Here is a 144179-nt window from a genome sequence, read left to right as displayed (position 1 = left end):
GTGGATCTTCGTTTTTATGACATTTTAAATAAACTTTTGCTTTTTGACTTCTCAGATTTGGACATTTTAAGTTCTTTAATGGATATGAGTATATTAGCTAAGCTAGTTGTTGCATCGATGCAACATACATTTTCTTTTGGAAGAAGGTCTTGTTACAAAAGGTGTACCTGGATTCTTCATAGAAACCAATTCACCTTTATGAGTCAGGATATAGTGGCCTTGTGGGTACTATGCTATTATTCTTATTCTTAATTGTATTTTGTTTACAATTACAGACAGTAGAAACTGCCTTGTTAACGCATACCATGACTGAATCTAACAATTTACTATTTAAACAGTTATAACAAACCATCAAATCTAAGCACAAGATCATTATGATTAATATTCATGCTCAGTTATTTCTTTATCAAGCTTGTGCCCTCTTACTCTATTAGCTTAACTCTCTAATTCTTCACACTCCGGTTGCACATTTAGACGGCATAGATTAGAGTCATTTCTTAGGTTAACTAGTTTTTAATATGGGATCAGGCTTCACAATGGAAAGCGATCCTTCAGATTACACCTACTTAGAGGCCATATGTATCATAGTTCAGTTTTGCGATTCCTAAATAGCTATTTTTAGTTCTTTCAAGAAAGTATTTTCAGACTCATTGGGAAAACTCAAAGACTATTCTCATCAGATTAAATTAAAAAACCAAGTTACACCTGTGAGACAAACAATTAGACCAGTACCTATTAATGTAAGAGATGAGCTGAAGGAAATGCTATCTGAGCTTGTTGCAGAAGGCATCATTGAACCTATTAATTGATCCGAATGGGTTTCACCCATAGTTTTAGTCCAGAAACCGGATAAAAAATTGAGGTTATGTGTGGATTTAAGAGCTTTAAACACAGGAATAATAGTAGACTGTCACTGTTGGACAGGCCTCGTGGAAGGCCCGCTCCCTCCCCGCCTGATAGAGCCCGGACACCGGCTCTCCCTGTATTCCCAGAAAGAACCATCCCGGCAACCCTTCGAGGCAACCCGCAACCCGTCCCCCACGGGACGCCTGCTCCCGAACACCCCGACATCGGCTGGCCCGGGCCTCCATCAGCAGCATTACCCCGGCCCAGCCGCCATCTTGGACACTGCACCACGAGGCCGCGTGGCCTCGGCTCGACCCCAACCCTGGGCCTGGCCAGGCCCCGACATCGGGGCACCACCATCCACCCAGGAGGTGAAGAGACCACTTGGCAGGTCAATGGGAGAAAGGAGTGTCGATGGCTCTCCCCCGCCAGGTGCCGATCGCCCCCAGCCTCCCCGGGCGCTGGCTCCACCCCCCTGCTGGATGTTTGGACTCCCTCATCCCGGACCTCCCGACCTCCAAGCGCGAGAGTCCGGACATCAAAGGAGACCAGATCTATAACTGGGGCAGCTCCAGAGCAGGAGGGCAGTTGTATCCTGGAGTCGAGAGACACCTTGAAGAACTCATCCCTGACGGACTGCTGGCGCTGCCGCAGCCCTGCCTTGTGAACATCTCCGAAGCCTGCTGGCTCTGCCGCGGCCCTCTACATCATGAACCTTCGTCCAAGCCTGCTGGCGCTGCCGCGGCCCTCCTTCGAGAACCTTCGTCCCAGCCTGCTGGCGCTGCCGCGGCCCTCCTTCGAGAACCATCACCCAAGCCTGCTGGCGCTGCCGCCGCCCTCCTTCGAGAACTATCATCCAAGCCTGCTGGCGCTGCCGCGGCCCTCCTTCGAGAACTATCATCCAAGCCTGCTGGCGCTGCCGCGGCCCTCCTTCGAGAACCACCATCCAAGCCTGCTGGCGCTGCCGCGGCCCGACCTTGCAGACCCCTAGGCTCGAGGATTGTGAGCTTCCCTTTTGCTACCCCGGTACCGGACCGGTACCAAGACTGTCCCGCTACCTCTTCCCCTACAGAGACTAGAATTGAGAGGACCCTCGTGTCCCGACCTCACTGTATCGCTGATAACCTTGCTTCAAGAACCGTATATAAAGTGTGTTGACCTCATCCTTGTGTGGTGTCCATCTGTGGGGGGGAAGTTACTCGCCTGTACGATCGCTGGAGACGGCCCTCACTGGAGGCCTCTCCCCCTGTCCTCGGCCGACCCTCCGGGTCCCCGTCTAACATTGGTGGCCAGCGGCGCGATCCGAACCAACGCGTAATCGTACAGAGAGTAACTCACCCCACGACTCAACCACAATGACAACAAAAGAGAGCGGAACCACAGAAAACTTCCAAATGGAGAAACTAGAAGAGTACAACCACAGAGAACTAAAACAATTCTGCATAGAACTAGACATTGCTACCACAGGACTGAGCACGAAAGAAGACTTCAAAAAGGCCCTGGAATCTTGGGCAGAAACGGGTACGGCCGTACCCCAAAACCAAAGCCGCGAGGCACCGGAAACGAGCACCTACTCCGACGGAAGAAAGAAGATCGGGTTTCTCCCCAGAGAAGATCCGAGAACGGGAAAAAAGCAGGCTCCACGAATTGGAACTAGCTCGACTTCGTTTAGATGGAGAACTGAATTTGGCGGAACAAAAAATAACGTTGGAACACCTGTGACTCCGAGAGGAGCGGGAAGAGAAACAAAGACAGAGAGAGTTAGAAGAGAAAAAGCTTGCCTACGAACATGAGCGCAACCTAAAAGAAATAGAGCTTCGGAAACAGAACAAAGATCTCGGGGTTCCCGAACGCCCGAACACTCCTGCCACTACAGACCCTAAAGTCCACATCCCCAAGGATGTCGTCAGAGAGTATTACCGGAACGATGACATCCAGCAATGGTTCAAAGCCTATGAGGTAGCCATGACCTCCCACCGGATTCCCCGGAGCGACTGGGGAGCCGGGTTATGGGGGAGGTTCGTCAACGAGGGGCGAGACGCCCTGCTGCAACTCCCGGACCATCAGATGACCTCCTACGACCACATGAAAGCCGCACTCCTCACTCGATACGGACTCACGCCCGAGATGTACCGCCAGCGGTTCCGCGACTGCAAACGGATCCCAGGTACGACTTGGGTGGAGTACGTGAACTTCTTCAGCCGAGCCTTCGAGGGGTGGATCATGGGCAGCAAGGTGACCACTTACGAGCAACTCTTTGACCTTATTGTGTGGGAGCACCTTTCTAACAATTGTTTCGTCGAGCTCAGGCAGCACCTCCTCGACAGTAAACCGACTGAACCTCGGCAACTCGCCGCCGAAGCTGACCGATGGGAAAGCACCCGAGTTGCCCGAAGCGGGCCCAGCGAGCCGAACAGAACAACCCAAGGACCTCATCGCCCCTGAGGGGGAGGAGGAGGCCAGGGTCGGGGCAGAGACGCCGTCCCTGTGGCTCCCGCCTGCAACGCCCCGCCCCCGGCTGGCAGGGGAAACCCCCCGATGCGTCCAGGTTTCCGAGCCAACGTTACCTGCCACCGATGCCAGCGACCTGGCCACTACGCCAATGATCCTAATTGCCCGAAGAACCAGAACCCGATGCCCCGCCAGGTCGCTGCCGCCGCCCTGGGGGAAGAGCAAACTCCAGAAGACCCTGAGGAGTACGAGGCCGACCAGCCCGAGTGGGAACCAGCCGCCATGTCCCTGGTCTGCCTAGGGGAAAGAGACATGATCCCGCGGGCCCCCCTACCCGCCAACACGCAGAAATACAGCCAGTGGGTCAACATTAATGGGCGCCGGGCTGAAGCCTTACGCGACACCGGGGCAAGTGTGACAGCAGTCCGCTGTCATCTGGTGACCCCGGATCAGATCTTGCCAAACATCCTTTGCCCCGTCCGGTAAGCAGACAACTCAGAAAGCCTGTGTCGGATGGCCTGCGTCCCCTTCGAGTGGGGAGGAGTGTCCGGAATGCTGAAAGTGACTGTCCGTGATGATGCCCCTGTGGACTGCCTCCTGGGGAACGACCTCGAAAGTTCCCCCTGGGCCGCCGTCGAAAGAAGAGAGCACCTGGGGATGTTGGGCCTCCCTGAATGGGCCTGCATAACGACCCGGTCCATGGCCGCCCGCGCCATCCCCAGTCCCGAAGAACCGGAGTGGCCAGAGCCTCCTCCCCCGATCATCCCAGAGGGAGCCGCCCTAGGAGCCAATCCCCCAGAGCAAGATGAAGACGGGCCCGTTCAACTCCAGGACCTTCACAAACTGGCCCAGTGGCGTCAAGAGGGTGGTCCCACCCCGGAACAATTCCGCCAGGAACAGAGAGCCTGTCCCTCCCTCGAGGGACTCCGGCAGCAAGCCCTCGCCCAGAGCGCAGGAGACACCTCAGGGGCCCACTGGATTTATTGGGACAATGACCTGCTCTACAGTGAGCAAAGAATCGCTGAGCTGGGGGCCAGTCGGGTACTGGTGGTACCCCTCCGCTTCAGAGACTTCCTTTTGAACTTGGCACACGATGTCCCCCTCGCTGGGTACCTGGGGCAAGACAAAACGTACAACCGCTTGGTAACTCACTTCTACTGGCCCAAAATGCGAAACGATGTCTCCAACCACTGCCGGGCCTGCCCCACCTGCCAGGCCAGCGGGAAGAGCAGCCGAAAGATCAAAGCACCCCTGCAACCCTTTCCCGTCGTCACCACCCCGTTCGAACGGGTGGGAATAGACATTGTGGGGCCCCTGGACCCCTGCACGGCCCAGGGGCACCGATTCATCCTGGTCCTGGTGGACCACGCCACCCGCTACCCCGAGGCCATTCCTCTTCGGACCGTGACAGCACCTGTGGTAGGCCGAGCCCTGATGGGGATCTTCTCTCGAGTGGGCTTCCCCCGGGAAGTCGTCAGCGACAGGGGCACGAACTTTATCTCGAAGTACATGAGGTCGCTCTGGCAACAGTGCGGGGTCACCTACAAATTCACGACCCCTTATCACCCGCAAGGAAATGGACTGGTCGAGCGGTTTAACCGCACTCTTAAAGGAATGATCATGGGCCTGGAAGAGCCCCTACGTCGACAATGGGACGTGCTGCTCCCGTGCCTCCTATTCGCCTTACGAGAAGTCCCCCAGAAATCCCTCGGCTTCAGTCCCTTTGAGCTCCTGTACGGACACCCGGTCCGGGGTCCCCTCAGCCTGGTCAAGGAAGGATGGGAGATGACCCCCCAAAAGACTCCTCCAGATGTGTATAAGTATCTCCTGACCCTCCGCAACCAGACCCGGAGATTCAGGGAGCTCGCCAAAGTCAACCTTGAGGCCAGCCAGGAGGACATGAAGAAATGGTACGATCAGCATGCCTCCTCCATCGAGTTCGAACCGGGACAGCAAGTCTGGGTAATGTCGCCGGTCGAACCCTGTGCCCTGCAGGACAAATGGACAGGACCCTTCAAGGTGATAGAACGCAAGGGCCCCGTCACCTACCTGATCGACATGGAATCTCCCCGGAACCCTCTACGAGTCCTCCACGCCAACAGACTCAAACCCCACTTCGTACGCTCGGAACTCAGTCTACTGATGGCAACAGACAGTGGGACGGAAGAAGACTCCGAGCCCCTCCCTGACCTACTGAGAACCCGTGAACAGGATGGCTCAGTGGAAGGGGTCAGACTCTCTGACGCTTTGACCCCAGAGCAACGCCAAGACTGTCGAGCTCTCCTGCTACAATTTGCAAACTTGTTCTCCCTCACTCCTGGGGTCACCCCCTGGTGCCTTCACGACGTGGACACCGGGGATAGTCCACCTATTCGACACAGGGCGTACCGGGTGCCAGATCGGGTGCGCGCCTGCATCCAGAACGAAGTCACCAAGATGATGGCGCTAGGAGTGATCTAACCATCCGACAGCCCCTGGGCCAGCCCAGTCGTCCTGGTCCCCAAGGCTGCCGCCCCGGGCGTTGCTCCCGAGCTCCGGTTCTGTGTGGACTATCGGGGCCTGAACGCCGTTACCAGAACCGACGCTCACCCCATCCCCCGGGCAGATGAGCTAGTTGACCGCATGGTTGCTGCCCGCTACTTGAGCATCTTCGATCTAACATCGGGCTACTGGCAAATTGGCCTCACTCCCAGGGCCCAAGAACGATCCGCCTTCTCTACCCCGGATGGCCACTACCACTTCAAAGTAATGCCATTCGGCATGAAAAACGCTCCAGCTACCTTCCAACGACTCGTGAACCAGGTACTAGCGTGCCTCGAAGATTTCAGCGCCGCCTACCTGGACGATATTGCTGTGTACAGTCGCCACTGGGCAGACCACCTCCACCACCTCCGAGAAGTCCTGCACGCCCTCCAGCAGGCCGGCCTCACCATAAAAGCCAGCAAATGCCAGGTTGGCCAAGGGTCCGTGACCTACCTCGGACACCAAGTGGGGAGCGGCCTGGTGGCACCCCTTCAGCTCAAGATCGCTGCCATCCAGTCCTGGCAACCCCCTTTCACCCAAACCGAGGTCCGAGCCTTCCTGGGGCTCACCGGATACTACCGGCGGTTTGTAAAGGACTATGGCAGCATTGTGGGGCCCCTCACGGAACTCACATCCAAGAAAAGCCCCAAAACAGTCAACTGGACTTCAGACTGTCAAGCGGCCTTCGAGAAGTTGAAGACCGCCATGTGCACCGCCCACGTGCTCCAGGCCCCCGACTACAGTCGGGAATTCATAGTCCAGACGGACGCCTCAGATCATGGCGTTGGGGCAGTTCTCTCTCAACTCAACACCGAGGGAATCGATCAGCCAGTGGCCTTCATCAGCCGACGCCTGCTGGCTCGAGAACAGCGCTGGAGCACCAGCGAGCGGGAGGCCTTCGAAAGGTATGGGCCCTCAAGAAACTCCGGCCCTACCTCTTCGGTACTCACTTCAGGGTACAGACAGACCACCGACCCCTGCAGTGGCTGATGCAAATGCGGGGGGAAAACCCAAAACAGTTACGATGGTCCATCTCCTTACAGGGGATGGACTTCACTGTGGAGCATCGTCCTGGCCAAGATCACGCCAACTCGGACGGCCTGTCACGCTTTTTCCGCCTTGGCGAGGAGAGTACCCAAGAAGATGGGTGACTCTCCCTGCCTTCAGCTGGGGGGGGACGCATGTTGGACAGGCCTCGTGGAAGGCCCGCTCCCTCCCCGCCTGATAGAGCCCGGACACCGGCTCTCCCTGTATTCCCAGAAAGAACCATCCAGGCAACCCTCCAAGGCAACTCGCAACCCGTCCCCGACGGGACGCCTGCTCCCGAACACCCCGACATCGGCTGGCCCGGGCCTCCATCAGCAGCATTTCCCCGGCCCATTCGCCATCTTGGACACTGCACCACGAGGCCGCGTGGCCTCGGCTCGACCCCAACCCTGGGCCTGGCCAGGCCCCGACATCGAGGCACCACCATCCACCCAGGAGGTGAAGAGACCACTTGGCAGGTCAATGGGAGAAAGGAGTGTCGATGGCTCTCCCCCGCCAGGTGCTGATCGCCCCCAGCCTCCCCGGGCGCTGGCTCCACCCCCCTGCTGGGTGTCTGGACTCCCTCATCCCGGACCTCCCGACCTCCAAGCGCGAGGGTCCGGACATCAAAGGAGACCAGACCTATAACTGGGGCAGCTCCAGAGCAGGAGGGCAGTTGTATCCTGGAGTCGAGAGACACCTTGAAGAACTCATCCCTGACGGACTGCTGGCGCTGCCGCAGCCCTGCCTTGTGAACATCTCCGAAGCCTGCCGGCGCTGCCGCGGCCCTCTACATCGTGAACCTTCGTCCCAGCCTGCTGGCGCTGCCGCGGCCCTCCTTCGAGAACCTTCGTCCCAGCCTGCTGGCGCTGCCGCGGGCCTCCTTCGAGAACCATCACCCAAGCCTGCTGGCGCTGCCGCGGCCCTCCTTCGAGAACTATCATCCAAGCCTGCTGGCGCTGCCGCGGCCCTCCTTCGAGAACTATCATCCAAGCCTGCTGGCGCTGCCACGGCCCTCCTTCGAGAACCACCATCCAAGCCTGCTGGCGCTGCCGTGGCCCGACCTTGCAGACCCCTAAGCTCGAGGATTGTGAGCTTCCCTTTTGCTACCCCGGTACCGGACCGGTACCAAGACTGTCCCGCTACCTCTTCCCCTACAGAGACTAGAATTGAGAGGACCCTCGTGTCCCGACCTCACTGTATCGCTGATAACCTTGCTTCAAGAACCGTATATAAAGTGTGTTGACCTCATCCTTGTGTGGTGTCCATCTGTGGGGGGGAAGTTACTCGCCTGTACGATCGCTGGAGACGGCCCTCACTGGAGGCCTCTCCCCCTGTCCTCGGCCGACCCTCCGGGTCCCCGTCTAACAGTCACCCATTACCGAACATAAATGAAGTGGTTTCTATGCTAGAAGGTGCAAAGGTGTTCTCTACACTGGACTTTAGATCAGCATATCATTAAGTTTCATTAACGGAAGATTAAAAAATGTTAACCGCATTTATTACTCCACAGGGTCTATATCAATACACAAGAATGCCGTTTGCATTGGCCTCGGCGGCTTCAGTTTTTCAAAGAATTATGTTTAATATTTTCAGAGACATAAAGACTTTTGTAAATGCTTTCAAGATGATATTTAAATTTTTTCAGCTAATGATCAAGATCATCTTAAATATTTGACGGAAGTGTCTCATAGGTTAGAGAAGAGTGGTTTGACTTTGAAAGGTAACAAATGTAAAATGTTTCAGAGGAGTGTAGAGTATTTGGGACACATTCTCACAGGGGATGGTGTTGTTCCAAAGAGATCTAATGTTGATGGTATTCTAAATGCTCCTGCTCCAAAAAACAAAGAGCAATTGTTATCATTTGCAGGTATGTGCGAATACTATTCTAAGTTTGTGACAAATTTTGCTACAAAGATGGAGCCTTTAAGGAAATTATTAAGATATGGCGTAGAATTTGAGTGGAAAGAAGTGCAACAACATGCATTTACAGATATCAAACAGGATATTCTGAATGCACCAACATTAAGACCTTTTTGTTTAAAAAAACATTGTATCATCACAGTAGATGCCAGTCTATATGGTATTGGAGGGGTGTTTTCACAAAGTTGTGGTAAAACGGAATGGAACGTGTGTTTTGCATCAAGAACGTTAAATGAAACAGAGAGACGTTACGCTGTGATAGAAAGAGAGTTACTGGCGTGTATGTGGGCCTTAGAACATTATAGAAATTACATATGGGGTACCAAATTTACCTTAAGAACAGATCACAAATCTTTAGTGAATATACTCTCACCTGGCGGATGTTGGAATTCAACTGCAAGAATTGCGAGACTTACATCAAGATTGCAAGAATATTGTTTCAATACTGAATTTGTTCCTGGGAAAAGTAATGTCACGGCTGATTTTATGTCACGTCATCCGTGTGAATCAATAGCTGAGAAGGGAAGTGATGACTCAGATGTAGTTACTACAATTCAAGATGTGGTGGTTGGAGCATTTGCAGACATCTCAGAGAATAAGTGGAGAGAATCTGAAAAAGATGATTGCTTGTGGCAATTAGTCATGAGGTATATGGTGGAAGGGTGGCCATGGAAGAATAGGATTTCAGAAGAACTAATGCCTATGTTTAAAGTCTCCAAGGAGTTCAAGTTGGATGGTGATTTTATTTACAAGAGTGGTAAATGTATTCCACCATTTGAGGTGAGAGAAAGTATTCTAAAGTTAGCACATGTTTCACATCCAGGTATGTCAGCAATGAAAAGGTTGATCAGGAGTTACTTTTGGTGGCCGGGAAATGAATCGCATGGTAGATCGTGTTGTCAGAGAGTGTGAAGTTTGCTGTGCAAATGATAAAATGCTTAAGGTCAATGTTCCACCACTTAAGCCTGTGGATTGGTCAGAGGAACCTTGGAAGAAATTGGCTTTTGATATTTCAGGCACTTTTCTTAATTTACCCCAGGATTCACAATATGCTTTAGTATTAGTAGATTATCCCTCAAAATGGCCAGAAGTGAATTGGTGCCAATGGCTACTACCAATAAAGTGTTGGATTTTTTTAAGGAAGTGTTTGCTAGGGAAGGTTGACCTTCTGTCATTGTCACTGATAATGGTGTGCAATTAATTTCTAATGAATGATATGGAGGAATATCTTAAGTGTCAAGGTATAAAACACATCACTACATCGTTATATGCACCACATGAGAACGGACAGGTGGAACGCTTCAATAGGGTTTTGAAGGGCTATATTTCTGAGGTATTCAAGGAAAAGGTTGATTGGAAGCAATTGTTGAGAGAAAGATTGTGGATGTATAGAATTACACCACATACAACCACAGAGATTAGTCCTTTTCGCATTTTGAAAGGTAGGGATCCTGCTTCAAAATTTGTCCTTGGTGGCTCAAAGAAAAGTGTAAGAGTAATATTAAGAATGATTATAATAAAAATTATACCACCTTAAGAATAAAGGAAAAACAGAAGAAGTACCAAGAATGGTTTGATAAGAAGTGGAACACTAAACAACATGATTTTAAAGTTGGAGAATGGGTGAGAGTAAAAAAAACAGGTATACAAAGTAAATATTTTAGCAAGTTTTATAGACCTATCAAGATCACCAAAGTTTGCAGAAATTCAATTATATCTCAAGACGGCAAGTTGTGGAATACCAGACGAGTATTTAAGTGCCCTGAAAAGTATTGTACCAGCTTTACATCACATAATGTTGGTTATGATGACTTGGGGGTTGATGGGTACTTGCCGGGTACTTCTCATAATGTTCAAACAAGTAATTTGGATACCACAGGTGTACGTTATGATTCTATTGCTAATAGAGTCAAGGACTCTACACGTTTGAGATCTGTTCCTACAAAATTTCTAGATTATATTAGTTAGTGTGTTTGCGTTTACTGATTATTATATACTGTTAGCTTTTCTTTATATAAGGGAGATATGTTACATTCACAGTATAAACCTTGCTGCCATGTGTTTGTATTTACATGTCATTCTAATTCTATTAGAACCTTGTCTCAGAATACAACCTCCCAGGGATTCATTTGCACTGTTGCTCTGGAGGTCTGAGGTCTGTGTTGCTGTGCTGCGACCTTCATATTAAAATTTATTTTAATATAATTTATTCAACTGGAAATATTTTATCACCCCCACGTAGTACTGACATTTTATTGCTGATTTTTAGACTCTGCTCAAGGAGGCACTGATGTCCACTACACAGTGTATGTGCTCTGATCCCTAAACATGTTGGAATTGGATAATCCCTGTTGGGATATTCAAGTGTCCTATATGGCCATAGTATATGGTGTTGAAACTGCACTCATGGCATGGAAAGTTTAATGTCAACTATGGTCTGCAGTACTCATTGTGCCATTCACTGTGCGACAAGGAAAACATGACTTTAGGCCTACCAGTGTAGCCTGACTGCTGTGCTTTAAACCAGCAGTGTGGCCTGTTAAAATAACCCTTTTTGACAGGTAAAGCTTCCCTTTCAAATATTAGTAAGTCAACACAAGGAGCCCACAAGGAAGGGTGCATGGTATTCAAAAGTTGGACATGTACAAAATCAGTGCTGCTATCTCCCTACAGTGACATGGTCCTAAAGGCTATTTTTTCAGTGCTCGGTCTCTGCCTGACAGCTTATACGCCTCCAAATGCCTCCTCTGAAGTTCTGGGTTCCTTTCAGGTGCTCCCTTCACACAGACTTGTTGAAACCCCCACCCTAAGGCTCGAGTCACCTAGAACAATTAAGGGGTCGAAAAGTTGACTATTACTAACCATTATAATACAAGCCCCGATGACTGAAATTCAATATCAGTGTCTTCTAGTGCTATGTGTTTTTACTTGAACAGTTGACCTGAGATAGGCGGGAAAGGTCTCACTGTGTGAATTTTATGTATATATGTCATGCTACCCCCCCTATCAGGGCACCCAAAATCGCTCACTTTGATCCACCAACACCCCTATGTCAGGATCCTTGCTCTTTGCTCACTTGACTATCAGTCTTTGCTCTTTGACCTATCAGGATCCTTGCTCTGATTATGGCAATGTATGTTCACTATGTTCGTTATGACCTCTTAGACTTTATAGACTTTGACCTCTGTGTTACTTGGGCTTGCCAATGCTTGTTAATGCACTTCGAATCGCCTTTGCCAATGCTTGTTATTGCATATTTGGGCCTCGCCAATGCTGGTTGTCGTATCGCTTTGCCAATGCTTGTTCCCGCAATACTTGTTGTCAAATCGCTTTGCCAATGCTTGTTTTCGCACGTCCTTTTGGCATGTTCTTCTTTGCCAGTGCTTGTTGCCTTTGTGCTTCAGGAGTTCCTATTGCGAGTTTGCTGCCGAGGTCTTTTTTCCCTCTGCAGCCCCTGTACTTCAGTTTTGGACTATAAAAGCTGCCACGCCCAAAACGCCGCGCGGATTATTCCTTCCTGGTTCCTGTGATCGGAGGTCTCCTGCTTCCAGTCCGGTCTTCGTTCCAGACGACGGAGGACTTCGCTGATGTTCCAAGCAGCTCTGTTTCCTGTTCAATGGTAGTAATCTACCACGAAAATCCGCTTGCTGAAAACGCAGGTAGGATTTAACCTATTTCTGTTTGCCGGCTTGTGATACTCTCAAGAGGCTCGTAAGGAGAAACGCGAGGGGCGTTTCCTTTGTAACTTTCTGGACTTTGTTTACCGAACTTTATTACTGGACCCTTGCTTCTAGTTGTGGACTTGCCAAACTGTTCTTTAGCCTCTGATTCTGTTTAAAGGCGTTTAAACAATATTTCTCGGCGGAAAGCTTAAGTCAATGATTCAGTTCTAACTTCTTGTATTTGAAACGTTTAGTAATGAACAATGCTGTGAATCGAACTGTGGTTACTTCATGAGAACATTACTTGCGTGTTTTGCTGTGAAACTGTTTTTAATGCGTACTGAACAACAACAATGCTGGTGTTGAAACCTTTAATGAATCTTTGAGTTTAACAAGTAATACATGTTGTTATTTAATGATTGTGCCAACTTACGCCAACTTGCTTACCAGAATATAAAGATTACATGGTGGAAAGTTACTCTTGTTTTCCTTCTATAGAAAGTGTTTATTATTACGCCAAGGAAAACGGGGAAGTCCCAGTGTTTCAGTACATAGTAGGTTTTAGGGTGATGCTCCTGGGAAACTCAAGGGTGCTTAAGAAACCAAGGCCCTGACACCCTACCCCTCCCCAACACCAGAGCACCTTTGTTACAAAGATAGTTTTGATTCCAAATGCAAGAGCAACTGTGTTACCTAAACTAAAGTGATTAATGCTTTGAAAATAAATCACATTTACTGTAGACTATTCAAGATTGGTATCGTGAATGCCATTATTTCTTTAATTTTGTTAAAGTGTTGCCACGGTGACCAATTGTTTACTGTACTTCACCCTCGGGAGATAGCAGTTTGATTTTACTTTGCAGGAGCTGTGACAGCTCCCGCCAAGTGAGAGCAACCACTCACTCCGCTCCCTGCACGCAGGAGCTGTGAAACTGCTCCCCTACGCTGGGACTAGCAGAGTTTTCATTTGTTTCCCTGCGGGCATGTGGGCAGGGAAACAGATAAAAGATTGCTCACACATACAGGGAGCTGCATATTTAGCAGCTCCCTTCATGTGGGAGTAATGCTGACTCCCGCAGGAGGTGTGGGGGGGAGACCAAGGGGACCTTAAGGCTCTCCCCACAGTCCCCATCAAAGCACACGGAGGAGTGTGGGGGAGACCAAGGGGACCTTAAGGCTCTCCCCGCAGTCCCCATCAAAGCACACTGGGTGCCCTGGGTGCAGTCAGGGCACAAAGGTAGACGTGGACGGGCTACGGGGATGGGGTCCTCTTGGCTGTAATCGGCCCAGCGAGGGGGGCTGCACGGCCCTGATCCCCCATTGCAGAGAAACCATTGCATGACCAAAATGCACCAAAGGTCACTGGTGACATGTCCTCATGCTCCATTACACAGCTGTAGTGTAGAATACACACTGGACATTTACCCAAGGAGGTAGCACTTAGTAATTAACCAATGGAAATGACTGCACATTGATAGATATTTTGGGCAAAACCGTGGACTCTATTTTGGTGCCTATCATCTCAAGTAAATCCAGCGCCAGGCGGTCGAGTCCTTGGTATGACAGTGCCCTCCGTGTCCTAAAGGGCTCATGTAGACGGGCAGAAAGGGAGTGGCGTAAGACGTATGATGTTGCCAAAAAAAACGCGTATTTGGCCTCCGTCAAGCTCTACCATCAAGCTATTTGTAGAGCCCGGGCGGCGTTTTATGCGACGGAATTTCGTAATAGCCACAATCCATCGAAGACCATCTTCAAAGCCCTCAAAGATCTGATGGCTAAGAGAGCGGTTCCGCAAGCAGAGGGTTCTACCTCCCATTGTGAGACTCTGGCCGCTTTCTTCTTGGAGAAAGTTATGACCATCTATCAGTCGTTCCCCAGCATGACGCTGCCACTTATTCCTTTGAACAGCCTTCGCAGCTGCCCGGCATTATACTCTCTCCCTACTCTTTCTTGGGATGGGTTTGTTAAGTTGGCACAACGAGTCAAGTCTGGCTTTCCTGCGGACCCGCTCAGACCTGCCCTCTTTAGAGATTCTTCTTTTCAGGGGCGCACTGTAGTGTGTTCGCTGATCAATCTTTCCTTGACTTCAGGTACGGTTCCTGCTAAGTGGAAGCAGGCGGTGGTTTCCCCGCTCCTGAAAAAACCAACATTGGATCCTTTAAAACCGGAAAACTACCGCCCGATTTCATTGCTTCCCTGGCCGGCCAAAGTCATGGAGGCCCACGTCAACCAGGCTCTATCTGAGCATATGGCCCGGGCCAACGTCCTCGACCCCACGCAGAATGGGTTCCGTGCTGGTCACAGCACGGAGACTGCCCTTCTGGCAATAGTAGAACATCTGCGGAGTGTGTTGGATGCAGGTCAAATGGCAGCGCTTATTTTATTAGACCTCAGCGCTGCCTTTGACACGGTGTCCCATCGCATCCTTCTACACCGCTTGGAGGACATTGGCATCTGTGGCCTTGCTCTGCAGTGGTTCCGCTCCTTCCTTAGCGATCGCTCCTTCTGCGTTGCCACCCCTCCTTTTCAGTCCAAATTCCATCAACTGGACCTGGGGGTCCCTCAGGGCTCCTCGCTGAGTCCCACGCTTTTTAACCTGTACGTGCGGCCGCTGGCTGATGTCGCCAGGCAGTGGGGCCTAACCATGGTCTCATATGCCGACGACACGCAGCTAGCGGTCACGATCAGCGGGGATGCCGAACAGGATGCCCCCAGGTTCCGAGATGGGCTGAGAGAGGTGGCCAGCTGGATGAATAACAACTGTCTCCAGCTGAACGCGAAAAAAACTGAGGTGATGATCGTTGGGAGGGGAGCGGATTGCTGGGGGGACGTCTGGTGGCCTCCGGAGTTAGGGCTGGCCCCTACACCAGTGATGGAACTAAGAAACCTGGGAGTGTGGCTAGATCACACCCTCTGCTTCACTACCCACACCAAGAAAGTGGCGGTTTGCTGTTTCGGTGTCCTGCGTGGGCTAAGGCCGGTGCTCAAATTTTTTGGCGCCCCGACGAGGCAGTTGATCATCCAAGCGACGATTATCTCCCGGTTGGACTATGCCAGCTCGCTCCTGCTGGGAGTTAATCAATCTGAGATCGTCCGCTTACAGCGAGTACAGAACGCGGCCGCGAGAGCAGTGGTGGGTCTGCCGAGGCCCTGTCCTACTTCCAACACCCTGCGGTCCCTGCACTGGTTACCGATTAAAAGTCGGATCCACTTTAAGGCCCTTAGCCTTGCTTTTAAAATTCTAAAAGGATCGGCACCTGAGATCCTCGATAACCTTTTATCCGCCTATGTCCCGACGCGCTCTCTTAGATCACTTGGGCAATCTCTTGCGGTTGTTCCGCGTTTTAGGCTTAGCCGGATGGGCGGTCGTTCCTTTCGTGTGAGAGCTGCAGCTCTCTGGAACTCCCTCCCTTTGGAAATCCGCCTGTTAGAGGATCTATTAGCATTCCGTAGGGCCGTGAAAACTCACTTGTTTTAATTTCCCTCACACTGTTCTCTGCACTTTCTGTTTCCTTTTGCGTTGTGTTATGTTCACCTTTTCCATGTGCCAGGACGCTCCTTAGCTGGAGCATCTGTGCGCAAAATAAATGATAATAACATAACATAACATAACATAAAGGTGCAGGTGCAGTTCAGTTGTGGCCCTGTCACTAACACAGCTACTGACACCCATACAGACACTTAGACACCCACTCACACACTCAGGCACTCACACACCCACTGAAAAACTCACTCAGACACTGATACATCCACTCACAGAATTACTCAGACACTCTCACACACACCCACTCACACACCCACTCACAGACCTGCTCAAATGCTCTCACACGTACTAATAGACCCACACATACACTCATGCACCCACTCACAGGCACACTCAAACACTCTCACACCAAGTCACAAACACTCTCATGCACTCATCCACCCACTCACAGAACCACTTAAACACTCTCACAGCCTCTCACAGACCCATTCAGACACTCATGAACCCACTCACTGGCCCACTCGGACATGTACACCCACTCACAGACCCACTTAGCCAATCATGCACCCACTTACATAACCCCTCACGCTCTCTCACACCCACTCGCAGACCTACTCAGGGATTCATGCAACCACTCACAGACCCACTGAAACACAGGGCTTCACCAGGCATAGGCAAAGTGGACAGATGCCTAGGATGCTTCCCAAGGCACCCCCTTGATAAGTGATCATGATAGTACTGGTCTCCACATTAATAGTTATTGTGTTTTTTTGGTTTTTGTTTCATATAATCTACAAGATGCTTCAACTGCCTTACCGGCGTCCAGCCGTGCAGTGAGTACTGATAGCCCTGGACTTGCGCATTAAGGTGCTGTCAAAACAGGCCCATCAGCCAAGCCCCACTGCACTTTCCTTGATTCTGCAGCTGGGCTCAGTAGGCAACCTGAACTGTGGGGCAGGGAGGCTTGTGTGAATCCGTGTGGGTTCCTACGCATTCCCGGTGCAAGAAGGATTGCCCGTGAAAGTCTTGCACCAGTAGCAGACTAAGGTCTGCCAAAAGGTGAAGTGTTTTGAAGGCTCTAGGCTCAGGCTGGCATAGAGCTTTTCATTGGTTCTAACGCTTGAGCGGTGTTTGCATCATGTAAGGATGCATCTCTGAAGGACCTTTAGAGCTGGGGCAGCCCCAGTTGCATTCAGCTTCTTCTGTGCCACACTTACAGGCCTTTCAGAGACACTGGCCTGTTGACTACAATTCCTTCTCCCTAGATCTAGGCCAGTCATGCCTACCTCTGCTGTCACCAGGGCTGGGATTAGAGTTAGAGGCACCTAGTGAGAATCTTTTTTTGATGCCCCAGTTCCCCCTGCCAAGACCTCCTTTGCCACAGGTTCTCTCACTACCTCTTTCCAACAGTGCCACTACTCATCTCTCCACAGCCCTTCTTCTCACATGCATTTCTTTAGGTTTATAGCGCTACTCATCCCAACCCCAGGCTGTCAGAGCACTTTACATCACACACACGTTATAGAGACACAGTGAATCTTAGGTGCATAAATCCGTCTATAAGAAACCAATGAGGATTGCCCTCTGTGATCCGCAGGTACACGTTCTTTACATCAGGCATATTCACCCTCTGCGCTACTTTATGAGGACTCGAAACTGTCAGCAGACAAAACTTAATTTCTCTCCAGCAGGAACATTAATCACCTGTGTTATCTTGACATTTTTATAGTGCATAAACACTTCTAGACGCGCAAGGAAACAGCAGATGCTTTTAAAGACTAAAGTTATTTCTGAACACATTACCTCTGTGGTTAGATTTGCAGTATAACCTACATACTAATAGGTGACATTGCAAACTGTATTCCCTCTGGTCAAAAAGCAACATGTGCAATGAATAACAATTAGTTAGGTCGGGCAGTTTTGTAACCCCCTGTGATTTGCTGGACAACAAACCTCTATGCATTTGCTTTCCCAAACTAGTATCATTGGGCCATATGCATCAACACATTTTCCCATAGACACACAATGGGCAAAACTCTTTGATGCATCTGGCCCATTGTTTTTAAAAAAGCAACTTATTAAGGGCCTGGTGCTGCTTGGACCATTGCCTGCTTCCACCAAGGCCGCAGTCATGATTCCCAAAAGGGAAGATTTACCAAGGGGACAGCATTCCCTTTACAAATCACATTCCACCACTGGAGGAGTTGGTACCTAAACAATGGTTTGGGAACACAGTTGCAGTCATAAGCCATTGATACATCCCTCTCCGAATCCCAGATAGGAGGTGGCACTTGCCCTCCTGTTTGGGATTCAACACGATCACATCACTTTGACCGACCACCCAACATTCATTTTCTGGTTCAGTTTTAATACTGATGTGCCTATATCGAAGTGCACTAGACACCCACTTTGCAATCACTGCAAAGACAGCCTTCCTCCCCAAACTCTAGAAATCTCTCCTTTCTGAGAGGAGACCACTTGCACGTCCAACAACAGGCAGCTGCGTTTGGCATCCACCAAAAGGATTGAGGTTGGCTAAATAGATTATTGATCACTGCATATATCTGCGAGATAAATCAGATATTACGAACCACTGAATAGAATAGGTCATTGTTTATTATTTGTTGCTTGTTTTTGGGAGAGATTTATCTAGATCACTCTTGGGTGCCATGTTAGAAAAATCCGCAACAGATGATCGATTACTGCACATGGAAAGGTAGTAAACACGAATATTGGTAACTTCAACAAAACAGTGATCATTTGCAAACAGATGCAATAAAGATAGATTAATTGCTTATTTTTTGACATATCTATCTGAATGACTACTCCTAAGAAGCAATCAATATGAAGAATTGGAGAAGGACTGTTAATGGATATATATTTTTGCATCTGAGTGGAATTGTTCTCTTTTGTCAAAATGAAGAACCCTGTTTGTAAAAAAAAAAAAAAAATTAAGTCCCGTTTGAGTTTGGAGGTGGATTCTGAACTGAGAGTGAATCCATTGTGCTTGCAGGTACTCCCAGACTCCACAACACCTTTTACTCTAGTTGAGACAGTAGAAATATTTCTTGTCTAAGACGGGAAGACCCACCATTGTTCTCGGCATAAGGGACAGTGCTAGTATTATTGAGCAGGAATTTCGTATCATTCAATGGGACACTGACACTGGCACTCCCGTGAAGGAAGAATGTACAGTATCTGTTCACCTCATTTTATTTCTATTTCAGCTTGGTTGAAGGACCGAGGCGAGCAATTTACTACCAGCACACGGACGAAGACCAATCGGTTGAAACTAATCCACAGGCTTTCCAATAGAAAACATTTTAAAGCCTTCTCATGCCTACCAGAGAATTCCATATTTTAGAGAGAATGCCCTGATGGATTTTAACTTTGCTTTTGAGATTTATTGATGCTAGGCACTGATGATGTAATTTTCAGAGTTAGCTGCTTTTTCCAATCCGCTGTTCGTTCTCGAGCAACAATGAATATGGTTTGATAAAGTTTGCACTTTTTTGCATAGTTTGCACTTCTGTATATTTGCACTAATGATTGTATTTTTGCACATACTGTGGTTAATTAGTCTGTACACTGCCCCTATCGTAGTGCAAGCTCGGCTAAACATATTATACGTTGCACTTTAAAATAATGTTACTTGAAGCTTATCTTATGAAATTAATTGTATGACTTTTCATCAGCCTTTTAAATGATTCTTTTACTGCTTTTATTAGGATGAATTGTTGTGATGTACTTGTACTTTTATGGATGGTTTTATATCCGAATAAAGATCCTTGAATTGAATTGAATGCCTACCAGAGAAGCGAGATGGCTGGGCTCTCTTACTGAATACCACGGTGAGCCTCAAGTCAAGGGGCCGAGTTTCATCTGGGCTAACACCACCTGATGTTAGATGAAGGCTTTTTCCGGTTAAGCACCCATTGTAGAAGGAGTCACCACAGTAAGTCTCTGTTGGAATGTACAGCACAGATGTAAAAACAGTGGTGAACTTCTATTGTGGTTTAAATACCCAAAACTGGAAAACAGGACCTCGCTGGCAACTATTTCTAACCTGCCTTCCGGGGCTTCCTCTCTATGTGCCTGTTAGATACGGTGTACGACTTGCCACTGGCTAATTATGACTTGAAAATCCTTGTCCACAGAAGGAGTTTGGAATTCAAAATGTGAAACTGTGACATGCACAGCTTTTCAGAAGTTCTTCTAGAAGCCATAATGAATAAAAAAATATAAAACATAGGAGTACACCTAAAGGCCTAAACTTTCCAAGTTTTGTGAAGATTGGTGCCCACTATATATTGGTTTGATAAAGGCGTGTTCCCTTCCTCTCGCCGTCCGCACAATTACATTGAGAAAAGCATCAGGCGCTTGGAAAATGGTGATTACGTTCCGTGCAATGCTCTAAACTCAGAAGTGGAAGGGCCTGAGCTTGGAGCAGGGATGAAACTGTCAGACGAGAATGACCGGGTCTCTTTCTTCTGTAAATCGTTCATTTCCAGGTAACTATGGGGCGCCTTACGGAATATCAAGTTAGAAGAAAGGGCTGTACCTGCGAGGATAGAATCTCATTTCTAAAGTCTCCGTTTCATTTTTAAACCTCTCATTGTATTCAGGATCTGAACCCAAGTCCTGCATAATTCCCGCAACTAAGCGAGTTCTGGGGGCCTTATCAGTCTCATAAAACCCAATCATGGCGGAATGGGCTTCTGTGCTGAAAGGGCTCCCTTGGTTTTGTTCAGGTGAATATGAAATTTGACAGCTGATCGGTCCACGCGATGAAGGGCGAGATAAGGTGGGGGTGTATAAAAGAAATGAGGGAAGAATAAGGAGGGAATTAACAGAGAGGAAGTGAGACAGAGAGAGAGCAGGCAGGCAGGGGGTAGGAGAGAAGAGAAAATAACTGGAGAAAGGGGTAAAGAAAACTGTGTAAAGAGGTGGCAGGGCAGGTCTGAAGGCAGGACTGAGAGTCACTGAGCTCCATTCAGAGGTACTCAGAAGGTACTCAGGGGGTCCTGCTATACTTTACTATCTATTCATTCTCCCAAAAAGAAACAGCTGGCCACAAAGGACCAAAGAGTACTTAGGGGTACCCGTGCCTTTTCATTGATACTCAAAAGTTCACTGTGGTGCAGTGGTGTATACAGCGGTGCTCCCACAGGTATATGCAGTTACTAAGATATATTCAGGGGAACTATCTGTTCATTCTCCTAAAAAACTAACAGGTGGTCACAGAGGACGAAAGAGTACTCAGGGCTACTTGCGCCTTTTCACTGATACTCAAAAGTGCTTTAGGGTGGTGTATAAAAGGGTGCTCCCAATAATGGATGCAGTTACTATGAGATACTCACACCACTACAATATAAGATACTAAAGTATACTCAGGAGTAATGAGGATGTTCATGGATACTCAGACGTATCTCATGAAGATTTCACAGGCAATCACATATACTCTTAAATGCTCAGCCATATCCAGGGTTTCTCAAAATTACACAATGGTAAAACAAATATCTGGGCCAACCAGTTACTCCAAAATGTCCTATTCCCTGCCCCTCCTGTCATCCTTAGCCTTAAACTACACCTCGCCAGCATTTTCATCAATGCAAGATTTATGAACCATAGCTCTTGAACATTCAGAACCAGGTATCGACTTCCACCTTTACTACCGCAACCTGCACTACCTCAACATAACAGAAACCTCACTAGGTAACGATGCAGACCCCAAACTACATGAGGCCACCCATGCAGGCTATCAAACCCAGGTGAGAAAATGTCCTACCAAGAAGGCCAGTGGAGGAAAAGTGGTCGCTTTCAAGATCTTCTTCCATCTTCAAGTCTTCCCTTACTCATTCCTACAAAATCCACACACTACTCGGAACACGCCGTCCTTGACTCTTTCCCTGCCAATGTCATTGACCACTACAAACTATATGTACTGGGCAACTTCAACACCTGGTTTGTTAAATCAGAACATCCGCAGACGAGGTATCTGCTTTAAAGCCTAGTAGCCCTGAATGTCTACCAGCTGGTTTCCGGCCCCATACACTCAGCTACTCCTTCTCGATGCAAGTGTCACATCTTGAGGATACATCTCCATGACTGCAAATCATCAACTGCATGATGCAACCACATCATCATCCTCTTTGACCTTAGGCTCCACTTCCTGAACACCAATCTCCTCGTTCACCATAGTCATTTCCAGACGATAGAAACAACCTGAGGTTAAAATTCTTACATCATGGCCTATTAACTCCATGATTATATTTCAGGAGTTCAACCTGTGTCTCTGCGCCGCCTTTGGCAGCTTGATTCCTTAAGCCCACAACACAGGCGGAAAGCATACTGGTTTGATTCACATTCAGCTAGAAGCTGATATCCTGGGAACACAATGGAAGGAAGGAAGCTTAATGACAGATTCCTCCTCCAGCACTGCTCCAGAATGTAGGAACCTTCAATCAAAAAGGCAGAGACTCCTTGTATGTGCTTGTTAATACAGCACATCAAACCCTGAATATAGGTTGATGGAGTGCTTTACACCATATCTCCATCCCTGCCAGGCAATTACCAACTACCTGACCCCAAGATCTGCTGCACCAAACCCACACTAACAAAACAAGGCTTAGTCCCAACATACCCAATAAGCGACCTGTCTGTACCCAGAGAAAACCTATGGAAAGATCAGCCTTCACCAAGATCTCTGTCTTCCATATATAACACCTTCCCCTCTGACTACAAAACAGCATTGGCCTTGATAGAGTTATGGAATTCATCCTGACAACCACCTTGGATCGTCTTAACAGTAACACTAATGTCAACACAAACTGCACTGCCGCTTTCATGCAACTGGGACTGTCTTCTGCCTTTGACAAAGTACATCAGACCTCTTTACTGCAGAGACTAAACAGCACGAATATTCAAAGTCCTGTCCATGTTTGGAGCTATTTGTACCTTGTTGATAGATCACACATTATTTTCCTGCCTTGTTTCTCTTCTGAACCTTTCTACGCTATTGCTGGTGATCCACAAGGTTCCACCATCACGTCTCTCCTCTAGAAAACTTTTTTGGAGGTCATCAATTTATTTATTTATTAATGAAATTTGTTAAGCGCAAGGCAAATGCCCGAAGGCGTCTCGGCGCTAGATAATGACAGCTCAAAACGGGAAGATAACAAAATTTACTGGTTAAAAAGCCAGGTCTTTATTTTTCTTCGGAAGAGGGTAAGAGTCGGGCAGGATCTGATGTCCGCATCAAGTGAGTTCCATAGTTTGGATGTGGCAACAATGAAACGGCGGTCCCCCCATGAAGCTGTTTTAGTTCGGGGGACAGTCATCAACAGGGCATTCATGGAGCGTAAGGTTCTGTTAGGGGCATAGAATGCCAGGGAATTGATGAGGAAGCGAGGCCCTAGCTTACGGGAGGCTTTATAGGCTATACAAAGTGCCTTAAATTTAATTCGATTGTTTACTGCCAACCAGTGATAATTTTTAATCACTTGGGAGATAGATTTAAATTTTGGGGTCCCAGAGAGCATTCTAGCAGCTGCGTTTTGCACAGACTGTAGTTTGCGAATAACTTTCTGTTGAGTATTAATGAAAAGTCCATTACAATAATCCAGGGTTGACATAACAAAAGCCGTGGCTAATGTCTTACCTGAGTCGGGAGGTAGAAAAGGAAGAATCTTTTTGATAGATTTAAGTTTATAGAAGGCAGTTGAAACTATAGAATTTGCATGAGCAGCAAAAGTTAATTTGTCATCTAGTAGTACCCCCAGGTTTTTAACTTTGGAGGAAGGTATGGGCGGGAGCCTAATTCATTGGGCCACCATGCTCCTGGCCAAAAGGGGGACAAATTTCCAAAGATCATTACCTCCGTCTTATTAGAGTTTAACTTAAGACAGTTGGTCGTCATCCAGTTGCTAATGGTCTTCATTCCTTGTTGAAAATTAGCCGCAATTTTATCTCCGTTATTTTTTATGGCTAGTATCAGTTGGGTATCATCTGCGTAGGATGTTAGGCTCATCCCAAAGTCCTTGATGACCCTAGCTAGATCTGTCACGTAGACATTAAATAGCATTGGACTTAGGGATGAGCCTTGGGGGACGCCACAAGGAAGTGTCATCCGGGCAGAGCTGAAGTTTCCCAATTGTACCGTTTGTGTGCGGTTGGAGAGAAAGGAGGTAAGAAGATCCTTGGCCTTATTCCGAACACCTATAGCATTGACACGGTCGATCAAAATGTTATGATCGACCGTGTCAAAGGCCGCAGACAGATCGAGCAGGATAAGTACTGCCGCCCCTCGTTGGTCTAGGATTGTTCTTATCTCGTCTGTGGCCTTAATAAGTGCTGTCTCAGTGCTGTGGTGTTTACGGAAGCCAAACTGGGTATCGTCTAATAGGAGGTGGTCTTCAATGTACTGTGATAGTTGAATTTTCATCAGTTTTTCTACTAGTTTTGCTGCATAAGGCAAGCTGGCGATAGGCCTATAGTTGTTAGGGTCTTCAGCGTCGAGGTGAGATTTTTTCAGAAGAGGTTTGAGGATAGTGTCTTTCCAGGTAGCAGGATAGACCCCTGTGGAGAACATGAGATAAAAAATTCCTGTGAGTTGGGGAGCTACTTTGTTGGCCGCTGAAAGCAGAATTGGGGGGGGCAGGGGTCATAGGGAGAGTCTGATTTAATAGTAGTCATGATCCTAGAAACCTCATCTGTATTGGTGGCTAGAAACTGATCTAAAGTGGGATGAACAGGTTTAGGGGGGATCATTTGAGAGGAGCTTGAATGGTCTGTCTTCTCGTTGGAAAAATTAACATAGATGTTGTTAACTTTGTCGTAAAATAAATTTGCAAGACTGTTGCAAAATGATTGAGAGGGAATGGGCAGGGATTGAGGGGGTAACTTTGAAAGTTTGGTTACAACCTGGTGCAGTTGTTTGTTAGAATGTTTCGCTTGCTCGATTTGAGCAGAATAGTAGGTGCTCTTTTCTTGCAAGATCATTTTTTTATAGTTAGTAAGTTCTTTTTTATAAAGAAGTTTGTCCTCAGTAGTGTAGGCCTTTCTCCAGTGTCGTTCTCGGTTACGACAGTTCTGTTTTTGGAGTCTGAGGGCATTAGTAAACCAGGGAGCTGTGGGACGGGTACGGTTTTTGGAAATGGATTTTATAGGGACTAGTTTATCCAGGGCTGTAGTAAGCCAGTGGGTATAGTCGTTGACAGCCGTGTTAGTGTCATTGGAGGTCACTGGTTGGGTGGTTGACAGAGTTTCAACAAGTAATTTGTTATCTATATATTTCCATGATTTAAACGTGCCGGAACGAGTTGTGAGGTTTGTATGCATGGGAGAATTTAGTGATAATTCAAATATCACAGCATGGTGATCGGTCCAGACTAGTGGTATGATCTCTTGTATTTTGATATTTTTGTCGTTTGTGAACAGGCCATCCAGTGTGTGACCGGCGTCGTGGGTGCTGTGAGAGATTAATTGTATCAGATTCAGGGATTCTAAGTCCGATAAAAGTCGACTGGTATCTTTATCTTCTAAATTTTCTAACGCTAAATTAAAATCGCCTAGGATAATGGTTGTATTGTCCGTGGCAAGAGAGTCAAGTATGTCCGTAAGGGAGGATAGAAATTCCGATTTGTTTCCTGGAGGGCGATAAAGCAAAATGCCTTTAAGGCGTTGGGAAGGAGTAAGTGCAATAGAAAAATGAAATGCTTCACAGCTAGTGAGTGGCACTGGGCTTATGGTGGTTTTAAAATGGCTGCGATATATTACAGCGATTCCACCCCCTATTTTTCGAATCCTGTCCTGCTTAAGAATGTTGTAACCTTCCGGGACCGCGACTAGAAGGTCAGGTTCTGATGAGGGCTGGTCCATGTTTCAGTAATAAAGAGCAGATCCAACTTTCGGGAAGTTATCAAGTCAGCAATTTCATCTTTGTGTCTGCATAGGGACCTGGCATTGATGAGGGCTGCTGAGATATGAGGTATTTTTGGTTTAATATTGGGGGATGGAGGATAAGTGAATCAATGGCTTCAACTTTACCGACTACAACTATACTGACGACCCTCAGGTCATCCCAAAATCTGAAAATCTGGACTGGATAGCTATGTCATAGCTAATGTCTCCATGCATTGAACCTTTGGATGCTGTGCCATTTTACTGAGTGCCATTGGCTCACTGAACTGCCTCACTTAATTACTGTTTAATGGAGGAGAGTCACACAACACCACTCAGGCAGAGGTATTTGTTTGCATTGAAGAATGTGGTAAGGAGGTAAGGAGACTTACAGGAGTCGTTTTTGGAAGGAGTATAAGGGCAAGGCACAGATTCTCCAATGAACATCTCAGTCCAGGGTTGCTCACCACTGATACACCATAAGTTTGAGCTGTTGGTTCTTGGGTTAGTTTCCTTTGTCACTGGTGTGGTCAAGGTGAACCTGCAATGTTTGATCATCTCCCTTTGGCTCTCCAGCATTTTACTTATACTTTCACTTATGCAGCTGGTTAATCTTCAATGTCATTGAAGACGATGAAGTCAATCTATTCCGGGGCCCCCACGGACCCTTGCCCCCACCACATTTTCAACAGAGCCACCAACACCATCGCACCCATGCTCAGCCACACCATCAACCGCTCCCTGGCAACCACCTCGTTTCCTGATGACTGGAAACATGCTGAGATCAACCCCCTCCTGAAGAAACTCTCGGCGAAACGTACCAACCTAAAAAAACTACAGACCCATCTCCCTGCTCCCGTTCCTAGCGAAAGTCATCAAGAAATCTATCAACAACCAACTCTCCACATTCATCGAAGAGCACAACATCCTCGACTCCTCCCAATCCGACTTCAGTAAAAATCACAGTACGGAAACCGCCCTCCTCGCCGCAACAGACGACATCCGTACCTTACTGGACAAAGGAGAAACAGCAGCCCTCATCCTCCTCGACCTCTCAGCGGCGTTCGACACAGTCTCTCACCGCACCCTAATACGCAGACACCACAACGCAGGGATCCAAGACAAGGCCCTCGACTGGATCCACTCCTTCCTCTCCGGCAGAATGCAGCGGGTCAAACTCCTCCCTTTCCTCTACCACCTGTGGAGTCCCCCAGGGGTCCTCCCTCAGCCCTACGCTCTTCAAAGTCTACATGGATCCACTCGCCCCCATCGTCAGAACCTACGGACCCAACATTGTGTCATACGCAGGCGACACCCAACTCATCCTCTCCCTATCCAACGAACTCAACACCGCCAGACACAACTTTCGAGAAGGCATGGAATTCGGCTCCAAATGGATGAAAAACAGCGGGCCACAACTAAACACCAACAAAATGGAAGTACTCATCATGGGCCCAAACCCCGATGCCTGGAACGACATCTGGTGCCCCCCTGCCCTCGGAAGCCTTCCCACCCCCACGGACCACACACGCAATCTGGGAATCATCCTGGACTCAGAGCTCAAAATGGACCACCAGATCAACTCTGTCTCATCCTCCTGCTTCCACACACTCCTCCTCCTATGTAAGACCTTCAAATGGATCCCCCTCGAAGACAGAAAGACCGTCACTCATGCCCTGGTCACCAGCAGGCTCGACTACGGCAACGCACTCTATGCCGGAATAAACAAAAACTTCACCCTCAAGCTACAGAACATCCAAAACACTGCCGCAAGACTGGTCCTCAACCTGCCAAGACACTGCCACATCTCCCAGCACCTGCGCACACTCCACTGGTTCCCCATCGAAGCTAGAGTCACCTTCAAGATCCTAACCCATGCTCACAAGGCCCGCCATAACACCGGACCAGCATACCTAAACAGCTGACTTAAATTCCACGTAGCCCAAAGGACCCTACCATCAGCCCAGTTCTCCGTGGTCCCCTGCACCGGAAAGACCAGATCCTTCTCCTTCTGCGCGGCCAGAGCCGGGAACGACCTTCCGCTCCACCGCAGACAGATAACATCGCTCCCCATCTTCGCAAGAAACCTCAAAACCTGGCTCTTTGACAGACCCTCTCCTTGATGGAATGAAACCTGCAACCCCCCCCCCCCTCTCTACTCCCTAGCACCTTGAGACCTTTACAGGTGAGTAGGTGCACTTAACAAACACCTAATTGATTCATTCATTCATTCATTTGTCTGGTGTGCCACACAGCTCCACGGCTCTTGGGCCAAATGTGAAGGTTAGCCCTGGGTGTCTGTCCCCCATTTTGTTTTACTTATGCAAGTTGGTGACCATATCAGCAGAGAGGACAGATTCTGGAGCCAATAGAAGGTGGAGTTAGCTTAGCCTAGCTCGCCCCACTGGGAGGGGAATGAGCACCTACTCATCCACATTCTGGAATGTTTTTTATTTGGGTTGTACCATCTACCATGCGGTAATCTCAGGGCAATTTGAGGTGGGCATGGGTAACCAATGGTGGAGAGCCAGTCAATCAACTCTTATGGTTGGACAGAGCCAGGAGAAACCCACCCTCTGTACGATTATCTGGTTTTAGGCATCTGACATGGCAAGGGGATATGATTATGAAACTGTTCTGATTAAGAGATGGATCTTTAGAGGTCATTCTTGATTTCATGTGGTTGATTTCTAATCTCAGATGTAGAAGTAGAAAATGCTGTAGCATGAAACCCTGAACAAAGAGAGACTGTGTCATGATTTGTTGTTAAATAATGTCAACAGGACTTCCTTCATGTGCTACGAGGTTGGATATTGTGAAATATTTGGTCCACAGTGTACTCTTTTGTGAACATTCACTCACTGGTGTCAGGCACAGCTAAAATAGGACAGAAATCCAACAACACACGCTTGCCCCCTGTCCTTGGTCCCCGCTATAGATCAGGGCACGGCATTGCAACCAGATGTGTTGTCTTTTGCATGCTCCAGAGGATTCTTCAGCTCCTGCATCACTTCCAGGTGCTTAATTTAGCAGTTCTTTAATTCTTTGGTGGATATTGTTTGGACCTCTGGATGAAACCCTTTGAAGCTCAGAAGGTACTGACTCTTGTTTACTTATGTGAACTCAGATTAGTTCAATATTGAACGCACAATGCATTTTGGACACAGAAGTTGGATTTTGGGGGAGGTTGAGTTTGTAAGTGGGCAAGACTTTAAAGTGGAGAATGATTAACTGTATTTGTTTCTTCTAGAGATGTCTAGGACTAGTTTAAATATTAATACAAGGAACTATTGTCCATTTTCTCACCTAGAGGGTATTCAGGTAGGATGAGGACAAAAAAGTGGTAAACAGTGTCTAAAGAGGACATCATGTTGCATTTTGTGACTGTATGTATTTCCTTGTACTCATTTTAATTTAATCCTTTTTTATAGGAATTCCCAGAACCCTTTTGTCATGATTTGAGTTTTAGGTACCTTAATAACTTGAATATATATGTGCATACATGCATCATAGTTGAAAATAGTACTTAATTACACAGTCTTTTCAATTTCAATATTATTATAAATTCAGTCTGATGATTTCTGGACTTCCCCAAAGAAAAAGCCTAAGAAGACCTCTGTGTCCGGTGCACCTGCTTCTTTTTTCTATTGCCCCTTTCCCCCTCACCACCCCCTTGCATTTGCACACTCCTCAAGGTCAGCTTTAGATATGGGTTCAGACAGTGCTGGGCAAGCAAGTTTTTCTATAAGTTTTACATTCTTGTCTTCTCTCCAGAAATTCATAAAGGGATTGTATTTCTCATGAAATCCAACCAGGTCCTTCACAGTGTGGTCACTAGATCTTTTTTATCTAAACATTTGGGTCAATGGTAGGCATCAGCTGGAAGATCCGAGGCTTCTCCTAGGTTGATAAATGCCAAACAAGCATGATAGTCCAGAGAGGACTATTTTATGATGTATGTATGAGGCAAAGTGTTTTACATAATGCTTTTTCTTTTATTGGTAAACACAGGGCATACTTAAGAGCATTTGTAAGATGGTCTTGCGTCTTAAACCCAACAAGTGAGCTGCATACGTCTGCACTTTCTGGGGCTGTGTTTGCAAGATGGCGACCAGACTAGCCGCATAACTGAGAACTGTTGGTGTAACATCAGCCATCAAGCGCTATAAAGCCACTACACCAAAATCACTGTCCCCAGTTATAGAAATGGGCATGGCCAAGGTGCAGTCTGCTGCTCTATTTGGAGCAGAAGTATGGGGGTTGGAGAATCTCAAAGGGCTCGTCATCGAAGAAAATTGCCTCATAAAATCTTTGTTCAATCTCCCGAGAAGTACCCCGACAGTCCCTCTGCTCTATGATACTGGACATAAAAGGATAAAGGACTTAGCAAGGCTGAGACCATTACTTTTTAGGGGCAGATTGTGGCCCACCCCAGAAACTGCAATATACAGTTCAGCACTTGAGGAGGTAGAATGGGAAATAGTATTACTATCCCATGGATTAGCTGCATCAAAACCCAGTCTAATCTCTTGGGCCTGGGTATGTATTGGTCCAATCCACACCAAATCATTATAACTCCAAGCTAATTGTTGAGGAGTAATTCTGGACCTATACAATCGATTAATACTACCATAATGTAAAGACAGGTGAAATGATAGGTGGGTTCATGGCTCTCAAATCTGTACTAACATTAGAGCAATATATGGACGCTTTTGTGCCACTGCTAGCCCACGCCTTCCTAATCAAATTTAGAATTTGTACTTTGCTGGTGAATAAATGTATCTACAAATGGGGTCCTGATGGTTTGAAATCACAGAATTGTTCATTTTGCACCAACAGTTATAAGGATGTAGAACATTCATTGTTCTTCTGCCCTACTTATCCCAAACCCAGGAGGTCTTGGATCAGGCCAATTTGCATTGCATTGAGTACAAGACACTAACTGTCAGACACGTGAGAAAATCCTCAATAATTCTGCTGTGGCAATTTAATGTGTCCCTTATAGATCTGTGCTTGCAGGGCATAGTATGTGTATCTACCACCTGGTTGATCAGTTGCCATAACATACAAAAGCTGGAATGAAAGCTAATGATCACATCTGTTGTAATTTTACTTTGTTTAGATTTGCATACATACCATGATCTAAGTACCTCTAAAGTTATTGCAAGTTTTTTATCTCTTGGTTACCTTGATGCTCCGTTTTGTATTGTGATGAATGAATTAAAATGATTCCATTTGCTGCTATGCACTTGTCTAATATTCTGTACGAGCTACGATTTTTTACTGGTATTTGTAAGAAAGTTTTCATCGTTTTACTGTATGTTTTATGGACTAGTTCCCGAAAGAAAAATTTTGAACTGACTGAAGTGCGAGCTCTGTCCCACCGCCAGGAATTATCGTGCTCCATCAGCACATAATCCCCCCAGAGGCCCACCTGAGAAACTGATCTGGGAGCAGTTTTGGGCCTGTGGGAGGCTTTTCTGGTCTGGTGCTGTGCACCCTGCAGCCTCGGGACAGTGTGGCGGTGTGTGAGCTGCAGACAAGCCTGGCGCAAGGAACTAGCCGCCGTTCCTCTCTCGCCCCTGAAGAGGGCTTCAGCGAGGGGTGAGCATTCCCAAGCGGGGCTCTCAAAGGGCTGAGGGCATTGGTCAGTGGACCCAAAAATGCAGGAGACCATCAGTTGGGACTGCCGCAGAGCACTGGCCGCCACTCGACTGCTAAGGTGGGTCGAGCTGGAGTTGTGCACAACTGTGTGGGTCCACCTGTGGACCGTGACTGCTTGGGCTGGCATCCCTGAGACAAGAGCGGCCCACTGAGGTGTTGGAGGAGCCGACCCGGCCACCTGCGGAAGTGGCCAATGTGGCGAGGCCCCGCCCATCTACTTGGTTGATCAGGTGCGCTATGGTAAGAGGTCTTCCGAGAAGGTGGAAAGCCCTGGGGGAGCAGGAGCTGCGTGCAATTCGTTAGAGCCTCCTGCAGACCGTGGCTGCTTTGCCCGCAGCCCCGCTGAGACATAAGCGGCCCAGTGAGGTGTTGGTGGAGCTAACACAGACCATTGGCAATAGTGTAAATGGCCTATGTGGTGAGGTACCACAGAGTACGCTTAATTGATGAGGAGGCACCAGGGGCGGAGAGTGGCAAAATAAAGTAATGGAGCGAGGATTTTTTTTTTAAAGCACTTTACCTGCCTCTCCCACTGCCAGCTGTCTTAGTACTCCTCTCTTCCTGAAAGACGTCCAAGGGCCATCACAGGCTCCCAGACTCCCCGCCCACTCCAGACGCTTCTCTCATACTATGACAACAGCACCAGATTAGCCTAAGAGGCCTGGTTAGGCACTCACTAAGAGACTGAGAGCCTGTGCCATTTTTCCACTCTGCTGTACAATACAGCTAGGTTGGAGAAATCTAAATATGCATACCGGTTCGGCTTTCCTAAGATAGCCGGCCAAACCAACATGCGCACTTACAGTGCGGCTTTTGGTCCACAGAGGACAGCCCAGCCCCACCCTAGACTTGGCAGCATCGGCTGTCAGTCAAAAAGAAAACAATAATAGCATTGTTTTATCATCGTTTTATTTTTCATCTGCAGTGGGGCGACGCTGAGAGATACAATGGGATCTGATGCACCGAGATGAGCGGTCCTCCCCGAAAGTGGACAACCCTGGGAGATAGCAAGGTTTCTCAATTTCTTGGACAGGATCATGATCCTACTGGCCAGCACATCTAATTCCCATCAATGACTGGGTACACGCAACACAGGACCACCCCACGTATAGACTGAAGTGGGCTCTTGTGGAGACGCGCTCCCACCTACATTATCTATATGGCATTAAAGTATTGAGGAGATAACTTCCAGTGACCCAGTTGACTATTCCAGTATGGGAGAGGGCAACAAGAGCAATTGACTGGAACCGTAGAATTACCAGGGAGACTATGTTATGGAGGGTACATGGCTTAAAGAGATAGAAAATCTACGAGGATTTGGGGCATTGGATTTGATTGGAATCTCCACTATTGGAGACATCCTGGAACATGGAGAGCTTAAGCCCCTGTTGACCTTTCATAGAGAATACCACCTACAGCTGTCCCAGTTTCTTAAATAGACACAACTGAGACACACCTGGCTAGCAGAAGGGCGGATGGGCACTGAGGTACCTGAATAGGTACCACTAGAAGGGAGATTGTTACAAGAAGAGTTGACAAGGGGTACAATTTCTCTTACGTATAAGACATTGAACAATAATATGACTGATAACTTGGTCAAGCTTCATGAGCTCTGGGAGCGAGATGTGGGTGAACTAAAAAACATTGATTGGGAAGCTGCACTGATGCACCCCTGGGAGGTGGCTATTAAATACTGACTATAATTAATTCAGTTTAAAGTCCTGCACAGGGTATATTATGATAGATATAGAATACATACTATGGGTAAGGCTGCAATCCGGACCTATCTTCAATGCCATGCCGCAAAGGGTGACTTTCTACATACATTGTGGGGGTATTCTCGCCTTCAGGTCTATTGGACTGAGATAATAAAAGAGCTTAGCTCCATTCTGGATGTCACTTTCCCAATGGACCTTAAATACATACTATTGGGAATCCCAAATGATGTAGATGCTTCATGTCCCCAACTTCTCTTTAGTGCCTTGGGTCTGGTTGTTGCCAAGAGAGATATGGCCAGGAGATGGGGCGTGAGGGCAGTAGAGGTTCCCACTGTTCAAGAATGGAGGAGAGGGATGGCCCTCCACATGGCAGCAGAGACGGTCACATATCACAGTAGAGGCTACCCTCACCAATTTCGTAGAGGTTGGGACCCTTAGATATAGCAGAACTCCACACAACTGGCGGGCGGGATGGTTAGCTGGCATGTATAGGACACACTATATGCCGGGATATGATGGTGTTTTTACATCTATTGTGGAACTTTGTCAAGATTGTAGTGAATTTTTCCCCTGGACTTGCCATGGCCTGGGAAGTTATGCACTGTTTAACTGTCTTCTCTACAGCTGTTATTTAATTGATCATTTGGCTGTTACAGAAAACAAAATAAAAAGAAATTTCGCAAAATAAAGAACTAACTTGGGGGGTGTCACATCTCAAACTTCTCTCTGAAGATACACCCTGGCCTCATCTTGTTGCTCCTGTGTTTATTGGAGAGAATCTATGGACAGTGGACCGCTCCTTGTGATGCTTCCCGCCATCTTGACTTTAAAGTGATGGTGCTTTCTTGACCCTATGCTGCCCTCTTACCCATTTGAAATTTAAACCCACCCTTCCCCCATACACTTTGTCAGCTACGCCACTTCAACTCTGTGCTGCTCTCACCCTCTCCCCCACTCTACACACATGCAATAGACCTTGCCGGGTGAAGCAAGAACATGTGAACAAATTCATGTGCATTGCACACAGTGCCACCCATGAGCCACTCTTTAAGAAAACCTACACCTACTGCCAAACTAGGCCCATCACTTTAGACTGGGGACCATTGTCTTGCACTGGTGGGAGGGACCTCCTCTGTAGAATCAGCCAAGCACTGAAAAATAAACATGAACATTATTATTGTGCACATTTAAATCAGAGAGTTACATGTCAGCAAGTTAGTTTCTCGTTAGTCACATGTAAAAGCGAACATTAAACTTCATCATGTAGAACACAATTACAAGGTTACTTTCTCCACGTTGCCCAAAATGTCTCTATCACTTCACTTTACACGTTATTACATTGCACGTTCTAAAAACCAAATGTTAACATCACAAAAGATTACGTATAGGTGCAAACTACTCATGATTATAATGCACCCCATACAAATTAAAGAGCACAGTCGCGCTCTATCACTGCTAAAAAACACAGGCTGTTTCCATTCACTTGGTGGCTAGCGGCCACACATTAGGAAATGGTGTATACCAGTTTGTGAGCTGCCTCAGTTCGCAAACAGTTCCTGTAAAACTCATGCTTGAGCGCAGGCTACGAAGCGCTATATAAAGTGCAGCACTGTAGCACAATACACACTTGTCCCTGATGTACCCCAGATCCTCACATCCCTCAAAAAACACCCCACTGATGCAAATCGATATGATCCTTTGTATCCAGAAAATGTATTCACCAGACTTCACAATCGTGCAAAGCAGTCTACAAAAGCCAAATCCATTCTCCTTGTCACGCTTCTTTTCAATGGTGCTGCCCCCTCGCTCCCGCCCTTGCCTGCAGCCTCTAGCAAGTGCATCGATTTATTTTCATCGAACAGCAAAATAATGTGAATACCCGCGTTGAAACGGAAAATCGATGCTAATGCATTTGATGCAAAGTATTTGATGAAATGTGAGACATTCTTTGATCAGACGGGTATACGCCGAAAAGGGATGTTTCTGCCTCAGAGAGCAAAACATTTCACACCCACCTGGCAGGGTAGGAAAGGGCGAGGGTTGGGCCACGATTCTTCATGTACATGAAGGCCCATATGTGGCCCACGTCCTGTTTCTAATCTCCCACCTTAAGCGATCCAGTTTGTAAATTAGCCCCTGGACTTCCACAGCAGATCACACACTGAGCAATTAAGGCAAATGTTTTCCTTTACAATTAAATGGCAGGGACAACATTTCGTGAGAGCCGTTAAAAGCAGCAGGTGGTCAAAAATGAGTCATCTTCGGAATTCACGACAGCTTTTCATGCCTCATTTCTGTGGAACGTTTGCCGCCTAAATGCAAAACAGGGAACGCAGCATGAGAAATACAGTGACAGCGAGGGCTGATATGGAGTTTCTGCAGACTCCCGCTCCTTCATGCGCCTCTCCTTTCTATATTTGAAGATTTTTCCATACCCCCAGGACTTTATGTGGGCCGGGTCATGCCGGTGCTCAGCACCTGCTGCAGTTCTAAAAAGCAAGTACTGAGACGGGTCCCTATCGACCACTCCGTTTTTTGCCCTCACCCTAAGGGTGGAAAAGAAACTTCCCTCTGCAGCAGTTCCCCCCTTCACTGACTTTGATTTAACTTCAAAGAGACTCGTTATAGTTCTTTCACCTTCATCATTTCAGAACTGAAGAAGTTTCATTATTATATTCATCGAAGCCATAGTTGTTGCTTATTTATCTTATGCAACTAACACCAATTGACAAAGCCAGTAATTCTGCCTTGTGGTAGGTGTATTGTTACTTCTTGCATTATTAATTTGGATGCAATGACAGAAGTGGCAAAATACCAGTCGGCTCGGACGCTAAACTAAGTACAGATTTTTAGCTTGCTTGTTTTAAGTCACGCCCTTAATTAGATCGGACACACCCTGTTGTGGGGATTCTGCTCATACACAGAACTGTACACAGAGACCCAGGACCTCAGTGAATTGTGGTGTACCAAAAAACTCACCTCAGTACCTAGAACCCCTAACAGACTAGCATCAGTGTCACATTAGCTCTCCGTCCTATAGCGATACTACCAATGATTAGACAACCCAGAACATGCGACTTAAGTTACTCTCAGGAATGGTGGGAATCAAGAACACTCTTTTGTTTGTTATTCTCATACCAGTCCACAACATGAGTAAATAGAGATACGGAAACGTTTAAAATGTTTATTTTAACGACGTGCTCTAAGATGCAGTATTTTTGCTAACATAAGCAGGCATATGATTACAAATAATACAATCAGCATTGTTAAAATTCCATAAAACACAAAGGGAGAAATCATATTATAATGATAGTGGAAACAGGTCCTACAGCGCCTTGTGTATCAACCTCCCCAGCTAGGAACTAGGTTTTATAGCAATTGAAGGTCTTTTAGGCTTGAATGGGGAACCCCATACCTTCAAGATCAGTAGAGATGAATCACATCAGGATCTGCAAAAGCTCTCTCTCTCTGGAAACGGATTTTCTCCAAGTGCCCTCATCATGCATGCAGTGTAATATTAAAGGTGCTAGAATTTCAATTAGCTGCAGCTATGTGCATGTTGTGTCTAGAGCGTAGGCCGATCAGCCCGAATAACAGCTAACATTTTCATGATAACCTTGGAGGCTTCTGCACAACACTGTACAGACTGAGGTCACAATGTAAGTTTAGGGATGTTGAAAACAAGCCTTTCTCATGTGAAGATTTTCAAGCAGCCTAACTTACAACAACAGTTACACGCAGTGTCGTGTGCAAAAGCTGCAAAATAGCAAAATGGCGTTTAAGTGTCTAATCAATCATCAATCATAGCATTTGTAAAGCGCGCTACTCACATGTGAGGGTCTCAAGGCGCTGGGGGGGGGAGGGAGGTTTTGCTACTGCTCGAACAGCCAGGTCTTGAGGTGTCTCCTGAAGGTGAGGTGGCCCTGGGTCAGTCGAAGTTGGACGGGGAAGGAGTTCCAGGTCTTGGCGGTCAGGTAGGAGAATGATCTTCCTCCGGTGGTGGTTCCGCAAATCAGTGGGAGGGTGGTGCGGACGAGGCTGGCGGAGTGGAGCTGGCGGGATGGAGTGTAGAACGTGAGGCGTCTGTTGAGGTAGTTGGGGCCTATGTCGTGGAGAGCCATGTGTGCGTGGGTGAGGAGCCTGAACGTGATTCTCTTGCTGACTGGAAGCCAGTGCAGGTCTCTCAGGTGGGCGGATATGTGGCTGTGGCGAGGGATGTCGAGGATGAGGCGAGGGGAGGCGTTCTGTATGCGCTGGAGTCTTTTCTGAAGTTTTGCTGTGGTTCCTGCGTAGAGGGTGTTTCCGTAGTCCAACCGGCTGGTGACGAGGGTTTGGGTGACGGTTCTTCTTGTTTCGGTGGGGATTCATCTGAATATCTTTCGGAGCATGCGCAGGGTGTTGAAGCATGAGGATGAGATGGCGTTGACTTGTTTGGACAGTGTGAGCATGAAGTCCAAGATGAATCCCAGGTTGCGTGCATGGTCTGTGGGTGTCGGTGCAGTGCCCAGTGCAGTGGGCCACCAGGAGTCGTTCCAGGCGGATGGGGATGGTCCCAGGATGAGGACTTCCGTCTTGTCCAAGTTCAGTTTCAGGCGGCTGAGCTTCATCCAGTTTGCAAAGTCCCTCATTCCTTCCTGGAGGTTGGTCTTGGCGGTGGCTGGGTCTTTGGTGAGGGAGAGGATCAGCTGGGGGTCGTCGGTGGAGGAGAGGATGTTGAGGTGTGTGCGCGGACGATGGCGGCGAGGGGGCTCATGTAGATATTGAATAGAGTCGGCTGAGCGAGGAGCCTTGGGGCACACCGCAGATGATCTCGGTGGATGCGGAGTGGAAACGAGGGAGGCGGACTCTCTGGGTTCTGCCAGAGAGGAATGATGCGATCCAGTCCAGGGCTCTTCCTTGGATCCCTGTGTTGTGGAGGCAAGATCTTGGGGTGCGGTGGCAGATGGTGTCGAAGGTGACTGAGAGGTGAAGGAGGATGAGGGCGGCTGTTTCCCCGTTGTTGAGCAGGGTCCTGATGTCGTCAGTGGCTGCGATGAGGGCGGTCTCAGTGGTGTGGTTGGCACGGAATCCGGACTGGGATGGGTCGAGGGAGCCATTTGCCTCAAGGAAGGCGGTCAGCTGTTTGTTGACGGTCTTCTCGATGACTTTCGCCGGGAAGGGAAGAAGGGAGATGGGCCGGAAGTTCTTGAGGTCCTTAGGGTCCGCTGTGGGTTTCTTCAGTAGAGCGTTGATCTCTGCGTGTTTTCAGCTCTCTGGGAAGGTGGCAGTCGAGAAGGAGTTGTTGATGATGTCCCGGAGGTGGGATGCGATGACGGCGTCTGCTCTGTTGACGATGTGATGGGGGCATGGATCGGACTGTGAGCCAGAGTGGATGGTGTTCATGATGTGGGTGGTGTCTTCAATGCTGATGGGGTTCCGGGTGTTGAGGGTGGTGGTGGGGGTGATGGATCTGTGGCTGATGGCAGAGTCTGGGCGCCGAAGCTGCCGTGTATGTCAGCGATCTTGCGGTGAAAGAAGGTGGCGAGGGCGTCGCAGAGGTCTTGCGAGGGTGGGATGTCATTGGAGTTGGCACTGGGGTTGGAGAGTTCTTTCACAATGCTGAAGAGCTCCTTAGTGTTGTGTACGTTGTTGTTTAGGCGCTCCTTGAAAGAAGTCCTCTTGGTGGTGCGGATCAGTTGGTGGTGTATGCGGGTGGCGTTCTTGAGAGCTGCATGGTTTTCTGCTGTCTGTTCGCGGTGCCAGGTCTTCTCGAGGGTTCGGCAAGATTTCTTAGAGTCCTTGAGTTCGTCAGTGAACCAGGTGGTTATTCTGCTGCCAGGCTTGCCAAGAGGGTTCTTCAGTGGTGCGAGGGTGTTGGTGCAGTTGCTGATCCACTGTGTGAGGTTGCGTGCGGCGGCGTTGGGGTCAGTGGTGTCGGATGGCGAGTTCTGGTTTAGTGATGTTGTGAGCTGGTCGGTGTTGATTTTTCTATAGCTTCTGCGGGGGATCTGCTGCGGGTGGTGGTGGGATGTAGTCTTCTTGAAAGTTAAGTGGATGCCGCTGTGGTCGGTCTAGTGGAGGCCGGTGGTGTGGCTATAGGTGACTTGGTTGCTGGCGGAGAAGATGGGGTCAAGCGTGTGTCCGGCGTAGTGGGTGGGGGTGGTCACCAGTTGTTTGAGTCTGAGGTTGACGAGGTTGTCGAGCAGGGTGGTGGTGTTGTTATTGTTGAAGTTCTCCAGGTGGAAGTTGAGGTCCCCTAAGGAGGATGTAGTCTGCGGAGGCAAGGGCGTGCGGGCTGATGAAGTCGGCGATGGCTTCGCTGAATTGTGTACGTGAGCCCGGGGGTCTGTAGATGAGAATTCCTCTGAGGGTGGTCTTTGGGTCGGTGTGGATCTGGAAGTGTAGGTATTCGGCGGTGGTGAGGGTGTCCTCAGTGTTGGTTGAGACGCTGATGGTGTTCCTGTGGATGATGGTGATTTCTCTTCCGGTTTTGTTGGTGCGGTCTTTCCGGGTGATCTTGTAGCCGTCCGGGATGACTATGGCGATGTCGGGGGCTGAGGAGGCGTTCATCCAGGTCTCTGTGAGGAAGGCGATGTCCGGAGCTGTAGTGTTGAGGAGGTCCCAGAGTTCAACAGCGTGCTTGTGGAGGGAGCGGGTGTTGAGTAGGATGTACTTGAGGTGGTTGTTGTTGCCTGGTGCTGAGGGAGGGATGAAGGTCCAGAGGCAGGTGAAGTTGCATTCTAGACAGGAGAATGGTCCGTGGGTGCGCTTCGGGGTGGCTCGGTCGCAGGTGGATGATCGGCCGGTGTTGAGGGCGTGGAGGGTGGCGGTGTCGTATCTCAATCTGGTTTCTTGGCTCCGGCGGGGACCAGGGGTTCTGGTGCTGGGAGTGATCCAGGTGTGGACGGGCGCAGACGGGCTTGCCTCAGGTGCGACAGCGGCACGGCCGCGCAGCGGCCTGCATTATGAGGGGACGAGGAAGGGAGAAGCAGCTGGGAGGGGGGAGCGGGGACGAATAAGGTCACGGGGGGGCTCGGGCCGTAGGGGACGCAGCGGCAGGAAACGTGGGGCGGTGGGAGGGGGGATCGGTACAGAACAACGGTGTGGAAAAAACAAGAACTGGGCACAGAAGGCAAACAAAAACACAGTGGCAACTACGGAGTGGCACAGAAGGCAGACAAAAACAGTGGCAAACACAGGCAGCAGATAACGGAGACAGGGTCAAACTAAAGGGCAGAGACTACGAAGAAGGACAAGTACAGACAGTAACAGTAACAGATAAAGACCAACAAAAAAGATAAACGACAGTGAAGACACACAAAATATTTACAGGCCCAACACTGGGCCACCAAGGATGAGGCGCAGGCAGGAGCCTACGGGTGGAAGAGGGCCTCGAACTCGCAGCAGCAGCGAGGTTCGGGGACACAGCGCCAGTGGGGTGTGGTAACGCAGTGGGGGAGCGGCCCGGCCTGAACCAGGGACTTGGGTAGCTTTCATCTCATAGGGGTTCAGCTAACATAGCAATGTGTGCACGCAGGGCCCTGCCTTAACTACAGCCCCTTTGAGAGAGCCCCGCTCCCCCCCCCCCAGTTTTTCATCCCACTTAAAGCCCTGAGCCCATCGTTACATTTTAGCTACACCTGGGGGATATGTTCAGTGAAAACTTACCTCACTCCATACCCAAGTATGTTTACATTGTCCATTACAGCGTCTAGTCTGTTTTTCATGTCTGTTGTTTACTGCTAATCACTTCTCTGTCTCCACGCTTGTCTTCACAATGTGTAAAACTGTCCAGAGCCAGTGCACTCTATTTACATATACCTTTTTCGATGGCAACCTGACTCAGGATGTTAGGAACTCACATCTCCCAGTGCACCTCATCTCTCTGGCTTCGCAGTCATTCTGCAGCTATTAAATCCCCATCTACTTCTGTCTCACTTTCACATGAGTTGGACCATTTATTTAGTCGAATTTTTCTGTTTTGTTAAGATTTCTAAAGTATGTTCCCTTTCATGGAACACATATACTTCGAAGTAAGTAAATGCTTATGGTGATTCTGCTGCTTCATCATGGATGAACAGGACAAAGGGATGAAATTAAAACTCAGACATTTAGGTGGTGGCACATCGGCCTACTATACCATCTTAGGATTCCTGGTGACCACCCTTAGACTTCCTCTGAAACTATGGATGTATGTCTGCTGTTTCAGAAAAACTCTCCAAAAACCCTCTCTTTCCTAGATTCACTCTTAAAACTTCAAAGTAGACCTGGCCATGTCCTTGTTTGGCAAACCTGGACAGCTGGTGATTTCTCACTTTATTACCACAGAAAAAGCTCCTTTGCCTTAATATATTCACAGCCTATTTCAAGAACAGAAATAACCTTAATTCCCTAGGTAAACCTGCAGCCAACATGCTTCATCTCTCTCCATCTTTAGACTGGTTATACTGCTTGCAGCTCACACTGAGGGCCAAGACACTGAATTTAGAGCTAGAGAGTATGATAGGTAAAATGTACCTATTCTACGGAAGATCATAGTAGATGTTTTCCCTACCATCGGGATGTGTTTACATTAGCCATTACTTACGCTTTGCCTCTTATAAAGCATGCATAGTAGGGTGCCCCAAATAGGTTGAAAAACACTTTTTATTGATTTTAATTGATTTTGATAGAAAATTAGAGAGAGACATGGTGCATCTATATCACATCATCAGTCTGGGCGGTTGCAGCCGTTAATAGTGCATTACATCATAGTCACAGTGACAAAACCACACCAGGGCCCATCAATGGATAATTCCTGTCAAGCTAGCAAATGAAACTCACACCATCCACCCCATATCTTGGTGAACTTCCATGGGCATCCTCTACTCCTGTATATCTCCCCCTCAACCACCATACACTGTCTGCACTGCAAAGCATGTTATTGTATTTTCGTACTCAATGGTTGACCCCGATGCAAGCAGCACAGCCTCTACATCTGGATCAAGTGTGATAGCGCAGAGTTGGAGAAAAATTTAAATTAGTATGGTTCAATCTTTTCTTACTATCACTCACAGGGTTAAGCCCTATTCTTGCACTGGCTTCCGAGTATAACTCACTTCAAGTGACAGACCTTTGCCACCATTTTTGAGTCAGGAGCTATTTCATCGTAAAAAGTAAAGTCACAATTATAGTTCTAAGTTCAGTCAATGATGGGAGTTTGAATTAGTTTTAAAAGCTTTATTTCTCATTAAGAGATTAGTCAAATGCTTTTCATTCTTTTTATTAAGATTAGTTGATAAATTAAAGTAAGTTTACAGAATCTCATCAAGTATTATGGCTATAACAAGTCATCAAATAATGCATCAAGTGCGTTCCATAAATGAAGTATACCCTTTTCTAAAGAACAGGACCAGAAGGGGTATTAGCAGAACTCATAAAGAGTTCTAGTTCAAAGGAAAAGACTGAGATAAAGAGAGCATAAAGCTCAAAATTAAACCAAAGCAGCAGAACTTCAGATTAAGAGTAGTTAATGAAACTCAGCCAAGTCTCAGTGATTCGGGCAAATAAGCATACATCTGCAGTAGCAACCTGTATATCGAGCAACAAAAGTAAGGCAAGGGATGATCAACAGCAGCAGTAGCCACAGCAGTCTATAGAAGACAAGGAATGGGTCTCTGGGAGAAGTGATCACGAAAAAGCATTCTGAACCTTACTAGGAACACGCATTAATATAAAAGGCAAAAAGTATTTTGTAGGCATTATATCAGGCTTCTCCTCTTCAGATCCAATCAGGCTACAGCCTTCTTCTGAGAGGGAGTTCAGCTCTTCCTTTCCCACGAAATAACATGCAGTTTGGAAAGTTTTATCACAACATTTGTTACAGACATCTTACATATGTGGTTTCTTATTCATGAACCTCCATTCCTTTAGGCATCAAACACAGTTTAACCTTCCAATGTGAAATGTTTCATTGTAAACAATGAACTATGCTAAATAACAGAAACATCAACTTGATAAATACTGTTTAGTGTTGCATTTCATTTACACGAAGAAGAAATACTGTTTTAAAATGAACAACTACTCTATTCAAACATTATGTGATATATGTGGAAAAATATGAAGTTTAGACATCTTGGTAAATGTTTCTTAGCACATCTAATACATTTGTTAAAGGATCAGTCTGCAGTAATGACAAATACTTCTAAGCATGTCACATTATGGAAAGGGCTCTGAAATATATTGTGTAAATTTTCTAGCATGTCAAGTTAATCTCCAGTTGAAAGAATACGTGCATTTAAGCGTTTCTGCAACCTATATGAATAGCTATGACTGTGCAATGTGGTTTGCACATTAAACATGTGTGCCATTTCATCTTTAAATTGTATGTTAATTATTGCGCACACGGCTGTTCTATTTTTTCAATTGCACCTTTCTTAATTAGTTTCTTCGATTGTAATATCCAGTACTTTCAATAGATGGCTTCCCTCCCTGTGCCAGAACCCCCTAATCCTTGGGCACTTCCACCACATGTGAATGAATTCGCCCCTCGCCCAGTCTAACTGTGCGAGTAGCCTAAGGATAATGGATTATTATATAATGGTATTTATTTGGTGTGGGCTTTGCCACAAGGCCAGTGTTTCAATAAGCATAGTTTAACCATTGTATCATTACACCACTAAACAGATGTAGTAAATTGGGAGAACAGTAGAAGAGGGATTTAAATCAGTAAATTTGGAAACTTGTTTCTTGTGCACAGGTATGGTGAGGAGCGGAAATTTATGATGTCTTTGATGTCAGGAGAAGTTTGGGTAGAGCTTGACAAATGCTTACTGACAGCAAGTAAAACTGTGTGAATGAGTTTTCTTTGCACAATGCACACCTGAACTCACATGAAAGAGTACAGGGGAGGTGGAGTGCGAACTGTGTACTCCTGGAAGTGGTAGATTAGGCAGACTTGGCCTGGAACTCTTCTCAGCAGCATGAGCTTCTCAGTATGCAGTTGAGCATGCAGAGTGATGTACAATGTTTGGGGTTGGAAGCTTAAAGGACAGCAGTAGATAATTACTGTAATCTTCTAATTACACCTAATGCATTTTGCCAGGTAGTAGTCACATCTGAGCAGTGGTTTTAGTCTCAGCCGTGCTCCTAAATGATCATATAGGCAGTCCTTGGCCAGTACTGCATAAGAATATCAGTCTGACCACAATTGGGAATACATGATTAGGCTTTCACAAAGACTTACAACCTATTTCCCTCTCAGTATCAGTACCCGATCTGACCCCATCCAATACCAACATCTGCCCTCCCTTTACCCCATGGAGCTATTGACATAGTGCCGCCAGCACCCTTGGGTTCCGAGATATCCAACAGTGAAAAGTTCACCCTCATCACATTTTCCATCACAATTTTATTGGCGATCATGACCAACAAGTGGCAGTCAATACCACTCTAGAAGTCATAATTTCTGAGAGATGATCATCAGCCAAATCCCTTCCCATGGGATAATATAGGTCTTGGTTTCTCATAACACACTGGGTTGTGATCCTTGTATTTCTAAACACTTGATTGCGAACAGCACAGTGATCACTATCATTGTAGTGAACACAAACTATATATTTGAATGCAACTTGGGGACCCAGTTTTGCTACACTGTATTCGCTATTGACTTTTTGTTTATCTATTGTATTTCCTTATATTTTGCAGTTTGGTTTACTGTGTATATATTTAAAGATTTATTAACATTTTTAATCAAGTAACTATGTTCAGTGAAAAATAAGCACTTGTAAGATGGCCACAATGTGTATTATGTCAGTGAGCACATGTGCTCAGGGGAGGGATATGGAAGAGTAAGACATTGTTCTGATGAGACACCTCGGTGCGTAGATAACAGACACATAATGCCTGAAGGTAGGTGGGGGGCATATGATGGGCACAGTAAGGCCTAGAGATTCTTCTTTCAGGTACACTGAACTGGCATTGCTTTTCCAGTACATTTCTTTTCAACTTGCTAACTCTATTCCATTCCCTTTCCACTCCCCTTATTTTTCTATATCTGACCCATTTCAGGCCTATTGACTGTGTAGTTTGCTAATGGGAGGTATTTTGTGTGTGCATGTTTATTCTTGATTGTGCACCATTTTACCTGGTGCAATTACAAGGCCCCACCGGTTTCAAATTTTATCGGTTGCCAATGGGAATGCCACAGGTTAGAGCAGGGACAAACACAAGATGGACAAAGTGCTCTCTGTAGCGCGGGCAGGAAACTCACCTGGACACTTTGCTGCTGTTGGCCCTTGAATTGTTGGAGGCATTTGTTGGTACCGCTGAGGCGTGGGGACACTCAACGCCGGTCTCCCCGCTGCAGCTGCCTTTCATGACCTTAGTGCGCGGCCGCCGAGGGGGGAGACTACATCCCCCAGGAGTCCTTGCGGCCAGACGCCGCATACGCCCATTTTGCGCCAGGTCGCGCCTAAAAGGAATCTATGACAAAATATCGACTACAAAAATATCTACCTACCAAAATATCGCTACAAAAATATTGATTACATTAATATCGAGATTCTATCTCTAACAAGGTAAGTACAAAAATATCGAAAAAATAATATCGATGTCAAAAATATTGTTTTTTAAAAAATATTGTTTTTTAAATTAAAAAACATGGAATATTAACAAAATATTACTTATAAATGTAATAAACATAGTTAAAAATATATTATAATATTTAAAATTAATAAATAATGTAATAAAAACTGATAATAATAATGATATAATACATAGTATATACTTCATTAATATTACCTCTAATAAATTATTTTAATAACTTATAAATAAATGAAAATATAATAAATTACAAATACATTTATATACATCAAATAATAATATAAATAACAATTAATAAAAATGTAAAACAAATAAAAAAAATTAAATATATTTTGGATAGCGTACAGGTAAAAAATACCATTCCCACTCCAGAGAGTGCAACAGCAGGGAAAGTGTTGGATAGCGTTCGGGTAACAATTACTATTCCAACCCCAGAGAGTGCAACAGTAGGGAAAGTGTTGGATAGCGTAGGGGTAAAAATTACTATTTCCACTCCAGAGAGTGCAACAGTAGGGAAAGTGTTGGATAGCGTAGGGGTAACAATTACTATTCCCACTCCAGAGAGTGCAACAGTAGGGAAAGTGTTGGATAGCATAGGGGTAAAAATTACTATTCCAACTCCAGAGAGTGCAACAGTAGGGAAAGAGTTGGATAGCGTAGGGGTAACAATTACTATTCCCACTCCAGAGAGTGCAACAGTAGGAAAAGTGTTGGATAGCGTAGGGGTAAAAATTACTATTCCAACTCAAGAGAGTGCAACAGTAGGGAAAGTATTGGATAACATAGGGGTAGCAAATACTATTCCCACTCCAGAGAGTGCAACAGTAGGGAAAGTGTTGGATAGCGTAGGGGTAACAAATACCATTCCAACTCCAGAGAGTGCAACAGTAGGGAAAGTGTTGGATAGCGTAAGGGTAACATTTACTATTCCCACTCCAGAGAGTGCAACAGTAGGGAAAGTGTTGGATAGCGTAGGGGTAACAATTACTATTCCCACTCCAGAGAGTGCAACAGTAGGGAAAGTGTTGGATAGCGTATGGGTAACAATTACTATTCCAACTCCAGAGAGTGCAACAGTAGGGAAAGTGTTGGATAGCGTAGGGGTAAAAATTACTATTTCCACTCCAGAGAGTGCAACAGTAGGGAAAGTGTTGGATAGCGTAGGGGTAACAATTACTATTCCCACTCCAGAGAGTGCAACAGTAGGGAAAGTGTTGGATAGCGTAGGGGTAAAAATTACTATTCCAACTCCAGAGAGTGCAACAGTAGGGAAAGAGTTGGATAGCGTAGGGGTAACAATTACTATTCCCACTCCAGAGAGTGCAACAGTAGGAAAAGTGTTGGATAGCGTAGGGGTAAAAATTACTATTCCAACTCAAGAGAGTGCAACAGTAGGGAAAGTATTGGATAACGTAGGGGTAACAAATACTATTCCCACTCCAGAGAGTGCAACAGTAGGGAAAGTGTTGGATAGCGTAGGGGTAACAAATACCATTCCAACTCCAGAGAGTGCAACAGTAGGGAAAATGTTGGATAGCGTAAGGGTAACATTTACTATTCCCACTCCAGAGAGTGCAACAGTAGGAAAAGTGTTGGATAGCGTACGGGTAACAATTACTATTCCCACTCCAGAGAGTGCAACAGTAGGGAAAGTGTTGGATAGCGTAGGGGTAACAATTACTATTCCAACTCCAGAAAGTGCAACAGTAGGGAAAGTGTTGGATAGCGTAGGGGTAAAAATAACATACTTATAAATACATTTATTTTTTTAAATAATAAAAAACTTAACTATTAAATAAATATAAACCATTTACAAGTACCAATACATAATTATTAAAAACATGATTAGCAAAATATATTTAACTAAAAAATTAATAAAAAATACCATTTAATAATATTTAATTACCAATTAATAATTAATTAACAATTATATAATTAACAAAACAATTAATTAAAAAACATTTTTACTTAATTACATTTAAATTACTTCCCACCCTATTCCCCTATAAACCCACAACCCGCTACAGAACATAATTATCAATTAATCAATTAATTACATTTTTTTATCAATTAATTAAAATTAATTTATATTCCTACTAATTAATAATTAATTTAACATAATTGAATTACTTCCCACCCTATTCCCCTATAAACCCACAACCCGCTACAGAACATAATGATCAATTAATCAATTAATTAAAATTAATTACCAATGAATTAAAAATAATTACCAATTAATTAAAATTAATTTATAATTCCTACTAATTAATAATTAAGTTAACATAATTAAATTACTTCCCACCCTATTCCCCTATAAACCCACAACCCGCTACAGTACTAAAATACAAAATTACATAAAAATAAATTAAAAACATAATAAATACATAATAATATATACAAAAATAATTTAAAAATTGATATTAGTAACATCGAAACTATTAACATCGATATTACTAACATCGATATTTAACACTTTGATATTACTAATATCGATATTAAATCTATCGATATTACTTACCTTCTATATTATGTCCCTTCGATATTTAAACTTCGATATTATTGTATATTGATATTTAAATATCGATATTTTGTCTGCATACCGCCTAAAAGACCGTAAGAGCTCCCGCGTCGCGGGACACGTGCGGGCAGCGCCGGGCTAAGCCCGGGCAAAGGGCGGGCCGTCTGTGGCCGTCCGGGGCAGAAAGGGGCAGGGCAGGGCCACCAATCTTGCATTTGAACAACGGCCCTCCTGCCTATGAACCCGAATATGGTTAGTGACTCTTGACTTTTTAATTAACAAGGTGTGCACCCTATTGCCCTAAGTTTTGTTTACATTGTTTGTCACTAACATGAGTGTGGGTACTCGTAAAGGTAGAAATGACCAAATAGGAATGGCAGGGGATGCACAGCAAAGTTCATAGAATTTATATTAATTTGAAAGTAGGTTAGTTAATAGTTAGGGTGCTCCACTACAGGTGGCGTTTCCGTCCTTGTAACGTCTGTGAGTAAGTTCAATTGAGTGTCACCATGAACACATTGGTGACATCCCTGTGACTGTGGGCACACCTTTGGTTCTTGTACAAAGCAAGATTCCACTGAAAGTTGATTTCAAAAGTTTTAATACAATATCATCATTAGATTCATGATAACATTCTGTCTTTCAATACTTTTTTCTTTTCAACACTTCAAATCTTCTAATTACTCCAATGCATTTCGGGCTGACCACCCATCATCTGGGAGTTCTACAAACGATAGAGGATACAGCACTAAGTGTTTACACAAACTGCAAGGTAACAAAACGAATTTCATAAAGTGCGTAACATGCGGGTTCGTGCTGGTGAGGAGTGTTCGCGAAGTGACTAACACGAGCATATAATGGTGGGTGGATGTGAACATGGCTAAGTGTTCGCAAAGTGATTGGGCGTGTTAGGTAAGTGATCAACATTATTAGACAGTAATCGGCATCTTACATATTAACGGGGTAATGATAGTGACTAACACCAATGTGAACACTGAACGTCCGGAGCACTCACGTGTCATCCGACGTTTGGAGCATATAAACCTGTGGGAATACGGAGAAAACGGAATTCGTCAAGCGAATACCCGTAGCAATATATCGCGTTACAATAAAAACTATTAAATTATCGTGGCAATGTATTGCCGACTTACAAGATTGATGATGTGGTGTCTTCAGAAAAGTAGATGCGGTTTTCGGCATTCGCGATATGAACCCGGAAGGGGAAGGTGTAAATAGGGAAGTGCAATGGTGGATAAAGAAAGAGGACTGTGGAGGAGTGAATATAGATAAAGGACTAGGTGGTGTAGTCCTCAAGCTGTCATATTGGGTGAATCATAACAGTCTAACTAAGGATCGAAAAGCAGTCAATCCATAGGTTGAAAACAATGATAGAAAAAATGATATCAGTGTACAATAATAGAAAACTAAGCATAACAAAATTACAAAAGAATGTAAACATGACAAAATCACAATTTTAGTCGCACTAGGTAGGAATCATGTATGCGATAAACTACACCCATATAAGGGTGCTTCATAAGTAACAAGAGAATTCCAGGCGATCATTAAGTCCCAACGGTTTTGTAGATTGCATTCTTAAAATCCATGCAATTTCTCTCCTTAACAATTGTTTGTTGTTGTCAATACCCTCGCATTTGTTGACAACCTCAAGAATCAGAAACTTTAGTTGTGAGATGTTGTGTCTGGCTTCATTGAAATGTATTGCTACATTAGATTTGTTATTCTGCATCCTTATGTTAGATTTGTGCTCGTTGATACGAGTTTTGATATTTCTTTCAGTCTTTCCAATGTAAATCATACCACATGGACATTTGATTAGATATATGACATTCTGAGTATCACAAGTAGCATTAACGTGCAGTTTTATCTCATTCCCTTTCATTGGGTGGTTAATGGAATTGCCTCTGATAATGTTATTGCAATTTCCGCAATTCATGCAGGGTCTGGTGCCTTTACAATTCGTTTGGGTGAATGTCTTTCTGGTTAGGATCTCTTTAAAATTGGCACTGCGAGTGTAAGCAAAGATGGGTGGATTTTCAAAAGTAGTTACAAATTCTGGTTCAGCAGTCAAAATAGGCCAGTGGCGTTTGATGATTTTCTTATAGGCTGTGCTTAAAGTGGAAAATTTGGAGACTAGGACCATTCTGGTATCCTTGTTCTTCATGGTTCTAGATAAAAGTTTCTCTCTAGGAGTTTCTCGAGCTCTTCTTTTAGCTTGTTCAATAAGCATTTCAGCATAACCTCTGTTATGAAATCTTTTACCCATTTCATTCAAGTGGAGTTCCATTAGTATGGGGTTAGAAGCAATTCTCTTCACTCATACCATTTGTGATGTGGGTAAATGTTCTTTAAGAGACCCTTGGTGGAAGCTTGCATACTGTAGTGTATTATTCCTATCTGCATTTTTCTGTAAAGATCCGTTTCAAATCCAGAATCCGTAATAGTAATTTTAACATCCAAAAATGGTATTGATTTGTCATTTGTTTCCCATGTGAATTGTATGCAGTTTGTCCATATTATGAATATATCATCGATGTATCTAGCGTACATTTTGATGTTTTCAGTCCAGATTGGGTTGCCGTAGATATTTTCTTCCTCAAAGTACTTCATGTAGATATTGGCATATGTTGGTGCGGCACAATTGCCCATCATGGTGACACTCAATTGAAGGTACTCATAAAGGGACATGGGGCCAAGGGGTTGTGGGCACTCTTGACGCTTTCCTTATTAGGGCAGAGTCGGTCTTGATCCATGAAATAGAGCTTACACAAAGAAGACTCTCCCTGGATACACGTAGAGTTTCCATGGAAGCCATTACAGGGGGGTCTATCTTTAATGAAGCCAGCCCGGTTGAATGCAACTTGGCCAGTATACCACAATCGGTCCCAGAACCCTTGGTAGTAATTCTAGAAGACTCACCCATGTTAGCTACTGAATCAATTGTTATTGCACCACCACCAGTACTATCACCACCCCCATTGAGACCCGGTTGACACGACAATCACAGTCCAAAGTAAAGGGGGGCATGATCCCAGTGATCACAAGGAAAATAAAGGCGAATGGTGTACCACTTACTGTACAACAAACTAGCAAGGTAGCAAAAACAAAAGGTACTGCTTGTGGCAAGAAAGGCTTGCAGAAGAAGTAGCTGCTGGCAGCCCTTTTTGTCCGTGTATATCCCGAAGTCAAAATTCCATTGTGCACTCTCAAGCCGAGTTGGAAGATGGTATATTGGCGAAAATTGAGGGAAAGTTAATAGTGTTGCTAAAACAGCTGTTACATAAACTTGTAGACATCAACACCCGCTTAAATAACATAGAACAAAAACTCTTCTCACCAATTAGCCAAATACCAAATGGGGGCTCAACAGCTCAGGGTGATCAAGGACCACGCCCAGCTGCCGACTCAAATAGGCCCCCAGTAGTCAATGATGTTGTCACTAATGCGGGCGCACAGGCCGCCACATTAAACAGTGTTAATACCCAACCAGCACAAACTAATCCTGCATGGGCAGGAGTAAAACCCGGGGGAATTCACAAGGGTTTGAATAGGGGGGCTCGGTTGTTATTCATGGTAAGAGACATCTCAACTTACCTCCTGAGTCCACACCTTACACAGTTGTGCTTTCAAATGTACCACCAATACCACCTAACTCTGAGGAACATTGGACCACCTTAAAAAATAGGGCACGCCACTTGTTAGACACTAAAACTGGATTGGGTAGGCACTTGTTCCAGGAGTTCAAAATGATTCGTAGGGTCCCCTAGATAGGGAAATCGAATAAAACTAGTGGGGGTGATTGCATAGTTTTGAACTTTGGGTCTCCTGACCTAGTCAGAACAATCTTAGAAAGAGCAGGGACAATGCAAATGGGAAGGGAGGGGATTCATATTCTTTCCCTTGGGTTTTTTCTATCGTAACGCCCCGACCCTACCTATATATAGATGCAACACCCAACTATTTCCGAAACCCAGGAGAGGTATGAATACAATGTCCCGACCTATAACCGTTTTGATCAGGCCTTCTCAGATCAAGACGCACAAGATTGACAATTGGATAGGTTGGTTAGTGCTAATGGTCATGAGGGAAAATTACCAAGGGAGATATCAGCTCAACAATCAACTATCGCAGTGAAGGAGCAAGGAGTACAGGAACCTACAACTACATACCCAGCTACTTTAGCTGATCACCACTCTCAGGTACAGGGTGCCATGGGACTAGTATCAGCCATTAATGTTGGAACCCCTAAGAGTTCACGTAATCCAAAAAGAAGTAAAAATGATTCCGACCTCAATATTTTGAGCTGGAACGTTGTAGGCCTTGAGTCGAGATTAGCTGATACAGACTGGATGCACATAATATCCGGCCAAGACATTATAATGTTCCAGGAAACATGGGCCACACATGATCTGCATATAGAGGGGTATCATTGCTTTAGTCTGACAGCACCCAAACCAGATTTTGGGCGTGCATCTGGAGGTGTATTTGTTGGGATCAGGATAGCCTCTGGGGGGAGTATTAAGGTGATACCAACTAATAGTCCCAACATACAAATATTGGACTATAAAAGACGGGTCCCCTTCTACCTAAATAATTTTTACAACAATGATTTTTACTCTGTTCAAAATAGGAATTTCATTGACCTTTTTAAAATTATATGTTTATGTTTATGTTTATTGATTTATATAGCGCTGAATCACCCATGAGGGAATCTCGGCGCTTAGACTAAACATTGTAACCGGACCCTAATATAATTAAAAGAGATATGTTTTTAGCATTTTCCTAAAATGGGTCAAATTTGTGTAGGCTCTTAAATGTAGAGGTAGGTGTTTATCAAATTTAGATAAACACCAAGGCGCAGATGATTGTATTGGGATCCTCTTAGGGGGGGACTTTAATGCTAAATCCCAGACAGAATATCAGGATATGGACAAATCTCATGCAGATCCAGCAGTGCGAAGGGGATCGGAACTAGATATTTTTATTAGTGAACAGATCCTCAGTAATGTAATGGTTTTGGTTCAAACCCCTAGAAATTAGCGGGCACCGACTTTTAGAGGTAGGGACTGTTTTTCGTCTCTTCTTGCCTTGCAGACCGCTTAATAACCGCTGAGGTCCATGCAACGGATGTAGGGGATCACAACCCTCTGACAGTGGTATTAGGATTATCATCCCGCCCCGTGTATACCACCTTTCATGGGGCTAGGGACGTCACCCCTTCAACAGATAATCTAAGGTTAAAGTGGAGGGGAGTAGATAGTGGTGTAATAGTTGAGATTGTGATAGAAGGGCACCGCACCTAATTACCTCATGTCTATCAACTAAAAGTAACCACCTAAGAACAATCGAGGATTTTACCAAAATCTGCTCTGTAATTAGATCCCTCCTGTTAGTGTCATTGCCCATGGTTGACAAAGAGGCAAATAAGAACCTATGCAAGGCTCTAACCTCCAAACCTAGGTGTCCTACGGACGTAAGGACAGCAAGGAAGATGTATAAAATAGCAACTAGAGAGCGGAAGGATACTCTCCTGGTGGAGCACTGGGAGGTACTAGCTGATTCAGCTGGGGGAAAGAATGGTAATTCATTCTGGTCCGCTGTTAGGGACCTGCGTAACATGGGCCAACAATTAACACCAGTCAGCTGTACTATCTCCAGCGACTCATGGGAGACTCACTTCTCTAGAATATATGCTACACCAACACTAGGCACAGATCACTATGTGCAGGGACATCTTTGCTGTCTACAGATCACGCTGCTGGAGGTAGAAGAGGCGATTGCACAGAGCCTTGGCAACAAGGCCCCAGGCCCCGATGGGTTACCCTTAGATATAATAAAGTGGAAACCGGAATTTTGGCCTCCAATTCTCTTGAATATTTTTAATAGTTTACCCCAAGCTCCGATGCCGGATACCTGGGCAACGAGCATCATTGTCCCAATATATAAAAAGGGGGACAGATCTGATCCAATTAACTCCAGACCAATTTCGCTGCTCGATAATACATTGAAGATATTGGGCCGAGTAATATATAATATGGTTTTGGAATGGACAGAGGAAAGTGGAATGTTAGACCCATGTCAACTGGGTTTCAGAAGCAAGGTCGGTACGATAGAACAGTGCTTGAACCTTAATCAGTCATCAGCAAATATAATATTGCCCGATCCTCCCCTGTCTACCTAGGGTTTATGGACCTATCGTGTGCTTTTGATTTAGTCAATAGTCCCAAACGTTGGTCTATTTTGTTGGATTATGGACTAGATAAACCCCTGGTACATTTCCTGGCATTTTTACACATTTTGAGCGCCGGGACGCCCCTTAGCTGGGGCAGCTGAGCGCTATATAAGCTTTACTAACATAACATAACACACAGATCTTAAAGCACAACAGGATTGGCATGGGTAGGGAGGTTTCTGGTGCCATTAGGGTGGGAAGAGGAGTTAGACAGGGGTGCGTTTTATCACCCCTGCTTTTCATTATTTATATTAACGGGCTGAGCAATTCCCTGAAACAATCGACCCCAGACGTCCTGAAAATCAATGGAAAATGACTACCGGTACTGCTTTACGCAGATGATGCGGTCCTTATGGGCCGCACCCCAAATTCTCTGCGTATTTTGGTTAAAAATGTTGTACAGTATATGGATGGTCTGGACCTACGCGTGAACTTTAAAAAAATCGTTCATTATGTCATGCGGGCCAGGGAAACGCCAGCTCAATTCTATATTAGTGGGGAATGACAGATTAACTTCCACCCATACCTTCCCATATTTAGGGATGGTATTTGCTGCAAACGGCTCATGGACTGGGCATATGGCCAACTCCACGAGCAAGTTCTCAAAGGCCATCAACTCAATACTCAGTCTCCCCCGTCCGAAGCAAACAGGTGCTAATGAAGTTATTTAAAAAAAATTACAAAAAAATGTAAACTGCAATGCGTTCCAGTGGCCACATAAGGGGCTGAGATATGGGGTTTGGAGAGAAATCGGGGCATCCAACAGGAAGAAAATCTTTTTGTAAGAAGCTTCTGGGTAATTGGACAGAGGAAAGTGTACCGATCTCTACTTCTGAGTACATTTGCCATAGGGAATTAAACTTGCATTTCATTTGTGATTTCATTAGGGCAAGACCAGCGTTATTTTGGCTTTCAGTTTGGAGGAACAAATCAGCCACTCAGCCACTCTGACTAAAGAAATCATAAGTGACTGCCTTAAGTGCGAGAAAGGAATGGATATTCCTTGGCTCTCAGGAGTTTATAAGAGTTTATGCATTGTGGATAAAGGTTACCTCTTCTCAGAACCAACTAGAGTTGACCTATCACATAAGAATGACTTTAAAAAAGCACTCTACGCACTTTATAACTCAGATAGGATCAATAAGGAATCTAAGAAATCTACAGTCTCTAACTATATGGGCAAAGAGCTGTACAGGTATCCCTTACCTCTATATCTCACTTTGCCAATGGCAAATTGGAAAAGAAGCCTCTGACTTTGATTAAGGGCGGGAACCGTAAGATGCCTATTGAGTTTTCCCTTGGGATATTGTTAAAACCTAGAATATATGCCATGCCCTTGTGATGGAGTGAGCGCTCAAAATGACTTGCACTTTTTCTTTTTCTGTAAATATTATCTAAAATATGTAAAATGGTTTTTAACTCTGTTTTTTAAAAAACATAGACCCCTTTCTTTGGGGGAATCTTATCAGATGCTGCTTTCCTTGGACACCGAATAAATAGTATTTCTCACCAACACTTTCTTGAGACTTGTTATTCGAGCCCGTAAAATGATGGATAATCTTTGATTTCCTGCTGTATATTGATTCTTACAATCGTCTGATGCCTATTTTGTAAAGTTTTAATAAGGATTTTAGAATATCAAATGTGACATGCTTTTATGAATTCTTGAAACTCGAATAAAGATTTTTTAATTGAATTGAATTGAGATGGACAAAGTAAACTATCGAATAAGAAGCAAGCAAATGAGAGTGACAATAAAGCCAGCCAATGGTAAGCAATGTGCATGCTTTAAGCCCACTGTAAATTCTTAATGAGCTGACAACATGTCTTTTGTGAACAGGCAGTTTGCACTGTCTGGTAGGTGCGACCAAAAAGGCATTTTCATAAACATTATAAGAAGTAATAAGACATTACGGATCTCTTGCTGTATTGAGACAGGATAACAGATCGAAGAGATTGACTGAAAGCGACGTGTTTGGGGAGGCAAAGAGAGTCTATCTTTTAATGATTCACTAGATGCCAATGTTGTCTTGCCTATTGAGCCACCAGTAGGGGGTGAGGAAATTCATGGCTGACAAGACTGTTTCAAAATTAAAAGATGTCTATGGGTGTTTGAGATGGTAAGAACAATGAAGAGGTAACAGCATTGCTTAATTTCTTTACTTTACGTATTAAGAAAAGTGTAGTGGCCCAAATATTTAATGAGGAGCTCAACGGAGGGGCTGCCAAATGCTGGGCTTGCTGCATCCCACGACAACCCAGTCTGCATCCACCACCCACCAACAGCAGCATGATAGTGGAAGTTTCAAGACTGGTGATAGAGAATGGATGCAATCGGGGCTGGGGAAGGGGATCTCAGGGCTGGTGAGTCAATTGTGGATGAGCTCAGCGTGTCTTGTGTGTGTTGAGCCAGCCATGGTTGGTTGAAAAGTGCCTCTCGATAAATACAAAAAGAACAATTGAACAGAATGCTGAACAATGTCAAACATTCCCACAGTACAGAGATCTGGTCCAAAATCCATCGTTTTTTGCTACCCCATTGCCATTCCAGTTAAACCCAGATATATGCAAATAATTCTTGACCCTGCTCCCATGGGAACAGTTCAGCCCAAACTGCCTGGCCAGGCCCTCCCTGGACCGGAAACAAGCTGCCTGGGACCGGTTTCGGGGTATCACCCTTCATCAGCCAGGCTAGTTTGACTCCAGTGGCATGGAGAGCACAGTACCCACGTCTGGGCCTGGCCTGGCAGTTCGGGCTGGCCTGCTCCCATCTTTTGGCTGGGGGTGAGTGAATGAAAAGTTTCATTAGTCCGTCCGTTGCTCTTTGATAAACATACAGCAGGACTTTTTGAAGAAGCATGGAACCCACTGAATTAGGGTCATTGTCGATATCTGATTGTGCTTTAGGAGCAATATTATTTTTGATTGAAACTGAGAAACTGTTATCAACCACATATTTCCAGTGTGCATCCCCTCCTGGCCCTTCCAGTGTAGGTACCTTCCAACCCGTGTTATTGTGCCACGTCTCATTGATTCTGGATGGACAAGGGACAGGTTTTTAACTTAGCTTGTTAGTCTTCTTTAGCTCTTTTAATTGCACATGCAGGTCCCACCCCTGTCTTTCATGTGTTAGGCCTCCACGGTGTATTCTGCACCAACCTTCACTAATCACCTTGTTAGCACTGCCTCCTGCTGTGTTCCTCAGGTCCACTATTAGGCTATAAGTAGTACGCCATGTTGATTCATTTGACTTTCTCAGCCTCTGCGTTTAAGGCGTCTTGCTTCTCGTTTATAGTCTGTTTTTAGATGGCCCTCCTGCCGGGTATGATTAATTCAACCATCCTTTAGAAGCAACAGTACCTGCAAATTAGAGCGAATTCTGACACCCTGAAATGGAGAATCCACCGCAAGATACACTCAAAAGCTCCACTAAAGCGAGCGATTATGAAAGACCTATAACATGGCAGAGAGCCACCACTCTGATTTGTTGACTGTTGCGAGATGAACAGACGTGGTGCAATTGCATGGACTAGTAGATGCATTTATATAGTGCTTCGTATTCATGCTGAGGGGCTGAAGCACTTACAGTGGACAGACAATATGAGGCTCTCTTGGTCGCGCATAGTTGAAAGTGTGCCTGTTTGTAGTGTGTGGCCTATGTAGGAAGTGTTTGAGTGCTGTGCCTGATGACCACAGGGATGCTCTTAGCATGTCACACACATCTGCAATTGAGCATAGACTCTATTATTGGCACACCTGGCAGCCTGTTCTCTGCTTTTTTGCTCTTTTGTCAATGGTGGTGTCCGTAAACGGTTGAAGCCAGGTTTTGTGGAGGAGGTGACCCTTGCTAAGCAGATGTCCTATTCTGGAAGAGTTCTGCAGTCCACAAACAGATGTCCTGCAGGCACTGCAGTGCCCTGGAGCAGTACTTTCTCTCTAGTGCAGTTTCCCATCAATGTTTTGGAACTTACATGTCATGGAGGCCCAGGATTGAGGCGTTGTTCATTACAGTGCTGGCCACAGTGTTCCTACATTTATTCTGGTTCCAAAGGAGAAGAATGTAGGCTGAACTCCAATCACAGTAGACGCACGGTTCAAACATCCGGGCCCGATTCACAGAATGAACTTAAGACTCAATCCTAAACTTACTACTATTTTGGTATTCACAGAATGCACTTACTACGTTTGGCATTCACAGAATGAACTTACTACTTTTGGTATTCACAGAAGTTAGGATTTTGTCTTAAGGTTGTCTTAAGACAAACTTAAGACAGACTTAAGACAGACTTAAGACAGACTTAAGACAAACTTAAGACAGACTTAAGACAGACTTAAGACAGACTTAAGACAAAATCCTAACTTAAGTCTGTCTTAAGCCTGTCTTAAATCTGTCTTAAGTTTGTCTTAAGACAAACTTTAGACAGAATCCTAACTTCTGTGAATGCCAAAAGTAGTAAGTGCATTCTGTGAATACCAAAATAGCAGTAAGTTTAGGATCGAGTCTTAAGTTCATTCTGTGAATGCCAAAAGTAGTAAGTGCATTCTGTGAATACCAAAATAGTAGTAAGTTTAGGATTGAGTCTTAAGTTCATTCTGTGAATCGGGCCCCTGGTGTCCATGCAACTAGATTTGAGGAATGATTTGCAGGATTGTGTTGGACAGGCACAAGAGGAATAGGTTTGGGCTGGAAAGCCAGCTATCTGAATTTGATTGGGACTGTTACTGATGCAATAGTAGTTTTTGCAAGACAGATAGCGCAAACCGTTTAGGATGGAAGTTTCAAAGAAGTTGTAAACGTTTTAAGTAATTATTTTCTACCTATTCGGGATCTGTATATTTTAGAAAACAGATAATAGTTTTCCCAGTGACAATATTGGTTTCATATTTCCATATTTCACACATTGAAGCCTATGTACTGATACAATAAAAATAATGGATTGAATTAATAAACTTCCACTTTCTAAGGAGACCCTACTGGGGTCACAGGAAATGTTTTCCCTCTGCATAAAAAAACCATTGCATATCACTTGAAGATTGGTTACAGGCATGCTAAAACCATGAATAGTGCACAGATTAGAGTAATAGTGCTGTAAAGGGGAATATATATTATTGAGGTCGGGGTTGAACAAACTTTAAACCTACAAATAAACTGTCAGTAACGGCAACAGTAACCCAGAGACAGGTCACAGAGGTTACGACTTTATAGAAGAAAGTGTTCCCGAAGCACCAAAGTCTAGAACTCTGCCGAGAGAAACCTAAGAGCTGGTACCAGGATGGTATCTGGGAACGGAGAAAATCAAAATCATTGTAGGGTGAGACATGTGCAAAAGGCTACACCAGACTTCCAATCTCACTGCATATAATAGGAAGCTGGAAGCTCAATTTTGTTCGCCAATATTTTTGTTTCTTTGAGCATTAGACATGGAACAAGGCAACCTCTGTTGGAACATACATGTACATTGTTATAGGTATTATTTCTTTGCAGTGCTAGTTTTTGGAGACTAAAATCATCCTGGAAGTTGGCATGGGCACTACCCAGGACAGCCGGGTGCTGGGCTGTGTGGCTTTGGCAGTATTATTTCAGAAACCGAGTATGGCCTCCATGTCTGGATTCAAATGAGGCACAGTGTGTGATCTTTGACAGGTGAGGTGGTGCATCTGACTCAGTGCGGAATGGTTGCTTGTAGATCCAAGTAAGACACTACTTGTGGGTCAACTAAGGGGAGTGTGGTTGTGTTTAAGGTCTTCGAGGACAATTATTGACACCCTGGAATTTACTGGGGTCTATGGTGAAGAGGGTGCAAACAGGAGACCTCAATAACAAGGACTAATGCACAAATGTAGGTTGGTTGCATCCTGTTTTATGTCCAAGCTAATAAATAGCAATTGTTGTGTATTAATATCCGAGTTATATATGGTGCCTCCAAATTTGTGTGTTTATGTAATGTGGTGCTACCTGGTCAAAAACTATTGGTAATAGTTTAATTTATGTTTCTTTGTGCTATTTTACATATCTCATCTTTCACAAAGTCATTGGTGAGTTATGCACTGTGCTATAACTGTGCTTAAGGAACACTTAAGAGTAACTATATATAGCAATTCTGCTAGGACTTTACTATTGTGGGACATAATACTGGGTATATGAATATCATGTTGCATGTGTAGTATCTTTTTCTTTTTAAAATGTAATTACATTGTAAGTGGTTACATTATTTAATCAATATTTTATTTTCAATTATACATTTTTTCACTTAGTTAATTCAATTATTAGTCATGTACATTTTTTATGGATTAGTTATTTAATGAGTTTTTGAATTGCTTTTTGGTATTTTATTTGGATAATTACATTATTAGTCATGTAAATTATTTGATTGTTTAAATTAGTGTAATGTCTTTATTTTAAGGCATGATATTTTTTTATTTACTATATTGTGTGATTTATTGATTTTTTGTATCATTTTTTGCAGCTTCTTGGGATGTTAGTGAATAGGATGGGAATTAATTTTTTATTGTAATTTGTTAGTGTTTTTAATGTTTACATAATGTTCAAATTGGTATTTTATGTAATGCATACATTTTAAATGTAAGCACGTTTTAAGAGTTCTTGGCACTGTATATACATTTGCACTTGTTTTAAAAAACTAAATCTAATATTCTATGACTCTTCTATTTAATATTTTTATATACATTTTTAATGTGGCCTTTAAAAAATATACCGCATAATAATAATTTTATTTTTTTCTAACCCTTTCCCCATAGTTGCTTACTTTGGAGTGGAAATACCCAATTTGACCCCCCCAAAGCCCAGCGTTTCCCCTACTATTGCTTAAGTTGAAGTGTGAATGTAAATCTGACCCCTCCTAAGTCCAACGCTTATCCTACCGTTGCTTAGGCTGGAAGGGAAATTGTAAATTTCACCCTTCCCACGTCCAGCTTTCCCTGCTGTTGCTTCCTTTGGAGTGGGCCAACTAAATCTGACCTCTTAAAAGTCTAACGCTTCCCCTGCTGTTGCTTAGGTTGGAATGTGAATGCAAAATCTAATCTTTCCAAAGTCCAGTACTTTCTCTAATGTTGCTTAGATTGGAGTGGGAATAGTAAATCTAACCGTCAAAATTCCAATGCTTTCTGTACTTTAGCTTAGTATAGAGTGGGAATAGTAGTTTAGAGCCCCTTCAAAATCCAGTGCTTTCCCTACTGCTTCTTAGGTTGGAGTGGGGATAGTAATTCCGACCCTCCAAAGTCCAGCACTTTTCCTATTGTTGCTTAGGATGAAGAGGGCGTGGTAAATCTAACCCCTTCACCACCCGGTGCTTTCTTTAATGTTACTTAGGGTGAAGTGCAAATTAAATCTGACTCCTTAGAAGTCTCAAGTTTTCCCTACGGTTGCTTAAATCGGAGAGGGAATATTAAATCTGACCCATGGTTTCTCTATTGCTGCTCAAACTCGTGTGGGAGTAGTAAATCGGACCCCTCCAAAGTCTGACATATTCCTTTCTATTGCTTAGGTTGAAGTGGGAATAGTAAAGTGTATCCTTCCAAAGGACATCACGTTCCTTACTATTTCTTAGGCTTAAGTGTGAGTGGAAACTTTTAGTTCTCCAAATTATTATTTTTTTACATTTATTTTGATGAATTTGGAATATTAATTTTGTTTTATTTATGTTTTCAGTTTATTTGTATTGTATTGAACTTTGTTTGATATTTCATTTATTTGTTGAAGTTATATCAATTTTTGTTAATTATAGTATTTTTATATTAGTATTTTTGAATTTTAATTATGCTTTTATTTTAACTTTAGTTATTTTTTTGCAGTTTTATTTTAGATAATAAAATTCTAATGGTATATGTTTCTTTTTAGTGACTTTTTTGAAGAATATGAATTTTACTATTGTGATATTAAAATTAATTTTAATTATCATATAATTATATTGTAAACAAAAATCCAAACTGGAGCCCACGACCCTTCAGGGCGGCCTCTTAAAACAATAGGCACGGAGCAGCCCACCAATTTCACAAACATGAAGCAGCAGCCAGAGGCCCAATACTGGAGAAGTGTGCATTTATTCAAGACACAGCAGCACAAGAAAGTTTCTGTCTCCTTACGCGTTTCAGCGATCAATGCCGCCTTGCTCACAGGTGGAAGCAATATCAAATGCGAAGTGCAGGCGTGCATGCTCAAAAACACATTGAGTCCCATGACCAGTTTGTTAGAAATAACTTTCCCATAATGCAGGTTAAGTTCTATTTTGAGTACAGGTAAGGAAATCCAATTCTCATTTTATCTGCACGTTGTTAATGTGGAAAATCAAGATGCAACTGGTCCTGTGCGTACATAGTTGTTGCGTAGTGCCCAATTGTTCATAAGTGCCCCAAAAATGCCCGTCTATATACAATAATCTAATTATAATTATGTGATTACCTTCAAATAGTAAAGATATTATGAAAACATTTGGACTGAGCAAGCTAGTCTTCATTTTCTCATCTTGGGAACCAAGAGATCACGCCCTGTGGACAAAGTTAACATAAGCAAGAAAGCGTGACTGAAGTGGGTTATGGTCATGCTTACACAAATTTACATTTCCACATCACCTTGGGCATGAGTTAAAGTTTGGTGACTGCAGAACATCTGCAAAAAAAGTCCACCCTATTTAGAGAGCATAGACATCAACCCGCTATAAACTGGGTGGATAGAACATTCGTCACTTTTAGGCAGATGTTGTGCATCCACCAAACTCTTAACCCGCACCTTAATCTACCAGTAGCTAAGAATGTAAATATGGATTTTTAAATGATCGACGTGTATTATAACTGTGTAATTCAAACATGTTAATACCCACTTGATGCACTAGAGCGATTCAAGCTATATAAATACCAATACATATATATTTATGAATTCAGACCCAAGAAGGTGGCTAGCAATAGGCTCTTTAGGCTTGTTTTGATCTCTTTTAGGGAGGCAGCAGTCAGGTGTACATTGGTTGATTTGTTTCAGTTTTTTAGAGAGTTGCCTCAGAAAGTGTGTTTCAATATAGAACTCTTCTTGCAGTTAGGCATCTCAAGAGACGTTGCCAGGTAAAAGAAGATGCTCGAGCAAGAGGGAGGCACACTGCTTCAGTACCAACAATGTAGTTAAAACACACAAACAGGATAGCGACATGGATGATGATGAAGGTGCTGTATTCAAGAAAGGGACAGTGATGCAATCTCAATGACACTTACCACAATGTCAGATACAGGTGGGAGTACACCCACTGCTAGCCACCACAGACACTGAAGCATCTATCAACCTACTATCTGCCGAAGCCTATCAGATGCTACAACCTCCGCCGGCCCTCCGAAAATGACGATCAAACCAAAGAGACAGAGGAATATGTACAGTACATAGCTGACTGTTCCTGCCCATTGCTAATCTCAATGGAACAAATACGATAAGCAACCGCCCATGACGAATGCCTGCAAAGAGCGCTAGAAGCAGTCGGGAATAACCTGTGGTTTTGGTGCAAAGAGAAGTGGTACAGCTGCACATTAGAGGCCTAATGCATCTTGGAGATTCTCTACAATATGCGTCACAAGCTAGTTGCTGACCCAGATGGCTGTCTACTGTGTGGGCATCAGCTTGTAATCCCCGCCAGCCTCATGAATCAAGTTGTGCAACTCACTCTTACTGGCCACCAGGGGATGGTCAAGACCAAGAATCGACTGTGTGCATGAAGGTATGGTTCCCGCTCATGGATGAGCAAGTGGAGACCATGGTGTGATCCTGCCCCTTTTTCCAGGCCACCGCACAACACCTATCCCCAGCCCCAGTGATAACAGAGAAAGGCCTTCAACAGATGTTGGTGTGCACCAGCTTTGACTTTGGAAATCTGCCAGATGGAAGATATGTGAGGGTGATTATTGATGATTACTATAAATACCCGAAATTGAAAACAATAGAGTCTCAAGGAGCCCATGAGGTACAGAAGCAAGAGAAAACCATGGCTCCCACTGGTCTGCTACGAAAACTGAGAACTGACAATGGTCTGCAATTTCATGGACAAGAAGTAGTGGATTATTTCAAGTCCTTGAACATCATCCATTGTTAGGTCATCCCTTACTAGCTGCAAGCTATGAGAACTTTAAACAAAGTCATTTGAATCGCACATGTCAATCAACAGCCCTATGAAATGGCCATATATTCCGTCCTTCGTGAGTACCACCAGATGTCTTACTCCGCCACATAAAGGACTGAGCTAATTTAAGGCCCAGCGGTGCCAAGGGACAACACCTGAAACCTTCGTGGGATACCTGTTCCGGCGTACAAATTACAAAGACACGGGACACTTCCTTCGGCGTCAAAGATCAGCGTTTATTTACTGCAGGGACACAGAAATCGCTAGAAGTACAACATAGTGCAGGTTCAGAGAGTCTGCTTCGAATTGCAAAAGTGGATCGCTCCTTTTATACACATTTTCGCCATTGCACAACATAACGAACAAAAGGTTACAACTCAGTTCCCACAGTAAACTTCAAAAGGATCGCATTCATGTTTTTCAGAAGCCCGGAACATAATTACAGTAACATGTCGGTTCCCAACAGTAAAAGCACAATATCCCACCATTAGGCACATTCCATTCTAGTCGTAAACGACCTAAGAGAAGGGACAGAAACAGGTGCAGGAAAACAAAGTCAGACAGCAGATTGAAAAGAGTGTGGGGGCAATATCGCAAGCGTGATCACAGGATCAAAGGATTCGAGCCTAACGTATGCAAGGCTGAAACAATTGACCGGCACGGCAAGATGAGCCTCGAGCGGAGGCATCTGCTTCTGCCGTGTCAATCCCCTAGTCATAAAGGCACACTCAAAGGAATATGCATCTTTCGCAAGAGCTTGGGAATCCCAGGGTCATCAAGCGGACATTGTCCGTTCGCCGGCTACGTGAGGGCAAGAAACAAAATGGATGCCATATCTAAAATGGAACCCGAAGGTTCAGATGAAAAATCCGTAAATAAGACGAACCCTTCCAAGTAGTGTAGCGAAAAGACGTACATCTACTAATCTCGTCATTTACGGTTCGTAGATACCAAACTCATCCATCTACGAACAAGCCCAAAACGTCGTTCCGATTCTTACCGAACCTCAGACGCTCCTTTTGCCCTCATGTAGGCAAGCACTAGTCGATATAAGAATCAATATCGATATTCATCAGATCGTTTAGATGTTGCTGGAACATTATTCTATCCATCAATGTCTCTCTGGTAACAGATGGCCTTCTTATACACGTTGTAGCACAAAGGCTACATAAGGTAGGACCACACTGTACACAAAGACAACACGTGAACAGAAACGTCACAACAACCCCTACAATCATCAGAATCTTCCAACCCCAAGTCGACATCAGACCCCAAAACCATCCTAGAAGCGTCCAATCACCTTCGTCCACGTGCATGGACTTGGAGATTTTATGCAACTTCGAGATGGCTTGATAAACAGTTGGAGCATTATCAGGTATGAAAATACAGCAGCTCGAATGGATCACCTTGCACACACCACCTCTATCTGCGAGAACAACATCTAGAACCATACGGTTCTGTAATGTCATCAGTCTATCCGCTTGAAGCTCTGCTGTCAGGTTACCAAGAGCACTTGCAGTTATATTAGCAGTTGATTCTACCACACGAGTCAACTGTCTCAGGTTCCTACTATTGACCATAGGTCCCCAAAACGGTAGGAAACCCTTAAAGAAGTCTCCTGCTTCTTGACCGGCAGTGTCCTCTTTGCTAATAACGTCTCTCACAACTCTTGTCTTGTGATAGTCTGAGGCAACTATGAAAGTCGGTGGCAAGAGATTTGCGATATAACAGGTGCCCGAGAAGTCACGGGGCAACCACGTATAAGCGCGATCATAGCACACAAAATAGGTACCCTTGGCAGTCAGAAATACAGGGGAAGAGAGCATCGGTAAAACGTATGTCTCAGTACAAGCACACTTCCCAAGCTGAGCTCTCGGATTTCGACCAAGACCTTGCAGACAAAAATTACCAAGGTGGGGTACAATCCAGATTGGAGACGAGCTCTTAAGCTGTCTATCACCTACTGAAGTACTGTACTCAGCCTCACTCAGATTCTTGTAAGCTCGCACCTCTTCCTCTGGAATAAGCGATGCATCAAAAATATCTCTATCCAGATCAGCAATCGCTATCGCCAAAGACTTGTGGTACGGCCCAGAACCAGGGTCTGTGGAACGTGGCTCTCGACGGGGGAAGGAATCTAGTGCACTACGGAACATGGTTTGGAACGCCCGAGCTGACCCCTGGGAGCTATAAGGCAGAACCAAATACGGAATACCCTTATCCATGGTATGTGGCATTAACCCACACACCTAACAGTTGGTAGTGTTCATCACCAACTGATGCTGATGCAAAAGTTGGACAGAGGAATTGTTCATGAATTCCGCACGTCTAACCTGTTCATGTTGGGGCAGAAGATGAAAAGAATGTGGAGAGATAGTGGGAACAAGAACAGAATTCAGATCATGAGAAGGAGAAGGAGGAGTAGAGGAAGTGGAAGGCAATAGTGACTGAATCCCAACATACACTCCACCCACCAATATCAAAGACACAGTTAGGAACAACATGAAAATATGAAACAAAAAACACTTTGTTTGTAAAATCTTATGCAAATTAGATCTTTGCGCCGACCTCATCTCTATTTCTGACAGCTTAGAGAACTCCATCCTCTAAAGACCGTCCGTAACGTTCTTGACGCACCTGATTCTGAGTAGCAATTGTCAATTCCCAGGAATTCCCAGAAACCGACAAAAGTAACCGACCTAGTGTCAGAAACCTGCCAAACAGAAGTAGGTACCCGTACGGCCCTACGGCCAACCCAGATGGTAGGTTTAATCAATTAATCATTCAATTTCATATAAGTCTCCTAGCTGCACAGAAAAGGAACACATGTGATATGCCAAACAAAATGAAAGAACTCAAGATCAGGAAAAATGCAAATATTTACAATGTTCATAGCAACAGAAAGGGGATAATGTAGATTCAAAAATAGAAAGTAATTTTTTATTTGTCCTTAATCACGCGATCGAAGAAAATATCGACATTTTCCAGGTCGAGTTTGTTCTTCAAACAATGGTTCAGGTGGCAAGACAGAACTTGAATTCTCCAATGCTGAGGACAAAGGTACAGTTCCAGATGATTCAACAGACGTATCTGGCTGAGCTAGATAGATCTCTACAGGTTGAGCATCACTAAATGGCACATACTTTGGGATGACATCGGTTTCAGTCGGGGCAAACCCTTTCCTTATCCAATTATTTGCTGGCAATGGAAGCATCACTCTCCTCGTGTGCGTGGCGTGCACCCAATGCTTCCTGCCGTCCAACCGAACTGCAGTCCTCGTTGCCAACAAGACTTGGTAGGGTCCCACGAACCTTGGCTCGAGATTTCGTTTTCTCCCAAAATTGCGGACTAGCACCCACTCTCCAGGTTGGAGTCGATGTCCAGTTCCTTCTGTTTGTGCCGGCAGAGCTTCAAAAACCTGTTGATGAATCAAACTCAATTTAGCAGTGAGATCGTAAAGATAGTCAATTAACATTGGATATTCAATTCTGCTAAATTCCTTAGGCCTTGGAACTCCCCAAATATTCGCAGGACGGCCGAACACAATCTCATATGGGCTAAGCCCTACTCGAGAATGCACAGTCGCCCTGGTCGACAGGAGAGCTAGAGGCAATGCATCAGGCCATGATAACCCAGTCGTTGCTTGGATTTTGGCATGTTTCAGTTTCAGAGTACCATTTTACCCTTCCACCAAACCCGCCGATTGAGGATGGTTAGCGCTATGAAATTTTTGGCGAATACCCAAACCCGCACACACACTCTTCATCACACTTCCCACAAACTCACTACCATTATCCGACCATACAATCCGTGGCATTCCATATCTTGGGAAATATTCTTTGAGTAGAACTTTTGCTGTGGACAGGGCAGTATTATCCTTAAGAGGGTAGGCCTCAATCCATCTGGAGAACGCACAAACCACAACCAATACATATTTCAAATTATTGCATCTCTCCATGTGGATGAAGTCCAATTGGATAACTTCAAAGGGGCATGTAGAAGGAGCAAAATGACCAGGTGGAGTGTAAGTGCCCTTGCCAGGATTATGCATCAAACATACCATACAGTTCTTGACCACTCTCTCAGCACACTTAGCAATCCCATCATTCTTCCATACAGAAGACAACAATTTACATATACCTTTCGCGCTAATATGTGACATGCCATGGGCCATAGTAACAACGGCAAGCACATACGCATCCGGTAACATCCATCTCCGATACTCTGACAAATCAACCCAACATCCATTCATGTCTAACTTCCCCATGCTTTCTTTCCACTTAGCCTTTTCAGTTCCGGTGGCCTCATTCTGAATCGCTTTCACACTCTCAACTGTGTCCTCACACATACCAGTTTCCGCCGGCCATCTCACTGAACTCGTAACATACATTCGATTTGTCAGATTCTTGTCCGTTTCCTTAGCAATCTCATCTGCAAACGCGTTACCACGACCAACATCATCTGTAACCTTTCGATGCGCGCTGCATTTAATGATTGCCATCTGCTTAGGCAATGTAAGTGCATCCAAAAGATCATTCACGAGCTGTCCGTGTTGAATTTTCGTGCCATGAGACGTCATGAATCCTCTCTCTCTCCACAATCGACCAAAACTATGCGCTACGCCAAACGCATATTGACTGTCAGTAAACACATTCACTCGCTTTCCTTTAGACAAAACACACGCTCTCGTTAAAGCAATCAACTCTGCCGCTTGTGCCGAATTCTGACTCAATCTCGCAGTTTCCACAACCGTACTCAACGTCACTACAGCATACGCAGTCGTCACATCACCATTCGGCAACTTGAAGCATGAACCATCAACATACAAAGTACCATCGGGATCTACCAATGGAGTGTTTTTCAGGTTAATACGACCCTTCGTCTCTTCTTCAGTTCTTAAGTAACAGTCATGTGGTGCTACATCACCTGATTACATATGAATCGGCAACAATGTCGCTGGATTCAACACATTACAACGTTTTATCTGTATATGACTTGCCAAAAGTGTCAACTCATAGCCGGACAACCTTGCACTCGTCAAGTGTTGAGTCTTCGTTCGATTCAAGAGAGTGTCAACTGCATGCGGAACCATCACTGTAAGCATATTATCCATGACCAGACCTGCGGACTGTCGAATGGACACCGTAGCTGCCGCTGTCGCCCTTAGACAACTCTGCAATGCTCTAGCTACGGGGTCTAAAGTCGAAGAAAAATATGCGCATGGACGCTGTTTGCCGCCAAATCGTTGCGTCAAAACACTTAACGCACAACCTTCTCTCTCGTGAACGTATAGTGTAAACAGCTTACTGTAATCAGGATTACCTAACACAGGAGCCGAACACAACGCATCACGCAATTCAGAAAAACTTTTCTGACAATCTTCAGTCCATGGCAAAGGAGTCAGAACATCCTTGCACGTGAGGGCTAACAATGGCTTCGCTAACAATGAGAAGTTTGGAATCCATTGTCTGCAGTATGACGTGATACCTAGAAAGGCACGTACGTCTCTCTGAGTTGTTGGCACAGTCATTCAAGCAATCGCTGCAATTCTTTCTGGGGTCAACCTTCTTCCCTCCTTTGACAATAAGTGACCTAAATAGGTTACTTCTTGACAGCAATACTGTAGCTTAGAAGGTGACACCTTGTGATGTAAGTCACATAAATGCTTTAACAACGATACCGTAGCAGTTTTACAAATCTGCTCAGTGTCGGCAGCCACTAACAGATCATCTACATACTGAATCAAGGCCGCACCAGCAGGTAACACAAATGCATCAAGTTGACTCTTAAGGGCCTGACTGTAGATCGATGGACTCTCGCAGTCGCCCTGTGGTGCGCGTTTAAACCTAAAACTGCGACCACCTAATGAGAAGCCGAATAGATCTCTGCTTTCCTCAGCAATCGGAATACTAAAGAAAGCATTCTTTAGATCTATCACCGAAAACCAAGAGGCAGAGGCTGGAATCAGGGTCAGCAAAGCTGTAATGTCAGGCACCCCTGGAAACTGTGGTATCACAATTTTATTCACTTCTCTCAAATCAATCACAAAACGGTACACAGGAGGCTTAGATGGGTCAATTCATTTCAAAATAGGTAACACCGGACTATCACACATTTCCCCGAGTTTCTTCGATAACATCCTTTTTGATCAAGTCATAAATGATCGCTAATAGCGCTCGCTCGCCATCAAGAGAGATACGATACTGGGGGATACGTGGTAATCTCACATTTGATTTTAATTGGACTACATAAGGTGGTATGTCTAGTAGGCCCACATCATTGGGACCTGTTGCCCATAAAGATTCAGGAAGGGAACTCAATTCCGGCGGGAGCTTATCAGTTGACAAGTACATAGGAGAGATCACTCTCTGACCTAAGGTAAGCTCCACTCCCGAAGGAGAGCAATACAAAGTCGCATATAACCGCTTTAACAAATCCAGACCCAAGAGATTCTCACCACAACCAGTAGTTAAAATCAAAGAAGCCTCTAGCTCACGTGTCCCGATCGTAAGGGACAAAGGGCTAGAAACTGGATTGCTAACCGGGGCGCCAGAGAATCCAACAGAAACGTTCGTTAAGCCAGACAAAGGTGCGCCAGGGAGTTTCGAATGCATGATGGAACTTTTTGCTGCACCAGTGTCCAACAGAAAAGGCTCAACTACGCCCGATGTGGCAACTGCAACGTAAGGCCCTCTCTGATCAACCGGAACTGATACTACTCCCTCTCTTTGTCTATGGCTGTCCTAATAATCATTGTCTGCACCAATCTCATGCTCAACATAATAGTCATCCACATGATACTGTGCAGATCTATCAGGCGATGTATTTCGCTGATCAAAACAATTGTTCGTGTTCGATGGAGGAGCAGAACGCTCATTTTGATTTTGAAAGGTGCCACGACCTCTACCCCGAGAGGCTTGCTGATAACCACCACGACCTCCTTGAACCGAGACACCATTCGTTCGGTCACGTAAGACAGGGCAATTAAATTTATAATGGCCCTCGCCCTTACAATATGCACACTGATTATTCCCAATCATAGATCTAGATGCAGAGTATTCAGAGCGCGACCACATCCTAGAAGACTGTGCCTGTGGTCGATACTGCACATGCTGCTGTTGCGAATCATTCTGATCCGAACGCGGAGGATACGCTTGCTGCAGCAAGACCTTCGTTTTTAGCTCCTTCATTTTCTTTTCTGCACGATCATTCTCCTCTTTTTCTCTATTCTCATAATATTGAGCCGTTGCTAATATTTGAGCTGTGGTTGAAACAGCCCAAGCACTTTCAGAATTTTTCAATTTATTGCATAGTTCAGGCAACAGATTGAACACAAACTTATCGACAAACAATCGCTGACCTCCCTCAGTGCTCATGTCCTGACCACTATGATCGATAAATGCCTCCTCAAACCTAGTAAATAAATCGGAGACACTCTCATCTTTCTTTTGTTTACAAGCAGACAATTTATCCCAGTTCACCCTCATCGCTGGCATGAGTGTTTTCATGAGCGTAATGATTCTTTGGGGCAGATCCGTAATTAACTGTTCAGGCTTGGCCCCACCAACTTGCTGTCCATTGACCGCTACAATTGCAGCCCTATCACCACCGAACTCAGCGACACGATTCTCGTGACGAATCTTCGCCCAAATCGGTTGCGGTACGACATTACCAAACAACATATCAATATCAGCAAGGTTCATAATAGAAGCATCCACTAATTGGGATAACTCCTTGTAATAACCTGCCGGATTCTTCCGTGGGTCAGGCAAGGATTGTTTCACCTGCGAGACTTCTGATCGCTTCCATGGGAGGTGTATCCAAACTCTCTGGAAGTGTGGCAAAATTGGAGGATTGACAGTAGCATCACCTGGCATCCACACTGGGGGAACCTCTCGCATGGGATACTGACCAGATTTCGTTTTTGGATCATCGGAGTCGTCGTCAAATGGCACTCGTGAAGGCACTGTAGACCTAAAAGCTAACAATCGCCGTACATCACCTCCTACAATCATACCGTTCGAAAACTGACTCTGAAGTTCAGTCATATCGGGCGGTACGATATCTAACTCATCATTATCCCACTCTTCTCTCAATAATTTGCACATCTCTTCGAACACGAATCTCTGTGTGGGCTCATTAAACTGAGAGAACGTATCGAAAACTATGTGTGAAGTGTACTTAGCAGGGTGTCTAATCCATCTACGTGCCATAGTTACTAACGTCTCACTCTCTCTTACACCAGGCATTTGACTTCGTCTCTGAGAGATTTCAGAGGCATCAGATTCAAATAACGATCCTAAAAGTGGAGAATAGAGATTAGCAACAGAATTTGGTATACGTTTTCGAACAGAAGGAGAAGAGGAGAGAAGAACAGGAGCAACAATATTAGGACTAAACGTAGGAGCAGTGGGAGTAGCCAAGATAACAGGAGTAGTAGTAACAATAGACTGAGAAGTTACGGGCAGAGGAGCAGTAGGAAGAAGAGGTGGTAAAGGAGCAGGGCCCACTTGAGGAACAAGGGGATTCGGAGGAACAGGACCAACTACAGGCTGACCAGCAGCCCCCGGAACAACAGGCGGAAGAACAGGAGGAACTATAGGGGCTATAGCACCCTGTACATAAGGGGTGGTGACTTTAGTAAATAAGATAACAAAGGATCCTCTTTCGATTCTTCTCCCTCCTTTTCAGAACCCGACGGTAAAACCGGATAACATTTATCCACCGCCATGCTATGCTGTCTGATAGAAACTTCCCTCTCCTTCTCTGCCTTGTCTCGCTGATGCTGTTCTGCACCTTGCATTATCGAAATGATACCCTCTCTCTTATTTTTCTTAATCAGCTTGATTTCTTTCTGTCTGGCCTCTTTGCGCCATAACCGAAAGGAATCAAACATTGCTGGCCTAGCTTTCTTTTTAAACAATTTTGCTTCGAGATTATCTAAAATCTCAGTTTCAAAGCTACCATGGGGTGGCCAACTAAGGACACCATCTTTTCTCGTATAACAGATCCAAAATTCATTATATACAATGGGGCCCACTCTATGTTGACTATAGAGCTCATAAATCGGAGTTCCAACTGGGGGTATCGGACACGAGTCCTCCAACCGGGAATCCGTGCTGCAACATCTAAAGAAACCAAACAAAATACTATGGCCAGGCATCATGCACACTAACCGAGTTTCAAACTTCAAGGGTTATCGAATTTACGATATCTTCGCAAAAATACGAGACCCTCGGTTTTTGGCAATTGCAATTGTCAAAGAAAAACCCAACAACTAAGAATCAAAAATTGCAATGGAACCATGCAATCAACCAAGTTTCAACAACAACAACCAAGTTTCAAAGTACGAAGCAAATGTCAAGCAAATGTCAAGTTTTCAAATTTGAAACAAATGTTCCGAAAAGGAACCAAAGAGCTAACCGCAGAACTGGGAGCGACCCACAAATACTTAACTGAAAGAACAATGGCGTCATCAGGAAGGCCCGTCTATCGTCTCGCCGTACAAAGGACTACGCCAGGCGCCAAAACAGGTCGACAGTCAGGGCATCAGTCCGTCGCAGCCGTCTGGAAGCTGGAATCTTCGTGGGAAAAATCTTCGGACCACTTATTTCGACAACAGGATCGATGAAGCGGGGTGCACCTTCCCTCGGAGATTTCACACGAAGTTCCTCGCGATCGTCAGGCTTTGGACCGGTACCGCATGATGTCGCCCTACGTTGGGCGCCAACTGAAGGACTGAGCTAATTTAAGGCCCAGCGGTGCCAAGGGACAACACCTGAAACCTTCGTGGGATACCTGTTCCGGCGTACAAATTACAAAGACACGGGACACTTCCTTCGGCGTCAAAGATCAGCGTTTATTTACTGCAGGGACACAGAAATCGCTAGAAGTACAACATAGTGTAGGTTCAGAGAGTCTGCTTCGAATTGCAAAAGTGGATCGCTCCTTTTATACACATTTTCGCCATTGCACAACATAACGAACAAAAGGTTACAACTCAGTTCCCACAGTAAACTTCAAAAGGATCGCATTCATGTTTTTCAGAAGCCCGGAACATAATTACAGTAACATGTCGGTTCCCAACTGTAAAAGCACAATATCCCACCATTAGGCACATTCCATTCTAGTCGTAAACGACCTAAGAGAAGGGACAGAAACAGGTGCAGGAAAACATGGTCAGACAACAGATTGAAAAGAGTGTGGGGGCAATATCGGAAGCGTGATCACAGGATCAAAGGATTCGAGCCTAACGTATGCAAGGCTGAAACAATTGACCGGCACGGCAAGATGAGCCTCGAGCGGAGCCATCTGCTTCTGCCGTGTCATTCCCCTAGTCATAAAGGTACACTCAAAGGAATATGCATCTTTCGCAAGAGCTTGGGAATCCCAGGGTCATCAAGCGGACATTGTCCGTTCGCCGGGTACGTGAGGGCAAGAAACAAAATGGATGCCATATCTAAAATGGAACCCGAAGGTTCAGATGAAAAACCCGTAAATAAGACGAACCCTTCCAAGTAGTGTAGCGAAAACACGTACATCTACTAATCTCGTCATTTACGGTTCGTAGATACCAAACTCATCCATCTACGAACAAGCCCAAAACGTCGTTCCGATTCTTACCGAACCTCACACAGGGTAGGCTCCGGGGCACTTGCTCTTCGGGTGGGTGGTGTAAGTTTTGATTCCCCATTATCCTGAGTGGCTCTCTAGCTCAGTGGACAATCAGCGTGTCCTGGCCAAATGTTGTGTTTCCAATACCAGAGCCAGTCGGTGCCGCCATACCAAACAGTCCCTTCTCAAAGTAGGTGATTTAGTCTTAGTGAAAGACCGATCCACTGCCAGCAAATCCAGATTGCCCTTTGAACACTCTCCGTGGACTATTACCCAAGTTCATGCACCAAAGTACCAGCTCAACGAGGGGATGAGGAAGTGTCAAGGACCATTTTGCAGTTCAAGCAATTCTACTTGCCAAGCTCTTCAATTACAGGTGTGGATGTAGTGTAAACTGACACATGTGCGGTTGAAGAAGCTTCCGTGACAGATGTGCAATTCAGTGGCCCTTCCGAGTCAGTGAGGGCAGGGATAGACGTGAACACCCCAGGTGGCAGTGCTTCAGAGCGGCTGAGTGGTAAGCCCCCTGGCACACCAGTGGGTCATGACACTCGCATGAGGTACAGCCTGAGGAGGAATCCAACACTGTCCTCTCATTCAATCAATCAATCAATCAAAGCATTTATATAGTGCACTACTCACCCGGAGGGTCTCAAGGCGCTAGGGGAGGGGGGTCTGCTACTGCTCGAACAGCCAGGTCTTGAGCTGCTTCCTGAAGGCGAGGTGGTCCTGGGTCAGGCGGAGGTGAGTCGGGAGGGAGTTCCAAATCTTGGCGGCGAGGTAGGAGAAGGATCTTCCCCCTGTGGTGGCTCTTCGGATGCGGGGGACGGCGGCGAGGGCGTGGCCGGCCGATCGAAGCTGGCGTTTGGGAGCGTAGAAGTTGAGGCGGCTGTTGAGGTATCCTGGGCCTTGGTTGTGTAGGGCTTTGTGTGCGTGGGTGAGGAGACGGAAGGTGATTCTCTTGTTGACCGGGAGCCAGTGCAGGTCTCTCAGGTGTCCCGAGATGTGGTCGCAACGGGGGATGTCCAGGATGAGACGTGCTGAGGCGTTCTGGATCCGCTGGAGTCTCTTCTGGAGTTTGGCCGTGGTTCCGGCGTAGAGGGAGTTGCCGTAGTCCAGACGGCTGGTGACGAGGGCCTGGGTGACCGTCTTCCTGATCTCGGTGGGGATCCACCGGAAGATCTTACGTAGCATGCGCAGGATGTTGAAGCACGACGAGGAGACGACGTTCACTTGTCTGTTCATGGAGAGGGAGGAGTCCAAGATGAAGCCCAGGTTGCGTGCGTGGTCCGTTGGCTTGGGGGTGGTGCCCAGGGCGGGGGGCCACCAGGAGTCGTCCCAGGCGGAGGGTGAGGATCCCAGGATGAGGACTTCCGTCTTGTCCGAGTTCAGTTTCAGGCGGCTGTTCTTCATCCATTCGGCTACCTCTTTCATCCCTTCGTGTAGGTTGGCTCTGGCGGTGGCGGGGTCGTTGGTGAGGGAGAGGATCAGCTGGGTGTCGTCGGCATAGGAGAAGATGTTGAGGTTGTTCTGGCGTGCGATGGCTGCGAGGGGGCTCATGTAGACGTTGAAGAGGGATGGGCTGAGCGAGGAGCCTTGAGGAACGCCGCAGATGACTTTGGTGGCTTCTGATATGAACGGGGGAGGCGGACTCTCTGTGTCCTTCCGGCGAGGAAGGAGATGATCCACTCCAGTGCCTTCTCCTGGAATCCGACGTTGCTGAGTCGCTGCACTAGGGTACGGTGGCAGACAGTGTTGAAGGCTGCGGAGAGGTCTAGGAGGATGAGGGCCGCTGTTTCTCCGTTGTCGAGAAGGGCTCGGATGTCATCGGTTGCTGCGATCAGGGCAGTCTCGGTGCTGTGGTTGGCCCGGAAGCCAGACTGAGAGAGGGCGAGGGATCCGTTCGTCTCGAGGAAGGCGGCCAGCTGCTTGTTGACGGTCTTCTCGATGACTTTTGCAGGAAACGGGAGCAGCGAGATGGGGCGGTAGTTCTTGAGGTCGGTGGGGTCGGCTGATGGCTTCTTTAGTAGAGCGCTGAGTTCGGCGTGCCTACAGCTCTCCGGGAAGGTAGCGGTGTCGAAGGAGGTGTTGATTATGTCCCGCCGGTGGGGTGCGATGACCGCGTCGGCCTTGTTGAAGACGTGGTGGGGGCAGGGGTCCGTCGGAGATCCGGAGTGGATGGAGTTCATCGTGCGGACGGTGTCTTCGGTGCTGATCGGGGTCCAGGCGTGGAGGGTGGTGGTGGGGGGCTGTGGTTCAGTCTTGGCATGCGTCGGTTGAGTACTGAAGCTGTTGTGTATTGCCATCATTTGAAAGCCCATGCTGTATAAGCGCTTGTCCTTGGGCTCCAGGTAACTTTAAACTTTCCATACTGGGTCATTGCCAGACTGGTGTTGTGTTGAATGCGATTTTATGACCTAGACATCAGAACATGGTGACTGTAATACTGATAATGTGTAGAATTTCTGATTTTGCAGTTACTTTAAAATAAGAGATGAATGTAGTGTTGCTCCAGTGACTCAACTGGTGCACGGAAGGAGATACCGCAGAATGTCCCATGGGGTGGTACTAGTGGTTCCCCACTATACAGGTTTATGTGCTACGGCCCCGGGTCATGTGGGCATTGGAATGAAGTTATGTCCTGGCATGCAGGGTCGGTAGAGACCACCTACACCAGGACGAGTTCACATCTGCTGCAGCTTGTGTGTGTGCCCCCTTCATTCTAGGCCTCAACACGTGGTCAACGAAACAAGCAGTGAGGTACATCAATGACCGGGTGCAGGAGGGTTTATAGAGCACCCCCTGCCATAACAGCCCCAACCCCAAAGTTTTAGTCAGGCCTATTGTTTACACCAAAATGAGCATGTGCCCTTTCATGGTAGCCAATGAAGACTTTGAATAACATAGAAGACAATCACAAGTTTCTCGATATCAGTGGCCAAGATGGGGAGGATCTGAGGGGCACGACGTGCCCATAGTTTTATAAATTTTGGGAAAATAGTTCACCTACTTTTGGTCCAAAGTCAACCGTCCCAGGTCGGTTAATTCCGACAGATGACCTGCATCAGCTGAAGTGTCATTCAGGGAGCCTCCTGTGCTGTGAAACCGAAGAAGGGGCAAACAGCTAAACAAGCCTTCTGGCCAGGGAGCCTGCTTTCCTAGAAGAAGTGTAAATGTGCACAACATGTCAATTTGCAAATGTAAAGCGTGCTAGGAATGCAGTATTGGCTTTAATTGATGGAATCACTTGCCACACATGTATTCTTTTTGAGAGGGATTGTGAGGGAGCTACTAGCTGAGATGTTAAGTGTGTGCTTTGAAAATACAGTACTCCCAAAAAAATCTTCCTGCTGACACACCTTCATTCTTTTTGAGGGGCATTTTACCACCTAGGTTGTAAAATATGTGCTTTTACAAAACAGTTATGAAAAAAAATACTTCACTATGTACAGCCAGCAAAAAATATATATTTTGGAAACACTTTTTATTTTAAGCCTTGCTTGCATTCTGTAGCAGCCTAACTTACACTGTGTGTAATGCAAGTTTAAAATAATTCCATACATGTTCACAGTGCTTTGTGTCACTGAGCGGGAACCTGTAGCACTAAACGTGCACAAGTCACTATTCTCCACTGCACCAACCAGGATTTGGTGCGGTGCATTAATCAATAGAGGTTTCATTATGTACAATAGTGCACTTTCCACTGATTAATATATTCATTTTCATGTAAACTGTGTTTTTCTATATGTGGTTACCAGAAAGTGAGTGTTATGGCGACCGTACGTGGAGAGAGCAGCAGGATTGTACTTAGAACAATCGCTTGGTGACCTCATCCGAGGGAGTGAGTGAAGACCATTTTTGTGGAACAAATCAATTGCAGTAACGTTAGCAGAGTTCCCAATCAAATGGGAGACTGGACTACACATTGTGGAAGCTATTCCCCCCCAATTGGGGAACCAGTTGTAGGATAAGACACCAGAGCCTGTTATCCTAGTGGAGGCTTTGTTGTTTACCTTTACCCTTGTCCTGATGAAGCCCGTAAGGAATGCGGGCTGAAACCCGTCAACAGTTTTGATGGGAGGAATCCACTCTAAATCAAGACTTAGAATTGTATTTTGAGGCACATTCAGTAAATGTATTCTAGAGTTGTAAAAACCTCAAGTTCATATAGGATTACCTTACAGTGTATTGCCTTGATTGAGGTTGCTAACACCGACTTTGAGAATGTGGGTATATGCAACAAGATATATGTTAATGTATGTGTAATTATATGAGTTATTTGTCATTGGTATTGTTTATGCTCAGTGCAATGATTTTTTAGACATCAAAAATAATTGAAACATTTTTCTAACAAAAAAAGCTACAGTAGTACGAGTATTTTTGGATATTTGAGGCACTAAATGGGACAATGTATCATTTATAGGGTAATTTGATGTTCCTTATGTTTAGTGAATAGATATCATTTCCTCCATACAACCATTTGGTACAGTGTGTTGTTACCAGAAAGTGAAAGACTGAAAAAAGTTACAGAATATTTATTTTTTTAGCACCAACCCCGCCCCTTGTGGGCAGCATCAAAGTTCACATACTTTTTTGAATGCACTTCAACAACCACACATGCCAACCTTCCCGATTTAGGTGAGAGACACCCGATTCCAAGGCTAGCCTCCCACCTTCCAATTCCTGCATGCAGAAACCTGGTGCTTCATTTATGAGCCCTTGCGTCACTTTTACGCCGCCGGTGCGTCACTTTTTGTGACGCACCAGTGGCATAAAAAATGTGCCTTGGTGCGCCATATTTACAAAGTGACGCCTCTAGGTAGATGCGTCACTTTGTAAACCCCTGCGCCACATTATACCTGCGCCAGGTATAATGTATGCAAGGGGGGCGTATTGACGCAAGAAAGGGCCGTAGAAGTGACGCAGTGAAATCTATGAGATTTCACTGCGTCACTTCTAGGACGCTGTTGCGTCAAAATCTTGTGCCTGCCTCACAGCAGGCGTAAGACTGACGCAGGCCCTTTCACATGGGGCTTGCCCCATGTGAAAGGACGCATTGCTGGAGTTGCGTCACTTTTGTGACACACTCCAGCAATGCGTCACTTTTGCGCTTACAGATATCTCAGAAATACTGACGTATCTGTAACTCCTTGCGACATGATGCGTCATAATATAAATATGACGCATCTTTGGTGTCGTAAGGAGGGCGCAATGAAAAGTGACGCATCGCTGTTTTCACGCAGCGATGCGTCACTTTTCATAAATGAGGCCCGATCCCTCAGCAGTCTTCAGGTGGCAGGGCCTGGTCTTGTGTGACTTGGATTATGCTCTGCCAGTAACCTGCTCCTGCAAGCGAGTGCACAACATTTTCGTCCCGCTTTCTTTACCTGCTATAGCGATTTCTCTGTGCTCCTGACAGGTAAAGAAAACAATTACATTTTAATTTCTGACATCCGATCCTGCAGCAGCACACTTGCAAGTCCCATACTTGCCAATAGACCCGCAAAATAGGCCGTAAAATGGGAGGAATACATTCTCATGATTATTTTTTATCAAATCTCATACTTTTCTCTTCCAAAATGTTGGCATGTATGTATGGACCACTGCTTCATACAGATTCTTTTTTCACGTTAACGCATGGGTTTCCAGACTTTCGCGGCCAGCTCTTTGCGCTATTAGCAGTGCCCTCAACACCCGCCACCAGACCACTCTCTCACACTCTCCGCCGCGCGAGCTTCACCCACGGTTTCTGCTCGCTTCCCCGCTCATCATTAATGCCTGCTGCTATTCCCCTCGGGCGCTCGGCTCAGAGTTGAAGCTCCCGGGCTCTTCCGGGGCACGCGCAGCGAGGAGGGAGCGTGAAAGGAAGGTTCAAGGGGGCGCCGAGCTCGCAACGGCACGCGGGTAAGAATAGCGCCCCGTAGTTTAATAGCAGGTTCAAGGTTGTTATGAGGCCGCGGGTTTGATGGCAAAGGGCTGGGATTATGTTTGTCAGATGCATTCATCAAACTCTGCTGACACTAATGGAGGCAGCGGGAAGACCATTAATCAATTAAAGTGTAATGAAGCGAATCACTGTCTGCATCCCAGAGCAAACTAGGGTTCGCATCCATGCGTCAGTAAAACAAGGAGGAGATTCGATGAAAGAGGTTAAGATGGTTTGAAGAAGAAGTTCCTCAGCCTGGTGATCCAAAAGCTGCACACCAAATTGCAGAAATTTTGCACACGTCCAAAAAGAAAAAAATAGGGACAACCCCAGACATATTCATCGGCCCTTATTTATGAGGCCTTACGTCAGTTTTGCGCCGCCGGTGCGTCACTTTTTGTGGCGCACCAGCGGCGTAAAATATGTGCCTTGTTGCGCCATATTTAAAAAGTGACGCATCTAGGTAGATACGTCACTTTTTAAACCCCTGCGCCACATTATACCTGCGTCAGGTATAATGTATGCAGAGGGGGCGTTCCCCCGCAAAAAGCCTCGTAATAGTGACGCAGTGAGATCTGTGAGATTTCACTGCGTCACTTTTAGGATGCTGTTGCGTCAAAATCTTGCGCCTGCCTCACAGCAGGCGTAAGACCTATGCAAGCCCTTTCACATGGGGCTTTCCCCATGTGAAAGGACGCATTGCTGGAGCTGCTTCACTTTTGTGACACACTCCAGCAATGCGTCACTGTTGCGCTTACAGATACGTCAGAAATACTGACGTATCTGTAAGTCCTTGCGACATGATGCATCATACATTAAATATGACGCATCATTGGTGTCGCAAGCAGTGCGCAGTGAAAAGTGACGCATCGCTATTTTCACGCAGCGATGCGTCACTTTTCATAAATGAGGCCCATCACTTTTTGCTGCTTATGTCATGCGGAAATGTGCAAACAGATATTTTCGCACTATTACAGAAATGGAACAGAATTTGCAAGGATGTGTAACAAATGCATTGTCTACAACAACAAATAAACATTCAAATTGATTATAGAACTGTAACTAAAACTCAGAGTGATGATTTGGCACAGTTTAGTACTGTTTTATGCCATAGGGAGCAAACGCAAACATGATTTCATTTTCCACGTTTAAAAAGTGGATCCATGCATGTTCCTCTTCCTGGTAAATAATACGCAAAAAGAGCAAGAGATCAGTGTGTGGCAAGTTCGCAGTGGGGCATCTAACCATTTTCTCCATTGAAGTTTTTTTTTTGCGCTAGTGCATAGTTTATGTAATATGGCCACATCAGCCAAACACATGCCACGTTTTAGCAGGCAGTGTAATTGTAGCACAAGAAGAGAGTGCACAGGTGTCCATGATCAGCACAGGCCATGGGTAAATAACCTTGCTCTGCTTTCTGGCCTCTTCTCTTTTGTGAAACCATAAATCCACACTTCTGTGAATTTCAGGCTGGCTCTTCATGTCAACATCAGACACCATCTGATTGAACCTGGCTGGGGTTTGGCCTATTGCAGATGATTCACTTGTAGGGTTTCCACCTGGCCACATTTCATCAGTATGTGTTTTAATGTCTCAGGTGGAACAAAAATTAGGAAAATACCTTAAAGCTGGTATTTTTACCTTTTATCATTAAAACCTTAAAAATGTAACTATGAGAAGAAAGCACTTTAAAATTTGTTCTACCGTTCCTTGAACATCCCAGAGTGACAATTAAAGTAAACAAAGAAAGACCCAATTAAAACTGAATACAGGTGAATTTCCATAAAGTTGTTTTTAAATATCATGTCCTGGCCCGTGCCGGTTCTTAAAAAGTTAACAAATGACTAGTATTTTTCTGTGGGAAACGTGGCTACCCTCTTCACAGGGCTGCTCCATGTGTGTTTCTCACACTCTCCTCCTTCCTTGTCAGGGCTCAAGGACTGCTCCCTTGAATCAGTTTATTAAGTGAGATATTTTGTAGTTTGATACCTGGTTTGATAACTGGATCTCCAGTACCCTTGATCAAGTTCTACCGAGGAACCCCCTGAAATCAATAACAAGACCCAAAGTCGCTCCTTGGTACACACCCGCCCTCAGAACAATGAAGCAAGCCTGCCGCAAACTCGAGAGAGCTTGGAGGCAAGACCGCTCACAACTTAGGAAGACTGAGTACAGAGCCGCAATAAAGCTCTACAAAAATGAAATAAAAGCAGCACAAATCCACTTTTATGACTCGAAAATTAATTTGGCCGCTAACGCTCCTAAGGAAATCTTCAAAATAGTTAAATCCTTAATCTCTCCCTCCTCTGAGCGTCCGTCATCTGACGGCACACAAATCCGCTGTAACGACCTTGCCACTTTTTTCTCACAGAAAATTCAGGTTATTTATTCCTCATTCAGCACTGTCAAGGATAACACAGAACCCACCATTCCCATAACTTCCGACTCCCCTGTCCCATGTATGTTGGACAAATTTCCACTCCTCGACCCCACTACATTAGATAGGTTGATTCCTAAGATCACCTCTGGATCTCCCAATGATCAAGCACTACCTCAGACTCTCATTAAGGTCATTGACGTTATTCGTCCGGTCATCTTGGATGCCCTTAATGCTTCCATCACTTCTAATTCCGTCCCATCTCCATGGAAGTGTGCGATGGTTAAAGCTTTGCTGAAAAAGCCCACATTGGACCAGAACAACTTGGCTAACTATCGCCCTATTTCTTTACTTCCATGGATGAGTAAACTGCTTGAGAGGCACGTCAACAACATCTTAGTGGACTATTTAGAGTCCAACAGTCTACTCCGTGCCTCTCAGACAGGGTTCCGCCCACAGCACGGAACTGAAACCACTCTCTTAGCGGTGACGGAAGAAGCCAGAGCTGTGCTGTACCGGGGAGGAAAAGCCGCCATAATTTTACTTGACCTCAGTGCCACGTTCGACACGGTCAATCATGCCACATTATTACAACGATTGAGTGGCTTGGGCGTGTCGGGCGCGGCCCTGGAATGGCTGAGCTCCTTCCTGGATGAACAATTCTTCCAGGTGTTTGAGGGCAAGGCAGTCTCCCCCAAGCATCCACTCAGGTGTGGGGTTCCCCAGGGCTCCTCCCTGAGCCCCACTCTTTTTAATGCGTATATGGAACCCCTAGACAGGATAGTCCATCCCTTTGGTGTGCGTATCGTTACCTACGCCGACGATACCCAACTGGTGGTCTCTTTGGACCATTCTGAGGGATCGTCTACCACCCTAGGTCCCTGTCTAGAGGCTGTTGCCAGGTGGATGCAATCTTCCTGTCTTAAACTCAACGGGGAGAAGACAGACATTATGCTGTTGGGCAACCCCCCGTCTGCCCTTGCATCCATCTGGCCTCCATGTCTTGGCCTGCCCCCCACCCCCAAACCTCAGATAAAGAGCCTCGGAATCTGGCTTGACAAAGCGCTTGATTTCTCGGTCCAAGCCACCAAGACTGCCTCTACATGTATCGGGCTGATGAAAATGCTGCGCAAAGTGCTCCCTTTGCTCCCTTTCCAGGCGAGGAGGATCATGGTCCAGGCCCTGATACTCTCCGGCCTGGATTATGGAAATGCCCTATACATAGGAGCTCCGGCAGCAGTGACCCATAGGCTTCAAGTTACACAAAACTGTGCCGCACGACTATTGTATAACATCCCCCGCTGGCAGTCAGCCAAGAAAGCTCTAAAGGAACTTCACTGGCTCCCAGTAGCGGCCAGAGTGCAGTTCAAGGCCATGTGCATTTTGCACAAATCTTTTCACCGCACTGGCCTGGCAATCCTACACCCCATAGCTCCGCCCTATTCCCCGTCCAGAGCCCTCCGTTCTAGCTCTCTACAGCTAGCAACTACAACTAAAATCAACAAAGCTCGTTGGGGCGGTCGCTCCTTTTCCCACACTGCTGCCAAGCTTTGGAACTCCCTCCCGCTCTCCCTTCGAGAGAACAATAACCGCATGTCCTTCAGAAAGGCCCTGAAAACTCACTTGTTCGCAAAAACTTGTTGATCAACCTTGAGCTCGCCACAAGCATTCAGTCAAAAGCGCTGCGAGGCCTCCGGGTAGTTATGCGCTATACAAGTGTAATTTTTCATTTGATTTCATACAGCATGTATCAGACCTGGTACGGATAATAGAACATGTTACAATAAGGTGAGAGAGCAAAAAAACCAAATACAAGACTGGGATGTATGCACACCATTATGACCTGATAGGTGGGAAATGATGAAGTGTAATGAACAAGATGATAGTATACCAAGTAAATTAGCAATGAAAGTCAACACAAACAAGTCATCCGGAGGCTGTTAGCTACGTTTGTTAGCGTGATCTGAGGCATCACCTTGAACAGTGCTGGTAGGTTTGTTGGAGGAGTTAGAGGGATCAGTGCTGCTGAAATAGAAGGTTCTTCAACCCACTTTGAAATACATCTTAGTCCAGGTTGGTTCTGATAGGGGTGGAGTTCCTTACCTCAAAAGATTTGTTTGAAAAAAAAAAATTTTCTTGATCTAAGGGGGCTTGCAGACCAGTTTAAAAAGGCTTCTGGCTACTTAGGAGAGCAGGTTGAGGGAGATCGGAACTACATGACGTTCTCAAACCTCCCAGATCCTGAAACACATCTTTCAGCAGCATGGAGGGGCGCTTCAGGGGATCAAGGTGGAGTTTGGATATACCAAACAGTAGGCAGTTGCCATAGATATAGGGTTGCCACCGTTTCCAGGAAAAATGCCACCCATTTGCTCATGTTTTAAAATTCTGTAAGGATGGGGATGTGATATCAAATATGAATTTATAAAAAATCTCTGTATTTATTGCTAACATGGCTTTTCTGTCTCTGTTTAGTTTAATGATCAATCAGAAACCTTTAGTCATCTCTGGCACACCTTTTAAAGTGTTTTTTTCTTTCATTTGCTGTTTAAAAAAAATAATTTTTATTGGAGCAAATGATAAGTACATGAAAGATAAGCATAGCCCCTCAAATGATGACAAAAATAGGGAGAGATAAAGAAGCCCGGGGATACATTAACATCCGGAAGCAATGAAGACAATGCAATACAATGCAGGGTGCAACTGATCATTAAGTACTGCAACAAAATTGGAAGAAGGAAAAAACTCTATAATTAGATGAACCGTTACAGATAGTCATGACCAACCCTGGTCAGTCCGAAAACCGTTCAACATCCCCCTCAATGGGTCTCAGATGCTCCTCAGCCTGCCCCTATGCTCATTATTGTCAATTCAGGATATTTCCAGGAAGCCAGAATTAACAGATTCATGCCACCAAAGCATTGGATTAGGAGCCTCCTTCAACAGCCAGTGCCCGGCCAGCACTAATCTTGCCAGAGATAGCACAAAAAATATATCACTATTAAGTGTGAAGGCATAACTTGAGCACGTCCTAATACTATTAAACTAGAATCCCAGGACACGTTAATCTGAAAGGTTCGGTTCAGTTTCACCATGACCGACTCCCAGAAAGGCTTAATTGACGGGCAAGAAGGAAAGATGTGGACCACTTCTGCTGGCTTGGCCATACAACAAAAGACATTAACATCTTGTCTAACCATCATAATCTGAAGAGGATGGGGTGTAAAATAAAAGTCAATAATAAACCTGAAAGTTATGAACTTTGACTCTTGACACATTTAAGACACATTAGTGTACCTGAGATTGTCTACAGTGATCTCTGAACCAAGGTGCCGGGTCCACTTGTCCACTACAAACTGAAAAGAATCCACCCTACCTCCCACCACAGCCTCAGCTGAGAAAATCCTCCGGTACACCAGAGTCATATTCTTAAGGGTAATTTTGTATTATAATAGAGAAAAATACTCTGAGTACAGCGTAAATGTTCTGGATTAATACTACCCAGGGAATGTCGTAGCTGTCAATACTGAACAAAATCCGTCAGGGGAAAGAGAGAACCTTTGTTGCAAACTCTCATAGGAGAGAAAAATACCTTCCTAAAAAAATTGCCCTAGTATAAAAAGTTGAGAGCCTTCCCAGCATGCCAGGAAGCTCGCAAGCACTTGCTGGGGCCAGTTAGGATTATGACCCACGTATGTGTATGCATTATAAAGGGTAATTTCTAGTAATATTTATTTGAGATAAGACTAGATAAGGTGATAGACCTGTAAAATCTTAAACCTAGTCTTTTTGAAGTAGATCGCTTCAACAATGCCCATACTGGGCACAATGGTCTCACCCCATGGGAGATACTCTGGGAACATATGCTCCAAAGGCAATGATTCCCTACTGAGCACCAGCATTACTCTGGACATAAATGCAGTGAAATAATAAACCAGCAGACCCGATAAGGAGAGACCCTTACACCTGTGGTAGTTGAATCAACTGTATGTTAGATCTAGGTTCCTGCTTACCCCATATACATTCCTGCCAGAATGCCTCCACCCTTGAAAAGACAATTTTAAGGGAGATAAGGAGGTGTACATCTCAACAAATAAAGATAACAAGGTAAAATAATCATTTTAATGAGGTTACACCTCCCAATTATCCCCAGATGGAGTCTGTTCCACTTATCAAGCGTCTAGCCCATCCTCGTGTACTATTGGCCATAGTTCAATTAAATTATCTCCTCCATTTCTAGTGACAACTCAACCCCCAGATATGGTTCAGAGCTTACCCAGCATCAATCCTGTCCCATAACGTTAGATAAAACTTGAGTCTTATCAATTTGGAGTGTATACCTTGAGACAGAACCATAAGTGCTGGTAATTATATCTATTGCCTTCAGGACAATAGTCGGGGCAGACGTCAAGATGTCAACGCCGTCCGCGTAGGCTAAAACCTTAATCTATTGCCGGTGTAGCTGCAGTGGAGAGATAACCTTGCCCTTCCTCAAAGCTTGGAGATAGGGTTTGATGTATATCACTAATATCTGGGGCGAGAGAGGGAAGGCCTTGTGACTCTGGTGATACTTAAAGGATCCAGCAGAATACTTGACCACAAAATCTAAGCCTTTAGGCCCTTGTAGCTGTTGAACCCAATTGCTAAACTGCGGACCAAAGTGAGCTGCTCCCCTCACCAACCACAGAAATTGCCAGGAAACACAGTAAAATGCTTTTTCAGCATCAAGCCTTCCAACCGGACACTCATAAGCCGACCCAACTTCTATAGCATAGATGGCTGTATTCACATGGGCTGTGGTATCTCGTCCAGGTGTGAACCCATGTTGGTTCTCATCGAGCAGATCAACAATTACAGAAGATAGTCTGTTTGCAGGAATCCAAGTGTAGATTTAGAAATCTCCATTGATCAGTATAATCGCTCGATATGACCCACACACCTTCCCCTTTTTAGGAAAAATTACAATATAAGTTTCTGACAAAGTAATGGGGGACCTGCTCAGACAACTCAAATGAGTTGAAAAGATCAGAGAGGAGGGACACAAGGACCTCAGAGAAGTTGCATAAATTTAAAGTGGAATTTGACCCGGGCCAGATGCTTTCCCCCTGGCTAGCTGTCTTACTGCATTCTAAACTTCCAGCAGGGTAATTGGGTCCTCCAAGCAAGACTGCTGTGGATCAGTCAAGGTACGATGAAAGTGCTGGGAAATAAACTGGTTAATGATATCTATTGGCATTGCTCCATCCTCGTGATAGGGCTTTTGAAAGTACGTACAGATTTGTGTGTGAATATGATTTGATCGTTAATCAACTCACGCCTTTAGTTTATGAGTGCCTGGATACTATTCGTGCTCATTCTATCTTTGACCCGAAAAGACAATATACGACCAATCTCTTCATTATTTTCAAAGGTATTTATTTGCTTAGCTCAGATCATCTTTACCAACCTATCCCAAAGCCTTTCCCATAGTGTGGCCTGAGCAATTGTGAATTGATACAAGATAGAGGTGAAAATCCCAGCAATCTTGGGTTAGTATTCTACATGCTAAATGACATTCTGTGGCACTGAGAGAAGACCTTATGAAAACCTCCTCCTTAATCTGCTCCTTTCTTTGCTAATCTGAATGTTTCAAAGTATAACCTCTACAAAAGACCGTAAGCTTGTCCCACACCACTGTAGCACTTGTCTATTGAAAGTCCAGTAACAAAACAGGCCGAGTGGGTTGATCCATTAAAAGGAATAAAGATAGACAATTGTGATAAGAGATCACCCTGGAGTTCAGCTGGACACTGAGATTGGAAAATTATTAATAGCTCACAAAAACATATACATTTGGGAGAGTAATGTATTAGGGGTGGAATAATAGGTATATCCAAGTTCATTGGGATGACAACATCACCATACATCCACCAGTGCATAGGATACCATTACCTGTCTCAAAACGTCCCTAAGATGTTGTTTGGTTCTAGGGACTCCGCTCAGCCTGCCAAAGCGCATGGAGTCCAGACCAGGGTACAGAGTTACATTAAAATCCCCGCAAAGTGTCATTAGCTCAGGCAAGAAATGCAGTAGGATCATCCTTGTTAAGTCTGTATACTACACACACTGTAAGTATTACTTTCGTACGGGTAATAGTCTCTTTTGCTTTTTTCACCACATACTGATAATGGTAAAAAATACAGGCTTTAGGAAATTTCTCTCTTTATTTACTTGACTGTACAGAAAAATACTGGTCATGCCGGTAAACAAATGGCCAAGTGGCAACCCTATGTAGATAGCATTAGGGTTTGTGCCATGGATTTAAACTCAGCCTCCGTAATGTAGAGTTTAACTCACCCTGTATTGTACTTGGCTAGGGCCTTAATGTGAGCATGAAGGTTACGATTTTTGCCAAGCGCCAGTCTAAAAGATTTGGCACACTCAATCATTGAGGACTTGCTGTCTTCCGTTGATGAAATTGAACCACGTTTCAACTTGAATGGGGCTGTTGGAAACCAAGCATCTCCTTCAAGGATTTAGACTGCATGGAAACTCACACTATGGGCCTCATTACAATGTCGGTCGGAAAGGGTCCGAATGGCATTCAGATTCACCTAACCCATGTTGGAAGCCATGTTTAAGTTAAAATTGTATTGTACTTAGTTGTTAGTGCATGTGGAAAATTCATTTGATACGGGTACATGACACTGGATTTGTCATTTCAGATACCCTGTAGCCACACCATAAAAAGACAAACCTTTAATCTGTTGGTCCTGAGGAAGGTGGTGCAAGTCCACCGAAACGCTTGTCGACCTGGCGTGGAGAGTCATCTATATTGTCTGTGTCATCTCGGCTTCAGAAAAAAGAGCTTGTCCTGATTTTTCAAAAGATGTGTGTGTAGTTGTATGAATGAGTAGTGTATGTATGGAGACTAGTGTGTGGTTCCCGGGGTATCTTGGTTGTTTTTTTAAGAGAAAATTGATTTCATGCTAGATTTCTAAATTATGCACACAATGAGAAAAATGTTTTTATATACAAAAAATCTTATGTAAATGAAATAAATAATATATTGAAGATTGCTAATGAATTAGAAAAGTAATTTTGACACGTGTTAAAAAATGAATAAAAATATGAAATATACATTGATCTAAGTGTACCTGTATTGATCCAAAGGAACAATTTCTTGAAAGTATTTGAGTAATACCAACTAAAAAACTATGGTAAGGTCACGTGGGAATGTCTTGGATTATTACAAACAACTCAGAGACATTTCCAACAGATCAATTACGATATAAGGTAACCGTTCTGTCTTTCCGACTCAAAGACTCTGCGTCAGTTGGAGCTGAATCGTACAGCTCTATGGACCGTGCTTCAGACCGACGTATTACAATATTGGATTCTGACAGCCTTTCTGAATTGGTCTGCCTGACTTGAAACAGCTGTCGGAATATGACTTTGGGGCCTGTAGCAGCCCCCTTCACCCTGAGGCCACCGGTTAGGGCCCATGGTGGAACCCAAGGGACACACCTTTTAAACCATGCACAGTGTGGGGTACCTGCAACAGGGTGCAAGGTTTGCCGCAACCACCCCTTTTTTCAATTGGGCCCTGTGTTGTCGGTCGGAACCCAGGCTCCCATTGAAGTCAATGAGAGTCCGACCGAACGGTGTTCGGAAACATCGTAAACGGTCGGTTGGACTCGCCCAACCAAGGTTGGTCGGAACCCATCAGTAGCAGCTCTTGGAGGGAGAGCTGCGGGTGGCGGGGAGGGGGAGGGGCAGGCTGGGGGTAGTAAACTCCAGCTGAAGGCCGAACGTAAATAAAGAAAATGAAATTTGTTTTATTTATTTATTTATTAACTGAACTCCATTCGGCTTTAAGCTGGAGTTTACTACCCCCCCACCCTCCCCTCCCCCGCCGCCCCGCAGCACTCCCTCCAGGAGCCGCTACTGGAACCAATTCCAAAAAGGAGTCAGTGGTAATGCTTTCTGACCGACATCATAGTGAGGCCCTATGTCTCTGCAAGCTTTTGATTTTCACTCCAAAGAACATGACAATCATGTGTGTTTACCTAGAGTTTCCCACGTAATGGTTTGAGACTTCAGGGCATGGATCTAAAGTAAAGAGGGGTACACAAAGAGCACTCCATTTGGAGAGTGACAACTTTCCTCTTAATAGATTGATGGAGATTGACAGTGTTCACAGTGAAATATTATTGTACGAAGGATAGTCCCTCTTTTGCCTGCCACCTTCACAGGACAGATACCTACTGCCCTTTTCTAATCAAAGGTCTACCCAGTGCTGTCAGCAAGGTCCTTTGCTCCATCTTGGTATGTAGAGTGCATGTATAAATTACATTGAGCATTAGGTGTGTGTGATGCTTTCGGAGATACCCAAAGATTTCTGGCATTTTTGCCTGAAAAAACAGAATTTCAGTGATTACTGAGTGCATCTTGGGACAATCCAGCCTAGTGTGGATTGGCATTCCAGATTACGCATGGTCTTGAGCTTCTGGAAACTTCACCCTCAAGATTTCCGCATAGTCCAAAATCTTCTAGGGCCTCTTTGCTTCCTGCTTGAGCACCCACCTGGTGATTTCTACAGTTGGGGGCCAGAGCCAGCGGCTAAGGCCATGTATACATTTCTCCAGGACCAGTCAGTAGGACTGAATTACGCTTTTCCTCTCTTCTCCATAGAAGGTAACTTTGGTGCTGATAACCCCAATCTAGAAGACTCAACCTTGTTTTCTGGCTCATCTGGAAATGGCTGTGGATTTCCTGATAGTCCTCCTTGTGTTGTCAGATTTTCTCCATGATCCCTTGGGGTTTTTCATCCCCTTCTACTTCAGCAAGCAACTGATGATCTGGAAAATATCAAGAGATGTTACCAAGTGCCTGGCATTTTGGATGCAGCTGCGAAACTCATTCAGCAGGCATGGGCTCCATCCAACTGCAAAATGTACTCTTCAGCTTGGAGGAGCTGTTTGGGTTGGTGCCTTGAACAACATTTGGATCCTGTGGAGGTCGAATTGATAGATGTCCTTAATTTCCTTCCGGAAATGGCTAATGCTAATTTGTGTTACAGGTTAGTTATGACTTTCGGTCAGCTTTTTCGGCAGGTCATGCACATGTAACAGGTAAGCCTGTGGGTATGAATCCTTTGGTCTTTAGATTGCTAACAGGTATCATGGCTTCCAATCCTCCTAACCCTAGATATTCTCATTTATGTGATGTGGCAGTTGTTTTGCTTTATTGGAGAGTTGGATGGACGTCTCTCTTTAGTCACACAAGTAGGTGTCAGCTAAATTAACCATGGTTCTATGTTTTGGTGTGTTGACGAAATCTCTCGGACACAACAACATTTGATTTAGCAGGTAGAGTATTCACTCTGGAAGGAGTAACTTTCTCTATCTCTAGACATACAAAACCTTTATCTAGATGCATTTATTATCCTTCTTTTCCACATAATGACAAGCTGTGTGTGGTTAAATGTCATCCTAGAAGTTTTATTCAACTCATTAAATGTTGGACCTGTATTGGAAAGAAAGAAGCAGAAAGATGGTGTCTCTTGGTTTTAATGGTGTAAGGTGTTAGTGACTGGGGGATGATGACAAGAGGGGGTGGTCTTAGGGCTAATATGTTCTTGGGGTTTGTAACTTTTTTGTGCTAATACTGTGTTTTTGGCTGTTGTTTGAGTCAGTAAAGAAAGAGGCAGCATAATCCTTACCTCCATGTCCTCAATAGAAGCAAAAGATGTTGTTGTGAACGCGAAAACCTTTTTTATTGTTGTGGTCATGGTTTTGACATATGGAGTGGCCAAGTAGGAGTAATTCTAGATTTCCTTCTGCTTGCTCTACAGCAAGAGCTTTTAAATCCATAAGTTATTTCTAAAAAAGGAGCTCCATTCTACCTGCTCCGTGTCAGGTGCAGATGCACTGGTCAGACCACCCTAAAGCCAGCCCTGTTGGTGTGCCTAGCATGGAACCCACAGTGCTATATTACCCACAATGCACTGCAAACCTCAAACTTTGAAAAAAAACATGCATTTTCCTCACATTTCTCTGAATGAAAGTTACTGAATCTGTGGGGATTGCAGATTTTCTACCATCTAGCTTTCCACCAATTTGTCAAGATAAAAAAGTACACCATTTGTGTGACCGACCCTATCACTCACAACACAAAAGGCCTCAAAACGAAACATGGAGAAATCAGCAATAGGGGTATTTGGGCCCGGGCTGGACGGCCACCCAAGGAAACCTACCAAACTCAGATATTTCTGAGAACTAGACACCCGTTGGATTCCATGGTGGTGTGTTCTCAGTTTAGGAGTCTTAATGTTAGGAGTCCTAACTTTACTACTCCTAAACTGAGAAAAATCCTAACTTTAAGACTTTCGGTATTCACAGAAAGCATTTAGGAGTCCTAAAGTTAGGACTCCTAACTTCTGTGAATACCGAAATGAGTAAGTGCCTTCTGTGAATACCAAAATGAGTAAGTGCCTTCTGTGAATACCAAAATGGTAGTAAGTTTAGGATTTTGTTTTAAGTTAGTTCTGTGAATTGGGCCCATAGATTTTCTTCATATCAAATTTTCACCCTTTATATTTTACCATATGATTTGCTCTATTCTCAGTACACAGTGAAACGCCATTGCAAGGTGCAGCTCAACTCTTAGCTCTGTGTAGCTCAGTTTCTTGGCGAACCTGCGAACCCTACATATCCTCATGGCCAGAAGGGTGTAGAGGACTCAACGGCATATTATTTTTGTAAACTGGCCATTGTGACAAGATGTTACAGATGAAAATGTCACAAATGGTTGTTTTTTCCTACTCATTATCAATATGTTATTGTATCAGCAGTTAGTTTATTAGGGAAAACCTTAAGAGATGTACACCAATGAGCCATTGGTGAATTTTAAATGTTGCCTTTTTTTCTGGAAATACATTGCTTTATGGTATTACCACTTTCCCCGCAAACTGGAAGTAGGTTGAAAGCACAAAAATTAAGAAAAATGGACTACCTCTTAGAAAAATGCCAAAACTGTGGTAAAAAAAAAAGATTTTTGATATAACTCTGCATGTTCCTGAAAGCTGGGAAGATACTGAATTAACCACAGGAAACCGTTTGTTGATGCCACTGAAGGAAAGAAAAACAGACACTTTATTGAGGAGTACTTATTCCCCATTTGTTCCCCAAAAATTTAGCTATATTTTGTCAATTTTCTCGATCCTCTCCAGTGGAATCGTCCAATTCAGGGTACCTTTAGTATTTCCATGATGTTGGAAAAATAGATGCAACTCTGGCATGGATACCTTATGGAAAAAAAGTTAAGGAAGTAGAAGTGTGAAGTGACCCAAACAGCCAAAAAAATGCTCAGCACTGACGTGGGAAAGCCTCAACACTTAAGGTGTTAATCGTTTTCCCTGTACCTTTCCACAATGAGGTCTCTCGCACGTGTCAGAGATCTTCACCTATACGTGAAAGGTTTTATGTAAGTCTACCCTTAGGTGTAAGTCTACATTTGGAAATGGTGAATAGCACAAAAGTATAGATTTACACCCATGTGCAGAGCAACTTTATAGATAAGTACATTTCCATAGGTAAATTTACTATTGTGAATAGGCCTGACACTTCTACTGCTGACACAGTGGTGTCAATGGGGGGACAGTACTGATGTTTAAAGCAACCACAAGTAAAAGTGTAAGTTATAGAGTACTTTAACTGCATTTACCATAATGCATCGGAGAGGACTGGGACAGACCTGTGGCCAATGTGCAACCCTTTCCCTTAGCAAAGTATGCAGTAGCTGCTGACCCCATTGGAGGAGCTGGTGATTGCTTTCCCAGGTCCAAGAGCCTGCACCTGGGAGCTGTTCTTACATTCACGGTCACTAAGCAGCAGTTCATGTTACTGCCAACATACTTTTTGCCCTTCTGAAAAGTTCAGAAGAACGAAACACTGATGTGAGCTCAGGCTGCATTTCTACTCTCAAGCAACCACAAGAAAAACTCTCAGTTGTGGACTACCTTGTAATGCATTTTACCATAAAGCTATGGGGACAGACCTGTGATCAGTGTGCGACCCCCCCCCCCCCCTCCCCAGCAGCCTATATATAAGCTCCTGCTCCTTGGGGGAGATAATGGCTTCTGAGCTAAGAGTCTGCACCTGGGAGCTATTTAGTACTTTTACTGATCTAAACAGCATTGGTTAAATTCCAAAACACACATGATATGAGGCTAAAATTGATCTCTTTCTAGTTACTTATCTCACATAACTCAACCATGCACCACAAATAGACATTAATACAACCCACTAACTGCAATGTTGCTTGTTAAATTAGAGTCCTTATTAAAATAGAGTCCATAAATGCAAGTGAGTGCAGGCTACATCCCCCCCATACCATAGATTTCACAAATGCAGAGAAATTAAAGTTGATACACACTAAGTAAATTACATGCTCAATGTGAGCCCCCAACTCTGAAGCTCTATCCCTAATTCATCACCCAAATAACAATGTTAAATAAAGCTATTCACACCCCCATTCTGTATGTCACATACACTATCCCCTCACAATATCTCTCCCTATAACACACATGGTAAAGAGAATGAACTACATCTCCAACAATGCATTTTGCACATTTCGGATCAGAAAAAAGAAGATGGTGATGCTGCTTCTGCTAAAAAACAGCGGAAGTTTCACATTGCGTTGTGCAACCACGCTGCCACTTTTGTTTAATGCCTGCTCCTACTTAACCATCCCCTAATGCTCCCTCTCTCGTAGGCTCTATCTAACACAGTCCACCCCATTCTGCTCCACCTGTTACCTTTTTTTATTAATCTTTTACTTTTTTATTTGTTTCCTACACCCCTGTGTGTTTATTAAATTTTTTAACCTGAGTTTGTCTTTTTTTTGTACCCCTCCCACCAAACCCCTAGTTAAGGTGAAGGCAGGCTCCACTGCCAGCTCCAGCAGCCCCTGTGGTAGACAGCGGCGCGAGGAGATGATGCCCGCCACTTGCTCATGAAGAGAGAAGTGGATGCTTTAGTTTTTATGTGCAGCTCACTAACAAATTAATAACGTTTTTTCTGCCATTTTAAACTTTGAAAACACCTGTGTCACATGTAAACTACAATGTAATAGAGCACAACGACAGATTTGTAGTTTTCCAAACATCCTACACTGTTGTAATTCATATATTGCGGGTGTTTTCAAAGTTTAAAATGGCGGAAAAAACTTTATTTATTTGTTATTGAGCAAGCCTGCTGGGCAGGCGAATCGTGTCTAACATTAACAGCTGACAATAAATAATATTTTGTCGCAAAGACACGTCGTTGACTCTCCTGTTTTGGGATATGTGGTGACTATATATACATATATATATTCACTGAAAAAACCATAGGTTTCACACCAGTTATAGTTAGGAATTAGCATTTAAAAACCCTATTAAATTCACTGAAAAAACCATAGGTTTCACACCAGTTATAGTTACCTGGAAATTTTACTGACATAAAACCATTGAAATTCCCACGTTATAGTTAGTTGGACTCACTATAACCTGCGTGTGTAATGCACTGCTGATTACATCACATATTACATCACTCATGACATGGTCAGTGACATCACTCATGACATCACTGATGACACCATCCTTGTGACAGAGTGACTGACTTCCTTTCACTGTAAAGTAACCCTTGAAACACATATTCAAAAATAGAAACCAACATTTACAAAAAAGTGGAGATACCTATACCAGTTACAACAACCAATTCAGTAATTCCACCATTTATATACACATCCACTCATTCAACAACAGTTCTAAATAGTCATTCATACATATACTCACTTATCATATGTAGTGAGACACCTTTACATCCGTTAACACACCGACAGTCTTCCAAAAGTTGCTCATACACATACTCACACATGCAAATAAACTATTGAACATCCATTTTTTTGCATATACAGCTATACACACACTACCACCTTACTTCTAAGGAAACTTACACATACTTAGTCTCTTAAACAATCACTTATAGAAACACATACTTATTAAAACAAGAACTCTTTCAATCTCTCTCTCTCACATATACTCACTTATATACATCAATACTCACATATACTAGATTAAAACATATGTAGTTATTGATAAAGACACTAGTGAAACAGTCATTCACTTACTAACACATACATATACACACTCATTCACACATACAGTCCGGCACATATGCTGTCTTCAAAACACATACAAACAGTGAGTCAGTCATTGATGCATCTATGTGCTAAGTAACACCCCCACCAAATCAAACAGACAATTATAAAGATACAAAAAAAACATCTAATAACCCATATACACACACATGTGGGAAGGTGTGCTTCCAAAACTAGCACACCTCCCCCTGACCCAAACACCCCTCCACAAGGCCTGAAGAGCTTTCTCCTAAATGTGCGATCACTACCCAAACACCAACATCAGCTCTGGGATTTAATCCACACCACTCAACCGGACATATGTTTCCTCGTCGAAACATGGTTAAAACCCCACACTATTACAGCCATAGCAATGGGGATCCCATCCGGATATAAGATCAGACACCTAGATAGAGAAATCAAAACAGGAGGCGGCCTGGCAATTATACATAAGGACTATATAAAAATTACTATCACAGAGCAACGTTTAGACTCACAGCTAGAAATTATGATTTTTAAAATCATCCTAACCAACCACATAACCTGGAAAGGTGCACTGGTTTACCGGCCTCCGGGACCTAACCCCAACTTCGCACTTACCCTCCAAGAAATTTTAGCCCCCCATCTTAAATCCAAAGAAAACTTTCTTCTCTTGGGTGATTTCAACATACATGTAGACTTGCCAACACTGTATGAATCCACTGCCCTGATTACAGACCTTTCTAATCTAGGTCTAGAACTACAAAATCAAGGACCCACTCATAAAGGAGGACATATGCTCGATCTACTTTTCTGCAACTGCGCCAAAGTAATCTGTTCCCCAGCAAAAGAAATATTATGGACAGATCACTCCATGTTAGATTTTGTATTATTGACTCCTACAAGACCTGTTAAAAGTGCCCCTCGTTCCCCTATCTGGCGACGACAATGGCACAAAGTTACTGCTAACAAAATCCAGGAAATCTGGACAAGTCCTGATTTTCTCGCAACAGACTCAGCAGATATGGCCTTAGCCAAACTCAATGTCTCCATTAAGCAAGCCATCGACATCTTAGCTCCTCTAAAACGGCATAAGCAGTACCCTGTGTCTAAACAAGAAAGGTGGTACACCCCTGAATTGAGAGCAGAAAAACAAAAATGCAGACGAGCTGAAAAAGCATGGAGGAAAAAGAAAACCGAGACTAGCCGAGTTGTCTTCCTAGATGCCCAAACAGAGTATTACAAAAACATAAAGCTAGCTAGGACAGAACACCTAACGCAACAGATAGCAGGCAATTATCCCAAGGAGCTCTTCAACATTCTGCAGAATTTTATAAAACCAACTGCATGTGAGAGCTCCGACGACTTCTCGCAAGATCTATGCGATGAAGTCTCTCTATTCTTTGAGGACAAAATTAACACTATTTATGAAAGAATAGTAGCAGCAAACAAAACCATTAATAAGACCAACAAATGCCCCCCTCAGACCCTGGCAATATACAATAAACTTCCTCTGACTCACTTCCCTCCGATTGACAATACAGAGTTCCTCTCCCTCTGCAGTCATATTAAATCAGGGTCTCCCAACGACCTCATTCCCGCCAAAATGGTTGGCCCCATGATTTCTCTTCTGGGACCCACCATACTGGAAGTGATTAATATCTCCCTTATGAAAGGCCAGGTCCCAGCAGACTGGAAAAAGGCGGTGGTGAACCCGATAAGAAAAAAAGCATCATCCCCATGGACGGACTTCTCCAACCTACGACCTATCTCTCTCCTGCCTTACTTGGGCAAGGTTGATGAGAGGCACGTGAACACCCTTCTCTCCCAACATCTTGAAGCGACGGAAGGCCTGGACTATTCACAATCTGGGTTCAGGCCAAACCACAGCACAGAATCAGCCCTTCAAACAGTGACCAATAACATCAAAATGGCACTGGATGACGGCAGCTCTATGATTCTGGTGCTGCTGGATCTTTCTGCCGCTTTTGATACGGTGTCTCACACGATGCTTCTCAGCCGCCTAAGAGAGGTAGGCGTGGAGGGAGTGGCTCTGGCATGGATGGAGAGTAAGCATGGGCGGAAAATCCGTTACGCTCGCGGATTTTGCGGATTTTCGGGAAATCCGCAAACCGCGAGATTTGCGAATTTCCCGCAAAATCCGCAAATCCGCGAGCAGCGGATTTTGCTCGCGCTGCTCGCACTGTTCGCGTGAGTTCGCGCCCCGCGAATAAGTGCAAAATTGCAGAAATACGATCTTAGCAAAACTGAAAGTAACTACTTACCAGGTTCAAAAGTTCAGGCACATCATTAGTAGCCATTTCCTGTAGTGCTTCCTGAGGGGCCCCTCCAGAGTTCAGTTGCCAGTTGAAACTATTATGTGACCCTGCTCTGAACCTCAGAATAGTTACACATATGCCACAAAGGTCCTGAATTACAGCTAAGGGAGACAAGCAGGAGCCAGGCTGGAAGTTAAAATCCATTAATCAGCCCCTAATTCATTATTGTCAGTTGGGGCAGGGCAGGTGTTGTAACTAATTTTGCAACAATGAAGCACTTAGCAAGTGCAAAAGATCACTAATCAGGGCGCACTAAGGAAGCAGGTGCCAGCTAAAAAAATATTCTGTGACACATTAATCAGCCCCAAATTAATTCAGGTCACTTGAGGCAGGGAAGGTGTGCTTTGCTTTGCCGAAAATAATGTACACTGGACAACCAGAGGGTGTGGTGATGAAACAGAGGGTGGCATGGGTGGGCCAGAGGGTGGCATGAGTAGTCAGAGAGTGGCAGTGGTGACAGAGAGTGGCAGTGATGAAGAAGAGTGTCCCAAACAGGCTGGACACGTAGAAACAACAAGTTCGCAAAACTTGCGACCCGACAGGTAAGTTCGCAAATTGCGAAATTGTAAAAACCCTCGCGAACTGGCAGAAACACGGGCGAACACAAAAAAAAAAAAATCCGCAAATTCGCGGGAATTCGCAGATTTTGCGGATTGCGAATCCGCAAATCCGCAAAATTCGCGGATTGCCAATCCGCAAAATCCGCTCATGCTTAATGGAGAGCTTCTTGTCTGGTCGATCTCAAGAAGTTAGGCTGGGCTCCCATAAATCCATCCATAGGGAGCTCAATAAGGGAGTGCCACAAGGCTCTTGCCTTAGCCCTACACTCTTCAACGTGTATGTGGCCCCCCTAGCCAACTTGGCAAGATCTTTCGGGTTCACCCCGGTGTCGTACGCAGACGACACACAACTCCTTTTTCCCTACAAAAACCTCACACCTGCAATAAAAAGATCTTTTGCAGATGGCATGAGAGCCATTGCAGAATGGATGTCATCAAATTGTCTGCAGTGTAATGTAGGGAAAACTGAGGTCATGTTGTTCGGCCAAGCGGCAACACACTGGTCATCTGACTGGTGGCCCCTAGAGCTAGGCCCTGTCCCCATTCCGAAGAGCACGGTCAGGAACCTGGGAGTGCTACTTGATCAGCAACTTACACTTAAAGATCATGTGAATCAAGTTGCCGGTACCTGCTTTCGGGCCATTGGGATGTTAAGACGAATCTTCCCCTACCTACCGGACCATCATAGGAAAACGCTTGTACAGGCTCTTGTCATCAGCAGGGTGGATTACTGTAACGGCTTGCTCCTTGGAGCAAACGAGGAACAGCTTAACAAATTACAGGTAATCCAAAACACAGCAGCAAGGATTGTCCTGAATGCTCCACCTAGGACTCCCTCCTGTCCCCTGCTGGCCAGACTCCACTGGCTTCCTGTGAGGAAACGAGTCCAGTTTAAAACTCTATGCACCATCCACAAGAGCATGATAGGGGAGGGCCCTAAATATCTAACTGAAATCTTGCACCCCTATTCCCCCGGGCATTCTTTGTGCTCCAGTAACCAGCAGTTACTGCAGGTACCCAGAGTGAAGAAGACCAGACAAGGCGGCCGTGCGTTGGCCCATGCCGGACCAGTACTCTGGAACTCTCTGCCCTTAGATTTAAGATCACTTACCAGCCACCTGACTTTTCGAAAAGTCTTAAAAACACATCTGTTTCCCAGCACCTAATGTCTCACCTGCTTACAAACTACCATTGCACTTATCAGTACAGTTCACTCCCTTTGTAGCAACAGCTAAATAAATAAACATGTAGCTACTCACCAACCCATGCAGCCACTTATACATACACAAAGTGAAACACTGATACATATATTTAAATATTTAAACATTACTCGCTAATATATGTATTCACTAAGATACACTTAATAAGCCAGTTATTCAATCAATAATTTTTTTTAAAAACATCCATTTAGACACTTATTTAAACATTTATTCTTCCATCGACCTTTACATATACATATATAAAACATATTTATTTTTCAGAAAGACACACATTCACTGGATGGTGTCATCAGTGATGTCATGAGTGATGTCACTGACCATGTCATGAGTGATGTAATATGTGATGTCATCAGCAGTGCATTACATGCGCAAGTTATAGTGAGTCCAACTAACTATAACGTGGGAATTTCAATGGTTTTATGTCAGTAAAATTTCCAGGTAACTATAACTGGTGTGAAACCTATGGTTTTTTCAGTGAATTTAATAGGTTTTTTAAATGCTAATTCCTAATTATAACTGGTGTAAAACCTATGTTTTTTTCAGTGAATATATATATATATATATATATATATATATATATATATATATATATATATTCACTGAAAAAACCAAACGAAACGATAATCCATAAACTGCACTCAATATAGCCAGAGGCAGCGCTCCGGAATAACTAAGCATTCGGTTGCGGACCAGCAACGACAGGGACATATTCTTGTCTGCTGCAAGATGTGCATCCATATTTAAGTAAACTAATTAATACAAGCACACCGGCAACTAATGTGAGAATTAAGAAGAATCCACCAAAGATGCTGGAAAAAATCGAATGAAAAAACACTGACAAGACACCAAATATACTTTCTACAGAAGTCACACGGCCACTGCTTCTAACTTTAAAAAAGTAAGGTAACCCCATAGTCAAGGACACATTAAATATACTCTAAATGAACTCCCCAAAATTCAAGAGCATGTCTGTATTTATTAAATCATGCACTTCTGTGCGGGTGTTTGCTACATGAAGGACAAATGTTTCTGTAGCAGATATAACAGCGACCTCTTTTTGAGACAATAGCGCTCTAATACGACTCATTTGGTTGACTCTGCTTTCAAGGTCGAAATCGACAGCCAGATGGAAACATGCAGCTTCCCATGCAGAGAAGTTAACACAACGTTTTTTTTTTATGAAACCACACACTCAGTTACCGTAGTCATGTAAGCGATGCCTGCTAACATTGCACAACAATCTCCATTATTTCAAAGTAAATAACTCCAGTTTTTCAGTAAACTGAACGTTGTTATGATAGCCGGTGTCGGACTACCTTTCCAAACTCAGTCCAAATTAGGCGCATCTTGTTTACAAGAGCCATGCAATTGTATGAGCCTACAAATTAAGGAATGATCTGCTGCTATGGTGCATTCCTCGCTATTCAGATAGACTTCTTTTCCCTCCTTCAGGCACCTATATGTAAATGGTCGTAACCAAGATTCATGGACATAACCGCTGCCTAAACATCCATATGTGCCTATAGCATAGTATTTCATGCAAACCTCAAACTTAAACAGGTTAAAAAATAACGTTATGATACTGTGGATAAGCCACACACCTGAATTGGATCTCCAATGACTGACCACTTCTAACCATTCTCATAGCGCGCCCTGTGCTCTGATTTGACATTGTGAGAGTGATAGCACCATAGTTTGACTGCTAATCATTCTCAGCATACGCGACGAATACGCTTTGACGTTAAGCGTCGCATCAAAGTTTCTGTGTGACGTCATGTGTGGCGCCCCGTACGTGAAACACGCAAATGTTTTTAAAAATATACAGCTAAGCGGGTTTTTAGGGTGTTCCAGAAAGACTAGGCGCACAACCTGGGTAACCGCAAAGTGTAAAGTAACATAAAGTAATCGGTATAGGCAAAGGGGCGAGCGGTAATCCCTCACAACCGCTCAAGGTTGGACCAAGGAGATCCACACAAATTGCAAAAAAACAACACAGCCCCTGCACTATATAAAGTCAATCATTTCTTGGTAATGTTGGTCTCAGTTGAGGTGGTTGATTGAGCACATCAACACTTGCAGCGTATGAGTTCAAGATTTAGAAAACATTAGTGGAAATGTAAAAGTTCAAGAGACGTAATGTTCTTGGTGTAGTCCACCAGTTTAATGTTCCTCTGTACAGGCCAACACGTGTTTCATCGCAGGGAACAAACTGCGAATCTTCAGGGCCTCATAGATTGTGGGCGAAATTATATAGGTCAGAAACACCCGGTTCGGGTGAAGTATAAAGTCCTATGTTTTTAGGATTCCCATAACATGCGTAAAAGTTGCTTGCGTAGTTTGTTGTATCTTTTTTTACTCTCAAATGAAGCTTTAACCGGGAGGAGAAGAGATGAGAATGGTGATCGAGATTTGTTTAAGGCGGTAGCGCTCAATAACAAAAAGGCTGGTACACCTCATTGATTACGTTCCCCCTCCTATAGTTCCCGGCGCCGTTTGACGAGGACGGTCCTCGTCAATTTGAGACGAGGACCGTCTGTTCCCTGCGATGAAACACGTGTTGGCCTGTACAGAGGAACATTCAACTGGTGGACTACACCAAGAACATTACGTCTCTTGAACTTTTACATTTCCACTAATGTTTTCTTAATCTTGAACTCATACGCTGCAAGTGTTGATGTGCTCAATCAACCACCTCAACTGAGACCAACATTACCAAGAAATGATTGACTTTATATAGTGCAGGGGCTGTGTTGTTTTTTTTCACACAAATGTTTTTAATTGTTTAAAACATATATTCATGTATTTAATGAACATACTAACAAAAGACTTAATCTAGGATAATTATGAAATCATTTTTTTTAAAACTTTAAAAAATCCTATATTATTTTTATATTGTATGAGTGGAGCTGCGAGGCTCTCCGCCTGCTGCCCTAGACTCCACCAGGCCCATACCCGGTTCATAAGCACGCGTGATCGTCACCACAAAACCATTAGCACGCATATCGCTTTACCACACATGCTTTTACAACTAGTATGGATTTAACACTCATAATAAACGCATAATCTTAATAATATTTTTTTCTTGACGAACACGCGTTCTAGTGGCTGTGGCCTACGTCCTTCAAATTAGTTTCTAGGTATACGTGTGACCAAGTTCGATAAGATCAGAGGCCAAGGACAAACACCATGGTGTCTGTGGCAAGAAATCTCATCGATCACAGAGAAAATATGCGCAGGGTAAAATGAAAGTAACAGGTATAATAAAAAGAATGGAGGAAAACTACTAAAATGGCGGTTGAACGGAGTATGTAATCAACATTTGGCGCCTCTACACTACATTTCAAATAAATGTACATACAATATGTTTATTAATATATGTTACAAAAGTATTGCACCGGATGACACACACGACCCGGGAAAACAAAGCGATAAATTTAATACCTAAAATCAGGACACAATTGCTTAGCGAACTTGAAGAAAAAGAAAAAAAAAGCACTTGCAAACAAGGCTGCGCATGCTTAGAGAGTACAACTGATGCAGGGAAAATAAAACGGAAAGTTTTACATACTGTCATAAAAATATAGCTCTAAAAATTGCCCCCAGAATTTGCACCCCCTGACACCTAATGAATAAAACAGACTTCTAGTTTTTTCCCTTTTCCACCGCGTACGAGTACCATACGCGAACGCCGCAATTTTTTATTTAAAAAAAATTAAAATTGACCCTAAAATTCCATGTACAACCCCCTGAGCAAGCCTATAGGGTCAGAATGTTTCTACCCTGCCCCCTTTCCTTATTTCTCAACTTTGTTTTACTGTTTTCTTGTGACTCGGTTCTACCGAGGCACAATATGGCCGCCAACACTTCCTGGTTTCGAGTTTTGACAGACTGTTGACAGCCAATCAGCATGCAGCTCGCACTTGTAATTGAACGGATCTCCGTCCACGTGTAGAACTCTGTCTCTAGATATCGCTATGATTTTACTTGTGATTTTCTCAGAAACTACTGAATGGATATACACCATTTAACAAAAAAGCACAATCTGCGAACCAAACTCTACCTCTCTGCCAAATTTGGTGTAATTCCGTTCAGCCGTTCGGGCTGTAGCCCTGGCTAAAGGTCCCTATAGAAAATTGCATGGTGAAAACACGTTTTGGGAACCCCCTTTTTTCTCCGCCCCCACTTGACGAATCACCCCCAAACTTTCAGGAAAGGACCGGAATCAAGCAGGCCATTTTCTTGGAGAAATTTGCGAAGATTAGTCCACCGGCGCCAAAGTTATTCCGAATAGAATGTTGTGGATTTCCCATGGAAAGTAGGTCCTAACTATAACTACCTACTGGCAACCGTCAGTAGGTAATATATATATATAAATAGAATTGCTGCCCCATGAGGAAGGAGCCTGTGGCTCTGAAACGCATCGGGGAATGGTGAAAAACAGCCGTGAAAGGCAGCTTCTTGAAAATTAAGAGTTTTGCAACTTACGTTCCTGGTGGAGTGGCGTCCTTTAAACAGAGGCATCCTGGGTTAATATATATTCACTGAAAAAAACAGAGGTTTCACACCAGTTATAGTTAGGAATTAGCATTTAAAAAACCTATTAAATTCACTGAAAAAAACCATAGGTTTCACACCAGTTATAGTTACCTGGAAATTTTACTGACATAAAACCATTGAAATTCCCACGTTATAGTTAGTTGGACTCACTATAACTTGCTCGTGCAATGCACTGCTGATGACATCACATATTACATCACTCATGACATGGTCAGTGACATCACTCATGACATCACTGATGACACCATCCAGTGAATGTGTGTCTTTCTGAAAAAATAAATATGTTTTATATATGTATATGCAAAGGTCGATGGAAGAATAAATGTTTAAATAAGTGTCTAAAAGGATGTTTTTTTAAATAAAAATTGATCGGTTAACTGGCTTATTAAGTGTATCTTAGTGAATACATATATTAGCGAGTAATGTTTAAATATTTAAGTATATGTATCAGTGTTTCACTTTGTATATAAGTGGCTGCATGGGCTGGTAAGTAGCTACATGTGTGTGTATATGGGTTATTAGATGTTTTTATAGTAACAGTATGAGTGTCTGTATGGTTTGGTGGGGGTATTACTTAGCACATAGATGCATCAATGACTGACTCTCTGTTTGTATGTGTTTTGAAGACAGCATATGTGCAGGACTGTATGGGTGGATGAGTGTGTATATGTGTGTGTTAGTGAGTGAATGACACTAGTGTATTTATCAGTAATGACATATGTTTTAATCTAGTATATGTGAGTATTGATGTATATAAGTGAGTATATGTGAGAGTGAGAGATTGTAAGAGTTCCTGTTTAAATATGTATGTGTTTCTATAAGTGATTGTTTAAGAGAGTAAGTATGTGTAAGTTTCCTTAGAAGTAAGGTGGTAGTGTGTGTATAGTTGTATATGCAAATAAATGGATGTTCAATTGTATATTTGCATGTGTTAGTATGTGTAAGTAACTTTTGGATCACTGTTGGTGTGTAACAGGATGTATAGGTGTATCACTACATATGATGAGTGATTATATGTATGAGTGACTATATAGAACTGTTGGTGAATGAGTGGATGTGTATATCAATGCTGGAATTATAGATTTGGTTGTTGTAACTGGTATGGGTATCTGCATTGTTTTGAAAATTTTAGTTTGTATTTTTGAATATGTGTTTCAAGGGTTACATTACAGTGAAAGGAGGCCTGTCACTGTGTCACAAGGATGGTATCATCAGTGATGTCATGTGTGATGTCACTGACCATGTCATGAGTGATGTAATATGTGACGTCATCAGCAGTGCATTGCACGCGCAAGTTATAGTGAGTCCAACTACCTATAACGTGGGAATTTCAATGGTTTTATGTCAGTAAAATTTCCAGGTAACTATAACTGGTGTGAAACCTATGGTTTTTTCAGTGAATTTAATAGGTTTTTTAAATGCTAATTCCTAACTATAACTGGTGTGAAACCTCTGTTTTTTTCAGTGAATTTCATAGGTTTTTTTAATGCTAATTCCTAACTATAACTGGTGTGAAACCTATGGTTTTTACATTGAATTTAATAGATTTTTTAAATGCTAATTCCTAACTATAAGTCTCACTTTATAAGTACATTGGTCTACATTGGGCTACATTGGGCTACATTTGGGCTACATTTGGGCTCTAACATATATATAGCCCAATGTATCCCAATATATATTTTTTTTAAGTTAATTTTCTTAAAAACCACTTGAGCATATATCTTGAGACATAGCAAAGGCACATCAGGCTACCAGTCCCTTCAATTTTGCAAATTATTTTTTTGTAAAAATTTTTTTGCATCGGAGCGCTCCCGGTGCACGCCCCGGGGAGCGCAACGGAAAGCGTACTATTATGAAGCGCCCCGGAGCGCGCCCCGGGGAGTGTCCCGTAAGCGCCATTTTCGCGAACGAAAACATGATCGTAACGTATCGCGTAGCCGCGTCCGCGTGATACGCACAGCGTAAGCGCACCCGGAAGCACTCGAGCGAATACGATCGCGCAACGTAATCTTCCGATGCGCTTACGTGACGCGACCCATGACCCCCTGTGGTTTATTTAAACAATACCTTAGAAATTCACAGAAAAAAAATAAAGGTTAAAGTGACATTATATTTAGGCAAAAATGTCTGTGCCTTTAAACCTGGCAATCCACAACTAAAATAAATCAAAATTACATAATGTACATAATGAATTATCAATTAAATAATTAGTAAATAATTAATTGTTATGGAAGTATTACTTAACTTCCCACCCTATATCCCTACAAACCCAACAGCCCACACCTACAATATGACTAAAATATAAAGTTATTACACAAATCACATAACTAATAATCGATTAAATAATTAATAATACATTACCATTTCATTTTTAATTTATTATAAATTAATTAACTTCCCACCCTATACCCCTACAAACCCAGCAGCCCTCAACTAAAATAAAACTAAAAATATAATTATTACACAGTTTACATAATTAGTAATCAATTACATAATGAAAAATACATTAAGAAATACTTGTTATATGTTACTTAATTAACTTCCCACCCTATACCCCTACAAACTCAGCAGCCCACATCCAAAAAATAGCCAAAAATGTAATTATTACACAATTTACATGATTAATAGTCAATTAAACTATTAATAATACAATAATAATTAATTATTAATTAAGTTCCCACTCTACACCCTGACAAATCTAGCTACCCACTATAAATTACTATTAGCAATTAAATAAAAACATTAAAATCACCTAAAATTACAAACTATATTTACAAATATTATCAACAAATATACAAAGAATAATAATACATAAAATTAATATATGAACTAAAACACATTAAGATAATTTATAAACCATATTTTTTACAACCATATTGTTAGAAACGATATTAACAGCAACATTATTCTTAATAATGATATTACCTGAAAAAACAAAATTCTTGACAAGGGTATTTCTGCATAAACATTTTTTTGTATCGCTATATATTTTTCTTATATTTCTGACTCCCAATATTTATAACTTGATATTTTATCCAAATACCCACAAAACGCTTAAATCATGTAAAAGAGATAGGATGTTTATAAACATAAAAAAAACAACATGGAATCTTTAGTGAAAGATCAAAGATTAAACACAACAAAAAGCAGTTAGATATTTGCTGCAAAAAGATATTAGAATCAGGTTAATGCAAGTCATATTTAAAAAACACGGTAGCCCAGAATGTGTTGAAACATGCAGAGACATTTTTTTTAGGTCGAGCCTAGGCAAAGGGCGTGCAATTGATGCAGCACTTCTCCAGAAATAATTTCTAAAACCATATCACCTTTCCCTGAAGTATCAAATCATACATCTACTCATCAGTGGGGCCCATAACACTGTGAGTTACTCGCAATACACTTTCATCCTACTTCATGGATCAGCCAAATTCAAAGGAGTATTGCTGTATCATAGTGGAGTGTCTATACTAAAACTAAATATTTATACTAATTACACCTGCAGTTTAAATGAGTTTACCATGGTTTTTATTATCAAGACATTTTATTCAGACACACCACCATTATGGTCGACGAATCTGCTAGTAAAAAATTAGGCGTAGGAAAATACAAGATCAGCTTAATTTTCCATTTATCTAATTTTTATTAAAAGCAAAGTTTAACAGTTTATTCGCTTTAATTATTTCTTTATTCAAAGTAACTTTTAAAAGGAAATTTTTTATTTCAAATAGTCATTTTCATTTATTTTAAAGATTCAGAAATAGACATTATTATTTAGATTTCAGAATACAAGTTTTAGCAAAAGACAGATAGTTCCCAAAATTCATTTTCTCCTAACTTCCCTAACTAATAACCTCATCTAAAGCTCAGTCTCACTCAAAGAAATAATACATTTATTCAAGGAAATCTTACATCTCAGGAAAACTCAGCGTTCCGACAGCCTCTCAGGAGGAAATCGAAGAGAAGTTTTTTCTTAAGTAAAGTCAGGGGTTTTTATACACTATTTCACTAACTTTATCTATCTAAAAAGTAACTATCAACACAAACTCGGATTTTGATTGGACACATTTGGGATGAATGAGCATCGCCTCATCATTCTAACATTCTATTCCGTTGTGTCAGCTAAATTTTAAAGGGTCCTTTGTTTAAGAAAGTCTTTGGCCTAGTCGCATCATCAACTGGCAACTCCATGTACTTTTCCCACGTTCAGTAACTCAAACGTCCATCCTCTTGGCAGTCATCAGGACTTCCAGGGCATATTGGTCTTGAACTGGCTTCGTTCATGCACAAGCAGCTCAAACAAGCGACATAGATGCAATTTATACTCACATATCCTTCGGTTTCTGCCACAAATACATGTACAAAAAGCACATTTATGCTGCTTCTGTTTATTTCGAAGCTTTTGCATTAATTCACATCACGACAACAACATTAATTAGTTAGTTATATTTATTCATGCAAGCAAATTAGTATTTCCACGTGTTTATCTGTTTACATTCTATACTACGTTGGTTAATATTTTCCACACTACACAATTAATGAAGGTTACTGTTATGAGAAAATGATTTCACGAGGGGTATACAAACTTTTGTTTTCCCACCTCGCTCCATCACAATGTCTGCAAGACCTGCTGTACTCAAAAAGGACTTTGCTTCCACCTGCTGGCTTCCCATTTGTTTGGTGCAGTGTTGCTCTTTTTAGCTGCTTCCTAAATGGCTAATTTCACGACATGTCACTTCTGTTTTCCCGCACAGAAGCATCATCCAAGAAACATTTCCTTCCAGTTCCATTGGTCTTGTGTTATTTGAACTTTTTTGTACATGCTGAGATGTATCTTTGAGTATGGCGGCCCCACCTTTCTTTTATTTTGCATGGCGCAGCTCACATACCTCCCTTTTTTAACCTCCCACTCCATTACTTCCACCTCCTCCTCGGCCTCCCTTCCACCCTTACAGTTACTTCGCTTTTCTGCCCGTTACTTTCCTCCATCATTGCTCTGCAAGAGGAAGCGAAAGTAAGTGCGGGCGCATTGGTTGAACAAAGAGCTGCACCCCATGGTACTGTGGTCCCGGCGGTGGCTGACCCAAAGTGTGCCAGCCCCTCACCACAGCTCAGCTGACTCTCAGCGGTTTTTTGGCCGTTGCTACAAATTGTAATAAGTGTGTGCCCCAAGCAAGTCCTGGACACATAAACTAATGTGTTAAAGTTGTGGGGTCAAATGTTGTGCTTGCCTTAATTTGGAGCCACTGCCTGCCAGCAGTGCCCTTCGTTAGTTTTCACAGCCTTGGGGCCTCATTTATGAGAAATTACGCATCGCTGCGTGAAAGCAGCTATGAGTCACTTCTCAGTGCGCACTCCTTGCGACATTCCTGATGCGTCATATTTAATGTATGACACATTATGTCGCAAGGAGTTACAGATACGTCAGTATTTCTGACGTATCTGTAAGCGCAAAAGTGACGCATTGCTGGAGTGTGTCACAAAAGTGACGCAACTCCAGCAATGGGTCCAGCAATGGGTCCTTTCACATGGGGCAAGCCCCATGTGAAAGGCCTGCATTTTGACGCAACGGTGTCCTAAAAGTGACGCAGTGAAATCTCATAGATTTCACTGCGTCACTTCTACGACCTTTCTTGCGTCAATACGCCCCACTTGCATACATTATACCTGGCGCAGGTATAATGTGGTGCAGGGGTTTACAAAGTGACGCATCTACCTAGATGCGTCACTTTGTAATATGGCGCAACAAGGCGCATTTTTTACGCTACTGGTGCGTCACAAAAAGTGACGCACCGGCAGCGTAAAAGTGACGCACAGCCTCATAAATGAGGCCCATGGTTCTGTTTCTTATGTGCTGCAATGCTTGTAGTCGGAATTGTTTCATGTACCGCAGCTAAAGTATTCATCATTTAGTACTTCAGGACTTCTTTGCAATCTAGATGGCAATCAGCAAATGAATAGTTGATCATGAACAGCTTCATTGTTTACCTTTTTCTTGGCACTCCCACTATTCGAAAGCTGTTGAGTGCTGCTACACAGGGCGGGGAAGTATTTTTGTGGAGACCGCAGAGTGTGATTAAAGTGAGAAGTTGACAGACATTTCTGGATGTAAAGTGAACAATTTAACTCTGTGATCTGTCTTTCCGTGCGGTGGCTGGGTCTGGCGGCAGGCATTGTGACCTCAGAACTCAACTGTAATAAGTTATTGTAGTTGAGTGGGTACATCATTTCTTTAGTGGTTCACAAGTCACCTGTAATAAAGAAATTAGACACAGGCTTTTATACAGGTATTGCACTGTCCTATGTATTTTATAATTAAATATATAGATATATATTTTAACAATTATAAATACATATATGTATATTAACAAATTTACAATTAATTAAATGTATTGGAACGAGGTGATTGATGGATGACCTCTTATGACTGAGGAAGCGTGCAAATAGGTCAGACAACATGAGCCTTGGGAGTTTGACTCTTGACTTCCACTAAATCAGTGGAGATGGCTGCCTTCTCAAGATTTTTGAAAAGTAAACCTCAATCAGAAATCCATCTAACCAGGTTACTGTTAAGGAGGAGCCAATAGAAATAGAGAATTGAAGGAGATAGCTATGTCTTCAGTTTCTTGGACAATTAATGAACTGCGGAGGCGACTCTGATCTGCAGGGGTATGGCATTGCAGGCTTTCGGAGCAAGGTAGGAGAAGTTCTGGCTGCTGGATCTGGTTCTGCATATGCAGGGAGTCAGTTCAAGTAGGAGTCCGACTGAGCGAAGGTGTCAGGTAGGTGTGTGTATGTAATGTGATTGTTGAAGTAGGTGGGACCGGTGTTGTGCAAGGCTCTGTATGTGTGTGTGAGGAGTTTGAAAAGTGCCTGTTTGTGGATAGGGAGGGATCCAATCAGGATGAATGATGAGAATATGAGATTAGAGTGTGGCCAGCTGGATGAGCAGCAATTCATATGCATTAAGAGCATCCATAGATGTCAAGGTTAAAGATTTATGACATTGTGGCCCTAAGGATGGTAGACATCTTTATTGACTACGTTGTGAGATTTGATTCGATCCAGGAAGTCTGTCCGCCATGATAGAAATAAAAAAGAGCGCCATATCAAAGTTCCAGCAAATGGTGGCTTGTATTTTAGGCTATTGGTGCTCTGCCTCCTAATTTTAAGCATGTTAACATGTTTTAACGAAGCCTGCATACACCCCTCAGTGTCATGAGTGTCATTCAGTACAATCGGAGGCTAGCCCTGCCTGTGGGTCCATGGGTGAATAGCCTGTTTTTTTTCCCCAGTACTGCTGGACTTGCAGTATTAGTGTTGCCCATACATGACATGGAGCCTGGGTCCCCAACTCCTGCTCTGCTACACTTCCTGCATCCCCAGCCCCTAAGACTGGATTGATTCCAAACAGTGGCATTGTGTGAACCCCCACTTTTGCAGCTGAAGCTGGGTGATGTTAACACTCACAGTTATTTATGAGCATTTCCTCTCTGCAGCTCTGCAGACTAAAGCTCTTAGAAATACCAGACTCTGATAACAGAGGTCAAGCAGAAGGGAGAAGATGGAAGGAAGAGTGAAACGAAGGGCATATGAAATATGAAAATAAGGAAGAAACTGTGACAAGAAAGAAGGGTAAAAAGGAGGAAAGGGTGGATTCATGGGCGAATGGGCTGATGGATGTAAGAATACAACTATATTTGCATGAGTGAGAAAGAAAGTGGCTGTAATGATAAAAGTCTTGATTAATGTGTGAATGGATGAATGGTCGCCTGGGTGTAGGTGTGGAAGGATGGATTGCTGGATTTATAAAAGGAAGGTGGATGGATGAAGAAGAATGGATCGGTGAAAGATTGGATGGGTATAAGGATGTATGAATATTTGGAAGTGTGAGCAGAATGAAAGGACAGATGGATGCTATGGCGAAAGAATGGATGAAGGTATGAAGAGACAAATAGATGGATGTATACATGAAGGGGTTAATAAAGGACGTCATCTATAGTCAGCGGTGCTTACGCTGTGCTCACCCAATGGCATTCGAGGTATGGATCAAAGGGGGGGGGGGTTAATTTGCTGGCTATTCCCTTGATTCCAGAGTCTTGCTAGTGGTAGTTAAAACATTGCATTTGATAAAAATGTAGAGAGAAAATAATATAGAACTATTTGGTGCTCCATCGAGGCAGCGGTAAGCGCTGCTTTTTGGATAATAAACTTAATTTACATGTTATAAGGTGTTCTCATTAAGAGTGAGATTCAATGCATATGCGGGCGTCTCTCTACACAACGCATCCATAAATGTATCGCCGGGCAGGGGCTTGCAGCTGTAAACAAGGCATACGCAGTTTAAATGTGTAAATAAATGTGACCTCTGCGCCCAAACCCAAAACACAGATCCCCGTGCAGGGCACAACTGTGCTTGTCACTGACCAAAGAAGACCAGCGCTTCTGTGCCAGGTGACCCACTATTGTACTTCTCACCCACCTCCTCATTGGACCACCATGTACAATAATCCCCTGATCCATGCTTTCCGGAATACAGTGTCGTTCTGTTTCGCTTCCGTCCTGGGTCAGAGTACAGCTGCACATCGCAGCCTCTTCAGAGACAGACACACTTACAGCACAGATATACTAAGAAGCCCATCTCCCTACCATGTTTGAAAGAATGCCCCTCCCCCCCATCGTGGAGCTGCAGGGGTGCCGCTTACGGAACTGGAATACTTTGTAATACAGCTCCCGGTAAATGCTGCATGTCATGCCTCATCCGGATCTGTGGAGTGTTTAATCTGTCGGTAATACCGCACTAGTGTTAAATACCGCTACCTCCGCTATAGATATTTACTGGGATGCGTTATTACTGCACCATATACCATGGCACTGAAAACGAGGCCCTAAGGGCCAGTTGTATTAAGATTAGGAATAGCGATTTTGCAAATCGCAATTAGGAAATCGCTATTGTATGTACAAAACTCTTTTGAGTTTCATTAGCAATTCCTAATGGGTCGTGAATAAACCTAACTCATGCATATTAATTAGGTAGGCCGCGATTTGTGACTGACTAGAATTCGCTTCTATCACAGGGATGGTGGGGCGTGGCTTGGGCGCCGATGGGAATGGCGGGGTGAGCTCGGAGCTCCGCGCCCGATCCCATAATTATCCTGAATTTACGGACGATTAGACCCGTAGTTCCGGCCACACGAGTGTCGGAATAATAGAGGAAGGCAGCGCTGTGCCGGCGAGTGACCGTGGACCTTCCAGAAGTGGTGCGGAGGTAAAAGTAGAACAGCGGAGCTCCGGCCGAGAAGCGAGCTAAGATGGCGGCCGTCTCTGGCTCCAGGGGACAATGAAGCCGAGCATCGTGGGGCTCCATCCTGCCAACAATAACAGCGGCAGAAGACAGATCCGCTAACTCGGACTCGCTGTTGCTGCAGTGAAGAGAGATGCCCCTGCTGGGCCCCAGCTTGCGGGACAGGGAGAGGAGCTGCGACACCAATATGACGGCGATACAGCCGGCGACACATTGAACGGTGGAGAGTAAGGCGGCCGACTGCTGTATAGTACAACTACCCAGGACGGAAACGTGCATTGCCGAGTCCTGGTGACCGCTGCATACGTGGAGGGCGGCGGTGAGCGCAAACCCCGGAGTAGGATATGCGGAAGTGACCACGCAGCAGGGAGCAGTGACCTTTCCCATAGTGGCCCGCGGCAGCAGAATAACGGGACACTGAGAGGACCCTGCGGCTGAGGTAGCAAACATAGCGTCAGCCGCGGTTCCTGATGGCGAAAACCCGGGTGAGTGGGGCGCAGGGCGCCCGAGGTCCCGCACCGCGGAGGTAGTTGCAGAGCACAGGAGGAGCATGGCCTGCAGGCTGGGGGGCATGGACTATTAGGAGGCTGTGTGGCTGCTGTCTACGACTTTAGAGGAGTGGAGCAGTATTGGTGAATATTGAATGACGGCCTGTGACTGCGCGACACCAACGTCACCCGTGGGGTACAGCCATAGAACGCGGGAGAGTTCGCAGACCATCATGGCAGTGGAGCACGGCTAGAGCGGTGCACGCCATTGCTACAAGTGCGGGCAGCGAAGTGCATTGGAGCTGAGGCTGTGTGACGTGAAAACGGCAGAAGCGAGTTACTGGAGGGGACCGGACTGTCCTACGATAGGAGCACGATGTTAGATAGGGGACTGTAAAGGCGCTGTATCTCTGGAAGTGGGACTGCGCGGAGGGAGCATGCGAACTGCTACTAGAGGCACTGGGCTAGTACATACGTGGGTGAGAACAAGGAGAACAGCACTGTAATTACTCCTTACCTCGCGGGGCCCTACGTGCTTCCGGCGCACTGGCACATCCACCTGAGCAGTTTGGAGCCTACATAGCTGAGCAGCGGAGTTAGGAAGCGGTTTGAGGAAAAAACTCATGTGGCTGGTGATTGCAAATGGGGCGTCAGCGACGGATATGATTTAAGGACACTTTCAACCTGCCTCCTTGCCGTACGTTCCTGCTGAATTGGGGGCCTACAGCTGACGACCAGTGTACAAGAGCGTGTGTTGTGCGCTGCCACTTAGAGGTTACCGGGGGGTTGCCTTGGTGTTGGGGCTCTCCAGTGGACTGCGCAGATCTCAACTCTGGTCTGTAATTTGGGAGAATTGGCGTGGGCCTTGCCGAGCTGGACGAGGTTGGCTAGCGAAGAGGGGTACCATGTGTCCACAAGGAATGAAAGCTAAAGGCAGAAAAGACAAGGCGATGGATCCTGCGGGAGGAAACGGAGAGGCCGGGGATGGCGCGACTGACTCCTCGGAACAAACACTGAACAAGCACCTTGACCAAATCCTGGATGCTATAGCAGCGACAAAAGAGTCCCTTCATCAGGCTATTACTCAAGTGGTGACAGGGCTGGGGCTCTTGAGAGCTGATCACTCGAAGTTAGCGGACAGGGTCAAAGATAAAGAGTCGCGTCTCCAGGACCTCAAAACAGCGGTGGTCACGGTTGAACGCAAACTGGAGGACGCCTTAAGGAGATTGGAGACACTGGAAAAGAAGGCAGAGGATGCTGAAAGTCGTAACCGACGAAACAACGTTCGGGTCGTAGGCCTGCCCGAAAATATTGAAGGGACGGACATGGTTGCGTACATGGAAAATTGGTTCAGGACTGTGGTTGCCCCTTAGGGCCTCTCTCCTTTTTTTACATTTGAGCGGGCTCATAGGGTCCTGGCCAAGCCGCCTGCACCGGGTCGACCCCCCACCCTGTGGTGGCCAGAGTCCTTCACTATAAAGACAGGGATTTATTGATCCAAAACGCACGCTCAACGGGCCCCTTCCAGATAGATAATAGCGCTGTAACAATTTTCCCGGATTACACTCAGGACATACAACGGCGTAGGGCCTCATACCTGTCTGTCAAGAAAGAACTCAGGGAGGAAGGCATACAATATTCCTTACTGTTCCCGGGCAAACTGAGAGTGATACTGGACGGGTCGACGCAGTTTTTCCTGACACCTGAAGATGCATGGTCTTGGCTCGAAAGATATAGGGCAGGTACTGATCGCAGGGGCAGAGGTGAGGGGGGCGCACTCAAGCCGGTGAGGATGCGCTAATCACAGCGCCTCCGCAAGAAGAACAAAGCACAACGGGCGTTGCAACGGGCGCAGATGGAGGCTGACAAACAGGGGGCCCTGGCGGCTACAGCGGCGATCACTGGTTCACAACGAGAGGGCTCGCCCAAAGGGACTGACTCCGAGGAGGACGGGAGACACTCTGGTACAGAGGTATCGAAGGACGGGAGTACCAAAGGCCCAGAGTTGACACCTAGATTAGCTGATGATCTATAACTGACTTACCTCTGACTAGGACTCACTGCTGGCGAACTGAGGGTGGTGACACCAGAGAATCCGGTAACGGTTGTGGATTCCGTACATGTGACTTATTATTGCGGGATGTGGAGGGCGGGGGACTGGCGCGAGCGCTGCCGCCTGTCGGAGCACGACCACCAACCCCATTGCCCTTAAGGCGACCTGTGGTGGCTACTACAGGATAGTATTGTGTGAGTTGTTAGGGTAGTTTGGATGGGGACTGATAATGCGTTATTGGGAGCTGTTCTGGGGGGGAGGGTAATGGAAGTATGGGGGGTGTTTTGTGTTTAGGGGTTGGCAACGCTGGTGTGGGCAAACGAACTATGCAGGAGGGGAAAGATTGGGAGTGCTGCAATGGGGACATTACCTGATTTGAAGTGTATCACATGGAACGTACGTGGATTACATACCATGTCGAGTCGCCACAAGGTGCATGCATATCTGATAAGAAGAGGTGTCCAGATAGCGTTGCTGCAAGAGACCCATCTCACTAAATAAGAGTGTACTGCACTGCAGAGAAGGTGTAGAGGTCAGGTGTTTGGTACTGCTTATTCTGCGTTTGCTAGGGGAGTGTTAATATGGGTGAGGGCGGGGACCCCGTTCCAAGCAGCACACACTGTGATAGACTCTGAAGGTAGATATGTGGCGGTGGCAGGAAGATTGTATGACACTGAAGTAGTGATGTGTAGCATATATGCACCAAACACAGACCAGCCTAGATTTTTGGATGTCATCTCTGGAAAACTGGCTCATCTTTTATCGGGCCAAGTGATAATGGGAGGAGACTTTAATTCGCTTACAGATGTGGCTCTGGATATGTCACATCCCCCGTTGGCAGAATCCCAGGTCCGCAAGATTGCGAGGAAGAGGGCAGAATGGCAGAGCGGATGGGGGTTGTTTTGCGTGTGGAGAGTGCATCACCCTGAAGACAGGGACTATTCCTTCTTTTCTGCTATCCACGAACTGCATGTTAGAATTGACACTATTCTATGCACCCAGGCGCTAGCGCCCTCAGCAGTACACTCGGAATACCTAGCTAGGACCATTTCAGATCATAACCCACAGGTAGTCTCCTTCAAATGGCAGCGCGTTAGAGAACAGAGGTGCCCACCTGGCGTTTGCGCCCAGATACCCTGGAGGATCTAGTTTTTAGGACCACAATCAAAGAGGGTATTGAGGACTACTTTGCTACCAATAAGAAATCAACCTCTACTAGGGGAATGGAATGGAACGCGTTTAAAGTGGTGGTGAGAGGGCTCTGCATCAGTAAGCACTCAGGTGAAAGGGCAGTGGTTGTAAAGGAGGTCGCAAAAGTGGAAGAGGCGTTACGGGAGGTGGAAAAACAGAGGCCAGAAAAGAGGGAATTGCAGGACCGGCTATTGGCTGCTAGAGAGCTCGTGGCAACTGAGACAGAAAGGCTGCGTAGTTACGACTATAAGCGATATAGGGTAAAGGTACATGCTGAGGGGGATAAGGTGGGCACGCTCCTGGCTAGAATGGCGAATCCGAGGCAGGGGGGTTGCCCGGTACTGAGTATTCGTCAGGAGTCTCGGAGTGTGGTCTACTCTCAAGCTGAGATCATCTCGCGCTTCCTACGATACTATACAACACTGTATCAAAACTACTTGGAGGCGAATGCGATGGAGATCGAAGGTTACTTATCAGGGATACAGCTACCGCAACTAGAGGTAGAGGACGCAAAAAGCTTGGGTCAAGCGATCACTGTTGCTGAAATTAGGGGAGCAATTAGGAGTATGGCCAAGAACAAGACTCCGGGGGTGGATGGACCTCCTATAGAGTTCTATCTGACATACATTGACCCGTTGGCGCCCCAGCTGCAGGAGGTCTATAACGAGGCACTGGAGCTGGGATACCTATCCGAATCCATGAGGGTGGCGCTGATAGTCCCCCTGTTGAAACCTGGGAGGGAGGGTGATAACGTGACCTTGTTACAGACCGCTGTCTATGCTGACGGTGGACTACAAGATACTGAGTCGTATACTGGCCACAAGACTAATGTCCCATATGACTACCTTGGTCCACGAGGACCAAGCAGGGTTCATACCAACTAGGAACACCTCGACCAATATCCGCCGTCTTATTAGAGTATTGGATAGTGATCTGGTGGAAGAGGCGACATCAGCGGATATAGAGAAGGCGTTTGACAGCCTCGAGTGGGAATATCTAGATAAGGTACTGGAAAGATTTGGCTTAGGCACGCGTTTTAGGCGCTGGACGAAGGTCTTGTACTCCCACGCAACGGCTCGGGTGCGATTGGGCTTGGTCATATCATCAGAATACCCGGTGCAGAGAGGTACGAGACAGGGGCGCTCGCTCTCGCCCCTGCTGTTTGTGCTCGCAATAGAACCACTAGCGGTTTACGCCAGATCGGGAGTAGCGTATGATGGCCTGGTATGTGGTGGACTTCCGCACTACATCTCGTTGTATGCGGATGATTTACTACTGTTCTTAGCAGACACGACGTTGGCACTGGAAGGGGCGATGACCATGCTGTCGGACTTTGAGAGGCTGTCGGGCCTTCGTGTGAACTGGACTAAAATGTGTGTCTTTCCTCTGAGGATGGATTCACCCCAACCGCACCTACCCGCTGATTTACTGTGGGAACGGTCGTGCTTTACCTACCTGGGAGTCCGGATTTATCATAAGGTGGAGGATATGCTGGAGGGGAATATTGGATGTTGCATAAGGGCACTAAGGGGCAGTATGGCGTTTTGGGCAACCTTACCTCTCTCGGTATTGGGGAGAGTTGCACTGCTCAAGATGGTGGTTTTGCCGCGCCTCCTCTATTTTTTTCGTACACTTCCCCTCTGGGTGCCTCCTCGGTACTTTCGGGAACTGCGGACGCTCACTATTGACTTTTTGTGGGGAACAGGAAGGAGGCGGGTAGGATTGGACACGCTGTTGAGGCCCAAAGTGGAGGGGGGACTGGCAGTTCAGAACTTCGAACTTTACTACTTGGCTGCACAGTTGCAGATCCTTACACAGAATGTGGCTAGAGAATTTAGGGGTCCGGAAGAGGCTCGTGGATCTGGAATACAGAGGCATATCCTCTCCTACATTGTAATGCAACAACACCTAGTGGTCCGGAATTTGACTTTGGAGGAAGGGACGCTGAGGCTGTGCTGGAATAGAAGCCGAAAGAGGGTGAAAGTGGAACATCCCTACGCACCCGAGATCCCTCTGGGTATGCTGACGGCACTCCCACATGGAGGGGATTGGTCCCAGCTACTGGAATGGGAGGAACTGGGGTTACAAGTAGTGGGTGACTCGTATGCTGAAGGCGAGTTGCTGCCCTTCCGGGCGTTGCAAGACCAATTTGGCATTCCGGACGGAGATTTCCTATTACATATGGCGGTTACCACTGCTATGCGGAAACACTGGAAAACAGGGCAGTTGGAACCGCAAACCACGATGGCGTGCCAATATGTGGTAATGGCGGCTGGTACTATCAAGGCGGTCACCTGCCTACATTCACGAATGCTGTGTGAAGGACTGGAACCCCCGATAACTCTCAAACAAAAATGGGAGGCAAGCATAGGGAAACCCATCCCGGATACCGTTTGAGGTCATATTCTGACAAGGACATGGAAAGGATGTAGGAATGCGCGGTTTCAACAAGTACACTTTTTTATACTACATAGAGCCTACCTAACACCGGGGAAGATCCGAAAATATTTTCATGTGCAGGATGCAGCGTGACCTAGGTGCCTGGCTCCTGATGTGGCGCTCGACCACTTGATGTGGGAATGTCCGAAATTGGGGCTATTTTGGTCCGAGGTAGGGCAGCTTCTTAATGAAGTGATGGAGCGGCAAGTGGAATATGACATGGCAACCTGTTTGTTGCTTTGGTTTCCTCACACTAGGACAACTAAGATCACTAGTAAATTCATTGACTTGGGCCTCATATTGGCCCAGAGGGAAATCACATGGCACTGGAAGTCGAGGGAGGGCCCTTCTGGTAGGCGATGGGCGAACGAACTTCATAAATGGGCCCATAGTGAGAGCACGATCAGATTACACCAGGCAGCCCGCACCGCTAATGAGAGGAGCCTAGAGGCAGCACGTGCGTGGGCAGAACTAGTGAGTGCGCTCAGTGACAACCTCTTACCAGCAGAAGAATAGTAGTTGAGTGTTCTGTGTGATGTTCCTTGTGGGATACGGATGGTTGCATGCGACCCTATAGATTTTCTCCCTTCAGATGCTAAGAAGTTGGCAGTAGGCCCACACCAGCCACAGCGGTTTTAGGGGGGGTTGGGATTTGTTGAGACAGGGAAGGCATTTATTGTTTGTACAGGATAGACGGCCCTATTAGCATTTAATGGTTGGTTTCTGGGAGGGTATAGCCAGACTGGCGACCCCCAGTGGAGCAGCCGAAGGGTATAGGCCCTATACTAAGGACGACTATGGAACTAGGGGGTTGACACTAAGCTGGGGCCTCATGATTATAGCACACTCAGTACACACCATTCAGGTCTTAGTCCGGTTAGTGATAGGGTTGCACGTCTGGGATCACAAGAAAAGCAGAAACTAGATGATCCGTGGGGCGGAGATTGGGTGCCACCACAGGAATCATTAATTATGACACTGATCTGCTATTGCCGCCCGACCTCTGGGATGTGGGCTAAATAGCTGTGTTATACCAGAGTTATAATGATGATAAAGCATTGATTTATGTCACTGGCGCGGTACCCAGAACAGTTGGATGCCTTCTGTATATTTCTGCAATAAAAATAAAGTAAAAAAAAAAAAATCACAGGGATGGTGGCCTACTGGGGTGTGCCGACAATCCTGTCTGTGATTGCTTTTAATTAACGCAATTTTTTTCTGCAACCCATTTTCCTTTAAAGAGAAACGGGACGCGTTTAAAGTAGACAGAGGTCTGTAGGACCATTGCCTGGTCTTTAAAAAAAAATCAACATTCTCAAAGGGGAATGGATTCAAACGGACCCCTTGCCATTTGCAAATGGGTTACCACCATTTTTAAAATGATGGTAAAGTATTACTATTTTACAACCGGAATTTGTTTGCAAAACAGTAATACATACTATACAGATTTGGTATTTGGAAGGGACGCCCAAAACATGCCCCTTCCAAATGACAAATCGCAAATCCAAATTGCGATTCAGTAACAAGTTACCGAATTGCATTTAGCATTTTGTAGATAAAAAAGCATTTTTCCGGTCTGCAAATCTAGACATTTGCAACAGGAAAAATGCTATGTACATTCGGTAAAAGGAACACCTTTTATTTACAGTGCTTAGCAGTGTGGTCTGAAGCGCTATATAAAAAGAAGTGTTTCTCATTACTATATTCGCGGTTCAGGAGGGCCCCCCCACCTCCAGTGGGTTGCAGCCTGCTTGGTCTGCAAGGGAAGGGCATGTGCTCAATCCCTTGTCAGCAGCAGCAGATTAGGCCGTAGTACTTGAGAAGGGACACTTCTGGAAGCAGATAGAGCGCCCTGCCGGTGGGCCTGGAGTCTGTGCTCTACACACAGATTAGGCCAGCTGTCAGCTGCCTTGTTCACACCTCTCCTGATCCAAAAACCACTGCAGCAAGGGATGGACCACTTCACATTCTCTGAAATCATTAGCTGCCCAGTCCTGACCCACACCTCGCACACATTCCGTGCCCTTGTCAGCCACCACCTGCCTGAGAAAGAGCCTTCAGTCACGAAGCTGTATTGAGGGCGGTGCATTGGGCACCAGAGGCTAACAAGGGTGATAGCGACAACAATTCTGTTACTTTGTTTATTTTTATGTTGCGCTTCACACCACACTTGCCGTTTCTAAGTACTGTATATATAGCAGCCTTTACTAATACTCAGTTTAAAAATACTCGAATAAACAACCTCAGAAAGATGATAGACTGATTTATTCTTCTCAGGATTCAGTCATTACCTGACGATCACTGAGGAAAATTAGACCTAATTGCGAGTGTCATGACCACACGCCCCTTTACTGTGTGGATATTACAACGCATTGTAATCCTGCACATAGGTACGCGACGCACACCTTTACCACTTATTTCACTGGTGCCATCTAGTTAACTCTTTCAGCACAAAAATAAAAGCACTTCTGGAATAGCTCTCGGAGTGACAGTCTCTTTCTTTCTAACAAGGAAAGGGAGTGAGGTGCTCAAATATATATATATATATATATATATATCGATTGATGAAGGTTTCCTGAAAGCCGAACCGCGTATCTTTTTGCCTCTGGACTTGAAGGCAACCTGGCTGAATAAATGAATGCTGAATTTTAACACCTCCAGTCCGTGCCTTCTGCCACAGATTTTCTGTGGAAGCTCGACTTTGTTGTTCATTTATATAAATATATATATCCTAGGTAGTTATAGTTAGGACCCATAAGACACATGGAGGAGTCTCTGAGGGACCCCACATGGGCAAAAAATTGCCCCATTCTTTTTTTATAGGTGAATCCGCAGAGCCATCGCAGTGCACAGCAAGCGCGACACCCACTGTAAATCCAGAGCCCAATGAAAAAAAAACCTTACCCACTCAGGACAAAACCTGTGCATGCAGGTGGGGGGGAGAGAGGCGGGGGTTGGCCACAGGGCCTGGCCATTCAGTTGAAGGTACAGTACTTATATATTACTTTAGGTAAAACAAAAAATCAAAATTCACTGAAAAAAAAGGTTTCCGGAATGTTATAGTTAGGATTGAGTTTTACCCACACAAAACCGTAGGAATTCAGCAGTTATAGTTATACTTATCTGAAGAAACTATAACTTGTGGCCTAAAGTTACTTAACGATTTACAAAAGGGGGGTGGTGATGAACAGAGTGTCTGAATTGAGCAGACCACTCTTACCCAGTCCAAAGATCAGGGCTTGATCCACCACCGTTATTTATCTCACTGCCCCATCCCAGCTCAGAACCTGGCTATATGCAAATCAGTCTGTCCCTGGCCCAGTGCATCATGGGAACAGGGCAGACTAAACTACCAAGCCAATTCTTTACCAGAAAGGAGACAAGCTACCGGGGACCGGTTTCTGGCATTTCAGCCGTCTTCGGCCCGGCTTGCTTGAATCCTGATGGAGCAGTGAGAAAGGGACTCATGTCTGAGTATACCCTGCCACACCTATAGTGGCCAAAATCGATTTACAAAAGGGGGTGGTGATGAACAGAGTGTCTGAATTGAGCAGACCACTCTTACCCAGTCCAAAGATCAGGGCTTGATCCATCACCGTTATTTATCTCACTGCCCCATCCCAGGTCAGAACCTGGCTATATGCAAATCAGTCTGTCCCTGGCCCAGTGCATCATGGGAACAGGGCAGACTAAACTACCAAGCCAATTCTTTACCAGAAAGGAGACAAGCTACCGGGGACCGGTTTCTGGCATTTCAGCCGTCTTCGGCCCGGCTTGCTTGAATCCTGATGGAGCAGTGAGAAAGGGACTCATGTCTGAGTATACCCTGCCACACCTATAGTGGCCAAAATCGATTTACAAAAGGGGGTGGTGATGAACAGATTGTCTGAATTGAGCAGACCACTCTTACCCAGTCCAAAGATCAGGGCTTGATCCATCACCGTTATTTATCTCACTGCCCCATCCCAGCTCAGAACCTGGCTATATGCAAATCAGTCTGTCCCTGGCCCAGTGCATCATGGGAACAGGGCAGACTAAACTACCAAGCCAATTCTTTACCAGAAAGGAGACAAGCTACCGGGGACCGGTTTCTGGCATTTCAGCCGTCTTCGGCCCGGCTTGCTTGAATCCTGATGGAGCAGTGAGAACGAAACGAACCTCTGTTCCTATAATCAGAGACTTGAGATTTGTGATTGAAAAGTTAAATGTAAAAAACATTTACGTGTTTGAACATTCAAATCTAAAAAACGAAGGAATGTAAAGAACAAAGGAATGTAAAAAACGAAGGAATGTGAAAAAAACAAAAAGCGCAATCGAGCGCGTAAAAAATCTAGATTATGTGATGAATCAGTGTATGTGTCTGATGAAAGTGACAATGTTTGTGCATAGGTGAAAAAATGTGTATGAATTTGCTTAGAATGTAAGAAGATTTAAATACCCATGATAAATACAGTATACACCAAATTGAAACAAGGTTACAGGCAACAGGCATAGCCATATGTCAGCTATAGTTTGTTATTACAGATAACATGCCAGTTCTATGTGGTCATTGAGACCATGCGGTCTGCTTGAACCTAGTCTTTATATCCAAACATTCTCACATTGTAATAAGTGTTTGTTATTGTCTCTCCCTTCCTTCTTTACAATGCATTCCAATACCATGAACTTTAATTGAGATATATTTTGATGTTCTTCCAGAAAATGGGTCGCAACAGATGATTTTGTGTTGCCAGTACGAATGTTAGACTTATGATCCATGATCGTGTTTTGATTTTCTTTTCCCTCTTACCCACGTACACTTTTCCACATGGGCATTTCAGTAAATAAATGACATTAGATGTGTCGCAGGTGGCTGAGACCCATAGTTTGATGTTATGTCCCTTCATGGGATGGGTTATCATGTGACCTTTTATTATGTTATTACAATTTCTACAGTTTAAGCAGGGTCGTGTGCCTTTGTATGGCGTTGTTGTTATTGGCTTCTGTTTGAGGATTTCCCCCAAATTTCTTCCCCTGGTGTGGGCAAATAACGGGGGTATTACGAAGATTGAATTGAAGTCTTCTTCCAGGTCAAGAATTGACCAATACTTCTTTATTATCTTTTTGAAGCTCATACTGAGAGTTGAAAATGTTGATACTGCTACCACCCTGTTACTATCCACCTTTTTGTGTTCCTGTAATAAATCTGTTCTCCTTATGTTCTGAACGCGTTCCTTTGCCTCATCAATCACTTTCTGTGGATAACCTCTGGTCAAGAATCTTGTGCCCATTTCATCTATCCTTTGTAATGCTTTGCCAGGATCTGAAGTGATTCTTTTCACTCTTGTCATTTGAGAAAAACGTAAGGTGTTGCTTCAATGACATTTGATGAAAGCTTGTGTAGTGTAGCATGTTGTTCCTGTCAGAGGGCTTAAGGTATATGTCAGTTTCCATTCCCATTTCTGTTAAGGTGACTTCCAGGTCTAAAAATTACTTTTTATTTGGAGATATCCCAGGTCAATTGGATGCATTCATCAAGATGAGTTGAGTTCTGTTAATGCTGCCTCTAGCATTTCAGTTGAGTTTTTCCAAAGTATAAAAATGTCATCAATATATCTGACAATTAGCTTGGTGTTATCACGCCATTTCGATTTTGAGAGCATGTGTCTTTCTTCATATTGTTTCATGAATATATTTGCATATACCGGTGCGGCGCAATTGCCCATGGATGTACGCACAAGCTGCTGGTTCCAATCTTCCTTATACTTGAAGTAACTCTGATAGAGAGTAAACAACATCAGTTCCATAAGAAAAGTCTGCATAGGTAACTCCAAGTCAGTGTTAACTAAGGCTTGTTCCACAGCTTCTATCCCTGAAGAATGTGGAATTGAGGTGTATAGCGACTTGATGTCAGCTGTACACAAGACTAGGCTCTCTCCTTGTTCAAAAACAACTGATTGTAGTTTTAACAGAAAGTCAGTCGTGTCCTTTACGTAAGTCTGCATATTCCTCACTGTAGGTTGCAAGTATTTGTCCAAAAGTTGCCCTATTGGTTCATGCAAACTGCCACGTGTAGAGACTATGGGTCTCAAAGGGGAATCTCTTAAGTTTTTATGGATCTTTGGGATCATATACAATACCGGGCTTTTTGGATTCTGTTTAGTTAGAAAATTCTTTGTTTTTTCATTGATGGTCCCTATGTCATAAGCCTTGTCAATGATTTCTTTCAGAGCCTTCATGTAACTTCCGGTAGGATTCTCATCCAACTTCATGTAAGTGTTGAAATCTGATATGTGATCCATAACTTTGGTTTCATACATAGTGGTATTCATGATTACTAGGGCTCCTCCCTTGTCTGCCTTCACACAAATAATCTTTCCATTGTTTGCCAGTTTCCCCAAAGTGTCTAGATCCTTTTGTATGGTGTTTTATGTGGCGTTCCACTTGTAATTGAGTTTGACCAGATCTTGTTTAAACAACTTTTCAAGAAGGTCTTGCGTTTTATGGCTGACTGGAGCTTGGAATGTGCTACTTGGTCTCAATCCCATCAATTGGTCAGGTTCCCGTGTTTGTTGATTGGGTAAAACGTTGTAAAAAAATGCCTTGATTTTAGTTTCCTCATAAGCTTGAAAAAGCTTACTTACAATTCAAGAGGATCTGTGTTAGTTCTAGGAACAAAAGAAGTTCCCTTCTGCAGCAATTTAATCTCATTGGTAGATACATTGTAATCCTAGATGTTGATTACTAGTTGTCCTTCACCATCGTTTTCTTTTTCTCTTTGTCCTTCTTTGGTATTGTTGTACTTCTTGTATTGGGATGCTCTTTTTTCTTTTCCTTTTCCCCTCCTGGGTCTCCTTTTTAGGTTTCGCCTCGTCGAAAGCTGCGCCGCGCAGCTTTTCGGCGCAGGCGAAATCTAATGTTTACAGTATGTGTGTGTTGTCCCGCCCTCTCTTTCCATTGTCTAGCTCCATAAATGGAGGCTAGCCATTGGAAGAGAGATCTGCTCGTCATTCTGCGAGCAGATTCGTGGGCGCTCCCGCGATTTTTACTCATCCCGCCCCTTTCCGCCACGTCATGCGGCGGTGAGCGGATGTAAGTTTGTTTTCCAGGCCGGCATCCTTCGTCACACCAGCCTGCTCTCTCTCCCTGGTAGGACACAGACCCGACCCGCTCCCTACTCCGAGCAGGGGTGGGCTGCGCCATTTCACTTTTCTTGCAGGTAATCGCCATTTTTTCGTTTTGTTTCTTATCCCGTTCCCGCCCCCCCTCCCGCTGTCCGTGTGCCCGTTAACCTGCCCCCCTCCTGCTGTCTGTGTGCCCGTTCCCGCCCCCTCCCTCCTCCCGCTGTCCGTGTGCCCATGAAGCCGCTTGGGGACCCAGAAATAGCTCCCTGGATCTTACGCCGAATGTGGTTTCTGTAACTGAAGAAATTTTCTTGCACTTGTTTTTAAATGAGGCCGTTCCAGTTTGTCTCTAACTTTGAGGCGGTTCCGGCACGTCACGCCATGTGGTGCTGCTGCCACTTAGGGAGGCCACTGCAGCTTTTCCCTTGCTACGGGCCTTGGCGGTGATTCTTCTCTTAAGTTGTTTTATTGTCTCTGTGGGACATGCCGATGAAGGCTTCTCTGAATGGTGTTATGGCCTTGGGCTGGTTTGCCGGTCACCATACCCCTTCACTGCGGTTCGTTCTAAACTGCGGGTAGGTGAGTCATAGCAGTTTTCAGCACAGGGCTGTGGATGCGCCACAGGCCTTCTTCTTCCTAGCAGCGGGACCAGCCTGAATTTAGGAGGAGGTTTTTTCTTCGTCTTTGCAAGCGATTACTTGAAGCGAATCTCCGGGCGCTACAGATGCCTCGTGTTAGCCTGCACGAGTATCTCTTCAGACCTCAGGCCTTGACACTTATTGGAGTTTCTGATGCGGGGTTTGCGTGGTTATCTGTGGTGGAAGATCGTGCTGGGGCCCAAGCTGGAGACTCGCTGCGGAGGTATGCTCCGGGCCTTTTGTGTGGGGGCATAAACTGCCAGAAGGCTAGCCCTGAGCGGGTGGGGCCGCCACACACAGCCTCAGTTAGCTGTGCGTAGGAAGGGCATCTTTCATATTCCTGAGCAGATATGTGACATATAGACTATCAGAGCACTGCTTAGAATTTGCTTTGCCAACCGGCACCTCAGTTTGTGACACTGCTCCGGGTTTTTGCTCAAACCTATCACACCACCCCTTTACAGCCGTACTTTGGAACATACTGGGGTGCACAACAGGCTGGCAGGCAACATGCAGGGGCTCTTGCTGTCTAGATGAACTCTCTTCTCACTTGCGGGCCCTTCGCCCCATGTACTGGCAGCATAGTTCTTCTGTCTGCCCTTGTAGGTTCTACCAAGAACTGGGGAAGTCTCTCACCACTTGCAGAACTGTCGGCAGCAGGTGCTAGCTGCGACGGCTACCCCTTTACACAGATGTGTCTGTCTCTGACCGTGTGGTCTTGCTTGATGTGATCACACTGGTCAACGGACTGGGTTACTGCAGGTGGCGGCTGCTGAGGCATTATCATTGGGGGCCAATGTACACGGCAAGTGCAGTCTTCTTGCTCTGTGCCCTCTTTCACCTGCACACTGGCAGCAGGCGGGGGGGTATAGTAGCAGGCTGCACTACCTTCATGACAAACCGTGAAAACAGCTGCCACGTTACACACGGGGGTGAACCCCCTTCATCGCCATTTTTGAGTTGCTTGCCCTAGGCCCAAATACTGATAAAAGTAGCACACTGACACGGAGTATGGTGGTCAATTGGCATGTGCACCCGGCCCCTTTTATTAGCAGGGTCCGGTGACGCCAGTGATTGGTGGGTGTAAAGTGTGTAACATCCATCTCCTGGACACTAGAACGTGTCCCACCGGACACTACAGCCCCCCCCCCTGCGTCGCCGGTTGCTTCGTCGCTGTTGCTTCCCCCTCCCACATCGTTGCTTGCTGATTTTTGCTTTTCACGCCCCCTCACCGTGTCTTTGCTTGCCCCTTTGTTGCTTGCTAATTGTTGCTTGCACTTTTATTGTTGCTTCCCCCTGCACACACCTCTCTCAGCTATTGCTTGTCCCTCGACATCCACCACCACCCGTTGTTGCTTGCCCCAACACACCCAAACCCCTCCCGCTACAAGATAAATGTTGAGAAAGCCAAACCGCTCTCAGATATGCAAGAGCGATTTTGCTTTATCAATGTGTATTAGAGCCATGTTGTACAGCAGTGCGGTGGCTGCGCAGCATGGTTGAAAGTTAAAAATACTATCAGCTATGCTTCACAACAGCAGCGCTGCTGTACAACATGGCAATTTTTTTTAATTGACAGTCATTATATCTCGCATGGGGAAGACAAACGGACTTTGCCAATGCTTGTTCTTATTCAGGCTGCCAGAGAGAACCATCTAGAGCGTGTAATAAAATCAAAGTTTGACCTTTGAACACTTAGACCATTCTATGTTTGTAATAGACATGAAACACTTATTTTACTAATTTTGTAATTATGTAAATTACTATTGTAAAAAGTTGTCTTTTTATTTCCAGTCTTCTCTGCAGACCTTCTTTCCCAATAATAATTTGTTATTCGAGATATGAGATCTGAACTCATAAGGATCAACTTCTGGTCCATCATTGTTTGGATTGAAGGATTATTCCAGTTGTCAGTTGAGAATTACCCTCCATCTCCGGAGTCATTCTCCTTTATGGATGAACCAGTCGATATATGTGCTCCAGCTGCTGTTACTATCCTAATAGTTATTGCTCGTCTAGAGGATGGCTTCCTGTTTCTCCCTTGTAATCTAGAACCTGGGCAAATGTTTGTAGGGTGGTGCTGGCATTCTGTGTCTGTACAATTTGTATTTTGTTCCTGCCAACTCAAGATAGTTGAATCCTACCTGAAGAGTTTTGCACTTTTACCCACCCGGTTTTACTGCACAGGTGAATTTAACTGTGTTGGACATTACCAAGGTGAAGCTAGTTGTAAATAATTGTTGCATAACTTGGAACTGAGAGACTACTACCAACACATAAATACAAAATTTGTCATTTACAATACCAATAGCTCTAACTTTTCCAAAGGCGAAACCATTGCATTGTAAATGCTTGTTGCAACTGGCATTGATCTAAAAAAGCACTGGTTATAGTTGTTGGAACTGTTGCTACATCCCTTGAAAGTCAGGGCCATTAAGTGCACCATACCACCTGCCACAAGAGGAGATCAGTATTGTTAAGAGGAGCGCTTCATTTTTTTAAAAAGAAAATCAGATTGCCTACCATTTTGCAGCTGAGTTACAAATAATTGTTATAGAGTGGACAACAATTACTCCCCTAAGACCTATATTGCTTTACCAAATATTCAATCTTGTATGGGTTAAGATATAGGTCTAATTTTAGATAGTTTTAACATTCAATTACACATGTACATGTTCTTTTTCTTATTTATTTGTATCTGTTATTAATCAGTACATATTACTCTGTATTTTTTGTAATGTTCACTAGACAAACACATTTTTTATCCATTTAATAGTACAATAATAGATACACCTTAATAAATATAGTGTAAAACAACTGTGACAACCTCCAATAGATAAATCAATCAGATTTCAAATACATGCATTCCTCACTCTCATTCCCAGTCATACAAGACACTTATACACTTTTGGGTATAAGGAACACATAGATGCAAAACCTTTTCGATGGACAATATTCGATGAAAAAAGCCAGAAGGTCTGGGCGCATGTGGTCTACGCACTTTTCGGTGGAGTAACACAACCGTTAACCACCTTCATCAGGACCTTGCCTAAAATAGAATACAGTGTCACCACAACAGTTCAAAATGGGGGTACTAGTTTAAATTAGGTACTGTAACCATTATCCAGAATAACCAGATCTAAGAAGTCTGGACAACGAAGTCTATGTCGTCTGCGGCTGACCGTCCCCTAGTAGCTCAGAATGGGAGTTTGCTACTAGTATTTTCAATATATTAAAACTCCTCAACACCGATGTATCAAATTTTCTATGAATGTATGTACTAGGTTGGTTGTTCTTATTCACTCAAACTCGGGGTGAGCCACCCTATGAGCCATTACAGAGTGGAGTCCTTGTACAATTTCCTGATGTGCCCACTGGTCCAGGACCTCCGTAGACGTACGAGCTGTTTCGTAGCACACGGTACTCACTGTCTGCTCTCAGACAACCCAGCTGCGGCTGCTGACGGGATACTTGACCTCCCCCGGCTGCTCCTCCTAAGCTTGGCTCAGCTGGTGTCTCTGGAAAGAGAAATATCAGTCCTGCTCCTGAATCAACCTGTGGACGTGGCATCATCTACCTCTAAAATGGAAGTGATACTAAAGCTTCACTGATTCTGCTAGTCTTGGACACTTTCAAAGTTGAACGGATGCCTTGTCCATCCTTCAAGGGAACCCGAGAACCTGTGAGAAAGGGTTATGGATCAGGTCCTAAAATTCATGCACCACTCAAGAATACACATGGCTGTGGACCCATTTCAGATGCTGACATTTTGAGCTCATCACAAACAAGCAGTTCATAAAGACTACCAGCCTTATTCATCATTCTCCCGTTTTGCGAGCCCCTAATAGCGATTTATAGCGAATCGCTATTAAGGACTCGCAAAACGGGATTCATGTAGGAATTGCATAAAGAAATGCGATTCCTACATAATCCTTTTTTGCGATTAGCAAATTGCTAATCGCAAATAAGGAATAACTCGCCATTCATTCCTATGGGCCAAAAGGCCCATAGGAATGAATGGGGAGTATTGCTTATTTGCGATTAGCAATTTGCTAATCGCAAATGAGATAGCGATTTGAAGGGTGCCAGGGGTGTCCAAAGGACACCCTGTAGCACCCCTCAAATGAAATTTTACACAGGTGTTGCACACACACATGTCCAAAGGACATGTGTGTGTGTAACATGCAACTCAGAAAAATGCATTTAAATGCATTCTTCTGAGTTTTCGCAATTTACCACGAGGTCTGGCCTCACGGTAAATTGCGGCCAGAAATTGCGAATTCGCAAAACAAAATTGGATGATGAATTGCATTTAAGGAATCTCAAATAGAGATTCCTTAAATGTAATTCCTCGCAAAATTGCGAGATCGCAATTAGCGATTTTTGCATTTGGGATGCTGAATCCCAAATGCAAAAATCGCACTCGCAAAGGGCCAGATTCTCAAAATCTGGCCCTTTGCGAGCGCCAAATAGCTTGATGAATCAGGCTGCATATCTATGCCTTTTTGAATGGATGCAATTATAGCTGAGTACTTCGTCGATGAGATGTAGTCTCCTTAGGGAACCATGTCCCAGTCACCGCTACACACACATGAACATGCCTGGTGATGTCTGTAACGTTCACCATGCTAATCAATGTGGAGGGTCCCACGCTCGTGGGAGCGTACTGCGCCTTGTGGTTCCCGAGCTAAGTTGCTCTTAGTGCCTGAACTCCTCACTTAGTACACAACTAGGTTCATCATCCACAGCCTGTGGGAACCTCTCAATAGTCGATGGCAGCGATTATCAATTGGGTCTTGTATTTTCCTCTGGCGTAGCTTTCATTAATGCAGCAGGTGCAGTAGCACCAACTTCTAGGGTATAAGGAAGTTATGTTATGTTATTGTAACTTATTAGGCGCGCGAATACCCTGCGGGCGTTGAAGCTCAGAAGAACACGACTGGAGGGGGAGTCACTGCACCCAAGGTGTGGTTGTCATTTATTAAACACCAGGGGGAGAGGGCCCCTTTTACTTGCTCTCATTGAGGACCGTTGCTACTTGTGGGACATATCCCAAAATCAACAAGCATTTGTAAAGCCAATGGGGCTGGCAGTCATTTTCTGTCCTGGCTAAAACAATATAGGTCTGCTGCAGTGGAAAAAGAACAATAAATAACTGTTTTCTATATACAATGCATCGATAAGATAAATAATTGAATGCGTGCTTTTGAGATGTAAAGTAGTTCGTGCATGCACTCCATAAGAGGTGGAATGATACACCGAACAGCTAATAGCATGAGGTGAGAGAGGCATGTACTCTTCGGGCTGCAGCCAAAGTCACTCTTTGTATGTTTTATATTCATAAAAGGATTGGTAGCAGTAGGTCCTGAAGACAGCTGCACTATCACGCCAGTCCTAAAATTCAAGTAAGGACTGACTAGTGGAAATTGGACATCGAGGGATGGGGAGCCTGTTCTAGAGTCGATGTGAGGTGGGAACAAGACAAGAACAAAATGTTAAACTTGAAGAGGGCGCAGACCTGATTATTTTGCACGTGGTCGAACCCTGGCCGTGACCAATTAAAACAGCTAACTGCTTGGTGGTCCTGATGGTCACTGACGTCACAGCTGTAGTGACCGGGGGACACACAGCTGTCAAGGGAACCTTTTGACAGAAACTAGTCCTTGACTGTTCTCCCTTTGTTTGTTTGAGGCGCAGATGGGACTCAGAGAGATGTCTCGCTCCCAGTTTTTCCTTTCAACTCTTGAACTGGGAAGAGTTCCATCGCTGGCCCTGTTCTGCCTTCCCATGTGCCCCTGAACCCAACAAAGAGGCCCTTCTCCGTCCCCCCTGCCAGGCCAAGGGATCTGTCTTGGGCAGGCTAAGGTCAGGTCTTTCATTACCATATCCAACCAACAGATGTTTCCACCAAGAGCTAAGGCTTCTGATAAAGTCAGCAGAGATAAGGCTGCTGGCAAAATGGAGATTGTTTGCACTCAGACAGAGAGAGCTTCCGAGAAGTGGCGTGGGGAGGGGGAGGGGGTCCTTTCCCTTGTGGAACTTGGGGCACACTGGAAATCCCAAATATGTCACATGTGCCCTACACACAGACATCCCAACCAAACATATACAGGAAATTATCATTTTCTTTTAACACAATATGTAATGCATGAGAATCAAAGGTTCTCCCCAGAGCAGTTTTTATGTGCATCTTTGGTGCTGTTACATGTCACCTGCATCCCCAAATCTGCATATAGAGACCAGTGAGACACAGCTGGAGCTGCTGCAGGAAGTATTGAGGAGCACTGGCAGAGCTGTGTGTGGGCCCCATTTAAGGAAAATAACAAACTGTCACAGATAGTATTTAGGGTGCATTGACAAAGCTGTGTGTGGACCCCAGTAAGGGTAAAGAAGGAGCAGCTGTAAGTAGCATTTGAGGTGCATTGGCAGAGCTGTGTGTGGGTCTCAATGTGACAACAGACGAAACTGCCGCAGATAGCAAATGGGGTGCATTGACAGAGATGTGTGTGGGCCTCAGTAAGAGGACAGAAGTAACTGCTCCAGTGACGACTGAGGTGTATTGACAGAGCTGTGTGTGAGTCCCCATAATAGAATAGCAGATGGTGGTGCAAGAGATCGCCCTGAATTGACCGGCTGTGCGTATCGGTCAGTTCCTAGCAGTAGAGCAGCATTTTGGTGCTCCAGGATGGATGGAGGAGCATTCACACAAGGTGTGCCAATCCCAGCAAGAGAAAAGCAGGTCATGTGCATGGACGGAGCTGTGTGTGTGTTGGGTCATGTGCATGGACAGAGCTGTGTGTGTGTTGGGTCATGTGCATGGACAGAGCTGTGTGTGTGTTGGGTCATGTGCATGGACAGAACTGTGTGTGTGATGGGTAATGTCCATGGACAGAGCTGTGTGTGTTGGGTAATGTCCATGGACAGAGCTGTGTGTGTTGGGTAATGTCCATGGACAGAGCTGTGTGTGTGATGGGTAATGTCCATGGACAGAGCTGTGTGTGTCGGCTCCCAGTAGTAGAACGGCATGTGGTGTTGCGGAAGAGATTGAGGCGCGATGACATAGCCGCGGGAAGGACTCAGTAGTAGAAAAGCAGGCAATGGTAAGGGACGTGCTATGGTGTAATGACAGTGGTCTGATCTAAGTAATAGAACAGCTGGTGATGCTGGAGGAAGGCTTGACGTGTACTGACAGAGCTCTTGATATGATATGATATGATATAAAATGGCTTTTATAGAGCGCAACTTACACTCCACGGAGCATCTTGGCGCTAGTAATATCGTGTCGCAGTCGCAGAGGAAGAAAAAAGGGAAGTGCAAAGAGCACTAGGAGAGAGGGAAAAATTGGTGGACCTGAAAGTAAATTGTGCCGGAGGGGGTTAAGTTGAATTAGATTAGTGCTAAACAAAGGGTGTCAGAGGCATTAAAGATCCAGGTCTTGAGGGCCTTACGAAACAGGTTTTCTGAGGGGATCAGACGTAAGAGGGCAGGGAGCCTGTTCCAGGCTTTAGCTCCCAACACTCCTAAGGATTTTCCTCCTTTAGTTGAGAGTCTGAATCTGGGGACCACAAGTAGGTTCAGGTTGGAGGATCTGAGTGAGCGGGAGGGAGTGTATCTTCCAAACCTTTGAGACAGATAAGTGGGACCCGACTGGTGGTAGGCTCTGAACATGATAAGTAAGATTTTGAATAGCACCCTCTTGTGGATAGGCAGCCAGTGTAGGGTCCTGAGCGCTGCTGAGGCAGAAGACTTCCTAGGAAGTCTCAACACTAGGCGGGCGGCAGCGTTCTGCACCATCTGCAGTTTGTGCAGAACACTTTTATTGGAGCCTGCGTAGATGCTGTTACAATAATCCAGACGGGATGTGATGAGGGCCACTGCTACCGTCTTTCTAGCTGCCAGGGGGAGGAGGTCGAAGAACCTTCTGAGGCCCTTGATAATGTTGAAGCAGGACCCTGCCACAGTACCTGCTTGTTGCTTGAAGGATAGTGCTTCATCAAACCTGATCCCAAGGTTGCGGGCTGATTTGATGGTATTTGGCGGGACTTCGGCATCTTGGGGCCACCAGTGTTTAGGGGAGAAGAGGTTGTCCTGGCCAAAAGGGAGGATTTCAGTTTTCCCTGAATTGCACTTGAGGTGGTGTATTCTCATCCATTCAAAAGTTGCGGTGAGACAGTTTCTCAGGTTCTCTTCTGCTGTAGTTGTGTTGTTGTCTAGGACAAGGATGAGCTGAGTGTCATCAGCGTATGATATCGTGCTGATGTTGAAGGAGGTGATGAGCTCTATCAGAGGGGTCATATAAAGATTAAAAAGAATTGGGCTCAAGCTGGAGCCCTGTGGCACCCCTGTGTTTAGTACTTTTTCGTCTGACCGGTAATTTCCTAATATGGTGACTTGTTTCCTATGACTGAGGAAGTTTTTCAGCCAATTTAAGGCAGTTCCTGTAAGTCCCGAGTCTGCCAGGCGGCCAATTAATACGGGGTGTGAGACCGTATCAAAGGCCGCCGACAGGTCGAGCAGGATCAGGACGGCTTTTTTTCCTTGATCCATTGCTATCTTGAGAGTCTCCACTGTGTGTAAAAGGGCTGACTCCGTGGAGTGTTTTGCTCTGAAACCTGCCTGGCTGGGGTGTAGTAGGTGATTGTCCTCCAGAAATCTGGTCAGCTGTTTGTTTACTGCTGCTTCTGCGAGTTTGAGCAGTAGCGGAAGCAGTGATATTGGACGGAGGTTAGAGAGTGTGGTAGGGTCAGCTAGGTAAGTTTCCATTCAGATGGGATGGCGGCAGTGGCTAGAGAGGAGTTGATGATAGTATTTATAGTAGGATTAACTGTGTCCACTAGAGTGCGGAGCAGCAGGGGGGGGGCATGGATCAAAAGGGGAGCCTGATTTGATGGAGAGGATAGCTTGACGAGTTTCGTCAAGGCTGACCGGAGCAAATGTTTCTTGGTTCGGACCAGAAACAAAGCAGCAGTTGCTTCAGGAGGACTGAGCTACATTTAGAGATGTGTGAGGGTCCCTGCCACAGACTGGCAGGAAGAACCTTGTAAAGCCCAGGGTGCACCATTAAGCCGCGTGAAATTGCATTATTAGGATTATGAGCATGGGCCGGGGGCTGACACGTTGTCGCACCGCATACGGGTGATTGTGTGAGGATTAGAATAAGACTTTTTCCAAGTGTGCATATTATCTATATCCGATCAACTTGAAGTTGGCCTAGTACTGCTAGTAAGATTGCCGAGTGTGAATTTATGCCCCAGATTCCATGATATTCATGTTGCATTGTTTAACGTGTGTGTTGAATATAAACAGTATGTCTTGATGTCTTGATGTCAAGTGTGAAATCCCTCTTTTGTGTCGTGTAGAACATTTATTGTGTGTGGGTGCTGTGCTCTTGCTTTACACATTAATTCTGCGGGATGCCTTACTGCTCAGTGCCAGGCTACCCAAGGGTGAGCACAGGTTGTGCAGTGTGTATAATCGCCTGACCTTGACGGGAGCCTGACCTGGCTGGGGCATCCCTTTGGCCATCCAGATAGTATCGGTTCCAACAGCCCATGACTGGACTGCAGGCATCTGTGCTGCCCCCAGTATGAGGACTAGCAGGATCCTTCCACTTTTGACATGTCCTCTGCTCCTTTACCTTTCAAGCCCAAGGTTCTGATTCTGGGGTCTGCAGGAAATGGGAATCCATGTGTCTTTTTAAGTGACTTTGAACCTCTTTCCTAAATAAGGTTATGCTGTCACACTCCCACCATATGTGAATGATTTACCCTTTTTGCATCTCCATCGCATTGCAGATGCATTGGGATTCATCAGTCATAGCCGGTGTGACATGAGATACCAGTGAAGTATTCATGTATATGCTGATTTCCTTTGTAATACAATTTGGAGAATTTTGTAAATGCCTGTCATCAAGTTTTTTTAAATCTTCATCCCTATCACCCTTCCCTGTTACTGCAGCCATTCACCACCAACTAGAAGAAGCCTTTCCTGCCCCATCAAGCTACCACTAGAGATTCAAGTAACAAGCATTTGCAATGCAATAGGTCTCGCATTTATGCAAGTTTGAGCTATTAGCATTGTAAATGACAATGCCTTTTATTTAAGTTTTGTTTTTTAAAACCTAAATAAAAGGCACTGTCATTTACAATGCTAACACAGCTCAAACTTTCGCAAATGCGAGACCTATTGCGTTGCAAATGCTTGTTATACCAAGTTTGCTACTACCGTAACCCATCATAACCTATTATGTAATCTTCCATTCTTCCCTTGCCATTATATTTCTAATGCTTGCAGTATAAAATCTCAATTTGAACAAATGCATGACTACAATCCCCAGACAACAAAAAAATAAACTGGAGCAGGTGAACATGGGTCAACTTGAGAGGTCTGAAGAGGGCATTGCCTGTCCCAGCATAGAACGGTAAAGATAGAAAGCTCATTCTAGTGAGAGTGCCCTCCTATTCCCAGCATAGAACAGTAAAGATAGAAAGCTCATTCTAGTGAGAGTGCCCGCCTATTCCCATGTTTCCTATGTTCGTGCTTGAGAAGCTCAGTCAGTCCAGGTTTCTCTCTGCATTCCTTGATATGTAGTCATTAATCACATGATAAACTCCGAACTTCAGGTCCAGAATGCAAGTGTAGAAAACTGGACTAATTATGCTACTTACGCTTGGACTTGGAAATTTTACGAGCTTTGCGTTCCCAATGTAAGGGTAACATTTGAACGTACTATACCACGCAGAAAGCGGCGAAAGGCGCTGTGGGTTTGTGTGCCCCACTGAAGAACAGGACTTTGCAGCTGAGTGAGCCGGTGCTGCTCATTTGTGGCGCTTCTTGATTCAACGCTGTCCCAGCTAGTTAACAGTATTGTCCCAAAGCGCTGGTCTGACAATAGGCTCACGACTAAGCCGTCAACAGGACCTGGAGATACTTGGCTGGTGCAACCCCTCGTGCCTAACCAGAAATTCCGCTGATGCACCCCTACACGTGCCCGTCACATCTTCAGCAGTTGTATTACTACAGAGGCCGGTCGCAACTTAGGCAGTTGTGATCAGCCTGCAAGCGGCCACAACTTTCGTAGCTGCAGTCCTGCACCGAGTGATCACTGCTAAAGCAGTTGTAGCCCCGTACCTGCAATTACAGCCCGACCAGACTTCGGCATTTGCACTGTTGCAGAGTCTCGGTTCCTTCCTGGTACCAAAAGGAGAGTCTGTGGGCTCTCTGACGCCCAGGTCCTCCAGATCGCTCTACAGCAGTCTATTCTTTGCGGAGTCGCAAAACCACCATAGACACTGCCACGCAGCTGAATTTCTATTCACCACCGCAGCCCAGGGAGTTTCATCAAGTTCCCGCCGGGCCGCCGCGCTGCCTGCGGCGACCCGGAAGCGGTTGGGCAGCCGGCCAATCACAGCGCTGCCCCAACCGGAAGTCCCGCCCCCATCGCGGCGTGAGACGAGAGAGAAGCCACTGTCCGAGGAGCCCTCGGGCTCCTGATCGAGTCCCGGTCCGCCAGAACAGGTGAGTGTGTTGCGGAGGAGGAGGGGTGAGTGGGGGTGGGGTGTGCGCGTGTGTGCGCGTGTGTCTGTGGTAGGCTCCTGATCGAGTCCCGGTCCGCCAGAACAGGTGAGTGTGTTGTGGAGGAGGAGGGGTGAGTGGGGGTGGGGTGTGCGCGTGTGTCTGTTGTAGTGTGTCTGTGCGTGCGTGTGTCTGTCTGTGCGTGTGTCTGTTAAAGGGGGGTGCGTATGTGTGTATGCAGCGTGTGTATGTGCGCATGCGTGCGGGAGCCTTTGTGTGAATGCGAATAGCAGGCAGGGCGACGCGACGTGCGCGCTCACGAGCTGCAATCTCCAGGACAGGCTCGTCACAGTCTGATGTCCACACCATTCCCAGAAAAGTGGCAACATAAGTTGTCTCGCATAGACAGCAAAAGCTTCGCTTTTGCTTTCGTCTAGGCGAGACCTAAAAAAGGGAGCCAGGGCCATCTTTTTTCAGTGCAAATACATCTACAGCCCTGGGACACTGGTGACAAATGCCAATACCCCAAAGGGTGGTGGGCAGTAGTAAGTAACTGCCACAGGATCTGAAGAAAAGTCCTGACACTAAGTAGGTGCACAACATTTAATGCCAAGAAGAGCTCAAGTATCAGTGTTTGCAGATACACTCCAGTCAACCAGTGTTTTACAAGGAGGTCAAAAAGTCTCTTTGAGATAGAACGGATAGCAGGTAGCAGGTTCTCAATAGAATTGCCCTCTGTTGTCCTGTTACTTTTTTGGAGTCAGATATTCAAGGCAATCACCTCTTTATACAAAGTAATTTGTTTGAAACATTAGGTGTGCCTAAGACAGCAAAAGTTAGTGATTAATTACTCTTATTGAAGTATACCAAAGAAATGGATGGACAGAATGAGCAATGCTGTTGTATTGGAGCAGGGTCAATACTGACTTGCAAATGCCTGGGTCCAAGTTGAGGTGTGCAAAATTACAATGAACTGGGATGTGGCCCAAGTGCTTACCAGTGGATGAGAATAATGCGCACATCCCACCTATCACCTTTTTTGTATATTTTAATGTGTGGCGCTAAGTGGGGTGGGTATGCCAGATGTTGGTCATGTGCACACCATGTTACTAGAACCAAGCTATACCTAGCTGATGAAGCCTACATAGGTACTAGGTTATTTGTGTACCAGTTCAGAGAGGACCTGGCCTGGCATTTTGGGCTGGACTGATCCCATTAGAGAGGGTCATGACTGATTTGCATACTGTTGGGTCCTAGCTGAAGTGGCATTGTGTGCAAACAAATGATGGACTGGGATGGGGACTGAGTGATTACTTGTGGCTAAAATTAAGCTAAGCATTCTACTCATCACTTTTCTATACTTTAGTGTATCACCCTATGTGGGACAGGTATGCCCAGACATGACTCCCCTGCACACTGTGTCACTGGAACCAAGCTATACCTGGCTGATGAGTCCAAAGATTCTTGTTTATGCGCACTTCACATGTTCTCCATGCAGCCTACCTGGAGAACATGCGAAGTGTGCATGACTGTTTGGCCGGCCCTAGAGGGCCGGCCAAACAGTCATTGTGCACTTAGGAGGGTGCTACCTCTCCTCCCCTGCCCTGCTCTGTGATCAGAGCAGCCCCACCCCATCACACACAGTTGTCCCAGCAGGACAAAATAAAATGGTAATATAATTATGTTATTATCCTCTTATTTTTCCTTTCTTTCACTGCTTCAAAGAAGTGTGGTGATGCTCCTCCGCCTTAGAGCCGCCACTGGTAAGAGGTATATGTAGCACATTGTGGGTAGATTATGTTTTCCATTTATATGTGTGACCTGGTGAATTGAATCACAGATTTATATTGTGAATGAGAAAGGTGTCTGGCTTCCAAATGGGTCACCTGATCAACCTGTTCTCATGAGCAATGGAGGCCTGGATCAATTGCTGGAGCTTCACCAAGATTCATCCCTTGTCGAACAAACAGATCTTTAGCTTGGTCTGGCTTGGTATTCAATGCTATTGCTGGAGTGATATGGTGGATAGGGTCTTGGGTCAGGCAGGGTCGCGACCCAAATCCTGGAGTCTAGGGTTTAGCATCAGGCAGGATCTGAGATCTAGGATTTGAGGTCTGGGATCATGCACAGTCTGCAGTCGTGGGTCTGGGTATTGTCAGGGTCTGGGACCTAGGGCCAGGCACATGCTAAGGTCTAGGCCTGGGTGAGGCAGGGTCTGAGGACAGACACAGTCTGGGCCTAGGATCAGGAAAAGTCTTTGCTCTAGGGTCTGAGTCCATGGATTAGGCACTGTTTGCAGTTTGGGTCTAGGATATGACAGGGTCTGGGGCTTGAGGTCTGGGATTAGGCATGCTCTCGGGTCTAGGCCTGGCTCCTGTGAGGTTTGGGGACTGAGAACAGGTGCAGCCCAGTAGCTAGGATCAGACAGGGTTTGGGGCCTGAGGCTTGGGGTAAAGCAGGGTCTGGATTCTTGAATCTGGGTTCATATATGGTCTTGGGCTGGAGGCCTACGGGGATCTGGAATCTAGGGCCTGAGATCTGAGATCAGGCCCGTTATGTGGTATGGGTGTCTGGAAGGTTCTAGGCCGGAATCCCTGGGACTGGCAGGGCCTGGGACCTAGAGTCTTTGTCCTACGTCTTGGTGTAAGGAAGGGGCTGGAGTCTGAGGCCTGAGCCCGGGGATCAGGCCCGTTCTGTGGTATGGGTGTCTGGAAGGTTCTAGGCCGGAATCCCTGGGACTGGCAGGGCCTGGGACCTAGAGTCTTTGTCCTACGTCTTGGTGTAAGGAAGGGGCTGGAGTCTGAGGCCTGAGCCCGGGGATCAGGCACGGTCGGTGGCCTGGGTACTGAGGTGGTGTGGGCTGGAAGCCTGGGGAGGTCTGGGATCCAGGGCCTGCTGCCAGAGGCATGAATTCAAGCACGGTCTGTGGTCTCGGTCTAGGTTTTGGCAGCAACAGGGCCGGACTCCTGGGGACTGGCAAGGTCTGGGACCTAGGGCCTGGGACCATGGGTTTGGAGTCAGTTAGGTTCTAGGTAATTAGGCCTGAAGCCTGGGATCAGGCATGGTTTGTGGTCTTGGG

Source organism: Lissotriton vulgaris, chromosome 5, assembly GCF_964263255.1.
Source record: "Lissotriton vulgaris chromosome 5, aLisVul1.2, whole genome shotgun sequence".
Lineage (NCBI taxonomy): Eukaryota > Metazoa > Chordata > Amphibia > Caudata > Salamandridae > Lissotriton > Lissotriton vulgaris.
Note: the sequence above shows the minus strand (reverse complement) of the source record.